At 45.0% G+C, this 144,179-nt stretch overlaps 2 protein-coding genes across 2 annotated transcripts; both read right to left on the bottom strand.

The window, feature by feature from the left end:
• Nucleotides 1-34,186: 34,186 nt before the first annotated feature.
• On the bottom strand, nt 34,187-37,125 carry LOC137370280 (basic proline-rich protein-like). Its single transcript, XM_068032657.1, has 2 exons — nt 36,624-37,125; nt 34,187-35,493 (listed from the first exon to the last, which is right to left on the bottom strand). The coding sequence occupies exons 1-2, from the start codon at nt 37,123-37,125 to the stop codon at nt 34,187-34,189; spliced, it is 1,809 nt and encodes a 602-aa protein (XP_067888758.1).
• Nucleotides 37,126-49,124: 11,999 nt separating this feature from the next.
• Nucleotides 49,125-123,098, bottom strand: LOC137369612 (cysteine-rich secretory protein LCCL domain-containing 1-like). Its single transcript, XM_068030933.1, has 15 exons — nt 122,880-123,098; nt 121,959-122,362; nt 99,000-99,118; nt 98,763-98,895; nt 92,557-92,672; nt 91,634-91,734; nt 80,459-80,629; nt 79,386-79,446; nt 78,953-79,019; nt 76,562-76,692; nt 72,708-72,751; nt 72,540-72,612; nt 69,272-69,347; nt 53,023-53,156; nt 49,125-50,726 (listed from the first exon to the last, which is right to left on the bottom strand). The coding sequence occupies exons 2-15, from the start codon at nt 122,301-122,303 to the stop codon at nt 50,675-50,677; spliced, it is 1,623 nt and encodes a 540-aa protein (XP_067887034.1). The 5' UTR covers nt 122,304-122,362; nt 122,880-123,098; the 3' UTR covers nt 49,125-50,674.
• Nucleotides 123,099-144,179: the final 21,081 nt, after the last annotated feature.

The following is a 144,179-nucleotide window of genomic DNA, read 5'->3' as shown; positions in this document are numbered from 1 at the left end:
CTCGCTTCAATGATACCAAACTGGATCTAATGTTGGACACTGTGAGGGAGAGGATGGAGGTCCTCTTCCCAGATGGTGGCAGGAGGAGGCCACCAACTGAAACGAAAGAGACCTGGGTTCAGATTACTGCCACTGTCAGCAGTAGAAGATAGACTGGAAGAACCTGGATCCAGTGCCATAAAAGGTTCAACAACCTCTTACATTCTAGCAAGGTGAGTGCAACCTCCTACCCTCTGGACAGGTCTCCAACAGACACATCACCTGAGGAGCCTCAGCGTGCATGCTGCTCCTGAACATGGGACAGGTGTGTGCCCAGGCCATTTACTGACCCCTCAGAATGGTTGACAACCAGACTGCTACTGAGGACCTGTCATCACTGAGACATACAGCTCCTAATGGATAGGGGCAAATAACATCGGACACAGAGAATAGCAGTGCCTTATCTGCCTCGCTTTTGTTCTTGCAGGAGAAATGGGCACACAACATCAGGGAGAGGGCCCAGATGGGAGGTGTGCCATTCTTCTATTGCATCATGGTAGAGATGGAGCAGACAGAGATAGAAATATCCAGGATAGTGGAAGAGGAGGTAGTTGGGCCTGACAAAACGGGAGCTCATGGTGGACCTGGTGATTACAGAAGACAAAGTGGTCATTAAGGGGGTGCAATGCACTCCACCCTGTCTGATAGCATGCTGCGCACTAAGTAACATTGGGCAGCCTCAGCACTGCTCTCCTTGGCTCGCTCTCATCATCTCTTCTTGTGTCTCCCACAGGTGCAGATACCCAACCCATGGCACCCTCTCCCCCTCCCTCTGTGGGCCCAAAGCAGCAAGATGGAGATGAAGAAGCACCGCCACATCTTAGAAGCACACTGTCCATCAGCACAGATACTCTCACCTCAGTAGCTTCTCGCATGCGTGCAAATAGGGTGATACAGAGTGATGATCATGGCAGTAATGGAGAAGAGGAGGGGCCAGAGGCAAATGGAGCTGTGGTCATTTCCCCTCAAAGGAGGGAGGACAGACACCGCCCTGCTCTGCTGGGCACAATTGCAGGACCACAGGAGTCACTAGAAAGGAGGCTGTAGCTTGAACAGCAGCAGGAAATGTGTTTCTGCATGTCGGAGTCAGGGGTCAGCAATGTGTCCATACATGAACGCCAGTGTCTGTGGTAAAAGATTTTAAGGTCTGTGTCTGGTAATTTCAAGGATGAGAAATTTCTCATTAGCATCTCCAAACCGGCTTTACAAAAGATCATAAGTATCAGTTTCACAACTGACAGGTGCTCAGATCGGGAACAGCGCTTCCGAACTTTGGACAGATTCAGGGTTTTCTGACAGGTTCCAATTTTTTTAACAGCCAGCCAGAAAACCCGAATCTGTCCAAAGTTTGGAAACTGCTGTTCCCGTTCTCAGTAACGGTCAGAGAGAGAGAGGGGAGAGAGAGAGAGAAGGAGGAGAGAAAGGAAGAGAGAGAGTGGGGGGAGAGATGGATACAGAGGGGAGAGAGAAGGGAAAGAGATGGACACAGAGAGGGAGACAGAGGTGAGAGGGATGGACACAGAGGGAGGAGGGGGAGAGAGAGAGAGGGGAGAGAGATGGACACAGAGGGAGGATAAGGATTGACAAAGAGAGGGAGAGAGGGAGCAAAACGGGGAGAGAAAGAGATCAAAATCACTCCTGACAGATGGACATCTATCTGAGTTCTCCAAATCGCTACATCAAGTGTGTGGGCAGACATTGACTACTTATGCAAGCAAAAACAATGCCAAGTATCTCACTAAATAGGGACTGTTTAGACTGTGTTTTGATGGCATTAGGTTGGCTGTACACTTTATATACGGATTAATTGCACCTATGTCTGTGGCGGAGTCAATAATTGTGTCAAATGTCCGTGGTGCAACATATTGTGCCTTTCCCTGGTTGGAGTTCCCTGAGGCAGTGTGGGGGTTTAGACTGAGGATAGAGGTTTCCATTCAGCTCATGTGCACCACAATGGCTCAGGGCTATGAGCACATGAGTTCCACAATACAAAGAGTGGCCAACCTCTTGGAGAGCCATATGCATCATCACTTGGAGTGCATGCAACAACTGTGCACTAATGTGCACAGGATGCATGAAATGCTATGTAATGTGGACTCGTCAGTTATGCTGATGACACAGAGGTCTTTGGAGAGAATGCCAGCTGCATCCCAGCTGGTGTCATTCGCCAGGCATCTGGAGAGCCTGGCAAGGACTCAGGATGTCATGGAGGAGGATGAGGGTTCCACTCCTCACAGGGAGCCATCATCATGCTTGGGTTCTCTGACTGAGAGATCATCTGTGCAGCAGGGCCCAGTGACAGGTGCTGCTCCTACAATGATGCCAGTGCAGCAGCCTCTGGAAATGCCCTCACGGGCGTCTCCGCAACGAGGACGACCACCACATGCATCTCAGCTGCAAGCTGAGACAAGTGAGCAGGCTGCCTCCACCTCCTTCGAGGCCACAAGGGGAGAACAGAGTAGGGGTGTACGAGTGCAGTGGTTGCCACATTGAGCAGAGCACTGAGTGGGTCAATGGGGTGTCTTCTTACTGTCCCTGACTACTGAATTCCTTTCTTTGCACTGTATAAATGATGACACTTTAAGCAAGACTTCCGGAACTTCTTTTATTACTGCCCTGACAGGAAAAGTGGTATGAGGTGGTGAAAGAGATATCAGGATCCTCTACAGTGAGGACAAAGCCTCTGGGCTGATGTGCTTCCTTCATTGGCTGTAAGTTATTAGAAGTTCCAGGCTGTGTCTTTCTTGCATGTGTTAGTGCAGGTATCTCAAACTCCCTTTTATGCCATGCCCCTCAACCTGGGTCAAAGGGGCTCAGTTTGAAATGTTCCAGAATCAGGTGATCCCTGACATTCATAGCATCCTCACAAGCCCTTTGCACCTCAATCCATGCCCAGCCACCTCTTTGTGCAGCCAGGGTTCCTCTCTGTTCAGCATCATCTCCCTTCGCCTCCACTTCTTCCTTCTCTCTCACCTCCTGCTCCTGCTCTTCCCCTGATGAGCTGTCTCCTTCCAGGACCTCATCATCCTTAAGGTCCACACCTTTTCTGGAGAGCCATGTTATGGACCAGCAGCAGGCCACCACAATGACCGAGACCCTTGCAGGAGGATATTGGTGGGCACCACCCGACCAGTGCAGGCACCGGAAGTGCATCTCGAGAGGCCCGATGGCCAACCTAATAATTGTCCTAGTGAGCAGGTGGCATTGGTTGGATCGCCTCTATGCCTCTGTCTGGGGCTCCCACAAAGGGTGAGTAGCCATGTTTTCAAGAGATATCCCTTGTCCCCTAGGATTCATCCATGGACTTTGGGGGTTGGAACAAAAATCTGAGGCAATTTGGACTGCCGGAGGATGAAGCAGCCATGGCAGCTGCCAGGAAAGCGAGCGCACATGAAGGAAGTTCTTGTGGTCACAGACCAATTGGACGTTGAAGGAGTGGAAGACTTTCTGTTCATGACATGATTGGGCAGTCACTGGGTGTCCTGATAGCCACATGAGTGCAATCGATGATGTCCTGCTCTGTGCCAATGAGGCCTTGTCTATCGTGAAATGAATGTACTGTCCAGCTCTGGCAACTAGGTCATCAGTGACCTGCGAGATGCGCTGGTGTGCTGCTGATTGCGAGATGCAATTAAGGTCCACAGCTGATCCTTGGAAGCAGCCAGAAGAAAAGAAGTTCAAGGCCACAGTGAATTTGACTGGTACTGGCAGGGCATTACAACCAGTGCTGTGAGGTGTGAAGTCTTCAGCGAAAAGGGCACAGATCTCTGTTACCATCAGTCTGGACAGTCACAGTCTCTTGCGGCACAGTTTCTCGGTCATCTCCAAGTAGCTCCATCCTGGGTGGTCGATCCTGTGTTAAGGGTATGGCCTCCATTGCTTTCCTGCCCCCCTTTCCTCTCCCATGCCCTCCTGTTGCTCAGGATTCTGCCCTTCCTGCAAAGGGTGTTATCTTTCATTGCCACTGGGCCCAAAATCTGAGAGTCATGCCCCCATTGCCGGTTGCAGCCTTCCTTTTGGACAGGTGGCTGCAGTATTGTGATTGGCAGCCTTGCCCCCTGCTCTTTTGCCCCCACAATGCCAGATGGGGTGAAGACCCTCTTCAGTGGGCTGACTGCCCACACTCCTCGCCATCTGCGCAGCGCCAAGGCCACCTCCTTTCCAAAGGTTGAGTTGTCCTCTGCCCCGATGACACTTTTATGACCATGACTGGCTCCCCATTCTGTACCCACCTCCTTTCATCTGGTCAGCAATAGACAGCAGGTGTAACTCATGCCCCCCCCCATCAAAATTCGATCCTCCCCCTCTAACAAGCTCTTATTGATCTGCTTAAATATTTTAATTGGGCTCAATTAGGAGGCAGGTGGGATCGCTGTGACACCCTCTCCCAACCCTGGCAAACATTGCTGGGGCCAAGAACAATGTCTCAAAACCAACATGCAACTTGGCACCAGCATTTTCGGGCCCTACCCAACTCTGTTCCTGACCTCAGGGTGCGGGGTGGGGGGAGGGGGCCTGAAAATTCAGTCCCATGTCTCTGTAATGGCGATTAGATCAAATCCATTTATCTCTATTTGTGCCGTTCGATCATCTATCTTATTATGAATGCTTTTAATTTTTTTTTACTATTATTCTTTGCATGGACCTTATTCGCTGATGCGCTATTACAGTTAAACTTTCTGTCCCTTCCTATCCCACTCTTCTTGTCATATCTCTACACTGCTCTATTGCCTTGACCTTTCTCTTTAGATTTCTAAATCGCTCTCCACTTGATCACCCCGCCCCACCTCTTTTCCCTTAAAGCCCTATCTACAATTCTAGTTATACAATTCCCAGGGCATTGATCCAGGCCAGCTTAAGTGGAACCCATCCTAAAAGAACAGCTCCCTCTTTCCCAGTGGCCCATGAATCAAATCTCCTTTTTCCTTCATCACTCTTTGAGCCACGCATTTAATTCGTTAATCTGCTTGACACTATGGGCTGAATTTTCGGGCCCGTCGACGTTGGGAACGGAGGCAGACGGGGCCCAAAATTTACGAGGTCGGCTGGTGTACCGGCTTCCCGACCCTGTTCGCCATGTTGGCCACTTTAGTCGATGCGGGTTTGGGGTCCTGGAAGGCCACCCGCCCCCACGAGGCAGGCAAGCAATTAGACTCGTTAAGAGCCTTGATAAGCAAGGATTAAGGAGACCGACTGGGAATTTCCAGTTGGCGCCCAGTTTCCTGACATGATAGAGGCAGGTTTATTGCCTTGAGGTGGGCACCCAGCAGCAGGCTGAGGTGTCAGTGCTCCAGGCAGGCCTACAGGCCTACGCTGCCTGCCTGGGTGGAGATACAGCCAAATGCCGCCCTGTGGTGGGGTTCCCCCCCTATCCCTTTCACAGTGGTTGCCTGGCTGCTTTGTGTATCTTTCAATTAAAGTTTTTAAAAAGTGGCTGAGAGGGCATTGTCTTGTTGAAGCGTCCTCTCAGTTACTTATCTTTTACTGTAGCCGGATGCTCCTGTGAAGCTGGAAGGCCTATGATTAGCCCTCTAGCTTCGAGAGCCCATCTGCTGCCCTTAATTGGACTGGGAACCTGCCTCCATGCCAATTAAGAGTGTGCCACAGTCAAAATTCCAGCAGCTACTGTTTCCGTCCCACCCCCGGAGGCATCTTCAGGACTCAGAAAAAGTACCGTCTTCTGTTTCCCACCCCCAAGGTGAAAATTCAGCTCCATATCAATTGTTGTGTGGCTCAAGTACCATCCAGAGATTATTATCTTTGAGGTTCAGCATTCTAATTTTGAACCTGGTTCCTCAAACCCCCCTCCACCGAACCTCATTCTTGGTTCTACCTATGCAGAATAAACTCAATAAAGTGAGTCAAACATGACTTACCTTCAACAACTCAGTGCTGGCTTTCATTTCTTAACCTATATTTTTCCAATTGCCGATTAATTTTGTCCTGGATTAATGTCTCTGAAAGATTTCCTCCCACTGACGTTAGATTGACTGCCCTGTAGTTGCCAGGTTTATCCCTCTCCCCTTTTCGGATTAGAGGTGTCGCATTTACAACATCTAGTCCCCTGTCACCACCCCCATATCTAAGAAGGATTGGAAGATTGTCGCCAAAGCCTATGCAATCGCCACCCTTACCTCTGTCAACAACTTCTGCTGCATCCCATCTGCACCACATTTCCTTTGCACTTTGAACATGGTTAACCTTTCTTAGTATAGCCTCTTTATCTATTTTTATCATATCCAATGTCTTTACTACTTCCTCCTTAATGGCAACATTGACAGCATCCTCATTTTTAGTGAAGACAGATGCAAAGTACTCATTTAGTACCTCAACCATGCCCTCTTCCTCAACAAGAACATTTCCTTTTTGGTGCCAAAATGGCCCCAACCTTCCGTTGACTACCAATTTACTACTTCTTTGTTTTTTAAAAGACTTCTGTTACCCACTAATCTATTCTTAGACATTCTCCTTACCAACCTTATTTCATTTTCAGTTCTTTCCAAAATGTTTAATATTCAGCTTGGCTCTCTGCTGAATAATAAACCAAACATTTATCATAAGCCTCCTTTTTCTGTTTTATTTTAATCTCTTTAAAAGGGGGAGAAATTGGACAGTGTAGCACCCATTTTTTAGCCACTACACAGCCACCTAATCCTCGAAAATGACATCCGAGAGGGGAAGTGTGTTTTACGCAGTCTTGGTGAAGGGGTTTCTGCACATTTCATGACCATCGGAAACATGCAGAACAGGGAAATTAAGATGCCAATCCTTGTGCAGTGCTGATTTAAAGCAGTGCTGACATTTTCAAACGCCATTTTCAAATGCCCTGCCTTAACCTCGTGCAGCGGAATACGACATTAAATGGCTTGAGGAAGCTCACACCAGTGCTATTTAAAGGGATCATGAACAACGTACGGGTTAGATGTTGGATTATTTTTTTTCTGGCTGCTGTTGCAATTGTACATATTTGAGAGGCTTTCTTATACTTGCCTAAAGTTTAAATAGTCTATAGGAAGTGGTCTGGCTGGAGCTGAAGTACTTTATTGTTGTTTAAAAGCTTATATTGATGCATGTTATTTCCAGACATGGGTGGCCTGGTAGAGCTTCGGTTTGGAATTGACTAGGAGAGTGAAGAGAGGTCACCCTGAGGAGAATGAGCAACTCAAACAGGGAAGAGGAGGAGGGGAAAAGGGTTCTCAGTAGAGGCCATATCAGTCAAGGATATTTGGGGAGCAATTCTCTAACCTGAACTTCATCTTGAGACATCTTCGCTTCACAAAAGAGGCCGTAACTGAAAACTGCCAACCTTTGCAGCTGCAACTGCGACCTCAAAGTAGGGCAAGGAGAGCATTGCTTGTAGCTGTCAAGGTGACCATTAATCTCAATTTACATGTGTAGGCTCCTTCCTGGCTACTTTTGGAGATATTAGCAATATTTTGCAGCTTGCAGTATCCTGCTGCATAAGGGTGATCACTGAGGCTCTCTATACACAGAGACATAGATTCAACTCATTTCTTCTTGTCACAGACAAGCAGGCAGGGCAAATATAAGGGTTTATATGGATTGCAGGCATGGATGGTGTCATTGACTGCCTGCACATTGCCATGCGTGCACCTCAAGTCAACTCAGTGGTTTTCATGAACCAATAGGGATTCCAGTCCGTCAATGTACAGCTGGTGTGTGACCATTGGCACTGCATCATGCAGGTGAATGCCCGTTATCCTGGCAGTAGTCATGATTGCTTCATTCTGTGTCTGTCCTCTATGCTACCTGTATTTGAGCCACCATGGAAAGTCAAAGCTGCTTTCTGGGTGACAAGGGTTATTTATTCATGCCATGGCTCATGACTCTGTCTGGAACCTGTGTACATGTGCACAGAAGACTTACAATGAGAGGCATGCTGCCACAAGGAACATCATAGAACACCATTGGTCTCCTCAAGCAATGCTTCTGCAACCTGGACTACTCTGAAGGAGCCCTGCAGTACTCAGCTGAGCAGGTATCAAGATTTGTGGCTGCATGCTGCGTAACCACATCATTATGAAGGAACAGTCCTTGCCACCATCTATCAGGCGAGAAACTAAGGAGCAGAATCACAAAGAAATGGAGCAGGAAGAAGTGGAGGAGGAGAAAATGCCACAGGAAGTGGACGAGCACAAAGAGAAAGGGAGGATACAACAAGACAGCCCCTTTCTGGCCAGGTTCTACATCATCAAATTTTTCATGTGCAATATCAATAACCTCAGCCATGCCTCCTCATTTAAAAACAGAGTCACACGCCTTCCCTTCCCTCAGTCACTGACCATCATATCATACTCTTTCCCACAACACAAAAATAAAATCCATTACAAAATGTACATTCCAATCCAAATGTATAAATTCACTCATTGCATAATGCATACAAAAATAAACTAATCATTCTAGTGCATTCCCTTAGTGCCTGTCTTTCGTGTCCTTTTGCCTCTCCTGGTGTTCCTATAAGGTTCTTCGCCAGTGGTTGTAGCATGGGTGATGGAACACTGCTGACTTTCAGTAAAGGAGACTGCAAATGGCCTGAGACAATAACCTTGAGCAGCTCTGGGCCTAGAAGGCCTGTCTTTGAACTGCATCACCTCGGCCTGGGCGGCAGCAGTATGAACTAGCTGACTGACAGGCAAGAGCAAGACCACCTGCGAAGTAGCAATAGTGGGAAGAGGAATCCTGAGATAGACAGCAGGTTTGAGCTCCATGGAACCACTGCCACTCACCCATGGCAGCACCTCAGTAATCTTCCTGATCTGTTGGAGAACAGTTTAATGGACTGTTGTGGTGTCCTAGAAACCCATTTGAACAGCAGTCTGACTTGCATAGCAGCACGCAGACCTTTTATTGGTGCTGTTTGTGCTGCAATGGAAGCTATGACACTGGCCTTCAGGAATCTTGCTGGGTTCCACAGGGTTGCTGACAGATGTAACCTGTTCCATGTTGGAAAGGATGGGCTCCAAGGTCTGTGAAAAATTCTGTGCCAAGTTGGTGCTGGGCTCCTCCATGTTCCTTGATATTGAGCACCAGCTTTCTGGCAGGGTTCCCAATGTACCAAACATTTGGTCATGTACACTCATCAGCCCTCTTCTGTAGTCTGATCCATCAAAATCCTCATCTGACTCCTCTAGAGCAGAACTAGTGTGCAACCTGACCCTCCACCGAGCTGGCACCTGCACCACCCTTTCCTTCCACCTTGGGTCCTGCGGACTTGTGCTGGTGTCTCACTACGTGCAGATCCCTCCTTGATGTTATCTTATAAAATACACACAGTGTCAGTGACTGAACTGGTGGTTCTGAATATAAGATTGCGTAGGAAGTCTGTTCATCTTCACTGTCTTCTTCCTCTTCTTCCATTGGTTGGGAAGTTTCCAGTTCTTGGGTATCTGAAATGAAAAAGGGATAAGGATTGGGGAGTGGAGAAAGTAAGAAGTGCATTCTTACACTACCTGTGGCTTGTCAATCAGAAGAGATTGCAGGATGAGGGGAAGTGGAGTGAGTGCAGGAGGATTAGGTATGCAGATACCTTCATCATGAATTGCTCCAGCCCCATCAGTGGCCATGGCCTCAGTGATGACCTTTTCCATATGGCCAGCACTGACTCCTCCATGGGGATTAAAAAAAGCAGATGTGTTTGTCTTCCTCCAGTTCTTTGCTGCTTGCTGTTATGCACCACATTTTCTTGCAAGAAAGAGGGTAGTGTGCCAATGAGTGTTCTGCAATATGTTTGGGTGATGGTTAGCTGTCACGGTTGAATAGCTGCCAGTGTATGTGAGCTGTGAGATGTTGATATGAAGCTTGAAAGAGTGCTGTGTGTGAGATTGAGGTGAAGGATATGAATGTTCGGGTTGAGACCTGATTGATAGAGATTGGTGAACGATGGGTGATGGGGATGTAGTGAATTGAACAGTGGATGAGACAAGTGGTGCAGTTGGTAGGGAATGCTACTTGAAGATGAACTCAATCACCTTGACAACTCAGGTGAGATCGCTAATCTTCTTCCTGTATTACATCGATGTTCTTGGAGCAACACTCCTAGCATTGATCTCCGCTGCTACTTGTTCCCACTGCCTCCTGAGCACATGCCTGGAGAGCCTCCTCCTCCCTGTAAATACAAGATGTGTCTCCTCCTTTCTACGTGTCATACCAAGACCTCCACTGCTTTATCATAAACCCTTGATGCTCGCTCTTTCACAAGTTTAGCAATTTCTCCAAGTATCCCAGTCCTTCTGAATTATGCAGCCAATGAACAGTGTGGGTATTGTTGGATGCACACAACAATCATATAAACGAGTAGGCAGCACCAAGTTAACATGCTGCCTGCAACACAGTGAACAGGTGCGGGTTAATTGCGTACAACAATCTCCACGCCTGTTTTCGGGAGTTAGCCAACTTGTTCCCCTGTATCTTTAGTTATCCAGGGAGCTCTAGCTTTGGATGCCTTCCCTTTTCCCTTTGTGGGAATGTGTCTAGTCTGTACATGAACTCTCTCTTCTTTGAAGGGCTGCCATTGCTCATTTACTGTTTTACCAATCAAGCTTTGATTCCAAGCCACCTCAATTCATTGAAAGCCCTCCTCTAGTTGTGTATTTTCACATCTGATTTTTCCTTGTCCTTTTCCATAACTACTCTATACCTAATGATACTGTGATCACTATTTCCAGAATACTCCCCAACTGAAACATGCTGCCGTGGCCCTTCTTCATTCCCCAGAACTAGATCTGGCACTGCATCCTTCCTCATTGGGCTGGAAGCATACTAATCAAAAAGGTTTTCTTGTACACATTTCAGAAAATTTTCCCCCTCTTTTCCTTTTGCACTGTTATTTTCTCTGTCTATAATTGAAGTCTCCCATTTATCATTACTGTATAGATCCTGCATCTTTCTGCAATTTGCCCTCTGATTTGCTCCTCTATCTCCTGTAGCATTGTGCTATGTTCTTAAGTCTTCTTTAAATGACAACCGCAGGCTTTATATTCAAATTCTACACAAACGCTATTTATTGTCTTATTTACATTGCATTGATTTTAGGTACAGGTCTTTCCTGGCTGGTGTGTGTCTGTTCTCTGTAAAACCATGTGCTGAGTGAGTGTCTCAAAATGGTGTCTCTTCCTTATGTATCTCTGATGATGTCATCAGTTGCATCAGTGGTATGATCTCTTAAAGGTACAGTTTCTTAAAGGGTGAACTCACCACTGCACTACATTACATTATCCTCTTCTTTTAAATTAATTCAACTCAGTGTGTCTTCTGGGATCGAAATAAGGCATTCTTTGTGTGTTTGTCAATGCTTTATTTAAGTTATGAAATGCCTGCACTTCCGCCTCGTGCCATTTCCAATTGACATCTTGTCAAGTGAGCTGTTGAAGTGGGGCTGTAATGGAGGCATATTCTGGGATAAATCTTGTGATGTATAATGCTGATTCTAGGAGAGATTTGACTTGTTTTGCATTTGTGGGAGGATCTGCATTCAAGATTGCCTTCACCTTCTTAGAATCTGGAGATAGAACTTTTTTGTGAAATACGTGCCCGTAGTACTTCACTTCCGTAGCGAAAAAATGCACTTGTCTTTATTTAATCGCAAATTCTGCACTTGGAGTTGATCCAGGACTGCCTGTAAGTGCTTGTTATGCACTGCTTGTGTTCTCCTGTATACAATAACGTCATCTGAGACATTCTTGACTCCATTCAAGCCAGTAAGTAGTTCTGCTATTGCTGATCGAAAAGTTTCAGATGCTGTGTTTTCTCCAAACATTAAGTGTTTGTACGTTCGTAATCCAGCGTGGGCACTTAAGGTAGTTATGTATCGACTGGATTTGTCTAATTTAAATTGGTGATATCCAGTGGTCATGTCTAGGGTACTGAAGATTGTTGACCCATTCAGGTCTTCAATTATCTCATCTAGCTTTGGCATTGGGTGCCCTTCTCATTTTATTGCTTTGTTGGCCTGTCTCATGTTCACACAAATTCATACTTAGCCTGTGGGTTTGGGAACTACAACAATTGTGCTGATCCACGGTGTTGGCCCTTCTGTCTTTTCAATGATGTCCAACTTCTCCAGTCTGTCCAATTTTTCTGTTCAGTTTTCTGGTATGGAATGGAATCATCCTGTCTTTCTGTTGTTTGGGTTGGACTGACTCAACAATATGGAGCTTGATTTTCTTTTTTTTCACTTTGCCTTCGAATTAAGATATTTCTTCAGGATGCCTTTTTCATCAGGGAGTTCTGTCCTCTTGACGGTGTTGATCGTGATCAGCTTCAATCCACTGGCAGCTTTGAAACTTAGTAGATTTCCTTTGCTTGAGTCAATAGCATGTGGACCCATGGGAGGATTTGAGAGTAACTTGGATGATCCCTAAGACCAGTAGAGGGGTATCTAATCCAGAGGAGAAGATTTTAGATATCGACTTGTTCAATTGCAATTTCTGTTTTCTCTGTAACTTGTAGAATGTCGGGGCTTCCCGACTGTTGACTGTTGCTCCTGAGTCAATTACTGGAGAGATTATTGAATTGCCTATGAACATATCGCACACGGGCAGGTGTCGGTACTCGTGGTTGTGAGTAACAAAATCTTCTCTTGTGCTGTGAAGATGTAATCTTCCTTCTGGCATTCAACTCTATTAATGTCTTCTGCAGGCTTCGATCAGCATACTCTCACAAAATGTCCCATTTTTCCACAGGCTGTATATTTCTTTCCTCTTGCAGGACAAATTTTGTAGTGAGGATATGCATCACCGCAATGATTGCATGTTCAAATGTGAGGTGATTGTAATCTCTGTCTTGATCTTCCTTGACGTGCCTCAGACCTTTCTCTGGGATTCCTCTGTACTCTTGTTTTATCTGGTGAAACCTTCCTCTTGTGGCATTCATGGATTCGGTCAACGATCCTGACCTAGCCTCAGGGGATTCTTGTCTTATGTTATTTGCCTCTTTCCCTTCTAAGACTTTGGCTTGTCTTTCCCTGGCTTCCAGCATTCTGCCAATATCGAGTAGCCTTTACAAGTTTAATGATTTTCCCTTTCTAAGAGCTTTCCTTCCTAGTCTTGGTAATTGGCAGGCCATAATGATCTGGGAGATGATTTCTGTGTCCACGTTGGTGAAGTTACAATTATGGCTCAGACTTCTGAGTCTTATCATGTAGAGTTCAAGGGTCTCGCACTTGTCTTGTTTTGCTTGCCTGAAGACATAAATTTCGTAGGGAGGATTTGCGCTTGGTTGAAAATATCCTGTTTTCCTTCTTGTCAACCATTTATTTTCTTTAAATGGCTAGTTCAGGTTTGTACCCCTTTTAGTAATTAAGTTATGGCTGCATCACATTTATTTGCCTTATTTCTTTGTACTTGCAAAGCTTTTTTTTCCTCCTCCAGCCCAGGTTTTCTCTCTGTTCTGGTTCACATTTTCTATCTGATCCAGTCCTGGTTTTCTCTTGACTCCTTTTTTCAATAAAAGCAAAGTACTGCAGATGCTGGAAATCTGAAATAAAAACAGAAGTGCTGGAAATACTCAACAGGACTGGCAGCATCTGTGGAGAGAGAAACTGAGTTAACGTTTCAGGTCAGTGACCTTTCATCAGAACTGGCAAAGGTTAGAAATGTAATAGGTTTTAAACAAGTAAAGCCGGGGAGGGGGGTGGGGGTGCATGGAGGGGGGTGATGGTGAAGGGGAAAGGGAACAATGGGGAGGTGTGTGATCGGACAGAGGGCCGGAGAGATTAACTAACAAGGAGGTCATGGGGCAAAGGCAAAGGGAGTGCTAATGGTGTGGTGAAAGACAAAGCATTACAAAAGAACAAAGAACAAAGAACAGTACAACACAGGAACAGGCCATTCGGCCCTCCAAGCCTGCGCCGATCTTGATGCCTGCCTAAACTAAAACCTTCTGCACTTCCAGGGACCGTATCCCTCTATTCCCTTCCTATTCATGTATTTGTCAAGATGCCTCTTAAACGTCATTATGGTACCCGCTTCCACCACCTCCCCCGGGCACTCACTACCCTCTGTGTAAAGAACTTGCCTCGCACATCCCCTCTAAACTTTGCCCCTCTCACCTTAAACCTATGCCCCCTAGTAACTGACTCTTCCACCCTGGGAAAAAGCTTCTGACTATCTACTCTGTCCATGCCGCTCATAACTTTGTAAACCTCTATCATGTCACCCCTCCACCTCCATCGTTCCAGTGAAAACAATCCGAGTTTATCCAACCTCTCCTCATAGCTAATGCCCTCCAGACCAGGCAACATCCTGGTAAACCTCTTCTGTACCCTCTCCAAAGCCTCCACGTCCTTCTGGTAGTGTGGCGACCAGAATTGCACGCAATATTCTAAGTGTGGCCTAACTAAAGTTCTGTACAGCTGCAGCATGACTTGCCAATTTTTATACTCTATGCCCCGACCGATGAAGGCAAGCATGCCGTATACCCTCTTGACTACCTTATCCACCTGCGTTGCCACTTTCAGTGACCTGTGGATCTGTACGCCCAGATCTCTCTGCCTGTCAATACTCCGAAGGGAGTATTTACTGTATACCTCCCACCTGCATTAGATCTTCCAAAATGCATTACCTCACATTTGTGCAGAGAGGGTGTTAATGACAGAATAATGAACAGCCCTAGCCAAAAGCACAAACATAAAAAATCCAGCAGGCAGGTCCATGGCAAAAATAAATGATGAAACAAAATAAAATTAAAATAAAAAGGGCCAGTCATGTTCTGAAATTATCAAACTCAATGGTCAGTCCGGTAGGCTGTAGCGTGCCTAATTGGTAAATGAGGTGCTGTTCCTCGAGCTTGCCTTGATGTTCACGGGAACACTGCTGTAAGCCCAGGACAGAATTGTGGGCATGAGACCAGTGGGGTGTGTTGAAATGGCAAGCGACCTGAAGCTCGGGGTCATGCTTTCGGACTGAGTGAAAGTGGTCACCCAGTCTGCGTTTGGCTTCCCCAATGTAGAGGAGACCACATTGTGAGCAGCGAATGCAGTCTACTAAATTGAAGGAAGTACAAATAAATCGCTGCTTCACCTAAAAGGAGTGTTTGGGGCCTTGGATAGTGAGGAGAGGAGGTAAAAGGGCATACTCCTCCTGTGATGCATGGGCTGGCGACGTGGGAAGGGGAGATGGTGTTGTGGGTGATTAAAGAGTGGACCAGGGTGTCATGAATGGAATGATCCCTTTGGAATGCTGACAGGGGAGAGGAGGGGAAGATGTGTTTAGTAGTGGTATCATGCTGGAGGTGACGGAAATGGAGGCAGATGATCCATTACATGTGGAAGCTGGTGGGATGGAAAGTGAGGACAAGGGGTCCTTATCATGCTTCTGGGAGGAAGGGGAAGGAAGGGGTGAGAGCAGAAGGGAGGGAAATGTTTAGGGGACCTGTCAACCATGGCGGGGTGCAGGGGAAGTCCTTAGTTGAGGAGAAAAGAAGACATATTGAAAGCACCGGTATGGAAGGAGGCATCATCAGAACAGCTGCAATGGAGACGGAGGAGAAACTGGGGGAATGAAATAAACTCCTTAAAGTAAGTGGAGGAGAAGGAAATGTAGTCAAGGTAGCTGTGGGAGTCATTGGGCTTATAATGGATATTGATTGATAGCCTATGGCCAGAAATGGAGATGGAGAAGCCAAGGAAGGGAAGAGTCAGAGATGGACCATGTAATGGTAAGGGAAGGGTGAAAATTGGAAGCAAAGCTGATGAAATTTTTTAGTTCAGGGCGAGAACAGGAAATGGCACCAATACAGTGGTCAACGTACCGGAAAAAGAAGTGAGGGGGGAGCCGTGAGTAGGACTGAAACAAAGAATGTTCCACATAGCCCATGAAAAGGCAGGCATGGCTAGGACCCATAAGGGTTCCCACAACTTTTATTTAGAGAAAGTGAGTGGAGTTGAAGGAGAAGTTGTTCAATGTGAGAACAATTTCAGCCAGGCGGAGGAATGTGGTGGTGGATTGGGACTGGTTGGGCCTCCATTCAAGGAAAAAAACGGAGAGCCCTCAGACCATCCTGGTTGGGGATGGAGGTGTGAAAAGATTGGACTTCCATCGCCTCCACTTGATCCATCTCTGATATGTGTACCACGAGCCAATGAGATGTATTACAGGCAGACAATCCTCTACCACCCATTTTATGCTCCAAATGATATTGAATTTTGCACCCATGATTCCAGCCAAAGAATTCACTTTGGAAAATTGCACATCTTCAACTTCATTGCAGTGCCAAGGCATCTTGGGAGTTATTTTGGCTAAGGGGTGAAAATAGGTGCTAAATGGGTGCTGTGCGAATAAGCCATATCTTTTTTGAAGTCTGGATTTAGCACACAATTTTGGTCTCTATTGCTAATTACCATAATTTGAATTTGCCTGTAAGTGCTAAACAGATGCCTACAGGTGCTGATTAGATGCAATTTTTTTGGAACGGTATATGTGGGCTCCTTGCATCCACTTCCATTGAAAGTATGGAGTGCTCTGGCTGGCACACAGCGGCACGTTGCAGGATGGCTCAGGGACTGAGGGAGAGGGTGCACAGGTTCTTGGATGCGACGCTGGAGATCCTGGTGAAGGAAGTGCAGAAAAGGAGGGATGTCCTGTATCTATAGAGGGGGAGGATGCCTCCTCACCCTGCTCGCCCTCCTGTCCCTCATTCGTGCAGCAGCTGGTGCTGCTCTGCCTTGTCTTATGTCCTCCTTCCATTCTGCCTGCAGACTAAATGGAACCTCCAGCAAGATGCCGATGGCTAAGCACTCACTCCCTTTCTCCTGGTGACTCTTATAAAGTGTCCAGTGAGATGGAGTAGGAACATAGGAACAGGAGTAGGCCATTCAGTCCCTCGAGCCTGTCCCACCATTCAATGAGATCATGGCTGATCCGTGGCCTAACTCCATATACCTGCCTTTGGCCCATATTCCTTAATATCTTTGCTTAACAAAAATCTACCAATCTCAGATTTGAAATTAACAACTGTTCTAGCTTCAACTGCTGTTTGTGGGAGAGAGTTCCAAACCTCTACCACCCTTTGCATGAAGAAGTGCTTCCTAACATCTCTCCTGAACGGTCTGGTCGTAATTTTTAGACTATGCCCCCTAGTTTTAGAATCTCCAACCAGTGGAAATAGTTTATCTTTATCTAGCCTGTCTTTTCCTGATAGAAGACTTCAATCAGATTACCCCTTAACCTTCTAAATTCTAGTGAAAACAGGCCTACTATGTGTATTCTCTCCTCATAACTTAACCCCTGTAGTCCAGGTATCATTCTTGTAAACCTATGTTGCACTCCCTCCAAGGCCAATATATCCTTCTAAGGTGTGGTGCCCAGAACTGCTCACAGTACTCCAAGTGGGGTCTAACCAAGGTTTTGTACAGCTGCAGCATAACCTCTGTGTCTTTATACTCCAATCCTCTAGATATAAAGGCTAGCATTCCATTAGCCTTTTTGATTATTTTCTGCACTTGCTCGTGGCATTCTAAAGATCTATGCACCTGAACCCCCAAGTCTCTCTCACATCCACTGTACTTAACCTCTTCCCATTTAGAAAGTACCCTGCTCTATCCTTTTTTGGTCCAAAATGGATAACCTCACACTTGCCCGCATTGAAATCCATCTGCCACAGTTTTGCCCACTCACCTAGTCGGTCAATATCTCTTTGCAATTTTATGCTATCATCTAGACTGTGTACAATGCCGCCTAACTTTGTATCATCAGCAAATTTGGATATATGACTTATTATGCCATCATCCAAGTCATCAATAAATAATGTGAATAATTGAGGCCCCAACACAGATCCCTGCGGACACCGCTAGTCACATCTTGCCAATCGGAGTACTTACCCATTATCCCCACTCTCTGTCGCCTACCACTCAACCAACTTTCAATAATTTGCCCTCAACTCCATGGGCTTCTATCTTAGTTAACAGTCTCTTATGTGGGACTTTATCACAGCACTTACTTTTTTTTAGGCTAAGTCCCCAGTGAATTTTCAGAATAAATGTTGCTTGAACGTTGGTGATGTCTTGACAATGTGTCTCAGGAGGGTCACCTGATGTGTTTCAGATGTCCCCTTCACAGGTGCAGCAGCAATAATTATGAAATGATGAGTATCCATTTAAATCACGCTTGTAATCAACAGCAATGCCCTACTTACTCCCAAACAGTTGGTCACTGTTTGAGAGGACTTTAGTTGAAGCCCCATCCACCAAAGTTCTGTGCAGCTTCTTCAATGAGCACGAGCAGGCATTTTAAATGGTAATCAGTTGATAAACAAGCCTGTGGGCAGCCATTCCTAGCTCTGGCTTCAACTCCCTTACCAAGGTGGCATCTTACATTAAATAGAGGCTAAACTGACATTTCAGTTTGATACCCCACTTGGCCATCCCTTTACCTCTTTAGTGTATAAAGTATTAGGTGGAAATTGCACACTGCCCCTCCCCCACCCCCAGCCATTTAGATTATCAGTTTGGGTTTAAAATCTTTTTGTTGGTGATTTTTACCCAGTACTGATTTGAAAGCTGGTTGATATAACAGAGATCTCCTGTGTTGCCTAAAATGAACATGTGCCATAGAAGTTGAGCGAGTCGATCAGCTTCATAGTCACAGATAGAGCAGTGCAAGCAGATGCCTGTGGCTGTAGGTCCTCATGCAATAGATGGCAGTGTACCTTTATTGCATCTTGGAGCATACTCTTCCAATATGCATCTGCTCCTTAAGGTCTTTATGAGACATGTGTAGTCTGCATAATCTTTGAGGAATACAGAAAAGTTTAAATTGAAGGAAATAAAAGTCTCAGCTCAATGAAAACACTTGCTGCAGAAGGTAATGCAAACACATGAACCTACAGCAGCTGTCAGCTGAATATACTTCACACCATTAATGTATTTATTTGATTAAAAAGCAGTTTTTAAACAGCTAAACTCACTGTAGAGTCTTTGTTGGGAAACCTCTTCTTGTGTTCTGTTGTTTCACTGACATGGAGCAGATTGTAACAGTGCCAAATAAATTACAGTGTTTCCATGTCTTAATCCGAGGACATTTCGGACTGAAATTTGACTCCTTGATTTATTAATGATCTGACTTTTTTTGAATACTTCCTGAATGATTCAGAGCCCTGGTCAGACCCCAAATGGAGTACTGCACTCAGTTTTGGGCATTGAACCCGAGGAAAGATGTATTGGCATTGCAATGGGTGCAGTGCAGATTCACCAGAATGGGATTAGGGCTTTAACAGTTAGATTGTGAGACATGTTGCAGAAACCTTCTTGCATTTTCTTGCGTTTAGAAGGTTGAGAGGTGGCCTAATTGTGGTATTTAATAGGGTAGATGCGGAGAAATGATTTCTTCTAGTGGGGGAATTAAGAACAAAACTCCACAGTTCCAAAATTAGAGCTGGACTATTTAGGAATCAGGAAGCACGTTTTCACACAAAGGGTAATGGAAATCTGGAACTTGCTCCCCTGAAAGACTGTGAATGCTGGGTCAATTGAAAAGTTCAAGACGAAGATCAATAGATTTTTGTTAGATAAGGGATATGCAGCCAAGATGAGTAAATGGAGTTGAGCTACAGATCAGACATGATCTAATTAAATGGTGGAACAAGCTCGAGGAGCTGAATAGCTTACTTCGGTTCCTGTGAAATTGTGAATGTATAGTAGATGTTATTTTCCTCATGATCACTAATGCGAATCATTTCATTTCTTCTATAAAATGAGCACATCGGTCAGATTTGTTGGTTGACTTCCAAGAAGACTTTTTCTCTCAGTTTCCATCATGCCCCATTTCCATTCAGCTCACAAAAATTCTTCCTACTTCTTCATAAGCCAACAGCAATGTTGTGCTACATAAATGAAGTAACAATTTGGCCCAATGCGATTAGATGTTTCCCGAGAGAGTTATTGAAAGAAAAAGTATTTTCAACATCTATTCAAGGATGAGAATCAAGCCAGTGGGAGCTAATTTTCAAGTTTCATTATGTCCTGGGCATTCATCTGTGTCATATTGGGGTATCACTTTGCGGGGCTGGGGGAGGAGGGTTGGATGTGGTGGCAGGGGGCAGTAAAATGAAGCAAATGTTATTTACGGCAGTTTTCCACCCCAAAATCAGCCCCTCTGAGTTTTTGAATGCAAGTTGGTCCTTCCTATGATCTCGCTTAAGAAACAATAGAGGTATCATTACACTGCTGGGTATTTAAGAAACAATAGAGGTATCATTACACTGCTGGGTATTTAAGAAACAACAGAGGTATCATTACATGACTGATGAAAGGTCACTGACCTGAAACATTAACTCTGCTTCTCTTTCCACAGATGCTGCCAGACCTGCTGAGTATTTCCAGCACTTTCTGTTTTTATTTCATATTTCCAGCATCTGCAATATTTTGCTTTTATATTATCATTACACAACTGGGTGTGTTCACAGGCCACCAGAAAAGATTAGCGAAAATGGTTCCAGGGATGAGGGACTTCGGTTATGAGGACAGATTGAAGAAGCTGGAGATCTTCTCCTTGTAGGAGAAAGTTGAGAAGATAATTGATGGAGCAGTTCAAGATCATTGTTTGCACTAAAATAGTGACTTGAGTTGCATTAGAGTGTTAAAGTGGAAGTCTGGTGACTGAGGATAATTAAGGGTTAATTTTATCTTAAGTCTAGTCTGTCTTTTATTTAGCAGATTAACTTAACAGTTGGCTGTTTGGGTTGGAGAAGGTGAGTTTTAGACCAGCTTTAAACAGAGTTCACTCAGGCTCTGCTTGCAGTTGCACCTTATTAATTAGAGAATTTGCTTAAACCAGGGGCGAGAGTCAGTCACTATTAAAGTGGGCCATCTGACAGTGCTGACCTTGTTTGAACTGGAGTGCTGACTTGGGTTGCATTAGAGTGTTAAAGTGGACGTTTGGTGACTGAGGAAGTTCGGTGAGGAGGGAGCGAGGAGTTCCTTTCATTTCCTACCTGTCCTCAGAGTGAGGGGAGCCGAGAGTTTCCAAAGAGCACAGCTGACTGGTGAATAAGTCCTGGTGGGTATTTATCAAACTGGATTGATTTGTAAGTCATTGTTTTAGCAAGACTTAGTTGTTTTTTAAAATTATAATCTTCTAAAGTTTTAAATTTAAAGGGTTTAGTCATGGCAGGAGAGCTTGAAGCCGTGGTTTGCTCCTCTTGCTGCATCTGGAAATCCAGGAACATTTCCAGTCCCCGGGACCAGCATGTGTGCAGGAAGTGTGTCCAGCTGCAGCTCCTGGAAGCTCGGGTTTCAGAGCTGGAACGGCGGCTGGAAACACCGTGGAGCATCCGCGAGTCTGAGAGCATTGTGGATAGCACGATTAGAGAGGTGGTCACACTGCAGCTGAAGGGACTTGAGGAAGGAAGGGAATGGGTGACCACCAGGCAGTCCAAGAGAATCAGGCAGGTAGTTCAGGAGTCCCCTGGGGTCCTGCTTGCAAATTGGTATTCCATTTTGGAGGCTGATTCCTCCAGGGAGTGCAGATAGAGCCAAGCTTCTGGCACAGCAAGCAGCCTGTCTGCACAGGAAGGGGGAAAGAGAGGAAGAGCAATAGTAATAGGGGATTCTACAGTCAGGGGAACAGATAGGCACTACTGTGGCCGTCAACGTGACTCCAGGATGGTGTGTTGCCTCCCTGGTGCCAGGGTCTGGGATGTCACTGAGCGGCTGCAGGGCATCTGAAGGGGGAGGGTGAGAAGGCAGAGGTCATGGTACATGTTGGTACCAATGACATAGGTAGAAAGAGGGATGAGGTCTTGCATCAAGAATTCAGGGAGTTGGGCAGTAAACTAAAAAGCAGGACCTCTCGTGTTATAATCTCTGGATTACTCCCAGTGCCACGTGCTAGCGAGTATAGAAATAGGAGAATAGCACAGATGAATGCATGGCTTAAGAGTTGGTGCAGGAGGGAGGGTTTTAGATTCCTGGACCACTGGGACCATTTCTGGGGAAGGTGGGACCTGTACAAGCGGGACGGTCTACATCTGAACCAAAGGGGGACTAACATCCTTGCTGGCTGGTTTGCTAGTGCTGTTGGGAGGAGTTTAAACTAATTTTGCAGGAGGAGAGGATGCAGACTCCTAGCAGAATAGGGACACAGCTAAACACAGGAAAGCAAACAAGTCAGAGGGAATACAGCGGAAGTAAGTTTCAAGGGTGTAAGACCAGGATGGAAGGCCTCTACTTTAATGTCAGGAGTATTGCAGGTAAAACGGATGAGTTAAGGGCAATGATTGACACTTGGAATTGTGATATAGTAGCCATCACAGAGACATGGTTGAGGGAGGGGCAGGATTGGCAGCTCAATATCCCAGGATATAGAATCTTCAGGTGAGACAGAGGAGGGGGTAAAATAGGAGGGGGCATCGCAATATTAGTTAAGGAGTCAGTTACTGCAGTAAGGAGAGATGATATCTTGGAGAGGGCATCAAATAAAGCTTTATGGGTAGAGTTTAGGAATAAAAAAGGGATAGCCACATTGCTAGGTGTTTATTATAGACCCCCAGATAGTCAGTGGGAAATTGAGGAGCAAATACGTGCGCAATTTGCAGAAGTGTGTAAAAATAATAGGGTGATTAGGTGATTTCAACTTTCCCAACATTAATTGGGATAGTCATCGTGTTAAGGGCTTAGATGGAGTGGAGTTCTTAAAATGTATACAGGAGAACTTTTTAGCTCAATATGTAGAGGATCCAACAAGGGAGGGTGCAGTGCTGGACCTAATTCTGGGGAATGAAGCCGGACAGGTGGTTGATGTGTTGGTGGGGGAGCATTTCGGTGATAGCGACCACAACATGGTACAATTTAAGCTTGTTATGGAGAAAGAAATAGACAAGTTGCAAAAAAAGGTTTTGGATTGGGGGAGAGTGAATTTTAGTAAAATAAGGCAGGATCTGGCCAAGGTAGACTGGAAAGAGTTACTTGTCGGGAAATCTACAGAAGAGCAGTGGGGGGCATTCAAAAAGGAAATGGGGAGGGTACAGGCCCAACATGTTCCCTCTAGGGTAATAGGTAGGAGAAACAAGCCCAGAGAACCATAGATGACCAGAAACATTCAGGGTACGATGAGAAGGAAAAGAGAGGCTTTTAGCAAATACAAGGAGAGCAAATCAATGGAAGCATTAGTAGAGTACAGAAAGTGTAGGATGGAGCTTAAGAAAGCAATTAGGAGAGCAAAAAGGGGATATGAGAAACCTCTGGCTGGTAAAAGTAGGGAAAATCCCAAGATATTCTATAAGTATATCAATGGGAAGAGGATAACCAGGGAAAGAGTAGGACCCATTAGGGACCAAGGGGGAAATCTGTGGGTGGAGCCAGAGGACATTGGTAGGGTGTTGAACGAATACACATCTGTCTTCACCCAAGAGAAAGAGGATGTAGATATGGAACTTAGAGAGAGAGACTGTGAGGTTCTTGAGAAAATTGTCATAGGGAGTGACAAGGTATTGGAGGTTTTGGAAGGCTAACAAGTGGACAAATCTCCAGGTCCAGGCCATTTGTATCCCAGGATGCTGTGGGAGGCGAGGGTGGAGATTGCAGGGGCTCTGATCCTAATTTTTAATTCCTCTCTGGTCACAGGGGTGGTGCCAGAGGACTGGAGAACAGCTAATGTGGTCCCACTATTTAAGAAAGGTTGTCGAGGTAAGCCAGGGAACTACAGACCAGTGAGTCTCACGTCAGTGGTAGGGAAACTATTGGAGAAAATTCTGAAGCAGAGGCAAAATTTGATTAGGAATAGTCAGCATGGCTTTGTCAGAGGGAGGTCATTCCTGACAAATTTGATTGAATTTCTTGAGCATGTGACCAGGTGTGTAGATGAGGGTAGTGCAGTTGATGTAGTTTACATGGATTTCAGCAAAGCCTTTGACAAGGTCCCACATGGGAGACTTATCAAGAAAGCAAATGCGCATGGGATACAAGGTAACTTGATAAGGTGGATTCAAAATTGGCTTAGCTGTAGGAGACAGAGAGTGATGACAGTTTTAGTGACTGGAAGCCAGTGTCCAGTGGCGTACCACAGGGATCTGTGCTGGGTCCCCTATTGTTTGTCATTTATATAAACGACATAGATGACTATGTGGGGGGTAGGATCAGTAAGTTTGCGGATGACACAAAGATTGGCCGAGTGGTTAACAGTGAGGTTGAGTGTCTTAGGTTACAGGAAGATATAGGCGGGATGGTCAAATGGGCAGAAAAGTGGCAGATGGAATTTAACGCTGAAAAGTGTGAGGTGATACACTTTGGAAGGAGTAATGTGACACGGAGGTATTCAATGAATGGCCTGACACTGGGAAGTTCCAAGGAACAAAGGGACCTTGGCGTGTTTGTCCATAGATCTCTGAAGGCAGAAGGGCAGGTTATTGGGTGGTGAAAAAGGCATATGGGACACTTGCCTTTATCAATCGAGGCATAGATTACAAAAGCAGGGAGGTCATGTTGGAGTTGTACAAAACTTTGGTAAGGCCACAGCTGGAGTACTGTGTGCAATTCTGGTCACCACATTATAGGAAGGATGTGATTGCATTGGAGGGGATGCAGAGACGATTCACCAGGATGTTGCCTGGGATGGAACATTTAAGCTATGAAGAGAGATTGGATAGGCTTGGGTTGTTTTCACTGGAGCAGAGAAGACTGAGGGGTGACCTGATCGAGGTGTACAAGATTATGAGGGGCATTGACAGGGTGGATAGGGAGCAGCTGTTCCCCTTAGCTGAAGGGTCAGTTACGAGGGGACACAAGTTTAAGGTGAGGGGCGGGAGGTTTATGGGGGATTTGAGGAAGAACATTTTTACCCAGAGGGTGGTGACGGTCTGGAATGCCCTGCCTGGGAGGGTGGTAGAGGCAGGTTGCCTCACATCCTTTAAAAAGTACCTGTTTGAGCACTTGGCACGTCATAACATTCAAGGCTATGAGCCAAGTGCTGGCAAATGGGATTAGTTAGACAGGTCAGGTGTTTTAATGCATCGGTACAGACTCGATGGGCCGAAGGGCCTCTTCTGCATTCTGTGATTCTGTGATGAGAGATCTAAACAGAGTAACTAGAGAGAAACTGTTCCCATTGGTGGGAGGGTCGAGAACCAGAGGACGCCAATTCAAGGTGACTGGCAAAAGAACTGACAGTGGCATGAGGAAAAACATTTTTATGCAGTGGTTAGGATCTAGAATACACTGGCTGAAATTGTTCTGGTGGCAGATTTAATCATGCCTTTCAAAGGAGAATTGCATAAGCATCTGAAGAGAAAAAAAATTTCAGTGTTACAGTGAAAGGGTGGGGGAGTGGGACTAGCCGAATTGCTCTTTCAGACAGCAGGCATGGACTTAACAGACCGAATGACCTCCTACTGTGCTGTAACTATTCTATGCTGTCAATTTCCCTGCAAGCTCATTGTAATATATGGAAAAGGGGCTAGTGGTGCTGTAGCCCAAAACTTGCTGTTTTTCTGCTTGCAGTGCACTAGAGCTAAGTTGGAGTGAGGGATTTAAGGCACAGCTGCTGCCAGAATCTGCTGAGATTGCCAGAAGTAAGGGGTTTCCGAGACTAAATTGTGTAGAGCGTTTGAGCAATGAATATTGAGCCAGGGATGACTTTTTGGAGTGATTTTTTTGGTGTTCTGCCTAAAGTAGTCCTGGACTTACTTTGACTTCAGCAGTATAAGACTACAAGGAGATCTTGAACCATATCCACCCCAAGCCACACTGAGGGCTTCTCTGGAGTAGGTATGTTATTCCCTATGGGCATACTCTGTATGTCATTATCATTCAGCAGGGGGAGCAGCAGAGGTTGGAGGAAAGGAGAAGAGGCAGCATTTAAGGAGGATATAGCCCACTTATTACCCCCTAAAGAATATGCAGACTAGACAAGTCTCATAAAGACCTTAAGGAGCAGATGCATATTAGAAGAGTATGCTCCAAGAGGCTATAAAGGTACACTGCCATCCATTGCATGAGGACCTACAGCCACAGTCATCTGCTCGCACTGCTCTATCTGTGACTATGAAGCTGATCACATTGCTCAATTTCTATGGCACATGTTCATTTCAGGCAGCACAGGAGATCTTTGTAATATCAACCAACCTGCAGTACAGCCATGCTTTCATTAGGCAACAGATACGCTTTACAGAAGAGATAGATAATTCATCTGCTTTGGCAGAGCGGTCAGCGAAAAGATTGGGGTTTGAGGGGAGCTTTTTACTTATTTATTATTGGGGGTGCGGATCAGTGCACTGTTGGCAAGGGCATATTTATTGTACAAACCGAGTAACCTTGAAATGGCAACACCTTGACAGTTTGGGAGGGGGTCTGCAGTATGCACCAGCTCTTGTATCCCATATAGTTGTAGCCTACCGCACTACTTTGTTATACAGAAAGGCCTGGTGCTGAACATTGTTGGAGAGGTGGCCTGAGCAGCTTTGGAGGTAGAACTAGATGGAAGTGAGCATCAAAATGACCATTCCACATATGTTTCTCAGTGACTACTGCAAGTGGCATCAGAGCACAACTGAAATCTTCTTTTCTCTTTAACACTATCTTTGTCACTGCTGCCTTAACTCCTTCTTACCCACCTTTAAAATAAAGTACCAATTTTTCAACATATCCTAGAATATGACAATCCATTTGATCTTTCCTTTAAATGACAATGGCAATAACAATCACCCAATTGAATAAGTCAACAGGAAATAAGTCTAGTTTTTCCTGTATGACACTAAGCTCCATGAATAGCAACACACATCAGTGTACATTCAATTTTAATACAGCATCTCTAACATGCAAACCTAGTTTTTCCTCATGTTGTACTTCCCTGGGTGATTAAACATCCTTTTCATTCTCCTGTTTTAGTACTTCCCTTAGGTGTAACTTTAGGGCTAGTATTGAAAGAGAATGTTAACTACTTTTGTCCTACTAAAGGGTCATGGGTGAGGTGACTCTTGTTCATTGCAGCTTGCTCCTGGGAGGGACCTGCAGCTGGCTACATCTCTGGAGCTTCTGCTGGGGCAGCCTGGTATCACTTTCTATATGCCTGTCAAGAAAACACGATATGCCAAATGAGAAATATTAATTCATCGGTTGAAAACTTACATTAAACTTTTAATGGAAAAAGTCCTACAGTTAATTTTAAAAAAAACTGACAACCAAGATGGACTTAAAAAAAAACTGACAACCAAGATGACCACTGCAATTTGCATCTGAAATACCAGGCGATCGAATTGTAGCACAAGTCTAACAAGAAGCCTAGGCTGAACAATACTTTGGCTAACTGAGTAGATTATCCAGATCACCCTCGTTAGCGCGACATTCAAAGTCATCTTGAGGCATTCATGAGTGGAGACGTCCCTCCAGAAGATAAACTAAGACAATACCACCTGAGAGAGGTTTTGGGTTTTAGACTTTGGACCGTCTTCCCAGACTGTGTAAAACTGGGAGTTTTGTTGCACACAAAAGAGACAGGCAGTAACTGAGTGTGCAGCAGCAAAGAAGGCTGTGCGCCTCCCTTTCTCTCGCTCCAGAAAACATCAAGTTTGAAAACAGTCTCTGACTGTGGACCCTCCAAGCCTACAGATTGCTACAGAGACCAGGGGAAGAGAGCTACCTGCAAGACTTCCTCCAAGAAAACCCTGAGCCAAGCGGGCCAGCCACAAAGTGCATTTGACCAGCCAAAGACTTCAAGAATACTACTCCAGCGAGAAGACCACCGAATCATCCAACCTCAGACTGTGTATTTAACTTTTATATATTCTGGGCTTTAATCCAACCAAAAAACTGACTTTCCACTTTGTAATCTATTTATGTGTGTGTGATACTTGTGTGAATGTACAGTACATTTTTATTATTTGAGGTCGGGTTTAACTTGTTGAGTATAATAAGTTACCTCTTTCTTGTTTAAACTCAAGAAGACTTGTCCAATTAGTTAGTTCGCGATCATATTAAAGGAAAAAGGTACAAACGCTGTTGTGGTCAAATAAGAGGAAGGGCAAGAGGGGTGACTGCGACCCACCCCTCCTTCTCACCTGGCCGTAACAATGCCACTGGCATGCTGCCCTGAGGGAGCAGACTGGAGGCCTGGCACATGCTGCTGTTCTATCAGGCAGGTGAATGTCAGCCATCATCATTTCACTGGATCTGTACCCTCACTGATCAGCAGGATCATGGATCTAATGGCAGCTACCACATCCTCAAAGCGCTGAGAAACTACAACCTGCAGTACAGGTATGCATTCGATCGGTGACTGACACTCTTTACAGTAGCTGGTACCAGAGTCCAGAAGCTGGTGCACAGGGTGCTATCTATTCTGTCCCCAACTGCTTTCATAGAGGTGGAGGCACTGACTGGTCACTAACTGCTTTTGAAGTGTGGGTCTGCTGCAGATTCTAATGAAACACCCACAGGCTCCAATGGCAGTAGCAAAATAGAGCTTTCTGGTTGTTGCCATAATTGAGATTTGTAGACTCAATAGTCACATCTGTCAGTGGTGGTGCATCTTCAATACTAACCTCAGAGCCTACAGGTAGGTGTGATGTTCCGTGAATATCCTATCTGAGTTCTGGGTTCCACAACTCTAAAGCCATGACAGCCTTTTCCTTGAACTCCACGGGAAAGGTGGCAAACCCTCATCATTCCTCTAGCTTCCTTGTGCTCTGTGAATTACTCAGTGCCACATCCTCACAAACATTATCAAATTTACCTTGGGTGCAAGTATTTGAGCTGGCGTGCAGGAGTGAAAAAGCAAGTGATGCAAGGTTTAATATCGAGTAGATTGTGGCAGAGGAATGTGGGCAGAACAGTGGTGCAGTAGTTAGCACTGCAGCCTCACAGCTCCAGTGACCAGGGTTCAGTTCTGGGTATGGCCTGTGTGGAGTTTGCAAATTCTCCTTGTGACCATGTGGGTTTCCACCAGGTGCACCAGTTTCCTCCCACAGCCAAAGACTTGCAGGTTGATAGGTAAATTGGCCATTGTAAATTGCCTCTAATGTAGGTAGGGGAATGTAGGATTAGTATAAATGGGTGGTTGCTGGTCAGCACAGACTTGGTGGGCCAAAGGGCCTGTTTCACTGCTGTATCTCTCTATGACTCTATTAGTCCAGAGACTTATTGGTGAGTGTGACCTTGACAAGTTTCTTATTTTCATCATCCTCATATCAATGAGTAAGAAACTCTGTCCCTCACCCTCCTCCTCTCTCTGTCTTCCCTCCCCCATCCCCACCCCCCACCACCATTATTATCTTCCTCTGCTCCCTATTGCTTTGGTGAATCTGCAGGAAAGAAGGGCACAAACCAAGAATGGGGAAGGAGAACTCTCTTGGGAATTATCGAAACTGAGAAGGATGTGGAAACTTGTGGTGTGCTGCTGCACAGATAACTGTATAGACATGCAGTCACTAAACTGGCATTAGGACTTTGTCCTTCTTCATATCCCATAGCAAGACCGGAATGTCTTCTTTGCCTCCCTATGAGCTTCATCTATAAAATATTTCTTGATTTCTCCTGTGAAAATAGAAAAAAAAAGATTAAAAGTCATGGGAGGAAAACTGCTCGGCCTTTCCAGTTGATTCTCACCATAGCTTTGGCAGCTTTACCAAGAAGGTTCACTACACTAATACTTGGAATGGGCGGGTTGTCTTATGAGGAATGGTTGGACAGGCTAGGCTTGTATCCAAAGCAGTTTAGAAGATTAAGAAGTGACTTGATTGAAATATAGAAGATCCTGAGGGGTCTTGACAGGGTGGATGTGGAAAGGATATTTCCTCTTGTGGTAGAATCTAGAACTAGGGGTCACTGTTTAAAACAAGGGGTCGCCCATTTAAGACAGAGATAAGGAGAAATATTTTCTTTCAGAGGGTCATGAGTCTTTGGAACTCATTTCCCCAACAGGCAGTGGAAGCAGAGTCTTTGAATATTTTTAAGACAGCGGTAGTTGATTCTTGATAAGTAAGGGGGTGAAAGGCTATCGGGGGTAGGTGGGAATGTGCTGTTGTGGTTACAATCAGATCAGCCATGATCTTGTTGAATGGTGGAGCAGGCTCGAGGAGTCAAATGGCCTGCTCCTGCTCCGAATTCATATGTTTGTACAAGTCGATAGAAGAGCTGCAAGCTTCTCCTTCATTTAGATTTGTTAATAATAATGTCAGAATAAAAAGCTGTTAATGGTAAGTTACTAAAACCTTTTCTAAGGTGATTCTGGTGCTGAAATATTCACCATAAACTTGTGCCTGAAGTGCATGAAATTGTGATGCTGAATGACCCTAACTACAAATGATCATTCAGCATTATGGACAGATAAAGGTATTTGATAAAGTGCCACACAACAGACTTGTGAGCAAAGTTATAGCTCATGGAATAAAAGGGATAGTAGCAACATGGAGACAGGATTGGCTGAGTGACAGGAAACAGGGAGTAGTGGTTAATGGATGTTTTTCAGGCTGGAGGAAGGCTTGTGGTGGAGTTCCCCAGGGGTCAGTGTTGGGACACTTGCTTTTCCTGATATATAATCATGACCTAGACCTTGGTGTACAGGGCACAATTTCAAAATTTTTGGCTGATACGAAACTTGGAAGCATTGTAAACTGTAAGGCAGATAGTGTAGAACTTCAAAAGGACATAGACATGTTGGTGGACTGGGCAGACAGGTGGCAGATGAAGTTCAATGCAGAGAAATGTGGAGTGATTCATTTTGGTAGGAAGAACATGGAGAGACAATATAAAATAAAGGGTAAAATTCTAAAGTGCGTGCAGGAGCAGAGGGACCTGGGTGTATATGTGCATAAGCCTGAAGATGGCAGGACAGGTTGAGAGAGCTGTTAATAAAGCCTACAGTATCCTGGGCTTTATTAATAGGGGCAGAGAGTACAAGAGCAAGTAGGTTATGTTGAACTTGTATAAGACACTAGTTCGGCCTCAGCTGGAGTATTGTGTCCAGTTCAGGGCACCGCACTTGAGGAAAGATGCGAGGGCATTGGAGAGAGTACAGAAAAGATTCATGATAATGTTTCCAGGGATGAGGGACTTCAGTTGTGAAGATACATTGGAGAAGTAAGGACTGTTCTCCCTGGAGAAAAGAAGGCTGAGAGGAGATTTGATCGAGGTATTCAAAATCATGAGGGGTCTGGACAGAGTGGATAGGGAAAAACTGTTCCCACTCATGAAAGGATCAAGAACAAGAGGTCACAGTTTTAAGGTGATTGGTAAAAGAAGCAAAAAAGACATGAGGAAAAACGTTTTCACGTGAGTGGTTAAGGTCTGGAATGCGCTGCTTGAGAGTGTGGTGGAGGCAGGTTCAATTGAAGCATTCAAAAGGGAATTAGACTGGTATCTGAAAAGGAAGAATGTGCAGGGTTACATGGAGAAGGAAGGGCAATTGCACTAACTGAATTGCTCATTCAGAGCCGGTGCAAACACAATGGGCCGAATGGCCTCCTTCTGCACTGTAATGATTCTGTGATCCTGAGATAACTTAATGATGTACAACTGTCTGTCACTGCATGATTATCATAAAAAGAGTAACATTAGATTTTATCCTGATTTATATAAAAATCAAATATAATTTCTCTCTTCCCCAAACCGCTAAAATAATTTGTTCTGCTCTCTCGTAAATATTTAAATAATAATGATCCAGAAGTTAGGGCTTTGCAAACCATGGTTGAAAATGTTCCCTTTAAGCTAGCTATGGCAGATTCCAATACCCATTCCTGAGAAACACATTTATGATTTCACTACAGAAAATGAGCAGAGGAAGTCTTACCCCCGAATCCTTTTTCCTACAACTTTGCATGCTATAAGTTGTTGAATAAAATGATGTTAACATGAATTATTGTCAGTTATGCTGTACAAATAAATACTTGTCTATGGTATAGCTGCTCTTAGTTCAGTCATCTATGGCGACATTATGATTTTGCTCTGCTCTGGGGGAGAAATTGGATCTCGTTTTGCCTATTTTTCAGGCTTAAACTGGGTGTTAAATATACACATGTGGATCTTGATTGCTCGTGTGCATTCAAATTGTGCTGGAAGTGTATCAACTGTCATGTTGGTTCAGGTAACTGTTAGTTAACATGGACAACTGTCTGAAAGAAGCGTTCTACTTAAAATATTAAAATTAGTGGCCCTCAAATGATTTAAATTCCTTTTGTGATATTTGTTTGTGATGGAGCCTGATTTGTTCATTCTTAAGTGCCCATCAATTCTTGGTGGGAACATTTGGGAAGTGGGCTACAGGAACACTATTAAATGCCTTCTAGCCTCCATTCAGGAAAGTTGTTGGTTAGTTGTTTTGCACTGCTTATGGGCAGAGGGAGGGAGGTCCAGGCACCAGCGGATCCACAGAAGGAATGGAGGGCCACTCTTCAGGTGGACATGCGGAGAAGGGCACAGAGGCGCTCCAACAGCCTCCCATGTGAAGAAGGGCCTATCCCCTGGAGAGAGTCTACCGTACATGGCTCAAATATCTGCAGACATCTGAGTGGTAGTGTTAGTGCAGACTGAGGCTCTCCATGGAGGTGGTCACTAACCAATGCGCCATGCTGCAGGATGAGCTGAGACTCATTGGGTTTGGTGGACATCCAATGCCAGTGGCCCTGAAGATCACCGTCATTCTCAACTTCTATGCCTCCAGATCTTGTCAGAGAGCCACTGGGGACAAGTATGGGATCTCCCAGGCTTGTGCCTCCCTGTTGACCTGAGAAGGATAAGGGCCTGATGAAGACTCTAGGTGCTTCGTCCCCCTCTCGCCTTGCCACTGCTGCATTGAGCTCATGGACAAGGCAATAACATGCAGGTCTGTGAGCATCTCCGGCATCCACTGACTGGTCTGCTAGAGCTGGCTGATCATGAGGATCGCCTATCTCTCCATGGAGGAAGCCATGTTCGTACACACCTGAGACACAGCAGAACTCATGGCCTGGGTAACTCCTCCATCGTCCACTCATGGGTGCACATAGCCTCTGGCAGCTCCGCTAGATGTTCCCTTACATCTAGCTGCACCTCCAGCAGGTGCTGTGATACCGACAGCTCCAGAGGCATGTCATCAGCCTGGGCCTGGCCTCCGGCTGTCCTCTGACGGTCAGTGGCCTCGGCTGTCACAGCCTCCGTCAGCTACTCGGGTGCCTCTGTAATGTGCTCATCTGCTTGTGACCCTGCATTTAATCGTGAAGGCATACTCACTGACGTGAGAGTATCTGCACTGGTGGAGGCTGTGGGGAATTATGTGATGGTGCACCCTCTGAGGATCCCTCCTCTTCCTCAAAGGTGGAGGAATGGCCCCCACTCTCTGCAGCTGCACGTCTTGCATTATTACCGAGACCTGCAAGTGAGAACACAAACATTTACGGTTTAGGGGCTTCACATCTCCACATCTCAACCATGCCTGATGTGGAGCTCCATATGTCCATTGGTGGCCACATCAGCACTCTGCCTCGTGTGTCGCCCAGATGCACTCTTGTGCCCCTGCTCCTGCTCACTCACTCTCTTGCATTGACACTCTGTCTCATCATCAGCAATTGCTTGGCCACCCTGCGACCCAGCCAGTTGCAGGGCTTCCTCTTCTGCCCGGGTCAGAGTTCAAAGGTCTGGGAAGCCGCCACAAGTCTTGGCTCTTTCTTTCTTTATTATTGTGTGCTCGTTTCTCCTGGAAGCATAAGAAGGAACGCTGTTAGTCTCCCCACGAAGACTAGCACAACACATATATTGGTTGCTGTTGTGGGACCACCTTAAGAGGGGACCACCCTAAGCGGCTATAAGTGAAGGTCACTGGAGGAAGTGATGTCGCATCACACATGACCAGGGAGTTATGGGTATAGCCCAACAGAGTGAGATGTGTGTAGATGTGGCTCCTGTAGTAGCTGTGTATATATCTGTTCGATTTTTAAGTTATGATAAAAACCCACGCATTCTTTGGATATTACTTGGAGTCATGTGAAACTTATAATAATTCACATGCTAAAAGAACAAGTAATATTAAGTGGTGGCAATATTTGGGATGAATTTTTCTGAATACCACAAAATATTACATCATGGCAATGTTTTGATGTTTTTTTCTGAAGAACACACAAAGACAGAACAAGGAGCAGCTAATTGTCACCTGGAATGGCAGAAGATCTTCCTGCCTTGTTCTTGCAGCCTGGAGGAGAACCTGCAGGGATGCATCGGTAAATGTGGGGCCACCTACTGGCATCTCTCTGCTATGGTTGCACCAGGCTCCTGGTCAGATCCTTGGGACTTCTGTCCTGGTGAAGGGGGGCAGGGGTCTTGTGTCCTGGTGGAGGGGGGCAGGGATTTTGTGTCCTGGTGGACGGGGGCAGGGGTCTTGTGTCCTGGTGGAGGGGGGCAGGGGTTTTGTGTCCTGGTGGAGGGGGGCAGGGGTCTTGTGTTCTGGTGAAGGGGGGCAGGGGTCTTGTGTCCTGGTGGAGGGGGACAGGGGTCTTGTGTCCTGATGAAATGAAGCAGAGCTCTTGTGTCCTGGTGGAGGGGGGCAGGGGTCTTGTGTCCTGGTGGAGGGGGGCAGGGGTCTTGTGTCCTGATGAAATGAAGCAGAGCTCTTGTGTCCTGGTGGAGGGGGGCAGGGGTCTTGTGTCCTGGTGGAGGGGGGCAGGGGTCTTCTGTCCTGGTGGAGGGGGGCAGGGGTCTTGTCCTGGTGGAGGGGGGCAGGGGTCTTGTGTCCTGGTGGAGGGGGTCAGGGGTTTTGTGTCCTGGTGGAGGGGGGCAGGGGTCGTGTCCTGGTGGAGGGGGGCAGGGGTCTTGTCCTGGTGGAGGGGGGCAGGGTTTTTGTGTCCTGGTGGAGGGGGGCAGAGGTCTTGTGTCCTGGTGGAGGGGGGCGGGGGTCTTGTGTCCTAGTGGAGGGGGGCAGGGGTCTTGTGTCCCGGTGGAGGGGGGCAGGGGTCTTGTCCTGGTGGAGGGGGGCAGGGGTCTTGTGTCCTGATGGAGGAGGGCAGGGGTCTTGTGTCCTGGTGGAGGGGGGCAGGGGTCTTGTGTCCTGGTGAAATGAGGCAGAGGTCTTGCGTCCTGGTGGAGGGGGGCAGGGGTCTTGTGTCCTGGTGGAGGGGGGCAGGGGTCTTGTGTCCTAGTGGAGGGGGGCAGGGGCAGGGGCCGTGTCCTGGTGGAGGGGGGCAGGGGCCGTGTCCTGGTGAAATGAGGCAGAGGTCTTGCGTCCTGGTGGAGGGGGGCAGGGGTCTTGTGTCCTGGTGGAGGGGGGCAGGGGTCTTGTGTCCTAGTGGAGGGGGGCAGGGGCAGGGGCCGTGTCCTGATGGAGGGGGGCAGGGGTCCTGTGTCCTGGTGAAATGAGGCAGAGGTCTTGTGTCCTGGTGGAGGGGGGCAGGGGTCTTGTTCCCTGGTGGAGGGGGGCAGGGGTCTTGTGTCCTGGTGGAGGGAGGCAGGGGTTTTGTGTCCTGGTGGAGGGGGGCAGAGGTCTTGTGTCCAGGTGAAATGAGGCAGAGGTCTTGTGGCCTGGTGGAGGGGGGCAGGGGTTTTGTGTCCTGGTGGAAGGGGTCAGGGGTCTTGTGTCCTGGTGGAGGGGGGCAGGGGTCTTGTGTCCTGGTAGAGGGGGGCAGGAGTCTTGGCCTGGTGGAGGGGGGCAGGGGTCTTGTGTCCTGGTGGAGGGGGGCAGGGGTCTTGTGTCCTGGTGGAGGGGGGCAGGGGTTTTGTGTCCTGGTGGAGGGGGCAGGGGTCTTCTGTTCTGGTGGAGGGGGGCAGGGGTTTTGTGTCCTGGTGGAGGGGGGCAGGGGTCTTCTGTTCTGGTGGAGGGGGGAAGGGGTTTTGTGTCCTGGTGGAGGGGGGCAGGGGTCTTGTGTCCTGGTGGAGGGGGCAGGGGTTTTCTGTCCTGGTGGAAGGGGGCAGGGGTCTTCTGTTCTGGTGGAGCGGGGCAGGGGTCTTGTGTCCTGGTGGAGTGGGGCAGGGGTCTTGTGTCCTGGTTGAAGGGGGCAGGGATCTTGTGTCCTGGTGAAGGGGGGCAGGGGTCTTGTGTCCTGGTGGAGGGGGGCAGGGGTTTTGTATCCTGGTGGAGGGGGGCAGGGGTTTTCTGTCCTGGTGGAGGGAGGCAGGCGTCTTCTGTTCTGGTGGAGGGGGGCAGGGGTTTTGTGTCCTGGTGGAGGGGGGCAGGGGTTTTGTGTCCTGGTGGAGGGGGGAAGGGGTTTTCTATCCTGGTGGAAGGGGGCAGGGGTCTTCTGTTCTGGTGGAGGGGGGGCAGGGGTTTTGTGTCCTGGTGGAGGGGGGCAGGGGTTTTCTGTCCTGGTGGAGGGGGGCAGGGGTCTTCTGTTCTGGTGGAGGGGGGCAGGGGTTTTGTGTCCTGGTGGAGGGGGGCAGGGGTTTTCTGTCCTGGTGGAGGGGGGCAGGGGTCTTCTGTTCTGGTGGAGGGGGGCAGGGGTTTTGTGTCCTGGTGGAGGGGGGCAGGGGTTTTGTGTCCTGGTGGACGGGGGCAGGGGTCTTGTGTCCTGGTGGAGGGGGGCAGGGGTTTTGTGTCCTGGTGGAGGGGGGCAGGGGTCTTGTGTTCTGGTGGAGAGGGGCAGGGGTTTTGTGTCCTGGTGGATGGGGGGCAGGGGTTTTGTGTCCTGGTGGACGGGGGCAGGGGTCTTGTGTCCTGGTGGAGGGGGGCAGGGGTTTTGTGCACTGGTGGAGGGGGGCAGGGGTCTTGTGTTCTGGTGGAGAGGGGCAGGGGTTTTGTGTCCTGGTGGAGGGGGGCAGAGGTCTTGTGTCCTGGTGAAGGGGGGCAGGGGTCTTGTGTCCTGGTGAAAGGGTACAGGGGTCTTCTGTCCTGGTGGAGGGGGGCAGGGGTCTTGTGTCCTGGTGAAGGGGGGCAGGGGTCTTGTGTCCTGGTGAAAGGGTACAGGGGTCTTCTGTCCTGGTGGAGGGGGGCAGGGGTCTTGTGTCCTGGTGAAGGGGGGCAGGGGTCTTGTGTCCTGGTGAAAGGGTACAGGGGTCTTCTGTCCTGGTGGTGGGGGGCGGGGGTCTTGTGTCCTGATGAAAGGGTACAGGGGTCTTCTGTCCTGGTGGAGGCGGGCAGGGGTCTTGTGTCCTGGTGAAAGGGTACAGGGGTCTTCTGTCCTGGTGTAGGGGGGCAGGGGTTTTCTCTGCTGGTGGAGGGTCTTCTGCAATGTTACTGAGGCAATCATTTTATACAAGGCAGCAGTGCGTGCAGTGCTGACAGCCCTTTAAATATGATGCCAGCACCTGCTTTGGAGTCAGGTGACATCACCATCGTCGTCTCGTTGGTCACCTCCACTTCTTAATTGGACGGCACCCGAGCCTCCAGTTATTTAATTGGACGTCCGCCACATGACGGCATTCAGCTGGCTACATGACACTGGAGCAGAAGTGGCACCCACTTCCAGTGCTGCTGCCGGGACCTGCGGCGTACAAACAAAACTCAGCCCTTTTTTTTACTTTTAACAATATCCATATGAGTGGCGAGGTTTTCTTTACCATACTTACAATCTTAAAAAGAAAAAGACTTGCATTTATATCGTGCCTTTCGCAACCACTGTCGAAGTGTAATCACTGTCATAATGTAGGAAACAAAGTCAAGATCTATAGCAGTTTCTGCTGGGGGGTTCATCCAATCACTCCAGGCTGGATTTGAAACTCAGGACATGGAGGTAAAAGGCCAGTGTGTCACCCACTGCTTCACTCAGTCTCCCAATTTTAAAATGTATTTTGATTGAAGTCGCCATTTTCTTACTTAACAGGAGACTGGGATCTGACAATGTAGCATTTGGCTTCTTACCCTGAATGGCTCAGCTTTCTTCTTACTATATTCAGTGGGAGATATTGAAGCTGCTGAGAGACAATTTGGCGAGGACTACTTCCAAATGTTGAAATTACTTTATTATTTCAGAATTCCCTTCACTTCTTTGCCGAGCGCATTGATGCATTCTGGAGTATAATTCCACTCAATCCAGTAGCCGCTGGTATCTCTCCCAAGTAATTAATCTCCATTCATGAGCCTATGTGATGAGTGTAGGCAGGCTATTCAACCAAATAGCATCACAGCTGCTGAGCCCAATCCAGTCTTCACCTAATACCCACACATGGTGACTTTCTATCATAGGTCACTGGGGTAAGATCAGGAGCAATAACTCGAGCTGATTACTGCCTCCCCTTTTTCAGATCAATTGCTGTGTCCTCCTGCCAGCTGAGATCAGTAAATTCAGCACAAACTGGAAGTTAATGAAGAAGAAAATTGGGTGAGATGTCAAATTCGCTATCACCCATTATTAAAAATCAAGTTTTGCCTTAATGTTAATAAGTTAATAATAGGTTTATTGTTAGAACTGTACAGATTTAGTGGCATACAGTAAATGTTTTCAGTAATCTCAACACTGCTGTAAAAAAAATTCTGATTTTAATAAAAATTGTTAATAAAAATAGGATACAAGATTCAGACGTAACTGGTTGGCAGATTTCAAACCAGCTATTATATGTCATGGAGAAGGACAAACAGGCACATTAACATACAATTTTAGATGTTTTAACACTATCAGACACACTTGCATAGATATGTGAACATTTGATGTAATCAGTCTTCAACACTATTATAATAAAAGCAAAATACTGCAGATGCTAGAAATCTGAAATAAAAACAAGAGATGCTGGAACCACTCTATTGATGTGGAGAACATAATTACAACTGTTATCCAAAAGCTAGGGCTGGATTATAATTTACCTGACCTGCCGGAGGGGAGTGGGGGTGGGGGTGCGGGGGGTGGGGGAGCATGTTGGTAGAGTATGGAAAACCACACAGCCTGCTTGAGGTCACCGATAGGTTCCATGCCTAGAAGCCAGCCTAATTGACAGACTTGGCTTCCAGTCAGATGGGAAGCAGTCCAGAGAAGGCTGCAGGGCCAGATATGTTTGTTTCTAGGGAGGAGGATTGATCCTGGAGGAGTAGCATTGTTCTGGGGGGGACGGGGGGCAATCCCAGATTTCTGGGGATGGGATCCATCCCGGGATCCACATTGGATGGTAGAGCAGAGGTGGTCAGATCCAGGATCCGGTGGGGTCAGTTCCAGGGGTGAGGTCGAAGGCCTCAAAGAGGAATTTAGATGCCTGGGGGTGGGGTGGGGTGTGCGGAATTAGAGGGCTTGGGGAGAGGTCGGAAAAACGGGTAGGGGAATCTGAGGCCTTGAGGGGACGTGGGACCCTTGAGGGGTTGGAGATTGGGAGTCTCAGAAGGCACAGGGGAATGTTAGAGGCCTCTTGGGGGAAGGTCGGGCGGGGGGAGATCAGAAAGGTAGGGGGTCTTGGGTGTCAGATCGCAAGGGGTTGTGCAGAGAGGCATGCTGAATCCTGCAGGTAGGTTGAAGGCACTTATTCTTGGATCTGACAGTCCTTGCCTGAGTTTAGCTGCCAGGTTTCCTGAAGTTTGAGAAACCCAGCAGTCCACAGTTAAATTCCAGATGGTGAAGCCAAATGAGGCTCGCAGTCTCAATATAATATTTAACGTGCCAACCTGCCTCCTTGAAGCAGGTTGGTTGCCCGCCACCTATCTCACCTCTATTAAAACCAGAAGTGGCCAGGTTGAAGTCAGGATTCAGATTTTTAACATTTTAACCACCCAGCCAACCCAAACCAGCCAGAATTTAGGGATTAAATTTTCCCCCTTACAGACAGAGACGTTGCTATATTCCTGGATCATTTTTTCAGACCTCACCAAAAATAATTTATAATCAGAAATATTTAGAGTGGCAGTGAAAACTTTACAAGTGCAGCTATGCTTTCACAGATTTACTAAAATAGCATGCTTGAAATAATCAAAAAAAAGACTTGAATTTATTATTCCCCTTGTTGTGTGATCGCTTCAAGAGTGATGTCCCTTTAAGAACTCAGTATGCTAATAAACTTAGTACCAGGACATAGTCATGTGACCAGAAGCCATAGTCACTCTGCAACTGTAACACCCTAGACAAAGGTTCTGTACATAGTTTGTGCTGTATTGTATATACTAGTTTAGCTGTAAATAAACTTGTTAGAGATTTTCAAGGCACTCGAATTCATGTAGCTCATTGTGTTGCTTAAGATAACACAAAGAACACATGACATGAAGGCAGCTGTGGTGAAAAGACCAGCTATAACCTTGAAGACCATGGGCAAAACAGCAAACTGGTGAAGAACCTTTAAAACAAGTCCCAGAAAAGAGGGACAGAAATGCAGGCCCAAAGAGTGGAAAGAAGAAAAAATTTATCTCCAGCTGTGGGAGACACAGCACTGAACGACCAGCTACAAATAAATTACTTTTATCCAGTGAATCATTGTGCTGACAGTCGAGGAATCTGTTTTAAAAAAGCTTTGAAATGCTTAAAATTAAATTTTTTTAAAAGCCTCTGTGGGAATGAGAAAAATAATGGGGAAAACCCAATTCCTCTCTCAGGCTGATTGAGGTTGGTGCCATTACAGGAGGCATCCAAAGAAAAAGTGCAGGAAACTCCCGAATGCTGCAGAGTATTCATTCATGCAGCCAAAGAAATAAAAAATCATTAAACCACTCAAGTGTGAAGATCATAAGCAATCTCTAGCAAAAACTGCAAAGGGGAAAAATCTTGAACTGCCTATTGAACAGTTGTGTAAACATACAAGCTGAACTGCTGGAAGCAAAATAAACAGATAACACTGTTAGTCACCTGTTATTCTCCATCAAAGCAGCTAGTCTAAATAAAAGAGAATTTCTTAAAGGGGAAACAGCGCACAGTTAATAGCACAAGTTTTAAAATCAATTTCAAACCACAAATAGAAAAGGCATAATAAATACAGTGCTGCAGGCACACACAGAGCTCAACAAGTCAGAGCAGAAAGCAAAAGAACAGCAGAAAGATGGAAATCAAATGGAAGGCCATTGTTATCCTATCCCAGTTCAAACTTTTTAAACAAAGACTGCAGTTATGCTTCACAGACCAAGTGGTTGTAAAACCAGAGAAACAGGCTGAGAAAATACTGATAGCAGTTGGAAATGAGGGGTTATACAGAATCAATACTTATCTGAAGAGGACCAGAAAGATCCTACAAAGATATGGAAAGTACTAGAAGATCAGCTTTGGGAAAGAGTGAATTTTAGAATTCATCACCTGGAATTGGTGTCCTACAAGTAACAGCCACAAGAATCAATAGATCAAATTGGGAGTAGATGCCATTGTAAGGGCAACATAGAAACATAGAAAATAGGAGCAGGAGTAGGCCATTTGGCCCTTCGAGCCGGCTCTGCCATTCATTATGATCATGGCTGATCATCCAACTCAGTAACCTGTTCCCGCTTTCCCCCCATATCCTTTGCTCCCTTTCGCCCCAAGAGCTACATTTAACTCCTTCTTGAAAACATATAATGTTTTGGCCTCAACTGCTTTCTGTGCTAGTGTATTCCACAGGCTCACCACTCTCTGGGTAAAGAAATTTCTCCTCATCTCAGTCCTGAAAGATTTACCTCGTATCCTTAGACTATGACCCCGGTTCTGGACCCCCCCACCATCGGGAACATCCTTCCTGCATCTACCCTGTCAAGTCCTGTTAGAATCCCTGCTCCTGTACTCGAATCCTCTTGCTATGAAGGCCAACATACCATTTGCATTTTTTACCGCCTGTTGCACCTGCATGCTTACCTTCAGCGACTGGTGTATGAGAACACCCAGGTCTCATTGCACATTCCCCTCTCTCAGTTTATAGCCTTTCAGATAATAATCTGCCTTCCTGTTTTTGCTCCCAAAGTGGATAACATTTATCCACATTATACTGCATCTACCATCCATTTGCCCACTCACTCAACTTGTCCAAATCACCCTGAAGCCTCTCTGCATCTTCCTCACAACTCACCTTCCCACTCAGTTTTGTGTCATCTGCAAATTTGGAGATATTACATTTAGTTCCCTCATCTAAATCATTAATATATATTGTGAATAGCTGGGGTCCTAGCACCGATCCCTGCGGTACCCCACTAGTCACTGCCTGCCATTTGGAAAAAGACCCGTTTATTCCTACTCTTTGTTTCCTGTCTGCCAACCAATTTTCTATCCATCGCAATACACTACCCCCAATCCCATGCGCTTTAATTTTACACGCTAATCTCTTATGTGGGACTTTGTTGAAAGCCTTCTGAAAGTCCAAATAAACCACATCCACTAGCTCCCCCTCATCAACTCTACTAGTTACACCCTTGAAGAATTCTAGTAGATTTGTCAAGCATGATTTCCCTTTCGTAAATCCATGCTGACTCTGCCCAATTCTGCCACTGTTCTCCAAGTGCTCTGCTTGGATAATGGACTCTAGAATTTTCCCCACTACCAATGAATGTGATTTTTCAGAAACTGAGCTGTCAGAGCGAATAATGGAGCTGGTGATTGTCTCAACACCTATTGAAGTGTTTCAATAAGACCTTTTGGGAAAAAAAAGCTCACATCATTGATGTGCTGCTAGAAGATGGCAGGAAATATGAAGCCATTGTAGCTGGACAACAGCATTTGCAAGATGACAGCATCAGTACCATAACCAGATCGCAAAAAGCAAGTGAGCTGTGTGGTAAATGTGGTTTCTCCTACTCACCGCAAAGTTGTCCTGCATTTCAAGATCTGTGCAAGGTGTGCAATACAAAAGGACACTGGGCCCACTTATGCAAGAAACCTGGCTCCAAAGACACAGCCAGAAGCTACAATAGGACACAAACAAACAGAAGACAGGTGCAACAATATGGCAACAGCAGCAAGGAGAGCACCAGAGACCTGCATAAATGCAAGCCCGTACACGAAGTCCATCGCGAAATAGATCCGAGACAAAACTCAAAGTGAAGCAATTCTCAGCCAGAAGACGATCAGGCATTTCACATTGTGAACCTGACACATTGTGTTGATGAAGTCAAACAACTGAAATCTTTTGCCACTATCAATATCACATGCCCAAAGAAAGTTGGCAAGCACACACTCTGGACTAAGATTGACATGGAAGCTAGTGTAAATATCCTATCAATCCGAATCCTGAAGGATATGTACTGGGGTCATTTGGAAATTAATGATACAACCGACACCCATCCCTTCCAGTGACACACTAACAATGCATTGCAGCTATGGCAAATCGGCATGGAAACCACAAATATTTTACCTGGTAGACATGAGCAGACCAGCAACGACAGGACTACCAGCGTGTAAGGACCTCAACATTGTGATGATCCACAAGGTCACCAAGGTACCCATTACAGCAGAAGAGACCAAGGGTACCCACATTGAGTCAGTTCACGACCTAAAATAAATGTGCCCGGACAGGTTTGACATCATAGGAGTCTTCAAAGGCAATGCCATATTGCAGCTCGGAGAGGATGCATTCCCTGTGTCCAGCCCCCTGATGTATGAGATTGAGTCAGTGGTTCTGGTTTGGAGAGTATCAGCCCCTTATCAGAGACACCAAACCAAGAGAATGAAGATCCAAATTCAGATGATGAAAGTTCTTCGCCAATTGGCAGTATCTCTCCCACATTCCAGTAACTCAGAAGAAGAGACTGATGTTGTAACCATTGATAAGCAAAGGTTGGCAGTGGGGAACATTGCCAAGGGGAAATCTCCAAGGACCGGAACCCGCTCACAAACTATGGCCAGCATCAAACGGTGCATCTGGAAACTCAACAACAGCACAACTATGCTGTGCCCTCACCTCTGCTCTCTAGAGAACTGCCAGCACCAATACGAGCCAGAACAGACAGGTACCTCCATGAGGCCAAGTATTCCTCCCCCAACAAGTCCTCGACCTTGAGCCCCAGGACTTCAAATGCAAGCATGAGAAGAGGTGAAGGACACACAATGTCTCAAGGAGGCAGAAGAGGAATGAGTTGAAGCATTGTCTGTTGGCTCTTCGAGATGAGGTGCCAGAACATTCCAAGAATGACAAGGCCTCAAAAGTCGTCATCCTGAGAATAGCAACAGAGTATATTAGCAGGCTGAAGGCAGAGCGACAGAAACAATGTGCAGACAGGGAGAAACTTCAGAAAAAAACAGCAACAGCTGAGACACAAATTCTCCAAACAAGAGTTGTCAAACCACCGAAATGATATATGGACTCTTAAGCTTCTGCATTCGTAAATTTCACAATCCCTATGCTCAAACTTGTAAATGTTATTATCTCTATCCCTGTCGAACTAATTTTGATATTGTCAATTTTATGTGTTTTACTTGTAGCCTAGGAGACTTATCTTTGGAAAGAAAGGGAATGTTGTATGATCGCTTCAAAAGTGATGTCCCTTTAAGAACTCAGTACGCTAATGAGCTACGTACCAGGATGTAGTCATGTGACTAGAAGTCATATTCACTCTGCAACTGTAACACCCGAGACATAGGTTCTGTACATCATTTTCTCTGTACTGTATATATTCGTTTAGCTGTTGATAAATCTGTTAGAGATCTTCAACGAACTGGAATCCACGTACTTCATTGTGTTGCTTAAGACAACACAAAGAACACAGGACTCAGAGAGCAGGACACAGCGAGAGTGGAGCCGGAGCATAAAGAGACCGGGAGAAAGAGAGAGAGTTCACTCAGCGAGCGGGAATTACCATCCAGGCGCGCCGGAGTTTTGGAAAAGAAAGTCAACAGTGACATCACAGGAAATCTGCAAGATGATTGGTTGGTGAGTAACAGCTGTTAGGGAATAACTCTAAATGGCTCGGTAACTAAAGTAAAGAGAAAGGTCTACAGTTCTTTTTTGATATAGTAGGTAGTGTTTTTTTTTAGGGAATTAAGGTTCCTCATGTAAATAATCTCATTTTTGAGTGTTTTAAGGGAGTAAAAACAGAGTGGAAAAAAGGGACATCATAGGAAAACTGTAAGTTCATTGGTTGGTAAGTAACTGCTAATTTGAATCACCTATTCTAAATTGATTTCAGATTAAAGGTGAATATGAGAAATATTTTACAGATTAAAAACTAAAGACCAGTCGGAAATTTAAAAAACAAATTAAAATCTAATTAAATAAAATAGAGCTGCAGGGCCAGGCGACATGTTGTACCCGCATGATGTGAGAGCTGGTGAACCCCATTGTGATTCCTAGTGACCACATCTGTAGCAAGCGTTGGCTGTTCGAGGAACTCCGGCTCAGAGTTGATGAGCTGGAGTCTGAGCTTCGGACACTGCGACACATCAGGGAGAGGAAGAGTTACCTGGACGCTATGTTTCAGGAGACAGTCACACCCCTTAGATTAACTACCCTGAATTCGGCCAGTGGTCAGGTACAGGAGGATGTGACTATGAGTGAGACAGGTAGAGGGATACAGGAGGTAGTGTTGCAGGAGCCTCAGCCCTTGTCCTTGTCCAACAGGTTTGAGATTCTTGCTGTGTGGACGAGAGCAGGGACTGTAGGGAGGATGAGCAAACTGACCATAGCACCGTGGTACAGGGAGCCATTCAAGTGGGGGGAGTAAAGAGAAATGTAATCGTAATCGGGGATAGTATAGTTAGGGGCATAGACGCTGTTCTCTGTGGCCAGGATCGGAAGTCCCGAAGGCTCTGTTGCCTACCTGGTGCCAGGGTTCAGGATATCTCATCTGGGCTGCAGAGGAACATGGAGTGGAAGGGGAAAGATCCAGTTGTCGTGGTCCACGTAGGTACAAATGATAGGTGGAATGAGGATAGAGGTTCTGCTGAGGGAATATGAGCAGTTAGGGGCTAAACTAAAAAGCAGAACCAAAAAGGTAATAATCTCCGGATTACTAACTGAGCCACGAGCTAATTGGCAGAGGGTCAAGAAGACTAATGAGGTAAATGCGTGGCTCAAAGATTGGTGGGAGGAATGGGTTCGAATTCATGGGACATTGGCACCAGTACTGGGGAAGGAGGGAGCTGTTCCGATGGGACGGGCTCCACCTAAATCATGCTGGGACCAGAGTCCTGGCGAATCGCATAACTAGGGCTGTAGACAGGGCTTTAAACTAAATAGTCGGGGGTGGGGGGAGGGTTCAGTTGCATGGAAAATTAGGAAGTCAAAGTTAAAGGAGAAGGTAGGAGAAGGAGGAGGCAGGTTAATGATGAGGCTGATTGTTACCAGAAAATAAAAGAAAGGGACAGAATGCGTGAACGTCATCTTGCACCAAGGAATCGTACAAGAGTAGGGAGATTTGATAATAGAGCAAACTTAAAGGCTTTGTATTTGAATGCACAAAGCATTCAGAATAAAATTAATGAATTAACAGCGCAAATAGAGACGAATTGGTATGATTTAGTGGTGATTACTGAGATGTGGTTGCAGGGAAACCAGGTTTGGGAATTGAATATCTAACGGTACTCAGTATTTCGGAAGGATAGGCAGGAAGGAAAAGAAAGTAAGAGATCAGTGCTGTAGTGAGAAATGATATAGGCACTGGAGATCAAGACATAGAATCAGTCTGGGTAGAATTAAGAAATAGCAAGGGAAAGAAGACCCTGGTGGGAGTAATCTATAGGTCCCCAAACAATAGTTCCGTAGTGGGGCACAGTATAAACCAGGAAATATTGAGAGCTTGTAAGAAAGGTACAGCAATAATCAAGGGTGATTTTAATATGCATATAGACTGGATTAATCATATCGGCAAGGGTAGCCTCAAGTGAGAGTTTATTGAATGTATTAGAGATTGTTTTTTGGAGCAATATGTTGTGGAACCAACCAGGGAGAAGGCTATTCTAGATTTGGTATTGTGTAATAAGGTGGGATTAATTAATGATCTCATAGTTAAGGATCCTCTGGGGAAGAGTGATCATAGCATGCTAGAATTACAAATTCAGTTTGAGGGCAAGAAACTGGAGTCCCACACTAGCATTCTGGCATTAAACAAAGGTAATTACATTGGCATGAGGACAGATTTGATCTTAGTGGACTGGGCAGGAAGACTAAAAGGTAGGACAGTTGATGAGCAGTGGCAGATGTTTAAGGAGATATTCAATTCCTCCCAACTAAAATATATTCCAGAGAGGAAGATTGTAAGAGGGGGAGAAAACATCCATGGCTAAGCAAGGAAGTTAAGGATAACATAAAGGCAAAAACTAAGGCATACCATATTGCTAAGACCAATGGCAGGCTGGAAGATTGGGAAACTTTTAAAGATCAACAAAGGGTTACTAAAAAAGTAATAAAAAGAGCAAAGGTAAATTATGAAAGAAACGAGCGCAAAATATTAAAACGGATAGCAAAAGCTTTTATAAGTATATAAAAGGGAAGAGAGTAGCTAAAGTGAATGTTGGTCCCTTGGAGGATGAGACTGGGGAGTTAATAGTGAGGAACACAGAAATGGTAGAGACATTAAATCAGTATTTTGCCTCAGTTTTCACGGTGGAGGACACTAGTACCATCCAAATAGTAACAGGTAATGCAGAGGTTACAGAAAGGGACAAACTTAGAACAATCATCATCACTAGGAAAAAAGTACTGAGCAAACTATTGGGATTGAAGGCAAACAAGTCCCCATGGCCTGATGGCCTACATCCTAGGGTCTTAAAGGAAGTGGCAGTGGAGATAGTGGATCTATTGGTTATAATATTCCAAAATTACCTGTATGCGGGAAAGGTTCCAGAGGATTGAAAAAATGCTAATATAATGCCCTTATTCAAAAAGGGAGGGAGGCTGAAAGTAGGAAACTACAGACCAGTTAGTTTAACATCTTCACTGGGAAATTGTTAGAATCCATTATTAAGGAAGTAATAACAGGACATTTAGAAAGTCAAAACGCAATCCATCAGAGTCAGCATGGTTTTATGAAGGGTAATTCATGTTTGACTAATTTTCTAGAGTTCTTCGAAGATGTAACAAGTAAAGTGGATAATGGGAATCTTGTAGATGTAGTACATCTGGACTTCCAGAAGGCATTTGATAAGGTGCCGCACTAAAGGTTAATACACAAGGTAAGATCACATGGGGTTAGGGGCAATTTATTAGCTTGGATAGAAGATTAGCTATCCAACAGAAAACAGAGAGTCAGGATAAATGGGACCTTTTCTGGTTGGCAAGATGTAACTAGTGGGGTGGCACAGGGTTCGGTCCTCGGGCCCCAACTATTTACAATCTATATTAATGACTTGGATGCAAGGATAGAAGGTACGATAGCCAAATTTGAAGATGACACTAAAATAGGTGGGATAGTAAGTTGCAATAAAGAAATAAGAAATTTACAAATGGTAGAAAGATTATAGATAAGTTAGGAGAATGGACCAAAATTTGGCAGATGGTGTTTAACGTGGATAAGTGTGAGGTTATCCATTTTGGTCGGAAGAATAGAAAGGCAAATTATTATCTAAATGGAGAGAAACTTCAGTGCTTCGGAGCAGAGGGATCTGGGTGTCCTCGTGCATGAATCGCAGAAAATTAGTATGCAGTTGCAGCAGGTAATAAGGAAGGCAAATGGAATTTTGGCATTTATTGCGAAAGGAATAGAGTATAAAAGTAGGGAAGTGTTGCTGCAACTGTACAGGGCATTAGTGAGACTGCACCTGGAGTATTGCGTACAGTTTTGGTCCCTTTACTTGAGGAGGGATGTAGTTGCATTGGAGGCAGTTCAGAGGAAGTTCACTAGATTGATTCCAGAGATGAGGGGTTGGTCTTATAAAGAGAGTTTGAGCAGTTTAGGCCTTTACTCTCGAGAGTTTAGAAGAATGAGAGGAGATCTAATTGAGGTATATAAGACGATCAAGGGGTTTGACAAAGTAGACGTAGAGAGGATGTTTCCTCTGGTGGGGCAATATAGAACAAGAAGTCATAGTTTTAGGATAAGGGGTAGCAGATTTAAAACAGAGATGAGGAGAAATTACTTCTCTCAAAGGGTAGTGAGTCTGTGGAATTCACTACCCCAGAATGCGGTGGATGCCAGGATATTGAGTAAATTTAAGGAGGAGATAGACAGATTTTTAATCAGTAAAGGGTTGAGGGGTTATGCAGAATGGGCAGGAAAGTGGAGTTGAGGCCGAGATGAGATCAGCCATGATCATATTGAATGGCGGAGCAGGCTCGAGGGGCTGACTTGCCTACACCTGCTCCTAGTTCTTATGTTCTTATGACACCTCTAACTTATTTTATGTTTCTCAAAAATATGGGAATTGGTGAACTAAACTGCCTCTGGAGAGTAAAAAGATCCTTTCCTATGTACAAATAATGGAAGGCAAACAGAACAATAGTGCACCATTTAGTGTCTACAGGGTCTTTAATTCAAAATAGTTGACAGAAAATGCATTTTGAGAACTGAAAAAAAAATCTGTGTAAGCACATTTACTACAACCAAGTACAGTATCTGAGGTAGTAAAGATACATAAAGGCAGACAGCACTGTTTGAAAGTCAGATTCCATAAAATGTTTTGAAAGTTATGAGTACAAAAGGCAATTTAATCATGATAACAAAATAACATCAATAATTTTCAACAGCTTTGTGGTCTGTAAGCAATATAGTTTTTACAGAAACAAATCATATTTTTATATCATATTTCACGTACCAAAACATGGAATGTAATTGTGCTAGCTTATTTTCCAAAGTAGTACTTTATAATCTAGGTTATATTGCCCACCTGTACATAAACTACACTAATTTTGCCTAGAATTTTATTTAATGACTTTAAAATTGCTAGTGTGAAGTTTTTACTAAATTGGCCAAGAAATAGGAGCAATTTTGTTAACTGGTCAAAAAGTGAACATGTGTCTGAAGACAATGCCTGAGCCCATTTGAAATTGGGCCTCAGACCTCATCTGCTGCAGACACCAATCGAGTGTCCCAATTCAGTTCACAGACTTCAGGAAATTTAGCCAGTGCTGACGCCAGGCTGCAGGTATGTCCTGGGATGGAGGGTGAGGCAAACCAGAAGGGGGGGATGGGGGACGCGCCCGGGCTGGCAATGGCCCACAGTACTTTTGTGGAGACATCAGGAGTACTTGTATTTCACCTAGTTCCACAGACACAAAACTATTAAAAAGTTCACTTACCTTTTTGGGGGCCTCCATTTGTCTCTTTAAGGATGAGCTGTTAGGTCGCTGAAGACCCAGATCAACAGAGCAGAGCATGTGAGGATCAAGCTCCACTCAGTTGATGACAAAATTAGTATGGGGTTCTATAACAGGTGCTAGGGCCCCAAATTGCATATTCAAGGTGCCCAACACAACTGGACACTTAGAATTCGGCGGTTTCCAGTTTAGCAGCTGGCGCACTTCTGGGGGAGATTGGGTACAAAAGATAGTATTGCAAAATGTGTCTCCCCGATGCTCTTCTCTGATCCAAACAATGGGCACGATGAGATATAAATTCTCCCCCATTGTTTCTGTAAGCTTTTCATTTCTACCGATAATACATTATTACAATTGATTTACTTCCTGGCCTGCAGGAGTAACTGCCAGGTTTGCAAAGCATTAGGTTAGTCCTATCTAATCTCGGCTTTCAGTTTGAACTTTATTTTTTTTTATTGTGTCATTGAGTTAGCAGCATTCTGTTTGATAACAGTAATTTTAGAAGTGTGAATTTATAAAGTATAACCAAAAATGGGGCAATTTTATTAATTTATTAAGTACCTCTGATCTGTGTTTCTGACATTCAGCAATACGCTTTTTCAATATTTGGTACAGAATCTTTTGGTTTGCAATGGCTTAAATTGTTTCTGCCAATATCACAACTCAGCAAAAAGCACAGTAAATAGTTTGAACACTTTCCTTTGCTTCTTCCAAGTCTTGTACTAACTTTTCTGTATTCTTTTCTCACTGGAATCAAATGACTGCAAATATTCTGAATGCTTTAGCTCCAGGTGGATTTTTAAGGCTAAAAGAGTAGAGAAAAAACATTAGTTAAATATTAAGACACACTCTCCAAAGCAGTAAAGTAAGTCATTTTATACTCCAAAAGTATCTGTCGATTTTTTAGAAAGGCTTAAATGTAAAAAAATAGAAAAATATTCTCTGTTTGCAACTAATCCATGAAAGGAAAATACTTGTAAATAAAAGCAACTGCCTAAAATATTGTACATCTGTGTATTGTAAGGAGGATATTCACATGTCTGATGTCATATTATGTATATAGCACGAATATGAATTTTGAACAAGGTGAAGCTAGATTATTGTCAGTGGTGCACAGTGGTGCAGTGGTTAGCACCGCAGCCTCACAGCTCCAGCGACCCGGGTTCAATTCTGGGGACTGCCTGTGTGGAGTTTGCAAGTTCTCCCTGTGTCTGCGTGGGTTTCCTCCGGGTGCTCTGGTTTCCTCCCACATGCCAAAGACTTGCTGGTTGATAGGTTAATTGGCCTTTATAAATTGCCCCTTGTATAGGTAGGGACAGGTGGGGATGTGGTAGTAATGTGGAATTAGTGTAGGATTAGTATAAAATGGGTGGTTGATGGTCGGCACAGACTCGGTGGGCCGAAGGGCCTGTATCAGTGCTGTATCTCTAAACTAAACTAAACTAAATAGTTTAAACCAGTCCTTAGTGCCAGACAATAATGACAACAGCTTAGCTACTTGTGCTATGAGGGTTTGGGCAGAGTTTGAATACAAACTCCGTGCACTCTGGTTTGTACTTATATCAGGTATTTCTATAGGAGGGAGTAATTTCGGAATGAATTACCTCAGCAAGGTATGCTGAAACAAAAAAAATTACTAAGATTTTTGCCTGGAAGAGGGTAGGCTAAATTTTATTGCCCTTTGGGGGATGGGCTGGGAGGCAGGAAGTCTGGCAAAATGGTGTGGGAAGGTGTTGGAAGAGATGCCTGCCATCTTCTGACCACCATGCCATTTTGTCAGTGGTAGATTAGTGACTTGCTAGGAGACCAATTGGGTCATTTAAGCAGCAAATTAAGGGTCATTTCCTGCCCCCATGGGCATTTTGTCCATCATAAAAGGGCTGCCCCTGCGTGTGGAGATCACCCAGTGAAACCTGGCAGCCTCCCAGTGGACTCCGAGAGGTGGGGAAGGGTCATTCTTTAGGGGCACTCCATGGCCCACAGTGGGCCTTCTGGTAGCAATGGCTGCCCTCAGTGACCCGCCCCCCCCCCCCCACCCTCCCAATCACCGAGGCCTGCCTACCAGGCCCTGGCTACCCCCAATGCCACTTACCCCTCTTCTAGGGCACCCAGCCATTGAGATGCTCTCATCCTGCAGCTGCAGCCTCAGCAATGGCCACCGCTAGCGTTACCTCTGATTGGGCCAGCAGCTCTTGGGGGTGCGCCACTGTCATCCTATTAAGGAGCCCGGGTTCCGCTGCCTGCCAAAGTGGGGTCACCTCCCGCTTTCGGCTCCAGCGGTGAGACTTCTGCTGCCTCAGAAAATTCTGGCCAGTATTTGTATTTTTGTCAGCATTCCTTTGCTCTCCCATGCCCCACTAAAAAAACCTCTGCTGCTAAAATACTGAGTGGATCCCCCTAATCAATATACCAGACTACCTGGATGGTGATCTACAGGCTTTATTGGAACAATAGACCTCATTACTGGTGTCATTTGCATTAATATTAACAATGTAGTCATTTAATATGAGTATATTGTGTAGATACAGTTAACTTTGATTTTTTTTCAAAATGGTTTTCTTTCCTGCTGATAGTATTTCTCCTTAGTGCCTTAATTACATTGGACACACTTTTATAATGTTCATAGAAATATTTTTTGAGATTCTTGCACTATATGTGGCATACATTTATGTGCAATAGGTCTTGGAATCCTTATCAGAATTTAGTGCCTGTGGATTTTTAAAAAATCAAGATGATTCCAAAATTGCTATTAGGAAACTTGATGATTAATGAATCCCAAAATTCAGCTCATAGTATTTGCTATTTGTCTTATTTGAAATCCACTTTGTAAACAAATTATAAAAAAAGCAATATTTGTTGTGATGCTGTATTAGTAAGCAGCTTTTAGGGGGATATGTTTTATCAGCTTACAGGAGCCAGGCTGTTCTGCACACCATACCCTCCACTGAAATCATTAATTACTTTGCATAACATTGGGATGGGACAGACTGTTTCAGCCTGTTTATGGTTTTCTTTCTAGCCAATAAGTTGAATAAGCTCTGCTGTTCAAAAATTAACTTTGGCATCTGAGTAAGTCTGCTGCTTTAGATTATTGTTCCAACCTTTCGGAGAATATTCCATTCTGGTACGAGCCAACATAATGTTTCTTTTTGTCAACTGGCATCATGTCAATGTAACCTCCATCATGATTATGAATGACCCCGGCATGTACAGCTGCTCTGCAAATACTGGATCTCTGGAGGAAAATAAAATTAAAAAATTATTAATGTATGAAATAAATTTGTTTCTGTGTGGCTTCACTCCTCAATCACAACCATCAGGGAATGCAAACCACTTTGGTTTTGAAATTGTTAGACAGCCAAAACAAGCCAATATACTTTAAAGTGGAACTATTGCTTGCTTTTGGTATCTTAACTCCATTGTGCAAAATACATGTCAGTATAAGAGTTTGTGCAGTGAGTCTTCAGACCAAAACAGTGAGGATGTAAAAACAATGAAGAATTTAGAACAGTATATTTTCAGCTCAAAAGGAAAAAGAGAAGAAATTCCAGAGGAACACTGACCACATTAATCAATAATGTAGATACAGGGACAATTATGGTTGCAACATAGAACAGGAATCATTTATTAGGTCACAGTGACGAGCTCATCTTGTATCCTGTACAGGAGTGACAGCATTGAAAAAGACTCCATATACAGTAGAAATACTCAAGCTTTAACATATTTAGGCTTTAGACAGAGAAAATAAATAAAGATTTGCATTTACTTAATGCGTTTCATGACCGTTGGATGTCCCAAAGCGCTCTATAGCCAATGAAGTACTTTTTGATGTGTAGTCACTGTTGTAATGTATGAAAAATGGCAGCCAATTTGCACACAGCAAGCTCCCACAAACAGTAATCTGATAATAACCAGATAATCTGTTTTTGTGATGTTGATTGAGGGATAAATATTGTCCAGGACACCAGGGATAACCCCCCTGCTCTTCAAATCAGGATTTTTATGTCCATCTGAGAGGGCAGACAGGGCCTTGGATGCTCATCCGAAAGACCGCACCTCTGACAGAGTAGCACTCTCTCAGTACTGCTCTGCAGCATCAGTCTAGATTTTGTGCTCAAGTTCTAGAGTGGAATTTGAACCTACACCCTTCTGACAGAGTCAAGATTGCGACCCACTAAGCCACAGAGGATAAGACAACATAAGTCCTGCTATGACAAAGGAAGCAGCTTTAGTAATTAACATAAAACTAAATATATCTACATAAATTACAATGTATCAGTCTTAATTATTTAAACAATCTGTCACGAGTATTGGCAGATGCTAATAACACATAAAGACCCTATGTAGCAACACTAATATAGTTTTCCTTGTCACATTTTATTAATGACCATGACAAAGTATGCAATATCTTCGGTATTATTTTTAAAAGATGATATCAAGGTGCCGGTGAATAAACTATTCCCATTTTAGGCAACCAGTTTAGTATTAATTCTCAGGTTAGGTATAGCACAGTGAATTTAGAGTAAGGCGCGTTCTACTCTGACACAACAATGTGCCTTAGCCCCAGCTTTAAAAGGATACCCCTACTACAACAATGTGACAGGGTTTCATTTCTCACAACAGCCATCCTGTGACGACTCTGAGTGAGATTCCCAACTGCTGTCAAATTAGGGGTAGTTTTGTGTATAGGCCCAGAGACAATGGAAACTGGATTAACACAAATCAAACACTTGTCACAATGGATCCTTACAGCCAGCAGATAGGGAGACTTTCATCCCATCACTTTGAGCTGGATTTACACACAAGTATTGGAGGTGAAAATCCAACCAAGCCTAGATTTTGGACAAAAATATTTAATTGTAATGCTTGATAAATGAAAAGCTCCAACCCTAAGAACTTAGTGCCAAAAAGGGGTAAAAAAAATCAGAGTCAATAATAAGTTTTTTGTAGATTAATTTCCCTTTTCATATAGGCCTGTCATTTAAAGTCTCTTCTCGCAACAAGATTCTGCTCAGTAGCTGTCAGACGTACAACCAACAGTTGAGCGTTCCTTTAAAACCAGTGCAGATCACCACCATGTACTGTACAAGGATCTATCCTTGGCCCCCTTCCTATTTCTCATCTACATACTGTTTCTCAGCGACAGCATCCAAAAATACAGTCTCAGTTTTCACTTGTACACTGTTGACACCCAGCTCTACCTCACCACCACCTCTCTCAACTCTTCCATTATCACTAAATTATCAGACTGCTTATCCAACATCCAGTCCTGGATGGGCAGAAATTCCTCCAATTAAATACTGGAGAGGCCAAAGCCATTATCTTTAGTCCCTACTACGAACTCCGTTCACTAACTACCAACTCCACCTCTCTCCCTGGCAACTGTCTGAGGCTGAACCAGACTGTTCGCAAACTTGGTGTCACGTTGCTGTTTGTGGGAGCTTGCTGTGTGCAAATTAACTACTGTATTTCCTACACTACAACAGTGGCTACACTTCAAAAAGTACTTCATTGGCACTTTGCGATGTCTGGTGATTGTGAAAAGCATGATATACATGCAAGTATTTTTCTTTCATATTTGACCCCGAGATGAGCTTCTGAACACATATCTGCGCCATCACTAAGACCGCCTATTTCCACTTCCTTAGCATTGCCCGACTCAGTCCCTACCTTGTTTATCTCCTGCAGAAACCCTCATCCATGCCTTTGTTACCTCTAGACTTGACTGTTCCAACACACTCCTGGCTGACCTCCCACATTCTACCTCCGTAAATTTGCAATCATTCAAAACTCTGCTGTCTATGTCCTTACTCGTATCAAGTCCTGTTCCCCTATCACCCGTGTGCTTGCTGACTTACAGTGGCTCCCGGTTAAGCAACGTTTTGATTTTAAAACTCTCATCCTTGTTTAAAAAATCTCTATCACTGCAATCTCCTCCAGCCACACAACTCTCCAAGATATCTGCGCTCCTCTACTTCTGGCCTCTTGAGCATCCCTGATTTTAATTGGTAAAAGAAGCAAAAGTGACATGAGGAAAATGTTTCCACGGAGCACGTGATTAAGGTCTGGAATGCACTGCCTGAGAATGTGGTAGAGGCAGGTTCAATTGAAGCATTCAAAAGGGAACTAGACTGTTATATGAAAAGGAAGAATGTGCAGGGTTACAGGGAGAAAGCGGGGGAATGGCACTATGAATTGCACATTTGGAGAGCCAGTGCAGACACGATGGGCCGAATGGCCTCCTTCGACACTGTAATAATTGTGACTCTGTTTTAATCGCTCCACCATTGGCAGCTGTGCCTTCATCTGCAAACACCCTAAGCTTTGATATCCCCTCCCTCAACCTCTCCACCTCACTATCTCCCTTTCCTCCTTTAAGACGCTCATTAAAACCTACTCCTTGACATTCGCCCTAATATCGCCTTATAAGGCTCAGTGTCAGGTTTTGCTTTATAATGCCTCAGTGAAGTGTCTTGGGATGTTTTACTTTGTTAAAAGCACTATATCAATACAATTTGCTATTGTTGTACTGGATCCTGATTGGCAACGCTCTGGAAACATTAATACAGGTCAAATGTACAGCAATATCTGGTTGGTTCTGAATTATCCTGTCCCAAATATTTCCTAATTCACATTCCTGATTTGTGCCATTTCTAATGAAACCTGTGGCAGGCATTAATTAAGTGGCTTTCTCCTGAAAATCAAAACACAGAAACATACGCTGTGAATTTCTTCAAATTTTCTGCTGCTGTGCTGCTATAACTTCATCACAAATTCTGCCACATTTCTAACAAAATTACATAATGGTGTTTGAACAGAAGAAATCTTGTATTCCAGTTACAGTTATTTTCCTATGATGCACTGTCATTCCTAGTATCAACGTTATTTTGATGCATTTTGTAAGCCAGTACAAACAACTCATATCACATTACAAAGCCCTTCTTTAGCACTGTGCTGTAAACCTCGTTTATGCTGTTTAGTGTGTCACGGGTCACATCATCCCGATTATCACCGTGTTCAATTCATCATTCTTCTTTGAATTTTACTCAGCAAAATTCAGAAGACCAAAATGGTGGCCATGCAGGAAAAGGATTCGGAGAATTTTTGTAGGGCCAGGAGGAGCATGAGAGCCTCATTCAAGAACAAACTATAAACCTTACTGAAGTAATAAAATATTTTTATACAATTGTTATGACCAGGCGAGAAAGGTGTCGAGGGTTCCCTCTCAGCCTTCACCTGTTCTTACCGTAACAGGGTTTTATTTTTAAACACACTGTGTTTTAGCTCCCTCTTGGTGAATCCTTGTTCACCGCTTTTCAATTATAAGGCAAAGAAACCAGCACAAACAGGTTTTCTTAGGTTTAAAGAAGAAAAGGTTGAAATTTATTAAACTTGAACTTAAACTCAAATTCAGTTGATGCCTACGGATACACAACGTGCCCACGCTAGCATGCATATGCGATACACACATGCAAATAGAGACAGAAAAGAACAGAAGAAAAATAAAGTGGAAAAGCTTGAGGCAATATCTGAAGAGTTTTTGTTATGGTTCTTCGAGCTCACTGTAGTGCCCTTGATTATAGGTAGATGTTGCTTTTCATTGGAGCCCAGTATTCTTAAACCTTGTTCAGTGTAGGAGACTTTTCTCTCTTGGGGTTCATGTGTCTTCAGCGGATTCAGAGGCTTGTGAGAAAGAGATGGGAGCAGACAGGAGAGATGTTGGCAGTCCAGGAGCAAACAGTCTTTCTGAGGTCAAACTCTCTGTGGCTAGTTCAAAAGACCCTGGATTGGCCAGTTACTCATGTGACCAGCTGGTCTAACCAGTCCTGGATTGTATCACTTTAGCAGTCTCTGGAATGCTCCTCTTACACAAAATACCTGGTGATCAAGGCTCATTGTGGGTTGAATGTGTCAGGGAATGGTCCTTTGTCCTTCCAAGCATTGTCTGTTAATATGCATATGTCTTTTCCAGCCACGCCTGATCTTTTTAGCAAGTCATTTCCTCGCTCCAGCGACAGTTTAAAATCAATGTTCATGACAAAATTAGTGTACCTCATTCTTGGCAGGTAGGGGCCGAGCATGACAACAATCCAGAAAGTTAAATTAATCTGAAATACTGCAAAATGTAATGTCACTTTTAGATTAAGAACTCACATAAGGCCAAACATCCTGTTTACACAAAGGGGCAAATTCAGCAATAGGGAAAACAGTTAAGTTGCATGTTTGCTCACACACAATTACTCAGAAATCACTAACACCATTTTAAAGCAAATGCAAATGAGCAAATCTTGCACATGCTGTTAGTCAAAGGTCAGTCATGATTTTTTTCAATTTAGCTGGGACAATATTGTCATATGGCTGTCAATGTTTCAAGAAGTTTGAGGTTCTGGGCTACAACTACAAAATCGTAGTTTTTATTTGTCCTGGGATGTGGGCATCGTGGCAAGACCAGCATTGCTACCAATCCCTAATTGCCCTTGAGATGGTGAGCCGCCTTCTTGAACCTCTGCAGTCCATCCCACAGTGCTTTTAGGAAGAGAGTTCGAGGATTTTGACCCAGCGACAGTGAAGGAACGGCAATATAGTTCCATGTAAGGATGTTGTGTGGCTTGGAGGGGAACTTGCAGGTGGTGGTGTGCATCTGCTGCCCTTGTCCTAAACGGTAGAGGTCACGGGTTTGGAAGGTGCTGTCGAAGGAGCCTTGGCGAGTTGCTGCAGTGCATCTTGTAGATGGTACACACTACTGTTACTATGCACCAGTGGTGTAGGGAGTGAATGTTGAGGGTTGTGGATGAGGTGCCAAAGCGAGCTGCTTTGTCCTGGATGGTGTCGAGCCTCTTGAGTGTTTTGGAGCTCCACTTATCCAGGCAAGTGGAGAGTATTCCACCACACTCCTGACTTGTACCTTGTAGATGGTGGGCAGGCTTTGGAGAGTCAGGAGATGAGTTATTGGCCACAGAATTCCAAGCCTCTGACATGCTATTGTAGCCAGAGTATTTAAATGGCTAGGTTTCTGTCAATGGTAACCCCCAGGATATTGGGGATTCAGTGATGGTAATGCCATTGAATGTCAAGGGGAGATGGTTAGATTTTCTCTTGTTGGAGATGATCATGCCTGGCACTTTTGTGACACGAATGTTACTTGCCACTTAATCAGCCCAAGCCTGAATGACGTCCGGGTTTTGCTGCGGCACAAACTACTGCAGTATATGAAGAGCTGCAAATGGTGCTAAACGTTGTACAATCATCAGTGAATATCCCCACCTCTGGCCTTATGATGGAGGGAAGGTCATTGATGAAGCAGCTGAAGATGGTTCAGTCTAGGACACTACTCTGAGGAATTCCTGCATTAATGTCCTGGGGCTGAGATGATTGGCCTCCAACAACCACAACCATCTTCCTTTGTGCTAGTTATGACTCCAAACAATGGAGAGGTTTCCCCCTGATTCCCATTGACTTCAATTTTTCTAGGCTCCTTGATGCCATACCCAGTCAAGGGCAGTCACTCTCACCTCACCTCTGGAATTCAGCTCTTTTGTCCATGTTTGGACCAAGGCTGTAATGAGGTCAGGAGCCGAGAGGCCCTGGCAGAACCTAAACTGAGCACTGGTGAGCAGGTTCTGCTGAGCAAGTGCTGCCTGATAGCACTGTCGACGACACCTTCCATCACTTTACTGATGATTGAAAGTAGACTGATGGGGTGGTAATTGGCTGGATTGGACTTGTCTTGCTTTTTGGGCAACATACCTGGGCAATTTGCCACATTGTCAGGAAGATGCCAGTGTTGTAGCTGTACTGGAACAATTTGGATAGGGATGCGGCTATTCTGGAGCACATGTCTTCAGTACTATTGTCAGAATGTTGTCAGGGCCCACAGCCTTTGCAGTATCCAGTGCCTTCAGCTGTTTCTTGATATCTCGTGGAGTGAATCAAATTGGCTGAAGACTCGTATCTGTGATGGTGGCGTCCTCAGGAGGAGGCTAAGATCATCCACTCAGCACTTCTGGCTGAAGATGGTTGAGAATGTTTCAGCCTTCTCTCTTGTACTGATGTGCTGGGCTCCCCCATCACTGAGGATGAACATGTTTTTGGAGCTTCCTCCTCACCGTTTGTTGTTTAACTGTTCACCCTATTCACGATTGGATGTGGCAGGACTGCAGAGCTTTGATTTGATCTGTTGGTTATGGGATCGCTTAGCTCTTTCTATAGTATGCTGCTTTTGCTGTTTGGCATGCATAGATTCCTGGGTTGACACCTCATTTTTAAGTGTGGCTGGTGCTGTTCTTGGCATGCTCTCCTGCACTCCTCATTGAACCAGCGTTGATCCCTTTACTCGATGGTAATGGTAGTGTGGGGGATATGCTGGGTCATGAGGTTATAGATTGTAGTTGATGGTCCACAGTGCCTCATGGATGCCCAGTTTTGAGCTGCTAGATCTGTTCTGAATCTACCCCATTTATCAGGGTGGTGGTGCCACACAAAACGATCGAGGGTATCCTCTGTGTGAAAACGTGACTTTGTCTCCACAAGGACTGTGTGGTGGTCACTCCTCCCAATACTATCATGGATAGATGCATGACAGGTAGATTGGTGAGGATGAGGCTAAGTAGGTTTTTTTCTCTTGTTGGTTCTCTCACCATCTGTTGGAGGCCCAATCCGGCAGACATGTCCTTCAGTACTTGGCCAGCACTAGTGCTACCAAATCACTCTTTGCGATGGATATGAAGTCTCCACCCAGAGTACATTCTATGCCCTTGCTGCCTTCAGTGCCTCATCCAAGTGCTGTTCAACATGGAGGCGTACTGATTTATCAGTTGAGGCAAGGCAGTAGGTGGTAATCAGCAGGAGGTTTCCTTGCCCATGTTTGACCTGATGCTACGAGACTTTCATGGGGTCCGGAGTCAATATTGAGGACTCCCTTGACCACTTCCGACTGTATCCCACTATGCCACCACCTCTGGTGATGGAACAGTCTGGGACATTGGCTGAAAGGTATGATTCAGTGAGTATGACTATGTCAGACTGTTGCTTGACTAGTCTGTGGGACAGCTCTCCCAATTTTGACACAAGTTTTTAGATGATATTGAGGAGGACTTTGCAGGGTATGCCTTTGTCGTTTCCAGTGCCTAGGTCGATGCCAGGTGGTCTGTCCTGTTTTATTCTTCATCAACTTTTCTGTCGTGGTTTGATACAACTGAATGGCTTGCTAGGCCATTTCAGAGGACAGTTAAGAGTTAACCACATTTCTATGGGTCTGAAGTCACATGTAGGCCAGACTGGATAAGGAAGGCAGATTTCGTCCCTAAAGGGCATCAGTGAACCAGATGGGTTTTTATGACAATCCGTTATGGAGACCAGATTTTCATTCCAGATGTATCAATGAATTAAATTATATTCCACCAGCTGCTGTGGTACAATGTAAACTCTTGCTGCTGCAGTATTGGTCTAGGGCACTGGATTACTAATCCAGTAACATTACCGCTACACTACCATCCCATTGGACTGCAGCGGTTCAAGAAGGCGGCTCACCTTCTCAAGTGCAATTAGGGATGGGCAATAAATGCTGGCCTAGCCAGTGACACCCACATCCCAGGAACGAATTTTAAAAAAAATTCTGTCCCTGAACCAGGTGATAAAAGATTTGAAAATCCTTGGCCCTGCTGACCTAGCATAAAAAATTGGAACGCTTACTATAATAAAAAAATCGCTGAATAAAAAAGCAGCATTGAGTTTGAATGCCATAAAAGTCTTACTTGTTTTACACGTTACTATTACATTGTTTTATTGTATATGTGTATGATTGGTACCATTTCAGATTTAAAAGGGAATCTTTACTGTGGGGTAAGTGGTTATTCTTTGCACCTCTGATGCAAAGCTTCATGTGCTGCAAACAAATATCAAGAATCTGAGCTTGCTCAACTTTAATGGACATAAAAACCCGCAAATTGGGCAAAAGTTTGCACCAACAGCACGAAAGGTAAAAAAATAATTAAAGGTGAAAATGTATCTCCATTTTGTTTCTTTTAAGTGGTAAATTTCAATTTCTTACCCAGGCTGATGTAATGTGGAACTCCCACTTGTAACATTACATGTTTTCGCCACCCATGAATATGATTTACTTTCCTTCATTCATTCTGGAAAGGATGGTATCACTGTGGCTCCCTTGTTCTCTATACCTGGACTGCAAAACTTTCCACAGGGTTTTGGCAAACAAGAATAATAATAAATAAATAAATAAATATCCGTTTGGTTTTTGGAGTCCAAGCTCTCTGGAAAGTGTTACAGCCCAGATGCAGAGTACTAGCTGGTACCAGTGGTGCCACCTTTCTGAGAATACATTGTATGAACAATTTATGGCGTCACAAAGTATTTAAAAAAAAGTACAGGCTGTATGTTTCCAAAAACCATGGCAAATGCTTGAGCGGATGAGTGCATTCTGTTTTGGAACAAACTGCTGCTTTCTTTTCAACAGGGTAGAGTTTGAAAACTTTAACCAACAGCCAGATGCAATCAAAGTAAAATCTTGTGTACGGTAGATCATTGACAACAGTGGTTAACTCAAGGATTACACTGTTATTAGTTTATCTGGGTTTCTTCCCTCACCATTTCTCTATTCATGGAATCAGTTATGGGGGCAAAATTCGATAGCGTCCAAAAATGGGCACGGGGATTGCAATGCAGCTGTTGCTTCAGATGCACACAGCAGGCAAACTTTGTGCTGCCTGCTTATTTAAATGATTGCCGTGTGCAGCCAGCGCTAAGTTCACTGTAGAGTGACTACATGCCTGAGCATGGGGCGTAAAATCGTAAGTGGCTGGCACGGGTTCAAGCTGGTCTACACTACTTAAAGCCAGATTGCATCACTTAAATGGGTTTGAGCAAGTGCTGGAAGTAATTCTAGAAGTCAGTTTGACCTAGGAAAGACTCAGGCAGAGAGTGGGTCCCAAGGTTCTTCAATGCAGCACTTGAAGCCTTGATGAAGGAAGTGGCCAGGATGAGAGAGGTCCTTTATCTACAAGGAGCCAGGAGGCCCTCCAGACAAACTTAGAGAAACCAATGGGAGCAGCTCAATATCAGCAGGGTCGCCCTGAGGACTGGATTCAGTGATGAAAGAAGTCCAATGACCTCACACAGGTAGTCAAAGTCACTGAATACATCCTCAATGCCTTATCCCACCACTAGTCTCAGACACTGTTCAATGCATCACACTGCCCTCACTCACCTACCAACAATCTTCATCAATCACCACTCATACCTCACGTTCATAGCTTTACCTCACCCTCACACATTTAGTACTGCTGCAAGCTTCACATCCACATCACAGAGCCTGCATACGCTGCCAACTATTCAGCAATGACAGCCACATCACTCAAACAAATTGCACCACACTGTCTGACACAGTTCTTTCGCTCTTGCAGGACAAAATGGAGCACAACGGCAGGCAGCAGCACCTAACTGGTAGAGGCTGGCATGGCTGCACGTCCTTACCCCCATAGAGGAGATGATGCTTGCCATCATTGGAGGGGTCACAGCTGAAGCCGTGCCAGCGGCGGGGAAGAAAGCATCAAAGGGACGGTGTGCTCCTACCTAATCCTCCTTCTCACATCCTCCTTTTCACATTCCACTTCTCAATCATCCCACAGTCTCTTCTGATTTACAAACTGCAGATGGTGTAAGCATGCACCTTTTGCTTTCCCTCCCCTTCTCTCACTGCAACCCTACGCTTGTGCCTTTCTCCTTTCAGACAACCAAGAACTGCGACCTGGCCAAGTAGTGGAACAGGAAAGTGATATGCAAGAGAAGGATGAGCCTGATGATGATAAATCACTGGGCTGAATTTCCCGGCTTTTTGAAGCCATGTGTGGAGGTGAGGTTGGTGGGGGGGGGAGGGGTGGGTGGGTCAGGAAAGTAGCAGGAAAATCCTTTGGGAGGGCTCCCCAATACTGTTCAGCTTCTGGCCATCTTTCCTTGGGGTGGGCTGCCAGGAGAATCTGTACTTAGCTCCACTGAAGAGGGCAGCCAATAGCTCTAATTAAGGGCCCAATCAAGGGACATTATCCCACGCCGACAGAACATTCCCAGCATCAGACAGGCCCCCTGCTGAGTCCAGAGCCCAGAAACTGCATGGAGGTGGCCTCCCAGCCGCAGATATTGAAGCCTCCTCTCGAACACCTCATGAGATCCGCAAGGCTGAAACAAGCACAGTTGCAGCCACAATTATTCTTGTGGAGGGGTTCCCCCTTCACACTGATGGCTCTAACACCTCCAAACCTTCTTTTTTCAAAAATGTTCAGCAGACATTGGAGAGTGCCTCCATTTTGAGGTGCCCATGCGCTCATCTACCTCTCTCAACAGTGCCCACTTCTCCCCATGAGGCTGCCAGCCGTCCAGTGCTACGGGCCCTTTCACTGGGCCTCCTGTGTTGCGATCCTGCCCACCATTTTTAATTGGAGTGCGAACACAGAGGCAGCGAATTAGGAAGCTGCCTCACGCAAGGTTGCTCCGCAGGCACGCTGAGGCAATGCACGGGCTTGGGACCTGTTTATTGTCCCAAGAGCAGCCCATGGTCACCCGATTTTACACACGCAGCCACCAGCTCAGATACTGCCTCTGCACGTACTTTAGAGGGTAGAATAGAGGCGAGATCTGCACGTGGTGTGACACCAAGCATAGGGAGCCTGCAGGCAGGGCGGGGGAAAGAATAGTGCAGGTACCACGTTGCCAGAGGGTGAGGTCACACAAGGGTTCTGCTACAGAGGACTTAAATAAGAATTTGGATGGGGTAGCTTACAGGAAAAGGCTGATATGTAAGCACGCTGAAATATTTGGTGCATTGGCCGACCTGCCAGAAAGCATGTGGTCAATGTCAAGGAAAATGCAGGAGTCCGGCACCCACCTTGCACAGAGCTTTGCGCAGAGCTTGGAGCCTATCCTTTCTAGTGTGGAAGTGGTGGACAACTCCATTAGCACACTTGCGGACCCACCCACAATGCAATATCTGATAGCTGATGTCTTAGCTCCCATTGCAGCACAGGGAAGAAGCCATCCAATGTCTGAGTGCTATAATGGAAACTCAGACCGAAGTTATGCAAGCTCAGCTTGTTGCTATGCAAGCTTGATGCCATGCAGATTCAGACTGCTGCTGTCATGGCTCCGGATACCAATGTTCAAAGGGGATTTCAGAGGCTCACAGCAGTCCAGCAATCTGTCCTCCAGCAGCTAACTGGAATTACTGAGTCTCCGACCAACGGGAGTGGAAGTGGCTCTGTGAAATGTTATGACCCGGTGAGAAAGAGGTCTAGGGTTCCTTTCAGCCTTTACCTGGTCTTACTGTAGCAAGGTTTAATTTTTAAACACACCGTATTTTTAGCTCCCCCTCGGTGGATCCTTGTTCACCACTTTCCAATTATAAGGCAAAGAGACGAGCAAAACAGGTTTTCTCAGGTTTAAAGAAGAAAAGTGAAATGTTATTAAACTTAAACTCTTATTCGGTTAACGCCTACGGATACACAAAGCGCCCACGCTAGCATGCACACACGATACACATGTAGATAGAAACAGAAAGAAAACTGAAGAAATGAAGTGGAAAAGTTTGAGGCAATATCTGAGGAGATTTTTGTGTTACAGTTCTTCGAGCTCACTGTAGTATCCTTTATTGCAGTAGATCTTGCTTTTTGCTGGGGCCCAGTATTCTTCTTAAACCTTGCTCACTGTAGGAGACTTTTCTCTCTTGGGGTTCATGTGTCTTCAGTGGATTTGGAGTTCCAAGAGAAAGAGATGGGAGCATGGAGACAGGAGAGATCTTCTCAGTTCAGGAGCAAACAGACTTTCTGGTTTGATCATGTCCGTTTGTGTATTCAGCCATCTTAGCAGTCAACCTGGAATTCGAGCTCCCTCACCTTCAACGTCTGGTGATCAGAAGTCGATTGTGGGTTGAATGTGTCAGGGAATGGTCCTCTGTTCTTTCCAAGCACTGTCTGTTAATATGCAAATTTCTTTCCAGCCAGGATCTGGCAATTTTTTAAAGCAAGTCCATACTTCACTTCAACAACAGTTTGAAATTTAATGTCCATGTGGAGAAATTAACATGCCTCATGCTTGGCAGGTGGGGGCCTGCATGACAGAAGCAAGAAACTGCTGCCCTCTCTCAGGATGATCGCATTCACATCCTTCCACCACTGTCACTCTACAGTGCCCTTGCTGTTGCCTGTCAGCCGTCAGACCAGACTGCTGCCACCCATGTGTGAGGTCATCCTGCAAGGCCATCTGCAGTCTACCCAACAGAAAGTCAGCAGCTGCCTGCCAGCCAGGTGTAGGAGCACTAAGACAGGCAAAGGCACATGAAAGACAGGCACTAAGAGAATGCAAAAGGATGATTAGTTGACTCTTGTATGTAATATTGGATGGTTTGCTTGATAAAGTTGGTTTAGAATATTTGTTTTGTGGTGGCTTTTATTTCAACTTTGTAACCAAGAGGATACTGTGATGCTCCGCAATAATGGGATAGTATGATGCTGAATGGGGATTTGGGGTTGTGTTCATTGCTAGTGCAGTCGGATGAGCCAATCATGGACAGCGCAAGTAGAAAGGGGATCTTTTGGTTGCCTTCTCCTCTGAAGAAGGAGGCAAGTGCTGTGCCCTCACGTTGGCGAGGTTGTGCAGGATGCAGCAGACCACAACAAGGTGTGACATGCGCTCTGGAGAGTATTACAGGACTCCTCCAGAGTGGCCCAGCCAGCAGATGTTTTGCTTAGTACTTCAATGGTCTGCTCAATGATATTCCACGTGGCAGCATGGCCCTCATTATATGTATGCTGTGCATGTGTGCATGCGTTGTGCACTGGAGTCATGAACTATGGGGTCAGCCCTTGGTTGCCTAGTAACTTCCTTCTGGTTTCCAGTTGTGGCTCAAATGGTGATGGTACAGCAGATTAGCAGAAAATAAAGGCATTATGACTGCTGCCAGGATACCTAGCATTGACCTGAATGAAGCGCTGAGCATGGTCACACACCAGCTGCACACTGAGGGAATGGAACCCACTGTGGTTGCGATACACCTCTAAATTTAAATGCAGTGCCCTCAAAGCAATGTGTGTGCAGTCAATGGCAGCCTGTACCATGGGCATGCCTGCTATCCTGGTGAAGCCACAAACAATCACTGCCTGATTCTCTCTGGAAAGAATCTCCAGCCTGGAAGGAGCCCAACACAAAGAAGTTCACAGCCACAGTCACCTTCCCAGCCACTGACAGTGTTTTCCTTGCCCTGTTTTATGACTGTAGGTCTGCCTGCAATAGATAGCAAATTTCAGTGAGCACCTCCTTAGTGGAACACAGGCATCTAATGCACTGTTCCTCACTCGGATTGAGGTGGGACAATTGCTCCCTGAAGACCCTGGGTGGATAAGGCATTTTGCTGGGAGCCCTTCTTGCCCGCCTCCTCACTCTTCGAGCAGCGTGTCCTCCTCTGTTGCCTGCACTCATTTTCACTATCATACTGCAGGTCAAGGGTGGCTGGAAGCTACAGCATCCATGACTGGGAATATATGAATAGAACCCTTGAAGTCAGAACCAAGGTCTTCATCACATGCCACACCACTCCCTGTAGACTTCACCAACTTTAAATCACAAAGCACTTCTAACTCAGCAGCAGCCAGTAGAACTCAATCAGCAACTAACACAAGAATGGCTGATGATCCCTTTAAATAGCACTGGTGAGAGGATCCTTCAAGCTGCTGAACGCATGTTCAACAGTGTGAGGTTAAGAGATGGCGTTAGTTGAAGTATTGAGGTCAAAGATGGCACCTCTCGAGTCAAATGAGCGTGACACACAGACTGACATCATGATCTGTCAATTTTGCATAATTCTGGCACATGAGCCTAGGGCCGGTGCTACTAACCTACCTGAAGTGGCTTCCTGCATTCCGGCATGAGCTGCACCAGACGTGTACATGCCCAGTGCAGACGCCATTTTTGGTTGCAAAACGGCACCTGTATTGCCAGAAATACCAGCTCTGCAGAGTTGAATTTTACGGCCAAATATTTTTTAAAATCCCTTTACAGTGTTGTCATCAGGCATATTGAGGCTGAAATTATCAAGCGTGCTCTTCCATCGGGGGCTGTGTTCAAAGGCAGCGTAGATTGGAGAATCAGCACGACAATGTCATTACCCTATTTTTTTTTATTCATTCATGGGATGTGGGCATTGCGGGCTAGGACAGCCTTTATTGCCCATCCCTAATTTCCCTTGAGAAGGTGGTGTTAAGCCGCTTTCTTGAACCGCTGCAGCCCATGTGAGGTAGGTACACCCACAGTGCTGTTAGGAAGGGAGTTCCAGGATTTTGACCCAGCGATGGTTCTAAGTCAGGATGGTGTGTGGTTTGGAGGGGAACTTGCAGCTGATGGTGTTCCCATGCAACTGCTGCTCTTTTCCTTCTAGCTGGTAGGGGTTGCAGGTTTGGAAGGTGCTGTCTAAGGAGCCTTGGTGCATTGCTGCAGTGCATCTTATAGATGGTACACACTGCTGCCACTGTGCATTGGTGGTGGAGGGAGTGAATGTTTGTGGATGGGGTGCCAATCAAACGGGTTGCTTTGTCCTGGATGGTGTCGAGCTTCTTGAGTGTTGTTGGAGCTCCACCCATCCAGGCAAGTGGAGAGTATTCCATCACACTCCTGCCTTGTGCCTTGTAGATGGTGGACCGACTTTGAGGAGTCAGGAGATGAGTTACTCACTGCAGGATTCCTAGCCTCTGACCTGCTCTTGTAGCCATGGTATTTATAAGGCTACTCCAGTTCAGTTTCTGGTCAATGGTAACCCCTGGGATGTTGATTGTGGGGGAATTCAGCGATGGTAATGCCAATGAATGTCAAGGGGAGATGGTTAGATTCTCTCTTGTTTGAGATAGCCATTGCTTGGCATTTGTGTGGTGTGAATGTTACTTGCCAATTATCAGCGCAAGCCTGGATATTGTCCAGGTGTTGTTGCATTTCTACATGGACTGCTTCAGTACCTGAGGAGTCACAAATGGCCTGCATTCCTGTCCGTAGTGCTTCTATTTTGTTTGGTGAAATTCCCAAAATTCGAATAAACTTTAATGTTCCGTAATGCACGTCTTGTGTGAAATTTGTAATTCAACATGTATTTGATAATGACATATTTTTAAAAATGAATCTGAGTCGCAACATTCATCAGAGCAGACTGAGATGATGTCCAGCCTATCGTGTAGTGCTGTAAATTGTAACTGTTAATTGGAGTCCCGTTGTATATAAAGAGCGTTAACTATGATGCAACACTGAGAACTTCATACAACAAGTGAAAGAAAACACCTCACAAAATGTATTCCAGCTACTTACATCAGAGTAGAAACGGGTTCCAATTACCCGAGCCAGATGTGGATTTTCCTGCATACAATTTTGTGGACAATATATCCTGAAATTAGACAGCAAAATACATGGGTTCAATACTTCGGTCTAAGTGGCGCAGTGGTTGGCACCACAGCCTCACAGTTCCAGCGACCCAGGTTCAATTCTGGGTACTGCCTGTGTGGAGTTTGCAAGTTCTCCCTGTGTCTGCGTGGGTTTTCTCCGGGTGTTCTGGTTTCCTCCCACAGCCAAAAGACTTGCAGGTAGGTAGGTAAATTGGCCATTATAAATTGCCCCTAGTATAGGTAGGTGCTAGAGGAATATAGGGACAGGTGAGGATGTGGTAGGAATATGGGATTAGTGTAGGATTAGTATAAATGGGTGGTTAATGGTCGGCACAGATTCGGTGGTCCGAAGGGCCTGTTTCAGTGCTGTATCTCTAAATCTAAATCTAAAATCTAAAACGGTCACAAACAGTGACAGCCATGTAGACATTGTTATATGATTTTCACTGTTAAAAGAATATAATTAGTCAAAATGAAATCTTCACAAAAAATATTTTGAGACATTTTCTACCCTAATGAATAATGCATTAAATGGCATGCTTAAGAATTTACTTTTAAAATCATTCCTACATGCCATCTTCATATTTATGTTAGGACATGGTGTTGCCCTTGTCTTCACTTTTTCAAGTGTTAAAACTTCTATAGATCTAGTCCTTGCTCCTCTTAGTCAGTAATCTACTGCCACGCTCTTTCTGCCCAATACAAATTTATGGGTTGCATTACACACCCCTCAACCTAAATCATTCAGAATGGATTTTAACAATGCTATATATAAGGATCTTCATATCCTAGTCAGTGAAATAAGTTTTCCTACATCACATTGTGCCAATTTCTCCTCCAACTTTCTCCCATCCCCTCCTTTCCCGAAAGTGTTAGAGAGTATGATTCCACAGATGGCGATTATCTTGGGTATTTCCCGCAAGCGGTCCCTACAACTAAGCCTTACATCACTCCTCCTAATCTCTTCTTTTGCGGCTCAGTGCCTGCTTTCCATATATGAGGCATTCAGAATTTTTTTAACTTTAAAAGATGCTATACAAATGGAAATTGCTGTTGTTAAGAGTGAGTACTCTGACCAATTTTCTCTTTCCTAATCCAGAGAGAGATTTTTACCTAAGCCACCCAGCAGGAAACTGATGGGATCAGATCAGTTGCCCATTTTACACCCCTGTCCATTGAAGTCAATAGAAACTGAAATCTGCCAAGGTGCAAACTGTTAGCTTCCTGCCAGGCAGATAAGGCTAAAATTTGCTAAGGCAACTGTAGCAACCCATTACTGCTCCAGCTAAGATCAGTTATTTCAGAGCCAATCGGGATGAAACCTGGGACCTTCCTGGAACACATGGCAAGGAAACAGAGTATTTGAGTGGGAGAGTGGTTTTTGATCTGGGTTTTGGAGGGTGGCGGAGGTGGATCGGACCGGTGGGGGGGAGGGGGTGTGGGGGTCGGGGGAGCGGGGTGGGGGTTGGGTTGCATCTGTGTAGTTTTATGTCTTTTTTCCTCTATAGGTTTTCAGCCTGGAAGCCAGCCCATTTGGCACAATTGGCTTTCTGTTATGCAGGGAGGCCACAGGCCAGGATCAGATAGTGGTCTTGCTACTGGGCTGATGATAGTGTTGGGTCTGCTATTGGGGTTCCGACCTAGGGGTGAGGGATAAGCAATCCTGGAGGGGATAAGTGATCTTGGAGGGTGGAACAAGTTTGCTTGGTGGGCAGGGGGAAGCTCCCCTGCTCCTTCTGGCCCACAAGCAGTGCTGGAAAGGCACTTAACTGTTCTATGCAGCAGTCCTCGCCTCTGCTGAGCTGCATGGTTTGCTGAGGCTCGGGAAACCTGGTCAGCCAGATTTTAACCTAGAAGATGCAGCCTCATTATAATATTTAAATGATCAATCCGTCTCTTGGGAGAGAGTTGGTTTCTCGCCGGCCAACCCCTCCCCACCCCCCACCAGTCTGACTCCATTAAAGCCAGAAGTGGGCAGGTTAGACAGGTTGGGATCGGTTTGAGATTTTAGAAATTTTCACATCCTACCTACACAACGCCAAAAGTGAATACTTTAAAATCACATGATTTAGTAGTGGATATATTACTGTTTTAATACAAAGCATTTTACCTTACCTGACCTTCTGTTTATGGGGGTTAAAATTCCCTTCTTTATCTTTAAGCCATCAGGACAGAGCCAAACTTTAAACTCTCCAGAGGTGATTTAAAAAAATATTCAACACTTATATTCGTTTAGTAGGAATTCACTTGTTTGTCAAATTCAGTTTGTATAGAAACTTTGCAGTGAATTTGATTTGAGTTTGTTTGCTAGATACAGTCTGTCAAACGAGGACAATATGGCCTTTTGTAACATTACTAGGAAAATAAATGAGTTTTCTGCAATATAAACTACTTCAGTCTTGATATTCACCCCGTCATGAGGAACACGAGTAGGTCGGAGGAGTTGGATAAACCTCCCAATTTGTGGGGCCCATCCCCAAGGGTCCCCGGCTACGGCTTCCTGGCTAGCGGTTTTTTCCACCTGGCAGTTGGCCAGCCTGTCAATTTAGCCGGCTGCTGGGTGGGAAATGGAGGAAAATAATTAAAATGAGGTCCTTCTGTTAAATTTGGCTGGGCCTTCATTTTCCCGGCCTTGCCAGGTTTCCCTGGTGCTACCGTGCTCCCCCACATCCTCCACAGAAACAGAAAGCAGTGAAGTGAGACTTTTTGATTAAGTTTTATACATTGAAAATTGAACCCATTAACTTCATTTTTTAGTCACATTCATCATTATCTACTCTCCCCAAACAACGCCAAAAGTGAATAATTTAAAATCACATGATTTAGTGGTGGCTTATTACTGTTTTAATACAAAGCATTTTACCCTGTAACCTCTCTTGTTTAATTCCTGTTTTTTGAGGTTTCAATCTCGACAAAACTGCCAGACTGAGATGTTGAACAGTGAGCTGATTTTCCAGAATGAGCAAAGGAAAACTGGATACTTTGTTCAGCAGCTTCACTGTCATGCACTTCCCAGAAACCAGACACCATGACCCTGGCAGCACAATTCCAGGAACAGCATAGTTGGAGAGACAGCACAGAGGAGACAAAACCTAAGATTAGGGAGCAGAGGGAAGCAATAACTTGGACAAACTGCAGAATACAGTTTAAAATGATATTCAATATGAAACAGTGCATCATTCATTCTCATTTACCTCGGACAATGTGAAGTAGTTTTTTTGAATGTGCATATTTGATGTCCTCTTGTCTGGCAGTTAGCAGATTGGACTATGGAGAAAATAAGTTATAATTAATAATTAAAATACATATAACTGCAATAAAATAAATTAAATAAAATGAAAATATGTCTTAAAAGAACTAACCTGTTACTTTAGAGACAGTAAATGAATTGGCAGCTTTATATTTACTAAAACCAAAAAAAAATGTGTAAGTTTGTTATAGTGAGGATTGCAGATCTTCAAGTTATAATCAAGTAGATTTTAGGGAACAATCGTTGAAGCAATTTAGATATAAAGTAGCTAATTCTATAATCCCAAAAACCACTGAATTGCAAGATGTTTTCATTCGAAATATTAACTGTGTATTAGAGAGTAGTTGCCTTTAATTCTTTTGCAGAGTCAGATGTCAGGTGTCAGCCATGGATCAGTTAGTAGTATTCTCACCTCTGAATCAGAAAGTTGTGAGTTCACATAACACTCCAGGACTTAAGCAAAAATATCAAGGCTGACACTCTGCTGCAGTACTAAAGGGGTGCTGCCTTTTAGATGACAGCCAGGATTTTGTGAGGCCCGTTGAGGCGAGGTCAGAGGCAGGGGATCACTGAGTGTGCTGCTGGGGGTGCCGGGGCGGAGGGCTCATGCGTCTGCTCTCCTTGTTCTTCTCGGTAGGAAAGGTCACGGGTTTGGAGGTGCTGCCAAAGCAGCCTTGATGAGCTGCTGCAGTGCATCTTATAGATGGCACACACAACCATCACTGTGCATCGTGGAGGGAGTGAATGTTTAAGATGGTGGATGTGGTGCCAATCAAGCAAGCTGCTTTGTCTTGGATGGTATCGAGCTTCTTGAGTGTTGTTCAAGTTGCTCTCATCCAGGCAAGTGGAGGGTATTCCATCACACTCCTGACTTGTGCCTTGTAGATGGCGGAAAGGCTTTGGGGTTATTCAATGCCGAATTCCCAGCCTCTGACTTGCTCTTGTAGCCACAGTATTTATGTGGTTTGCCCAGTTAAGTTTCTGATCAATGGTAACCCTCAGGATGTTGATGGTGGGGGATTCAGCAATGATAATGCCATTGAATGAAAAGGGGAGATGGTTAGATTCCCTCTTGTTGGAAATGGTCATTGCCTGGCACTTGTGAGGCACGATTGTTACTTGCCACTTATCAGCTGAAGCCTGAATGGTGTCCAGCTCTGGCTGCAGGCAGGCCTGGATTGCTTAATTATCTGAGGTTTTCTGAATGAAACTGAACACTGCATAATCATCAGCGAACATCCACACTTCTGACCCTATCATGGGGGGGAAAATCATTGATGAAGTAGCTGAAGATGGTTGGGCCTAGCACACTACCCTGAGGAACTCCTGCAGTGATGTCCTAGGGTTGAGATGATGGGCCTCCAACAACCACAACCATCCTCCTTTGTGATAGGTATTATGGGACTTTGTCTCTACTAGGACTGTGAGATAGTCAGTCCTACCAATAATGTCATGCACAAATACATCTATGACAAGTAGATTGGTGAGGACAAGTAGGTTTTTCCCTTGTGGTTATTCTCTCACTACCTGCTGAAGGCCCAATCTAGCAGTTGCATCCTTCAGGACATGGTCAGTTCAGTCAGTAGTGGTGCTACTGAGACACTCTTGGTGATGGGCATTGACATCCTCCACGCAGCGTACATTTTGTGCCCATGCTACCCTTAGTGCCTCTTCAACATGGAGGAGTACTGATTCATCAGTTGAGGGAGGGCAGTCATCAGGATGTTTCCTTTCCCATGTTTGATCTGATGCCATGAGACTTCACAGGGTCTAGAGTGAATGTTGAGGAATCCCAGAGCCGCTCACTCACAACTGTATGCCACTGTGTCACCATGTCTGGTGGGATGCTGATGCAGGAGTCTCTAACATTGGCTGTAAGATATGATTTGGTGAGTATGACTATGTCAGGTTGTTGCTTGTCTAGCCTGTTGCGCACAAGTCCCAGATGTTAGTGGACAGGATTTTACAAGGTCGGCTCAACAGGGTGTGCCTTTGATGTACCCAATGCCTAAGTCAATGCCGGGTGCTCCATCCAGTTATATTCTTATTCAACTTTTCCATAACAGTTTGATACAACTGAGTGGCTTGCTTGGCCGTTTCAGAGGGCAGTTAAGAGTCAACCACATTGCAATGAGTCTGTAGTCACATGTAGACTGGGTAAGGACTATAGATTTCCTTCCCTGAAAGGCATTAGTGAACCAGATGGAATTTTACGACAATTTGGCCACCAGATGCCACCATTACTGATGCTAAATTTTAATTCCAGATTTATTTAATTAAATAATTGGGATTTGCATTCATGTCCGCGCAGCATTAGTCCGGGCTCTGGATTGCGCACTCAGCAATATTACTACTATGCGACCGTTCCCATGTACATTGCTAAGGTAGTATTATCAATGCTAATGGCATTCAATACATTCCATACTTCTTTGTTTTCTTAACAAACAAATTTCACAGTTACAAAAAGAACTATAATCAAGTGCTATAACGGTGAGATAGCATATAAAATTGGGCAGGGAAGCCTACCGCTGCATCCTCATCCCAACCTAGATTTTCATCCCCTTACACCAGTGGGGATGGTTGCTGTCTGCCCCCTTACCATCCTGTCACTTGCCACTGAAATTCATCAGTGAGGCTACATGCACTCTTGTGGAGGCCAGCAAACCTCACCTATCTCAGCATACTAGCACCATGCAAACAGCAGGTCCTGACTGAAACCCAGCAGGAGGAACTCCCGGCTTAGGGAGTCTTCTGTTATTTGCCTTGTAAATGGGGGAGGGGAGTTGCGCAGAAACAACAAAAATCCAACACAGTTGGTTCTCCCTGCATTCGTAGGGATTCTGCCAGTCTCCAACTGAAGCTGCAGCATGTGACCGGTAGAACCCCATGGAAATTTGAGATCAACTTCTATAGGCCTTGGTTCATTCTGAGGCTTAAACTTCAACTATGTTCCCGATCTTCACATGCTTCTTCCCCCTTTAAGATTGGTCTCCTCTCATTTGTTGCTGCAGTGGGTTACCCATATTTATAAGTTACTTTCCACAGACACTGCCAGTCTACCTTTAAAAAGCACTATCCATCACCTCCTCCTCATAAAACTGACCACTGATCCATCAATCCTCTCAAATTATTGTCTTATGTCTCACTTCCCTTCCCCTTCTAAAACAATAAAATGCTTCCCTCGATCCTCATTCACTCACTCTCCCCTTCCCTTCTTCTCCCCTCCTTCTCTCCCCTCCACGTCTTCCCCTTTCTGTCCTCGACATCTCCTGTTCTACACTTTACCTCCCCCTTCTTCTTCCCATCTGACTTCCTTCATCCTTTCTCCTCATTTCTTCATTCCTATGCCCTCTCCTCCCTGCATCTCTCCTCCTTCTCCCCTTCCCTTCCCCACTCTCCTCTTCTCTCTTTGTCTCTGCCCACCTCTCCTCTCTTCCCTTGCACCTTCACTCTTCTCCCCATTCGACCCTCCTTTTCTCCCCTACTGTCCTCCCTGTCCTTTTTCTCCACTCTTGGTGGCAGGGTAAGGGAGATTGGGAGCTTGGGCAATTCCTCCCGTGACAGCAGGCCCCAGAGTTTCAGGTAGCATGGGTCAGACAGGTGCACAAGGTGCAGCCACAGTGGCACAGGTATCTATCAGCTCCTTGTAAATGAGGCATCCTCCTGCAGTCCCCGTGCCCCTCCAAGCTCCAGCAGGATCAGTGATGAAGGGCACTGGCAAGCTCAATCAATGCTTAACTGCCACAATCACTGCCCATGTAATATTAGGGCCGCTATTTTTAAATCCTTCAAATTTGTAAAACAAATATCTGCAAGGATATTACAATAACTGTAATTTACTGGCAAATTCAGTGTTCCTGCACTCCCAGTGTGGAGCTGCACTTGAAGGAGCACAGGTCTATAGTCCTACTTCTCTGCCTTTTTGCAGTTTACAAATCATTTGCAATTGGAGTTGCCAATACTCACCCAACTGACTGAACCCCGTTTCTATTGGCTTTTATAAAGAAAGGTTTCCTTCCTTGTCTGGTAACGTCTACCCAGCCACCTTCATTGTCCAGCACTCCATAATGCATTGCTGCTCTACAAATGCTTGATTGCTGAAAAAGTCCACATAAAATTGAAGAATATCATAAACCCATTTTCATTTTTGCTGTTAGTTGACCTCTGTGTTATTGGCAAAAGAAATAAAGATACAACATTGATTATAAATGACAAACTAAGATGTAAAGCATTGGGGTGGGGGAAGGAAATCGAACTTTCACAGAAAACAGGCATTTTTTTAATGACGTCACTGGCTAGGCCAGCATTAATTGTCCATCCCTAATTGCTCTTGAACAGAGTGGCGTGCTAGGCCATTTCAGAGGGCATTTCAAGAGTCAACCACATTGCTGTTGGTCTGGAGTCACATGTAGGCCAGACCAGGTAAGGACGGCAGATTTCCTTCCCTAAAGGACATTCGTGAACCAGATGGGTTTTTACAACAATTGACAATGGTTTCACAGTCACCATTAGACAGCTTTTAATTCCAGATTTATTAATTGAATTCAAATTTCACAATCTGCCATGGTGGGATTCGAACCCATGTCCCCAGAGCATTAGCCTGGGCTCTGGATTACTAGTCTAGGAACATTACCACAATGCCACCGTCTCCCTATAAAATGGGCATAACTGATACATGCACTGAATGATGTCAGCAAGAGGTACGAGCCAAATTTGTGGTTATGCCTCATTGATTAGCTATTGCAGGCAGCCAGCGTTATTGCATAGTTCGCCAATGGAGGAGATGGGGGTGGGTGAGAAATCAAGTAGCAGTGATGTCATTTAAAGGCCGTCTTAAAGGGGAAATACACTATGACTATTTTTGAAACATTGCTTTCAGTCATTCCTATAGAGTGAATATGGTGACTAGAATTAGTTGTACAAGGACGTCCGTTTTGTCTGAATTTTCAGACACCACTCTAGAGGTCCTCGTGGAGGAGGTTACAAGGATGAGGGAACTGATTTCTCCAGCAAACATGATAAGAAAATTACCAAGGCAATTCAGTTAAATGGCAGGGCAGATTAATGTAAGGGACTTGCATCCAGGACATGGCTGCCACAAGTAATTCAGTGATCAAGCTAAAGGTGCTAAAACAAGACTTCTACACACATCTCTCTTAATTCCTGCACTGTAGCCCTAACACTCAGAAGCCTTCACTCACCCTTCCCTTCATTCACCTGCAATCACAGCAGGACACTTCGCAGCATCCCCTTCTGTTGCTACTAGCACATTCTACAGCTGCTAATGTTCTAATAGTTACTCCCTTCACTTCCCCACACCTATACCATCTTTCATGCATCATTCACAATATTCTACCCTAACGTGCACATCTTGACAACCTATCGGCAGGCCACACACTAACATACAGTCTTTCTTCTTGCAGTAAAAACTTGTAAACAATACCAGGTGGTGGTTGAGGACAATAGGGGATCCACCATCCCTACATGTCTTGTACCCATTGGAAGAAGTTGCATTGGAACTAGTAGGCTGAAGGCACATCAAGATGTTGCATAGAGTGGCTACAGGATGTGTTCCACATAGTGCCTGCCTATCTTACCATCCTTTTCCTTTCTCACTGAACTCTCCCCTCACATGCTCTGCATGACAAAGTGGAGCTGATTGGAACTGCCACTCATCTTTCTCCGCTAACCCTTGCCACTAACAGCTATTCCTTGTCCCTCTCTTCTTCTCTTTTCAAGTCCATCACATTTAACTGCCTAAGTTGTAAGAAGAGGAGTTCACTTTTTGTTCATTTTTGGTGTTGTTGTGTGGGAAGAATAGATACTGATGAACATGATTAAAAGGGTAAGTTAATGGGTTCAGTTTGTCAACATATAAAACTTATCTCCTTGCACTAGTTCCAGAATGGTTAAAAATGGCCCAAGTCAATAAGGCATTCAGCACAGTTTGGGCTCAGCAGGTCATGACACAAAATGTGGATGTTCAATGCCAATATTATAATAAAAAGGTGGCCATGAGTTGAATTTCTCCCTCAATACCTTTTTATATTAAGAAACTAGGAAAATAATTTGTCAACTTAGAGATTTATGAAGTTATTTAGCAAAATAAATGGTAATACGATAAATTTTAAATAAAAACAAAAATTGCTGGAAATACACAAAAGATCAGTAAGCATTTGGCAAAAGCAACGACAGGTTATGACATTTCAGGTTTGCATCCTGCATGAATTTCTCATTTACTACAGTATAAAAACATTTTTTCTGCAGAAAAATTGAGTAACTTTCAAAGTTTGTCGCTACGCAACTGACAAATGCTGGAACAACAATGAGGGGTTTTCCTCATGTTCTTTTACTCACCATTTCATAATGCAGTGTTCCAATTACTTTTCCTTTACTGTATAAGCAACCAGCCGGGCATTCATATCTGGCATAAGAAAGTAGCACAGGGTTAAAGGTGGATCCTGGGCGACTTGTTTCCAATTCTATCAACATTTCCAGAACAGAAGATTTCAGTTTTTAAATTAGAACTTCTATTAAATGAATTTTCTAAATATGAACCTTGTATTTGCTGGTCAGCATAAATTTAAACTGGCACCAGGTCGAAAAGCAAATCGTTCTTTTAAATACTATTTTACTCATTTGTTTTTGTTAGACCATTGAAATCAAGACAACTAACTTAGAAGGTATGTCTAGGATACTAACATGTGAATTCTGATGAAAAGTGGATTATCAATTATCAAGTTTACATTATTTACTGGAATAGAAAATGGGTGTTAACTCAGTTTCTCACCTATTGCAAGTTGTTCCCTTACATCGGTCACGCAGTTTGGTTTCGCAAGACACCAACTGAGCTGGAGAAGAGATTATAACAAGAATGAAATTTTCCTAGATCTGTTTCACGATTTTGTTACATTTTCCAGAATTACTGTGGTATCTCAAGGCCATTACAGAACTCAATTATTCAGCAAAATCAGCCTTGTGCGCTTGAGGAGATTTATTTTTACCATGAGATTTTATTTGGAGCTAATGCACTTCTTTGTAATCAAGAGAAAAGTGAAATATAATTTATATTCAATCAATAAATTTGCCCCTCTACCCAAGTCCTCTACAGATATTGCCGCAAAGCAGCAAGAAGTAATTTTTTGGCAATTTTAGCACAAATGGCAAAAAGATTTATGAATTCTTCAAACGGACAATTTTGATGCAACCCTATTGCAAGGTGTATTAAGCAACTTGATGCCACCACCAAACGCATCTTCCACTCCCCTCTCAGCATTCCAAAGGGACTGCTCCCTCCGCAACACCCTGGTCCACTCGTCCATCGTCCAAACATCCACTCCCCTTCCCACAGCTCCAACCCATGTGAGCGCAGGAGATGCAACACCTGCCATTTCACCTCCTCCCTTCACACTGTCCAGGGCCCCAACCACTTCTTCCAGGTAAAACAGTGATTTACTTGTACTTCTTTCAATTTAATATACTGTATTCACTGCTCATTCTGTCTCCTTGACATTTGGGAGATCAAGTGCAGATTAGGAAGTCATTTTGCTAAACACCTTCATTCAGTCCGCAGCCATGACCCTGAACGTTCGGTTGCTTGCCATTTTAATTCTCCATCCCACTTCCACTCCATCCTTGACCTCCTACACAGTTCCAATGAAGTTCAACAGAAGCTCAAAGAACAGCTTCTCATCTTTTGATTAGGCACTTTATAACAATTTCAGATCATAACCATTGCTGTTACAACTGTAACAGATACTGCCTGACCTGCTGAGTATTTCCAGCATTTTCTGTTGTTGTTTCAGATTTACAGCATCACAATATTTTGCCATTGCATAAGAGTATAAAACAAGTTGTTCTTACACATTTGTTGTGTATTTATAACCTCATTCAAGTCAAGGTGTTCTGTCCTTGAGGAATCTGTTTGTGTTCGAGCTTTTGAGTGCATTTCCTGAGTTCCAGTTCTCTGTCGCTCAACCTCATTGGTTTCCTCCTCTGGTTCTGAAGGAGAATAATGGTGATCTGTGCCATCCACTTCAAATTGAAATAGAAATGGAAAGGAATGAATAGACAAACACTGAAGATTTTCTTAAATTACATTCTAAAGGCTGTCCTTTGGAACTATGCCTGATATAGTAAAGAGTGAGCTCCCTATAGTTTTATGTCAGTCAGAGAAAGCAATAGTCAATTATATATTTTCCGTAAACCAAGGTTTGATCAGACAGCACTTTGGTGTGGGCCTAGTCTATTCAATACTTAATGTTTTAGGTCAAAGAAGCAGAAAATATATAAAAGAAAAAATGGGAGGTATTTAATGGGCCCCTAGGAGACGAACTGGGAGGCAGGGGTCCCACTGAATCGCGATGGAAGGCGGGGATTAAGAGCCCGTCGTCTTCCCATCGCCATTCAATTAAGTCAGGGGTGGAAAAGACCGAACACGGCTTTTCTGCCCAGAGGCCAATTGAGGCCCTTAAGTGGCCAATTAATGACAAATTTAATGATGAGAGGTCCTGAAACGTTAACTTTGTTTTTCTCTCCAAAGATGCTACCTGACCTGCTCAGTATTTCCAATATTTTCTGTTTTTGTTTTAGATTTCCAGCATCCACTTGGAAGCACTTATGAGTTTAAACCCTAGTCCAGGATTGAGCATACAAGCTAAGATGAAACTGCAGTGCTGTTCTGCATTGTTCATGATGCTGTCTTTTTGGATGAAACATTAACCCAAGGAACCCTCTATTGTGCTGAATTTTATAAGCCCATTGCCGAAATAGGAGGCAGGTGAAGAAAATGGAGGCCTTCCCATGAGGGCCGCCACCGGCAAAGGTATCTGCTGCCTGTGCACAGGTGCTGACGCCATTTTTAAAGGGCTGTTAGTCCTACCAGGAAATCAGAGTAAAATAACAATTAAATTAATTATTTGCCCTTTCCCTCCCCCAAACACTTACCTTTACAATCTGACCTTTCCCCTCCAAATTACACAAACCTTCAACTTCAACCCTTCTCACCATCCCCTACACTCATCATGTTGATTTGACCATGTTCCTCCCCCCCCACCCCCCCGTACTGATAAACTTACAGCCCCACTACCACCCTCCCCCCTGACAAGTGTTCTGCCTCGTGTCCCCAAACGGAAATTCAAAGGTGCGGCAGTGCCAGCCGCCGGGCTGAAGATCGCAGAGGGACATCAGGAGAAGATGTCAGATTCGCTAATTCAATTATTTAAATTGCAGTCCCATTGCCGAGTGGCGGGGGGCCACCACGAGGCCTCACCACCGCCGGTAATATCGGACCAGGCCCTGCCGGCGCGAAGGTCCGTGGCAGGCCTCATCCAGGAGACCAAGAAGAAGCAGCATTAGCAAAGGCTTCAGAATTGGTCTCCAGGCCATCCTTGTCTGATGACTGGCATGTATACAATACAGAAAGGAAAAATAAAAGGAAAATAATAAAGGCTGAGCTTTGGATCTGGTGGGAAACTGTGCTAGCGAGTTAATTTCCCCACCCACTCACAACAGGATGACATCCGTTCAAGATTAATGTCTAGGCCTCTTTTAACTTTCTGTCAAATTTTCATCCGTTCCAGGGAGTGGGGGGCATGGGATGGGATCATCATCATAAAAAAGTCACAAAAACTCTTACCGACACCTGGTAGATAACAAAATCAGCTGCCAGAACCACTCACAAGGGCCACACAATCCGGAAGTATGGGGGGACAAAGTCATAGTGGGGTGGGGCGAACCCTAAGCTTTCCTTATGTCTCAGAGAAGCACTCCAGCTCCTCCTAGCCCAACAAGTAAAAAAACTTAACCTGTTTCCCCCTCTTCCAGCCCCGATCTCCTTCCCTGCTGTCTTCACCTGACCAGAAAGCCACTACAACTTTCTACTTAGGCTGTCTGGTTAAAACCTGCATCACTGGGGCCCAACATGCCCCAGTGCACAAAAGGATCTCCCTCCCACCCCTGGCTTTGGGCAAATGTACTTGGATAAAATTGAGGACAGCCAGCTCTCAGCGGCTCCATGGTGATTTTAACTACCAACCCACCAGGTTTCTGCCAGGCAGGTATGGTTAAAATTGTCGCCTGAAGATTATTTTGATATAAAGATTATAGAAAGTCTTGTACATTGAGCATTTTTTGAATCATCTACAAACTGTAGTGAGATGTAATCGTAAATTGCAGAGGGGCTAGGAGCATCAAATGCATCATTTATTTCAGTCAGTGGCTTTTGGATGGTCAGGAGCTGGATGTTACCGTAGGCGGGTGGGACTTCACCGCCGATGTAAAAGTCGGTGGCGAACCCGCTTCCACCTACCACGGGGATCTGACCCACATTTTTTGGGTCCCTGGGCTTTAATTGTCCCGAAGCGGGACTTCCACCCACTTGAGGGAGGAGGTCCTGTCTCAGTGAGCTGCCGGCCAATCAGTGGGCCAGCTCTTAGTCCCAGCAGCGCCACTGGGAGTGGTGGCCACTACTGGGACTGCAGCCCAGTCAACGCCATGGAGCCAGGACTTCAGGTAAGTTGGGCTTGCCTTACTGGCAGGGGTGGGGGGTGATCGGTCATGGCAGCGAGGCAAGGGTAGTTGTTTAGGGGTGGGGGTAGGGCGTCTTGGGTCCTGGGGGTGGGTTGGGAGGCAGGGGCAGCCCTCAAATCGGACACCCTGTGCCCGACTGCCACGGCACCCCACCGGCGCGTGGAAAGGCCAGCAGCTATCATATGCCCAGCACGCCCACTTGCCATGGGTAAAATACCTGTGGAGTGGGCGAGGGCCTTTATGTGGCCGTTAAGTGGCCACTTAAGGGCCTTGATTGGCCTTGGACGGGCGAGCCGTTTTCCACCCACCACCACCCCCCACCACGCCCAACTGCCGTAAATTTGGCCGGAGGCGGGAGCGGGGCGGGAAGGCCTCCCAGAGCCTCCCGCTCAATTTTACGCCGACCCGCTGGGGTGGTGTAAAATTCAGCCCCAGGTTTCTCCAAATCATTTGACAAATTGCTCAATAGTACCAAAGAGAAATGTGTTTCCATGTTACTATTCCCCTGTCACATCCGATTTCTGTGCTTGTAGCAATCTTGTTTTTTGGTGGAAATTGCATGGAATAAAGGTTCCAAGAAATACATACAGATTGAGAGTTTGATGTGGTAGTTAATTATAATTCTGTCTTCTCAAGAGCTATTCAATCATATATTATCAATGCCAACTGTGCCACATGGGAGTGATTCGCTACTACAAAAAGCTGGATCCCCTTGATCTGGAGAATATGTTACAAAGAGGAAGAAGATATAAATCATGTCCCATACACCTAATCATACATTCTGATTACATTATACATTAAAATCAGTTGATGAAGAAAGAGACAAAGTTAATGAAAGAGCCTGGAGATGTACTGTCTTGCTTTATGGTTGGAATCTAATGTAGCTGGAGATGGTACAACTTTTTGTTAGATTTTTTGTTGTGCAGTGTGGGCTTTAACTTTATATTTTAAACAATGACTTAGCTTATTATGGTGTGACCTAGATTTACACAGAATTTTTTTCATTAATCATTCAAGGGATGTGAGTGTCGCTGGCAAGGCCAGCATTTGTTGCCCATTCTTATTTGCTCTTAAAAAGGTGGTGGTGAGCCATCTTCTTGAACCACTGCAAACCATATGGTGTAGGTATCACATGTTAGGAAGTAGTTCCAGGATCTTGACTCAGCGACAGTGAAGGAATGATGATATATTTCTGAATGGTGTGTGACTTGGAGGAGAACATGCAGGTGGTGGCGTTCCCATGCATCTGCTCTCCTTGTTCTGCTAGGTGGCAGAGGTCGTGGGTTTAGAAGGTGCTGCCAAAGCAGCCTTAGTGAGTTGCTGCATTGCATCCTGTAGATGGTACACACTGCTGCCACTGTGCATTGGTGAGGGAGGGAGTGAATGTTGAAGGTAGTAGATGGGGTGCCGATCAAGCGGGCTGCTTTGTCCTGGATGGTGTCGAGCTTCTTGAGTGCTGTTGGAGCTGCACTCATCCAAGCATATGGGGAGTATTCCATCACACAACTGACTTCTGCCTTGTAGATGGTGGACAGGCTATGGGAGTCAGGAGGTGAGTTACTCACTGCCGAATCCCCAGCCTCTGACTTGCTCTTGTAGCCACAGTATTTATATGGCTGGTCCAATTAAGTTTCTGGTCAATGGTAACCCCCAGGATGTTGATGGAGGGTGATTCAGTGATGGTAATGCTGCTGGACATCAAGGCGTGATGGTCAGATTCCCTCTTGCTGGAGATGGTCATTGTCTGGCACTTGTGTGATGCGAATGTTACTTGCCACTTATCAGCCCAAGTCTGAATGTTGTCCAGGTTTTGTTGCATGCGGGCATTGACTGTTTCAGACTCTGATGAGTCACTAATGGTGCTGAACATTGTGGAATCATCAGGGAACATCCCCACTTGTGACCTTATGATTGAAGGAAGGTCATTGATGAAGGAGTTGAGATGGTTGGACCTAGGATACTACCCTGAGAAGCTCCTGCAGTGATGTCCTGGAGCTGAGATGATTGCCCTCCAATAACCACAACCATCTTTCTTTATGCTAAGTATGGCTCCAACCAGTGTAGACTTACTGCCTGATTCCCATTTACGCCAGTTTTGCTAAGGTTCCTTGATGCCACACTCGGTCATAAGCTGCCTTGATGTCAAGGGCAGTCACTCTCACCTCACCTCTGGAATTCAGTTCTTTTGTCCATGTTTGGACCAAAGCTGTAATGGGGTTTGGAGCTGTGTGGCCCTGGCAGAACCCAAACTGAGCATCACTGAGCAGGTTATTGCTGAGTAGCTGCCGCATAATAGCACTGTCAATGATACGTTCCATCACTTTGCTGATGATTGAGATTAGGCTGATGGGGCAGTAATTGGTCGGATTGGATTTATCCTGCTTTTGCGAACAGGACATACCTGAGCAATTTTCCACATTGTTGGGTAGATGCCAGTGTTGTAGCTGTACTGAAACAGCTTGGCTAGGGATACAGCTAATTCTGGAGGATAAGTCTTCCGCACTACAGCCAGGATCTTGTTATTGCCTTTACTGTATCCAGTGCTGTTAGCAAGTTCTTGGTATCACGTGGAATGAATCGGCTGAAGACCGGCATCTGTGATGCTGGGGACCTCAGGAAAAGGCCAAGATGTATCATTCACTTGGCACTCTGGCTGAAGATGGTTGCAAATGTTTCTGTCTTGTCTTTTGCACTGACGTGCTGGGCTCCCCTTAAAGCCTGGCTAACTGACCCAAACCCGACTACGTGTCGGGTTTGGGTCAGGTCGGGTCGAAATTCCGAGTCCAGCATTCGGGCTCGGGTCTGTTTCAGGTTGGCTGTGGTCGGGTCGGGCCCGGGTCGGGTTTTAATTTTATACCCGAGCCATGCTTTAGCTCCTCTATCATTGAGGATAGGGATGTTTGTGAAACCTCCTCAATACAAAGCACAAAAACTAGTTATTTGGCCCAACCAGTCCATGCTGGTATTTACACTCCACTCAAGTCTCCTCCCATCCTTCCTCATCTAACCCTATCAGCATAACCCTCAATTTTCTTCTCCCTCATCTGCTTATCAAACCTCCCCTTAAATGCATCTGCACAATTCTTCACAACCATTCTGTGGGGTAATGAGTTCCACATTTCCACTACCGTCTAGGTAAAGAAGTTTCTTCTGCATTCTTTGTTTGATTTCTTGGTGACTATCTTACATTAATTTCCTCCAGTTTTGCTCTTCTTCACAAGTGAAAACACTCTCCCTATACCTACTCTATGAAAACCTTCCGTAATTTTAGAGAGATCTATTAGGTCACCCCTCAGCCTGTTCATCCATTCATGATAGTTATGGTGTCACATTTCTAGTTTCATCGTATAAATCTTTTTTCACCCTCTCCACTATATCCTTTTTATAGTCTGGCAACCAAATTAGTACACAGTACTCCAAGTTTGGTTTAACCAAGGTTCCATACAAGTTTAGCCTATCTTCTCTACTTTTTAATTATATCGCACTGGAAATAAAACCCAGTGCTTGAATGGCTTTCTTTATTAACCCATGTTATGACTTTTAATGATTTGTGTATTTGTACTCTCAGATCTGCTCCTCTACTCCGTTTAGATTCTTATTTTCTATGTAATATGTGGCCTCCTTATTTTTCTTACCAAAATATAATGCCTCACACTTATCTGAGTTGAAATTAATTTGCCAATTATGTACCCATTCTGCAGGCTTATTTATGTCTTTTTAATAATGATCGTGAACACTCTCTTCAATCTAATTTGCAAAGGTAAACAGTTCTATTAATTAGAATGTGTGATGACATCATCACCTTGAAAAACACTGAAATTACATCATATTTAATTTTTTTTAAGAGTAGCAATAATCTATAGAATTAACATGCCAAATGTCAACGTGAACAAAAATTGCTTGGTGAAAGCACCTTCATAAGAATTGGAAAACTGTTAGCATCAGATTATGTTAAGGTTTCTGCAAAATTCTGTTACAAGTTCACTTAGTTTGCTATAATATTGTGATACCTAACTACATTCACTTCATGTATACTGCCACTTACAAATTGGCATGCAAAATTACAAAGATTGTACAAAATGTTAAGATAGCAACACAAACCTAATTATTGCTCTGTAGGAAAGCTGTTGCCAACCTGCCACTATAGGGTTAACGCCTCTACAAATACTATGTTGACAAGGTTTTAAAAACTTCTTCAACTACTGACCCTGGAAAAACCCTGATGAACAAAAATTCATCAGATAACAGCCATTCATTGTGCACCCTTGGCACTAGAATTAAGGTAAATTTGGCAAGGCCCCATTATTTATTTCAGTGGATGGAAAACTGTAGGCAGCACAACTGTGATTTTCTGATACATACTGGCGGGTATCCAAGACACCACAGGTGGCAGAAGGCCTCAAAAAATGTACCCTATTAATGTTAACAATACCAGAGTTGAAGTTGAGAGGAGCATGAATAGCGTGAATGAAAGTTTTATTGGATTAGATTACCCTAATCATGTTTCTAAACTTCATAAATGAAAATTACAAAGATTGTACAAAATGTTAAAATTTCCCCAACTTAGCTCAGAGACAATGCCAATGCCTGACAAGGACCATGATAGTTGAAAGAAATACAGTATAACCGTATACGTATGTGAAAGGTATTAGCTGAAATTGGGAGAGGAAGATAAGCCAGAAGAAATAGGTCTCCAGATGACTCAGAGACTGGAACCCACCCACTGCAGAGGAAATCTGAGTTTTTTTTTATGCAGTGGTTGATCCAAAGCTAGGCAGTCTGAGCAGGGCCTCATGTGTAGCCAGCACATACTGGAAGGCAGTCATTTTCTGATACGTCTTGGCTGCTTGCGAGGCCTCACCGGTAGTGTGGGACCTCACAAACTTTGCCCAATGCACTTAAAACAGGAAGAGCACAATTGCTACTTGTTACCTCACTGTACAAACCAAAAGACCTGTATTTTTCAATCTCTCGGTAATTCAGTGGAATTGGTAGTGGGACAGGCATGACATCCATTTATCTCATTCCACCCTAACTATAATAGATCATTATAATATTTATGGCAAGCTCCCAGCAGGATTATCAGTCCCACCAGGTCACCTACCTTGGGCTGAGGGAGGGAAGATGCTGGTATATTTCCTGCAGCATAGTGAGGTGTTGGTGCTAGTTGAAGTTTTTAAAAAAATATTTTAAAATTTACTGGTTTCTAAAGTGCTATGAGGTCTTGAAATTCTAAATCTACTCTGCGCTTCTTCAGCAATCCTGAAGCGCTAGGAATTCCTCACACTCTGATAAACACATTACACCCGAAAATGGGTGCAACACGTACCAATTCTATCCCGAAGCATCACATAAAAAAGATCTACATACAAACCTAAACACCAATCCATGAAAGTTTAAAATTTTACATAAAAGGCCACTTAGTCCATTGTATCTGTGCTGGATCTTTACTCAGGCAATGCATAGCTAATTCCACTGCTCAATGCTCTCCCTGTAGCCCTTTGTAGGAACATAGGAACAGGAGTAGGCCATTCAGCCCCTCGAGCCTGTCCTGCCATTCAATGAGATCATGGCTGATCCACGGCCTAACTCCAAATACCTGCCTTTGGCCCATATCCCTTAATATCTTTGCTTAACAAAAATAGTCAAAATAGACAAAAATTTGTCTAGTTTTGTTTCAAATATTTATCCAATTTTCCCTTAAAAGATGCAAAAGTCTCTACCTCAACAAACTATCTATGGCAAAACATTCCAAACTTTGACAATTAATTATTTCTACAGATTCAAGCCATTTGTGGTGCACTTGTTGAAAGCCAGAAGACTCAAAATTTTTGCCATACATCTGTGATATTTTAATTCACATTCCACTAGCATGTCAAACAAAGACAAATGTAAATAGAACAGTTGAATATGCACTCACTAAGGTTATAGGGCAACTTCAGGACCAGAGTTTACAATAAGATAAGTTGAGAATTGCTGAAAATAGAGACATGTTGTCGAAGCTTTTCGTCTTGCACTCATCAGGACAATATGCAAGAATAATCAATGTAAGGGAAAACAACAACTTATACTGCATCTGAAGAGAGTGCTGATTGGTTGGCAAGTGAACTCTGATTGGTAGAGGCATTGCCATGGAGAATGCACCAGCTTACAGTGACTGACAGTTAACTGTCAAGTTTTGTTTGAAATTTAAACCAGACAGCTTGACTCTGATTGGTCAAGGCATTGTCCTGAGGAATGAACCAGCGAATTGGTGTCACTTATTTTGTTCAGCTGAAACAGGCGCAATGTGTACGAGCCCTACTGACAATCTTAAATTGGTTGTCAGCGTAATTCTTAGTACACTGCAGATTATTTAGCAAATGTTGTCCAATTGCGGAATCAGATCTAATGTTGGACACTGTGTTTTGAGTTTTGCAAGCATGGGCTGGTTGGGTACGGCCTGTACCTTACCTGTTGCGAACAGGAAAATGACAGCCTTAGGCCCCTTCATAATTTTACACGATATACAGCGAGAAATGATCTGATCAGGGTAGCCATTGTCATGCAGGATGTCTTTGATTTGCCCTATTTCACCATCAAACTTGCATGGTGAGCAAATGGCTCAGGTCCTGTTGCGAGGTTGCAGATAAGGCCAATCTTACAGCGTGTGGAACTGTAAGAATCCAAATGCGTGTACTAATCAGTGAAGGTAAGTTTGCGGTAGACTGGGTAGAGAGCCCCTTAACAGATTTCACAACTAGTGCGTCAAGGAAAGGGAGCTCATTTGACTGCTCCATTTCAAAGGTGAATTTGAGCGCAGGATGGAGCCCATTAAGATGCACAAGGAAATTACTGCATGCAGCTGCGGTTTCAAATATAGCAAACGTATCATCTACATATCGGAAATATGAACGGGCCTAAGGCTGTCATTTTTGGTCCTGAAAACTGCCCAGTCTACATCGAATTACCCAGGAAGGGTAGTGTATCCCAAAAATTTGAGCAACAGGTAAAGAGAGCAACATGTATGGTGTTCGCCACTAACAAGATGCAGCTGTCAAGCCAAAAAGACGTCCTGCCTATCACACAACTAAGCAATGTGATATAGGAATTTCAATGCCTGTGTGATGCTAGGTATATAGGCGGTATGTCTCAAAGACTGCCGGAACATATCAAACATGTCCCTTCCACTGTTCGCAACAGGCAAGGTGCAGGCCATACCCAACCAGCCCGTGCTTGCAAAACTCAAAACACAGTGTCCAACATTAGATGTGATTCTGCGATTGGACAACATTTGCTAAATAATCCGCAGTGTGTTAAGAACTACGCTGACAACCAATTTGAGATTGTCAGTAGGGCTCGCAGTGTGGTGCATTTGCGTGTACTGCAAGCTACATATATTAAACACAGGGCCCTGTTCTTTGCAGACAGAAAGAACATGTACACACATTGCACCTGTTTCAGCTGAACAAAATATGTGACAGCTATTCACTGGTTCATTCCTCAGGGCAATACCTTGACCAATCAGAGTCAAGCAGCCTGGTTTAAATTTCAAACAAAGCTTGGCAATTGTCAGTTATCGTAAACTGGTGCATTCTCCATGGCAACACCTCTACCAATCAGAGTTCACTTACCAACCAATCAGCATTCTGTTCTCATGCAGTATATGTTGTTGTTTTCCCTGACGCATTGGTTATTCTTGCTTATTGTCCTGATGAGTGCAAGACAAAAAGCTTCAACAACATGTCTCTATTTTCAGCAATTCTCGAGTTCTGTACTACCAAATGACGATTAATAAGGTAAGTATTTAGGATATCCACACACTCTGCTGTAGCATAGTGTAAAGGGTCATTTATGACATAGTTTATAAACAATGGCTGGAATTTAATGTTAAGGCAGTGGCCTCGCCCAGCGGCTGAAAAGTTGGTGGAGAGCCCGCCTCCACCAGGCCTGGAAGCAACATTGCTATTTTGTGTGGCCCAGGCCCTTAATTGGCCTCGGTGAGGACATCCTTCCCTCTGAGGCAGGAAGTCCTGTCCCTAAGAGTTGCTGGACAATCAGAGGGCTGGCAGCTCTTCAGTCCCAACAGCGCCACTGGGAGAGGTGGCCACTGCTGGGACAGCACCCACTGACAGGAGGCATGATGGATGCCGGCCTCGGAGCAGCTAAGTGGGGATCGGACCTCGCTGGGGACAACTGGCTATGCCCCAGTGAGGGGAGTTGAGTCGGGGAGCATGACAAGGGGGGTCGTTTTAGTGAGGGCAGTCTGTGCTGCTGGGGGGGGGGGGGTTCTTCTGTGGGGCACAGGTATTACTGGGCAGCCTCTTCAGGTGCTGAAGTGCCCATCTGCCGCTGGTAAAATAGCAGCAGGGGCAGGTAGGCAACAGGAATGGCATCCCCCCCCCCCACATGATTTAACGCCTGCCGCCTGCCCCTCGCCTCCCAGTCCACTCCCGGGGAGTGGGGGAGTGTAAAAGTCTGGCCAATATTCATAAATTTATATAGCAAAGAAAGCTAAAAGACACATACCTTTGTAACAAAGATTATCTCTACAGCTTCCCCCATAGCTAGGAGGACAGGCAGAACAGGGAGACCCATGTTTATAAGGAGCATGGCCCCACCAGTTCCCCCTGAAAATAAGACACGAAAAATTTTACATTTTCTGAAGGAATATTAAGTATATTACACAATGCATTCTTATAGATCATTAAATGTACAATAATAAATTAATTTTTCTCAGTCGTTTTTCACTCAAAGTTTTTTTTCAGTCCAATCATTGACTGGAGATATAAAATGTGCGAGTTGTTGCAGTGATGAGAATCAATTTTTACAAGTAAAAAAATCAAATAGGAGAACAGTCACTGATAGAGGTTACAGATTCAAATTCCAGAGATGTTACTCATATATATCACCCTGAATTGTATTGTTGTAAGCAATTGTCATGAAAATAATAGATATCAAGGAGTAAATACTAGACGGTAATGCAATTGAAGAGTTCAAATGATAACCAGAACCCAGGGAATGAAATTTGGGTAGCGATAACTTCCCTCTGAAACCTGAGATTGCATTGCAGCCTGGATTGATACCAATTGTTTATAACATACACTGTTCTAATTCTTTGGGATAGTTTTATCTAGTTTTGGAGTAGATTTCTTTGCTGGCTGTGATTTTCAGCGCAGACTCTTATCTATCTATGTCTCAGATATTTGAGGTGTAATTATGTTGACAGTGCAGGATTAATAATTGTGACATCAGTTCTGCAAAAGCTTAGAAAAAGAATTTAAATTTGATTACCAGGAAATCCTAAAGACGGTATATAAATGTATAATTAGTATTTTGTTGATCAAAGACACAATAGAGTATCTTAAAAAGATGTACAACTTTATACTAATTCTCGGAAACATATTAACAGTATACATATTATTTTTACCAACTCTTTTAGTTTTACTCACTTAGGAGAATAGTTGCAAACCAAGTAAATGGCCTTTTGCCACACCTGGCCCCAGATGTTCATGTTTGTGCATAAATTAATGGCGCAGCCAATTTTGTTACTCGTGGCCCATACTACCTAGAAGAAAGACAATAGGAAAAATGTCGGATTGCATCCAACAAAAACCTCACATTAGCAGAGGTACTGACAGGAAGTAATCATAATCATCCCAAGTCAACCAAAATATGATACCACAATTATCGACAATTATTCAGTAAATACAATAGCCAAAAGGCCTCCAGGCCTTAAAGTGGTGTCCAGTACCTGTAAAGAAAAGATACATCCTTATCATTTTCTAGGTTCCATCTTATTGTATGTAACCTTTAAGATTAATTCTGAGAGTGGGTTAGTGTAAGACCCCCAAGGCCTACTTTTGGGTGGCCTGCAAAATAGGCTGTATGTGAGGAAAATGAGGCAGGAGGACCGGCTACACTCCCTCCTGCTTCTTTTACATCGCAGTGCCTTCTTGGAGTATAATCGTTCTGCCCACCACACTTCCCAACCCCCCACACCCCCACCTTGGGAGATTCCCAGGAAACCTCTGAGCTGCTCTGCGCCTGGAAGATGAGTTTTCCTCAGCCATAAAGGAGAGGAAACTGACTTCTTTAAATTTTAGGAAAATGTAAAAATTCTATTGCAATATATTATTAGTGTCTTGCATGAAACCAAGCAAAGGTCAAACAAAAAATGAAGATTAATTAATTAATGAAAGAATATGAAAAATAATTGTGTTTGATGGCACAGAAAACAACAGAACTTTTTTTTTCTTTTTCATTGCATTCATCAAGATAATGGCCCCAGAATTGGGCTCTATAGTGCCGCTGATGCCAGCACTATGAAAACCCCGAACTCAAAATGCGGCAGCGGGAACGCTTTACACTTTCGGCCACTTCCAGTCCAGCTTGCCCTGACAGGACTCTAGCGTGAGTGTGCCATGCATGTACCAGAAGCATGCAGAATGGGTAGATTGTGACATCAAACAGTACCTAATGTTGATTATACACACTATTTGTCATTTTGGACCATGCAGATTCAGTTAACGCACTCTCTTAATTACTCCCAGCTAAACATATGTTCGAGGGACTTCCACTAGAGTTATTTAAAGAACTAACCATCCAACTTCCAGGTGAGGTACTTTTGACTTACTTTTGCTGGTGCAGAGTTAGTGGAAGGACAATGTTCTGTGTTAGTGAGGGGTTTTGCAAATGTTTGGGATTTTCAAGAGACAGTGCTGGATCTTGACAAGGAGGCCAGAGGAGTTGGTTGGCCTATCAGGAGAAAGTCTGCTTCAGTAATGGGGCTACAGTTGCAGTCCCTCTTGGGTTGCTGCATGACTTGGAAATGGAGCACGTGCAGCAGAGAGGGAAAGCAATATGCAGAGGAAGGAGGAAGGGGACTCTTCAATAGAAGGCCCTACCCACCAAGTATCTTTTGGCAACATTTCTCCTATCTCCACCTCAGCCAGGGACAGTGTGTGAGGCACCTATGTTTAATCAAGGAGATGGTAGCTGATCCATGCCACCTGCTACAGTTCGACCTGCAGCCTCACAGCAAGGCGAGAATGGGACTGCCGGTGACTATCAAGATTATCATGGCCCTCAATTTCTATGCCACTGGACCTTCCAGGTGAAAGCAGGCAACACCAGCAACATCTCGTAGTTCGCTGTCTATCACTGCTTCAGGGAGGTGACAGAGGCATCTCAACTTTTCATCTTCTCCCTGACCAGAGAGAAGCAGGAGGAGAGAGTGCATGGATTTGCCAGGATTCCCAATAGTTCAGTGTGCAATCAACTGCATACACGTGACTCTGCGGTCCCCAAATGTTTACAAGGAGATGCTCCGTAACAGCAAGAGCTATCACTCTCTTAACACCCAGTAGATGTGCAGCGATGCCAAGAAGATCCACTCGGTGAATGCTCGCTATCCTGGCAGCAGCTATGATGCATTCATCCTGTGCCAATCACGTGTACCCGCCATCTTTGGTCCAGCACAAAGAACCAGAGACTGGCTGCTGGGTGACAAGGGATAGCCACTCCCTACTTGGCCCATGACTTCCTTTTACTATCCGGCCACGCACCTACAATGATAGCATACAGCCACCAGGGACCTCGTGGAGCAAGTCATCAGTGTCCTGAAACAACAGTTCTGCTGCCTGGACCACTTGGGTGGTAGCCTTCCAGTACTCACTGGAGCATGTCTCCAAGTTTGTGGTAGTCTGCTGCATCCTCCATAATCTTGCCATCATGAAGGTGCAGCCCTCGCCATCAGGCATTCAGAGGCCACCTCGAGTGGAGGAAGAACAGGAGGAAGAGCAAGGGAGAGAGGAGGATGAGAAGGAGGTGGAAATGGACATAGGGAGGAACCATCTGGGATCCCTTTGCTCCAGATGAGCTGTGCATGAAGAGATACTCAGGCTCCAGTTCATGAGAGATGTCATTCCCACATCAGTTGCTCCACAATACCTCACCTTTCAATCCATCTGTTACACAGCATCACACAGTGTCCTCTTGGCCAACCATGATGGCAGCACTCTTAGCCTGCATAGCACCATGCTAGACTGACATGGGAACTAGAATGACTCTCATGATCTCAGTCTGAGCTTCCACTGCAGCACTGGGATGCAATGGAAGCTGAGACATCAGCCACAAGGTGTTACACCATGGGCGGATCCGCAAGGCCACCACTTCCAGGCTGGAAAGGATGGGCTCCAAGCTCAGCATGAAGCCGTGTGCCAATGGGAGCCAAACTGCTCCATGCTTCTTGACAGTGAGAGCAGGCTGTCTGCCAATGCACCCAAATCTCAGTATGCACACCCATCAGCGTTCTTCTGTATACTGCCCTATCAAAGTCCTCATCTGAGTTCTCTGCAGCTGAACTGATCTGCAACCTTATCCTCTGATGAGCTGGCACATGAATTATCCGTTCCTCCTGACCTGGCTGCAGTCCACTCGTGCCCGGTGACTCACCACATCCTGATCCTGACTCTATACTACCCTATAAAATTCACACAATGCCAGTGTCTGAGCTAATGGCTGAGACTGTCAGATAAAATGATGGCACTTCTTCATCAGAGGTCAAGTGTTGCTCTCACCCTTCCTTATGAGGCTGCAGTGGCTGGCCAGGCAGCAAATCCTGGGAATATGAAAGCATAAATGTCAAAGGGGAGGGTTGCGGTGAGGTGAAGAACAAGAAGTCAATTGTCACACCATCTGGAGCTTGCACTTCTTGACAGATAGCAGGATGAGGGTGAGGTGGTATTTCAGCAAGTGCATAAGGCAGGAACATACCATCTCCTGAATGTTTTTGGCAATGCCAGATGCAACAGCCTCAGTAATAGCCAGCCACATGACAGGCAGCATCATTTCCTCCAGAGGGCTCAGGCAATGCAGGCGTGTTTTTCCCACTCTAGTTCTGGTTTGCTCCCTGTGGTTATGGGAATAGATAGAGGTATGTGGAAGCTGAGAGAAGTGGGTGCGAGGCTGGCAGCATCAGTATGTGTGTGAGGGTGAGGTGGTGTATCTGAACATTAGGCATGGATCTTGATTGCTGATGAGAGAGCGCTGAGGGTTTAGTGCATTGAGCAGCATGACATGTTGATGCTGCAGTGGGTAGGCGATGTCATGTGAAAATGCCTTCACTGACTTTGTCCACACACATGAGGTTACTGATCATTTTCTGGCACTGCAGCCAGGACCCTCGGGCCAGACTCTAGTAATTGACCTCCATGGAGAGTTGCTTCCATTTCCTTCTCAGGGTGTGCCATGAGGGCCTCCTGGCCCCCTGTGGGAACATGGCATCTTTCCTCCTTTCCACCTCCATCACTGGTGCCTCCAGCACTGCATCAGAAAACCTGGGAGACTTCTCTCTTGCCTGTAGCTCCATTTTCTGTGCTTTTCCTTTCAGCCAAGCATTGCAGAGACAATTACAGCAGCTTGTGTTGCATGACAGCAGCTCCCCTTTAAGAGGGGAAGGCTGCCTTTAACAATCACAGAATCACAGAATTGTTACAGTACAGAAGGAGGCCATTCGGCCTGTCGTGTCTGTGCTGGTGCTCCAAAACAGCAATTTACCTAGTGCCATCCCCACTCCCCTGCCTCCTCCCTATAGCCTTGCACATTCTTCATTTTCAGATAACAATCTAATTCCCTCTTAAATGCCTTGATTGAACCTGCCTCCACCACACCCTTTAGGCAGTGCATTCCAGATCCTAACCACTCGCTGGTTGAAAAACTTTTTCCTCATGTCGTCATTGCTTCTTTTGCCAATGACTTTAAATCTGTGCCCTCTTGTTCTCAATGTTTCCCTATCTCTATCTCTATCAAATCTTCTCTCAACTTTCTCTTCTCCAAGGAAACAGTCTATCCACGTAACTGAAGAAGTCCAGGCTAGCTGTGCATCACATTAACCACACATGCTGCTGGGCCCTGTTAAGCATGCAACCAGTCAGCAGCACGTTCCATGCTGGGCTGCATGCTGAAATCATTTAGATTAGCAGGTAGCACGAAGTTTGAGTACTGCCTGCCTCAATGGGACCAGGCGCAGAGCAACAACACATCACAATCCCTGTACCTGAAAGCAGGCCTTTCTTCCCCCAATGCATTTAAGCACTAGGAGTGGAATATTTTCCTTATTTCAGGCACTTTACACCAATCATTACCAGATCAGATATAGCAGTCAGATGCAAGATAAAGTTTCCTCTTCTCTCTGTTAATATTGCTTCAATTGGTTGCATTCTCTCTTCTGAGTCAGAGGTTGTGAGTTCAAGTCCCACTCCAGAGAATTGAGTGCATAATCCAGGCTGACACTGCAGTGCAGTACTGAGGGAGTGTTGCACAGTCAGAGGTACTATCTCTCGATAAATCATAAAACCGAGCTCTGATCTGCCCTCTCAGGTCAACATGAAAGATTCCATGGCACTGCTCAAAGAAGAGCAGAGGAGTTCTCCCCATAATCCTGGCCAATATTTATCCTCAGCCAACAAAAGGAGATGATCAGGTCATTATCATGGGCTGAATTTTAAACAGGGCTGCGGTACCCCTACATCGGGACCAAAGGGGGGTTCACAAACCCGCACTTTCTGGGAGCAAGAACGACTCGGCGATATTCCTGGAGGCAGCCACCACGATCACCATCCAGTGGGATCACTATGCTACCAATCCAAATGGAAGGTTGGCAACTCTCGAGCCTCGGCAGCCCCAACATGGAGGGGCCATCGGTGGGGCAAAATTAAATTAATAACTCGGGGGGGGGGGGGGGGGGAAGGCGGTAGGCGGATCAGAGGGGAAACCCCTTCAGATGCATCATTGGCCCACGGGGGCTGCCTTTCATGCCCACGGCCCCCTCTTCAGGGCAGGGAACTGAGCCTCCGGCTCCGATGGCTGCCCCGGACTGCCGCAAGGAGGTCGCCTCCATTGAGCTGCAGCCTCCGCACATGAAAGGGGGAACCGCTCCACCGTCGGCATAGCCCTTTAAATCGCCTTAAGTATATAAATTGGCTTCCTGCCTCCATGGTGCAGGCAACTGATCTGGGTCTCCTCATGCCCGTAGGAAAGTTCCCCGGTGGCAGGAATGCATTGGGGAGCTGCCACTATTTTCCTAGCCCTCCACCTCCAAGCCCATCACCATGAGGCCGGAAAAATTCAGTTCCATATTTCTGTTTGTTGGCCCTTTCTCTACATAATTTGTCTGCTGCATTTCCTGCATTACAACAGCGAGTACATTTTAAGAATACTTGAGTCACTGTAAAGCACTTTGGGATTTCCTGAGGTAGTGAAAATCACTACAAGAATGAAAGTCTTTCTCTCTTTCTTCTTCTCTATCTTTCTTTCTTCAGCTCCACCCTCAGGAGAGCATTTCCCTCCTGTACCAATAAGGTATTCCCATTTCCCATACAGAGAAAGATTGCCCATTTGGTGTCAGTTTTGTACTGTGAGGCCAAATTGAGTCTAGCCACACTAATTTCACATAAGTCTATTTTACATAGCAGAAAGAGACTTTCATTCAATGGGCTAGATTTTGAACTAAATCCTATAGGTGAATGAGACATCAGGTTACAAAACTGTGCCACCCGGTCCCAAGCTTTCCTTTTTACAATAAAACTACTTGCCATTTAAAGCATTTACCATCAATAATGACCACATTAAAGATTTTATTTAAACACAAGCATACCTGAGTATAATGGGTGCATACTGGACCAACACATCTAAAGGGACACCAAGGGTTACATTCTTGAGGATAAGGATACATGTAATCTCTAACTTCATCATACCACGCTTGAACATGAAAGGTAGGAGGCCGGTATCTGTGGATTTAAAATTAAAACAAAAAGTAATTTTTGAAGACAAACACTGGCATACAATCTCTCAAAACATCTAATTTATCCCAGTCAAGGATTGCATACAATACCTGCCCCAGTGTGCACCCAGATTCTGCCCTATAGAAGGTAGCAGGTAAGCAGGTCCATGTTCCCATCGGCAATCTGCAGCCCAAGCTTCCGAAGACCTCTCTAGTTCAATATCCCATGTCTGCAAAGAAAGTAGTTAAAAATGATAGTTTGGAGGCACTGCTGGGTGACGCTAATTTTTCTAGCAGAATTGCTTCAACTAAGAATGTAACATTAATAACGAATCACAAATGTTGATATGATCCAAATCCACAGCATCACAGGTGGCTCAGCTGAGCAGGATGGGGGTAGGAGAAAGATTGGGAAAGCAATTGTGATCGGGGATTCTATAGTTAGGGGAATAGACAGGTATTTCTGTCACCCCAGACATGGCTCCAGGATGGTATGTTGCCTCCTTGGTGCTAGGGTCCAGGATGTCACTGAGTGGCTGCAGAACATTCTGAAAGTGGAAGGTGAACAGCCAGAGTTTATGGTTCATATTGATACCAACAACATAGAGAGAAAGAGGGATGAGGTCCTGCAGGCAGAGTTTAGGGAGCTAGGAAAAAGATTAATAAGCAGGATTCAAAGATACTCCCGGTGCCATGGGCAGCTGAGTTTAGAAACTGGAGGTTTGTATAGATGAATGTGTGGCTGGAGAGATGGTGCAGGAGGGAGGAATTTAGATTCCTGGGACAGTGGGACCAATTCTGGGGGAGGTGGGACCTGTACAGACTGGACATATTGCCATTGGGGCAGAGACATGAACAAGACACTGGGGGGAGGCAGAAAGAAGGATATTGAGGAAAAGCAACACACAAAGTACCATTGAGAACAGGCATGTAAGTGCAAAAAAATTGGGGATGGGAAATATAGTCATAGTCATAGAGTTATACAGCACAGAAACAGGCCCTTCGGGCCAATGTGTCCATACAGGCCATCAAGCACCTATCTATTTCAATCCCATTTCCCTGCACTTGGCCCGTGGCCTTGTATGCTATGGCATTTCAAGTGATCATCAAAATACTTCTTAAATGTTGTGAGGGTTCCTGCCCCTACCACCTCTTCAGGCAGTGTGTTCCAGATTCCAAACACCCTCTGGTTGACATTTTTTTTCCTCAAATCCCCTCTAAACCTCCTGCCCCTTATCTTAAATCTATGCCCCCTGGTTATTGACACCTCCACTAAGGGAAAAAGTTTCTTCCCATCTACCCTATCTATGCCCCTCATAATTTTGTATACCTCTATTGGGTCTCCCCTCAGCCTTCTCTGTTCTAAGGAAAACAACCCTAGTCTATCCAGTCTCTCTTCATAGCTGAAATGATCCAGCCCAGGCAACATCCTGATGAATCTCTTCTGCACCCTCTCCAGTTCAATCACATCCTTCCTGTAGTGTGGTGCCCAGAACTGTACACAGTACTCCAGCTGTGGCCTAACTAGTGTTTTGTACAGCTCCATCATAACTTCCCTGCTCTTATATTCTACGCCTCGGCTAATAAAGGCCAGTATCCCATATGCCTTCCTAACCACCTTATCTACCTGTGCTGCTGCCTTCAGTGATCTATGGACAAGTACAGCAAGGTCCCTCTGACCCTTTGTACTTCCTAGGGTCCTACCACCCATTGCATATTCCATTGCCTTGTTAGTCCTCCTAAAATGCATCAACTCACACTTCTCAGGATTAAATTCCATTTGCCACTGCTTTGCCCATCTTACCAGCCCATCTATACCATCCTGTAATCTAAGACTTTCCTCCTCACTATTTACGACACCACCAATTTTCATGTTATCTGCGAATATTAAGGAGCAGCAGCAAAGGCTAAACGGAAATAGTAATTATAAAGTGCAGAAGTGAGTTCAGGGAGATATAACCAAGGAAATATTAGAGGTAACTCAGGGAATCAGTAACTGGGAGACAGAAAGTGACTGCAGAAGATGAGGAACCAGAAACACATGAAGGCCTAGAGCAGAATGCAAAGCATGAGCTGCAGTATTAGACTCACTGATAGTCACAGCAACAGGTACAGGTAGACAAAGGCCTGGGACTAACACAAAGCAGTCTAGAGTCTTGGTCTTTAAGGGGAAGTGAGCTGAGGCTAGAAATGGAAGAGAGGGATACTGAGTACAGTAAAGCAGCAAAGGTTGAGAAGTTAAACTGGACAGAGACACAAGATAGAGGGGTTAAAATAGGCCTTGGGCAATAGCACAAAATGGATATTTGCGAATCGGCAGCCCAAGAAGTGAATGGAAAAGAATATTGGGTAGAGTGTAAGATGGGTTGCCGATTCTGATTGCCAACTTTCAGCTACCATCCAAGATGAATTTCACTCATCAAGTACCTGAAAAAAGCACTGGGAGAAACAATGGAAGAGTGACTATGGGTGAGGAACAGGACAGGTGGCAGTGATCACCAGTAATCAGAAATCCTGATCCGGGTGATTCAAAGGTGCAAAGAAGTGCTCTGATCCGAGCAATCTAGTCTAGCAGAGAAAATAAAGTACCTGCAGAGAGACAGCCCGAAGAACAGACCGTAGGGCGATAGAGATCTGAGAGAAGCTCAAAGAAAGAGACAGGCAGAGAGATACTGAATCCATGTTAGAGTTGTCCAAGTTCAAGGAAAATATTGACAACCAAACACCACTTATTCAAACAATAGGGGCAGCTGGCAGTCTGTAATTGAGAACTGTAAAAACAAAAGTAAGATTAGTCCTACAATTAAGGTACATGTCAGTGTTCATCAATGTCTAACTTTATAAAGTGTAATATTGTTTAATTTCCTATGAAGTAAACTATGCTTTCTTTAGAATTCTCACCAGATAATCCTTATTCAGCAATGTGGTTAAATTTGTCTGCCATGACTTTTGCAGAAGAGCCACGTAAACCCTGGGAAAATGGTGTAAAAAGCATTTACACCATTTTTTCAGGGTTTATGCAGCTCTTACCACATTTTCCTTCTCCATGACCTGCCTTTTGTTGTCCAGCTCCACGAGACATCCCTTCATGGTTCAACTGTAGTCTATCAGGATTGAGCCAACACATCTACAGCAATGGCTTCTCTTTTAGATTCTGTCACTCCCAGAGTATCATTAGAGTTTCCACATGTATATTGAAGACATCCAGCTGTTTCCTTTCCACCTTTTCTCTCTAACGCAGATCACCACCATGCTGTCAGACTGCCCGTCAAAATTCAATTCATGCAACAGCTCCAATGTCATATTAGGAAGATAAAGCCAACGTTTTGGGGCTCTGCAATAAACTCCATTCCTTTGCTACTGATTTCATCCTCTTCACAGCCACAACTCGGACCAAGCCAGAATGTGCAAAATCTTGGGGCAGGAAATTCATATTCACATGTTTTTGTGCCTGGGTGTTGTGATTGGCAGCCTTTCCACGCAGGTTCTGATCGAGGTGGGCAGGATGTAAATTTGGTGCACCCACCTTATCTACATGATTGCAGTGTGTGGCCGAGAAAGTCACTCGTTGCTTCCTTCTTCATGTTGCGGCTGCCACTGCACTGAGCAGGGGACCAAGCATTGTTGTGCAGATACCACGTGGTGCAGCCAGCCTGCTCTTCTTAAAGGCAGGCTATCCCACTTAAAGGGAAACTCAACTGGTGGAATTTATATGATGGCTAATGTAACAATAGGTTAGAGAGAGTTCCAGGGTGACAAATGCGTACTGGAAGCATTAGTGGTAGAGCTGGGTAGGAGGAGAGACGTGTGGTACCACAGGGTCCAAGAGACCCTTAAAGACCTCCCTCAAAAGGGAGTAGGAACAGGTGGCCAGGGAGGTAAATTCCCAGCATCTGGACCCAAGGACCTGGCAGCAGTGCCACAAGTCTAATAACCTAACTTGTATGGGCAAAGTCAATGAATGCAACTTCACATGACATTTCCTACCCACCACACCACCAAACTCTCACACTGCTCATTGCACCACATCCCAATCACTCCCCCATCAGCAGTCCCTGGCATTCAGGGCTCATGCTTAATATCCATATACTCCACCCTCACACCTAAAAATGTTGCCAGCCTCACACCCACCTCTTGCTGCCTCCACATACTTCCAGCTATTCAGCTATCATAGGAACATTGCCTAAACAGTGCAATACAATTACTGACATTCTGCCCACTCTCTTACAGGACAGATTAGCACACACTAGAAGGGAGAAGAGCAGAACTGGTAGGGGCCAAGGACGTCTGCATTTCCTGAACCCTATGGAGGAGATGGCTCGCAGCATCATGGGGTTGGCAGCAACAAAGCCCACAGCATCCGAAGTTGCTGAGAACATTGAAGATGATGGCATGTTCCTGCCTTATGCCCCTTCTCTCAACTCCAAGCTCACCTTCATCCTGCTATCAGGCATGATGAGCAAGCTGCAGATGGTGAGATCATGGACCTCTTGCTTCCCCCACTACCCACATTCCATCACCCCAACCTTCTCCTTCTGATTTCCTGCTTTCAAACAACCAAGAGCTGCCACCTGCCCAGCCACAGCTTTCCAAGGAACACAATAAAGAGCAACAGCACAGCATTAATAAAAAGAAGCCCATTACTTGATCTGACACTCACAGCTATCAGCTAGATATTGGTTCTGCGCTTACCTTCGAGGCTAGTATAGAGTTGGAAATAGCATGCAGTGAGTCATGCGGGCACAAGTGAGCTGCAGCCAGGCCAGGGGTAAAGAATGGTTTATTTGCCAGCTATCTGGAAGGCAAGGTCACAGACAAGTTCTGCTGGAGAGGACTCAGATGAGGATCTTGATAGGGCAGCATAAAGGACAGTGTTGATGGGTATGCAGACCGAAATGCTGAGTACATTGGCTGGCCTTCCTGGCAGCCTCCTGTCACTGTCAAGGAGCATGGAGAAGTCCAGCTCCAAGTTGGCAGAGATCATTACGCATAACTTCCCCTCTCTGCAGCCTCTGCTCCATCTTCAAGTCGTGCTGCAGACCCAAAGGCATTGGCAACTGCTGCGCCCATACCTGTTGCAGCCTTTGAGTGGACAGTTCACCTACTCCTCTGTCATCCCTGTGAGGATGTATCAACACTCTGGCAAATCCAGGAACTCACCTCAACACCTCAAAAAACACTCCAAAGTACTTCCAGACAGTTTGTGATAGCAAAAGTTCTTAGAAATTACCTTACCTGCCAAGTTAGGTGCCTGACCCTTTAAGGAACACTGGCGCAGGGCCCACCTTGCAGCTTCACCGTTGCTGTTTGCATAGTGATTAATGAATTTGCCTGGACCTGCATGGTCCAAATTTGGTATCCTGGCATTGCATCAGCCACTTGGACTACGTGATGTCAGAATAGCATGCATTCACAGCCTTCCGGTGCATGCAGGGGACAACCCTGCGTGTACCATTTTCCTGACAAAATACCACGTGGGCTGTGCAGAAATATGTCAGCAGCACATTGCACCCCAGTAAAGCAGCACTAGGCCTCCATAGCACCGTTTCCATTGGCGTTGAGGCATTGTATTCCATGCCCAGTGTCTCTTACTGGATGAGAGCCGACTTTTAATTCCCAAATCTTATCCAACACCAAGAGGGCCTATTTCCACCTGTGCAGCATTGCCTACCCCAACCCCCATTTTGGTTCTCCAGCATTGGTTTATTGTACATCACCATTCCCTTCACCTCACCATTTGTACATAGCAGTCAGCCAATTTAGCCCCACTGTCTAGAATTCCCTCCTCAAGCTGTTCCACTTCTCTCTTTCTTCAGAAGCCAACTTTTCAGGAAATTGGGATCATTTGCTCCCCTTTTTAGGGCGATACAAATGACCTTGGAACTCCAAAATGATGTCAGTGGCGAATGCATGCACTTTTGGGGTGAGTCGTGCTGAATGCCATATTGGTGAAGGCGTAAGCATGCAGGCAGCTAAAGTTCGCTGAAGGCATACAGAGCAGGCAGATCGTGATGGCAATCAGAACACACATTAACTACTTACAGGGTCATTGCTGGTTGATTTTGTTTCGCCTGTTGCTTTGATTCTATAATTGCTTGGTGCTTTCTTCAGTTGTTTCAAGTTGCAAAAATCTACAGGGAGTGATGTGGCAGGTGCTGATAGAGTTTTTGCTAACCTCAAGGCTTTTGCACAAACCAATTGCTCAAAGACATAGGTGCACTAGTAGGCCTTTGCCTTGGAATACAGCATGAATTGGACAATGAACAGAGGGAACACAGAGCAGGACAAGCTACTGGGAGAGGGAGAAGGAGGAGGAAAGAAGGGCTGTCAGTAGGAATCCATATCAACCCAGGGTGTTCAAAGAGTAATTCTCCTACATGAACCTCAGCAAGGAACAATGTGTGAGACATCTGTGCTTCATTAAGGATGTCCTCACTGAAATCTACCACCTGCTGCAGCCACAACTGCGACCTCAGAGCAGGTCAAGGTCCAAATTGCCAGTGGTTGTGAAGGTGACCATGGTAATGAGCTTTGTGCATCTGGCTCCTTTCAGGCGGGAGCTGGAAATATTTGCAACATCTTGTAGTTTGCTGTCCACCGTTGCATACAGGTCATTGAGGCTCTCTACTCAGTCAGAGCTAACTACATTTCATTAGCTGTTGGTACAGAGAAGCAGGTGGATCTAGCACACGGCTTCGCTAGGTTTGTAGGCTTCCTCGTGCTGCAGGGTGCCACTGACTGCAAACACCGCTTTGCAGGTCCCACATGTCAACACTGCCCGATAGTAAATGACTCTATGACTCTACAACGTTACACTAGAACCAAAAGGGATTCTACACCCTCCACGTCCAGCTGGTTTGAGACCAGAGGCATTGAATCATGCAGGTCAATGCCGAGTCATCAGAGTGTGATACCAGTAACTGCAACCTCAATTCGCCATTCACCAACAATCCAACACCTTAGCTTCCCACTGTCATTGACCATCACAGTGTCTGCTTGGTCACAATACAAAAAAGCCACCATAAAGTAAATATTCCAAATGAAATTTATAAATGAAATTATGGCATATTGCAGACAAAAGTCAACTAATCACCGTTATGTATTCCCTTATTGCCTGCCTTCCATGTGCCTTGCCTGTCCTAGTGCTCCTGTGCAGTTCTACCACAGTAGCTGCAGCATGACTCATGGAAGGCTGCTGCATTTCAGTGGAAAAGACTACAGCTAGCCTTGACGGATAACCTTTAGCAGCACTGGGCCGAGAAGGCCAGGCCATGGACTGCACCATCCAGGTGCGGGCGGCAGCAGTTTGGGCTGGCTGACTGACAAGCAACATCAAGGGCACTAGCAAAGTGGCAGAGGTGGGCAAATGAATGATGTCTTCCTGAGAGAGGAGAGCAGGCTCAAGAGCCATGAAGCCAGGCCACACCCCTGGAGCAGCGCCTCAGTCAATTTAGTAATCTGTGACTATTGTGACACCCTGCAAGTCCCTTTGCACAACACTTTAATCCACAGCCTTAGTGGCAGCAGTCTGAGCTTGCATAACAGCAAGCTGAGCTTGCATGACTTCAGTCTGAGCTTCCATTGCAGCACTCAGACGCTGCATTATGGTTGGGTTCACAAATGTAGAAACAGAGTTGGCTACCACGTCCATGCTGGAAAGGATGGGTTACAAGCTCTACGCAAATCCCTGTGCCAAGTTGGTGCTGGACTCCTCCAAACGCCTTGATATTGATGACAGGTTTTTTTGCAAGCCTGTCAATGCACCAAGCATTTCGTTGTGCATATCCATCAGTAGGCTGCCCCAGTGAAGTGCTCATCTGAGTCCTTTACAACAGAACTTGTGGACAACCTCACCTTCCTCCGAGCTGGCACCCGTGCTACCCTTTCCCCCTGCCCTGGCTGAAGACCACTCATGTCCTATGTCTCACCAAGTCAAGATTCCGCCTTTATGCTATCCTTGAAATTCAGTATCTGAGCTGGTAGTCGCAAGTGTGAAAACAAGTGACAATATGTCTTCATCATCTCTGTCTAGTTGCTCTTCCTTTATTCCCTAGCCAAGTTGCACTTCTTGAGTATCTGAAAGGAGAAAGGCACAACGGTGGTATGGGAAGCAGGGGAAAGTAAGAGGTGCATGGTTGCACCACCTGCAGCTTGTAAATCAGAACAGAGTGTGGACTGAGTATGAGGTGGGATGCGAGAAGGAGGAATAGGTATGAGGATATCGTCATCTTCGGAGGTTTCAAACGCCCTGCTGGCACAGCCTCAGCAATGGCCATTCCAATAATGGTCAGCACCATCTCCTCCGTGGGAATTAGATCATGCAGGCGCATCTGTTCTCCTCCAGTTAGCTCCTGCTGCCTCTGATAGCGCACTGCCTTGTACTGCAAGAGAGGGATGTCATTTAGTAAGTGTCGTGCAATCTGTTTGGGTGATGTGGCTTCCATGGTTGAATAGCTGGCAGTAAAGGCCTGCTCAGGTTGGGAAAAAGAGCCTGACCCGAACCCGATCGAACCACAGCGGACCCGAGCCCGACCCGGCCCGAGTCCCTCCGATTTTGCCCCAAGCCCAACCCTACCCAACCCGACCCCGACTCGACCCGACCCGAGCCCGACCATCCCTTTACTTACCTTCCGACTCGGAACCTCCAGGAAGCTGCAGAGCATGCGTGATATGACATCATAGTGACGCCACTCGCTCACTGCGCAGACTCAGTTTCGTCCCAGACTCCCAGCTCAGGTAAGCTTTTTAATTTCAATACTTACCAGCAGAGCACTTACTGTGTGTGTCCGGCCCGACCCGGACCCAGCCTGATCCGGACTCGGCCTGACCTGACCTGAGCCCGAAGGCCGGACCTGGAAGAGGGGTCCGATCCGAATCTGACACATGTCGCCAAGTCCCGTCGGGTTCAGGTTGGGTAGCAGGCCTTGAGCTGGCAGTGTTTGCAAGCTGTGAGATGTGGGTGTGAGACTTGCAGCAGTGTTAAGTGTGTGAGCATGAGGTGAAGCATATGAATGTCAGGTATGAATCCTGATTGATAGAGATTATTGTTAGGTGAGTGATGGAGAGTGTGGTGAACTGAGCACTGTCTGTGGCTAATGGTGCAGTTGGTAGGATTTGAAGATGCATTCGCTGATTTTGGTTAGTCATGTAAGATATTCTAAACTTCTTGTGACACTGCATGGAGGGCCTCGGGGCTTGACTCCTGGCACTGACTTCAATGGCTATCTGCTCCCATTGCCTTCTGAGCATATGTCTGGAGGGCCTCCTGCCCCTACTACCTGCCCACCACCCCCAACATGGATGCAGGACATCTCTCTTACTTCCCATCACCTCTACTAAGGTCTCCAGATCAGTGTCCAAAAACCTTGGAGCCTGCTCTCTCCCATGTTATGCCATTCTTCCATATTTCCCAGGTCAGAGTCACTTCCTGCATGACTGCGAGTACCTGCTCCAGGCGTAATGCACCTCCCCTTTAAGAGAAGCAGGCTATATTTGAGTAGTACAGGCTAACTTTGAATGGTGTTAGCTACTCACAATCTTGGCCCTCGGCTGATTCATCCAGCCAATCAACAACAAGGCTAGAGCTTGTTGGACATAAAATCATTGAAATGAGCATCGCAATCAACGAGTGTGGGTTAATCATGTTTTAAGGTGCTTTCGAATTTAGCACCCACCCCCCACCCCCAATCTTTTAGACTAACCTTTCTGCTACTTCCCACCCCCAGTTTTTCCCCAGTAGTCTCAGCGTTCATTTCCTACCTATTTGTGAAGTGTCTTCGAAAGATTTTTTTTTCATAAAAGACACAATATATATTTACAAGAAATGCTGGAACCACTCAGCAGGTCTGGCAGCAACTGTGGAAAGAGAAGCAGAGTTAACGTTTCAGGTCAGTGACCCTTCTTCGGAACCTTCCGAGGAAGGGTCACTGACCCGAAATGTTAACTCTGCTTCTCTTTCCGCAGATGCTGCCAGACCTGCTGAGTGGTTCCAGCATTTCTTGTTTTTACTTCAGATTTCCAGCATCTGCAGTATTTTGCTTTTATTACAATATATATTTAAGTTGGTCTTTTTGATATATTAACAAAAAATAATTTTCATGCTTGGAGAACCCTTCATTTTAACTTTTTTTGCAGTACATTTAAATTTCTCACACGCATCTTCATTTACAATTTATAATTATATCTACATTTTATTACAGAAGCAAGTTTTTTTTCATAAGTTTATCTTTAAAGCAGCAGATATTCGCTGTGATGTTGAACACTGAATGTTTTTGATTTCCAGCAGCACATTATCTGTGTAGTCACTTAAAAAAGAAACTTGTGTTATTAAGCTTCATACATTCTCAGTGTCTATTTTCTCACCCTTAATTTTCAGTCCTAGACTTTGGGGTTCTGATTTTTCTCTTTGTTTCTCTCTTCCCTATATTCCTTCTGTAGTGAGCACATTCTATCCAAAGAGAACAGATTTTTACTTGGGTTGAAAACTACCAAAAAGGACAGATTTATTGTACCTAATAGTTGCTTTCTGCTCCTGAAAATTCTAATGCTCCCATGAGGGAATAAACAAAAACGAACATGACTTTTCCTTCCTTTCTCTATGCTTCTTTAAAGTCAATACTATAATAATACTCTGTACCCATGTATCTAATGCTGGCCATCTATTTTAACAGCTGTGACAACATCACAGTCCCAACTTTAATATTTCATTACCTATACTGGTGAGTTCAGTGGAATAATTATTAGATCAATTTTACTGTTAATTTAATATGCATGGTTTTTACATATTGCAACCAATACTTGTATCATAAGGAAATGTGGAACAGTTAAAAACAAGGGCCATGTAACCACACTATAATTACAGTAGTGCCCTTATCAAGTTGGAAAGAAACTGATACCTGTTTCTAGACTCAAAGAAATTGTAGTGGTCCAAATTACAGAATGAAGAAACCTTCTTTTGTGATCTGAGCCTGTTTCCTATCCAAGACTGTTCATTCATGATCACACATCATTTGCATTTCAATCATTCAACAGTTTTCTGGCTCGAGGGATTTAACTGTTTATTTTCCATCCATGGAGGCACTCGGTTCTACTTGCTTTTCCCAGACCAAGCTACCAGTGAGGTCAATATACTGTTTGTTCCACACTTTCAGATCCTGGAAACATTATCTGTGTTTCTTCTGGTAACTAAGCTTTCATGGACTGCGACTAGCATATGAACACATGAACAAATGTTTTTCTAAACAAAAGTTTCAAACAGCTTGGATGTGAAATTGGGTTCAGTACCACTCATTGCTTGGGTTCTATGGGTTCCTTTTGGGGTACTAATTAGCATCCGATGCAAGTGTGCACATTCATGCTGCGAATAGCACTGGATGTCACACTATTGAATGCCTTAAGCAGCATGCAACTAAACTCTGCTGGAAGTATGCAGAACAGACAGACCATGATGTCAATCAGCATACAATGCCATTTTAGAGCGCATGTTCCAGCCGATGCCCTCTTTTAAGCTAGTATGAGTGACCATGCAGTCAGCAGCAGGAAGGACCCCCTCACCAGAACTATTTAAAGGGATCATCAGTTACTCACATGTTAGTTGCTGGTTGATTTCTTCTAGCTATTGTTATGATTCTACAAGTGTTTGGTGCTTTCTATAGTTGTTTCAAGTTGCAAAAATCTACAGGGAGTGGTGTTGCAAGTGCTGAAGGACTTATTCCCAACTTCAAGGCTTCTGCACAAACCAGTTGTTCCCAGACATGGGTGTACTAGCAGGCCATCCCCTTGGAATAGAGCATGACTGGGAGAATGAGCAGAGGCCACAATGAGCAGAACAAGCTGCTCAAAGAGGAAGGTGGATGAGGAAGAGAAAAAGGGAGAAGAGGAGGAAGAAGAAGGGAGGTAGCAACCTAGACACCTCCTTTCTCCCTGGCCAGTCGGTGAAGAACTAATGTGAGTGAAGTATCAGTAACTGGAACCCCAATTCCCTATTCACCAACAGTTCCATATTCCTTACCTTCCCTCTGTCACTGAACCATCACATCATCATTTTGGCCACAATGCAAAAATACAATTCACCACAAAATAAACATTCCAAACCAAATTTATTCATGAAATCATGCCATATGGCATACAAATGTCAACTAATCATCCTTGTGCATTCCACTGTACCTGTCTTCCTGTGCCTTTCCCTGTCCTACTGCTCCTAAGCATTGCTACCCCAGTGTTTGCAGCATAGCTGGTAGAAGGCTGCTGAATTGCAATGGGGGAGACTGCAATGGCTTTGGAGGATGACCCCAAGCAGCTCTGGGCCTAGAAGGCCTGACTTCAGACTGCACCATCTTGGGGGTGGAAGCACAAATGCTGTCATCCTGAGATAGGACAGCAGGCTTGTGCTCCATGGAGCTACTGACACTTCTCATGTGCAGCACCTCAGTAATCCTAGTAATCTGTTGGAAGATAGATAGCTGGATTGCTGTGGCACTCTACCCTGCAAGCCTCTTTGAACATTGGTATCTGCAACCATGATGGCAGCAGCCTGAGCTTGCCTGACAGAAGGCTGTGCTTCTACTTCAGCATTCAGACATTGGGTGGCTGCTGCTTGTGTTGCAATGGAAGTTGAGACATGGGTCATCAATGCTGCATCATGGTTAGGTCTACAAGTGTGTGAACAAAATTGACCACCATTTCCATGCTGGAAAAGATGGGTTCCAAGCTCTGTACAAAGCCCTGTGCCAACTTTTCCATGCACCTTGACATTGACTCCAGGCTTTCTGACAGACTTCCCAATGCACGAAGCACTTCATTGTGCAGACCCATCAGAATTCTTCTGTAGGCTACCCCATCAAAGTATTCTGCAGCAGAACCCCTGTGTGACCTCTCCCTCTGGCGAGTTGGCACCTGCGCTATCCTTTTCAACAAATGTGCATTTTTGTGAAGAAGCTTTGAATGAGAAGAATAATTTATTGACTTTCTTGTCACTATATTAAATACTGATTTAGTGACATTGTTTTTGCTTCCATGGTAATCAACCACTCCCCAAATACTTGATGTAATAATGCGGAGTATTCTGGATAGATGTTCATCTGTCAGGAGAGATCTTGATCTCTCTTCCTCTCTCCCCACACTCTCTCTGTGTCTCTCTTTCCCCTCCCCTCCCCCCTCTCTCTGTCTCTCTCCTCTTGAATTTTACATTGAGATTCAGGGAGAGAAGAGTGGCTCCAAGACTAGTATTTTAAACTTAAATAAAGGCAATTATGAGGGCATAAAGTGAACTGGCAAATCAGGTTAAGGGATAGGTCAATAGAGATGCAGTGGCAGACATTTCAGGGGATATTTCAGAATACACAAAATAGATACATTTCAATGAGAAAGAAAAATTCCGAGGATGGGATCTGCCATCTGTGGTTAATGAAAACAGTTAAAGATAGTATCAAACTTAACGAAAAAGCCTATATTGCGCAAAGATGGGAGGCAGGTCAGAAGATTGGCCAGAATATTAAAAAAAACAGAAAAGAATGACTAAAGGATTGATAAGGAAGGTAAAATTAGAGTTCGAAAGAAAGCTAGAAATATAAAGACAGATAGTAAGAGTCTCTATAGATATTTAAAAAAGAAAAGTGAGCGTTGGTCCAATGAAAACTGAGTCTGGGGAATTAATAATGGATAATAAGGAGATTGCAGATGAATTGAACAGATATTTTGCATCGGTCTTCACTATTGAGGATACAAGTAACATCTCAGTATTCGCTGTAAGTCAGGAAATGGAAGGGAGGGAGGAACTCAAGAAAATTACAATCACCAGGGAAACTGTACTGAACAATTGTTGGAGCTGCAGGCTGACAAGTCCCCGGGTCTTGATGGACTTCATCCTAGTATGTTAAAAGAAGTGGCTAGTGAGATAGTTGATGCGTTAGTTTTAATTTTCCAAAATTCCCTAGATTCAGGGAAGGTTCCGTTAGATTGGAAAATAGCAGATGTAACTCCTTTATTCAAAAAGGGAGGGAGACAGAAAGCAAGAAACTACAGGCCAGTTAGCTTAACATCTATCATAGGGAAAATGTTAGAAGCGATTAGTAAAGACGGTATAGCAGGGCACTTAGAAAAATTCAAGGTGATCAGGCAGAATGAACATGGTTTTGTGAAAGGGAAATCATGTTTAACCAATTTATTGGAGTTCTTTGAGGGAGTTACATGTGCTGTGGATAAAAGGGGAACTGGTGGATTTCCAGATGGCATTTGATAAGGTGCCACATCAAAGGTTATTGCAGAAAATAAAAGCTCATGGTGTGATGGGTAACATATTGGCATGGATAGAGTATAGGTTAACTAACAGGAAACAGAGAGTAGGCATAAATGGGCCATTTTCTGGTTGGCAAGATGTAACGTGTGGTATGCCACAGGGATCTGTGCTGGGGCCTCAACTTTTTACAATTTCTATCAATGACTTAGATGAAGGGACCGAAGGTATGGTTGCTAAATTTGCTGATGACACAAAGATAAGTAGGAAAGTAACTTGTGAAGAGGACATAAGGAGGCTACAAAGGTATATAGATAGGTTAAGTAAGTGAGCAAAGACCTGGCAAATGGAGTATAATGTGAGAAAGTGTGAAATTGTCTACTTTGGCAGGAAGAATAAAAAAGAAGCATATTATCTGAATGGAGAGAGACTGCAGAGCTCTCAGATGCAGAGGGATCTAGGTGTCCTGGTGCATGAATCACAAAAGGTTAGAATGCAGGTACAGCACGTAATTAGGAAAGCTAATAGAATGTCATTGTTTATCACGAGGGGAATTGAATAGAAAAGTAGGGAGGTTATGCTTTAGCTATACAGGGCATTGGTGAGACCACATCTGGAGTACTGTGTACAGTACTGGTCTCCTTATTTAAAGTAGACTGTAAATGTATTGGAGGCAGTACAGAGAAGGTTTACTAGACTAATACCTGGAATGGGCGGGCTGTCTTATGAGGAAAGATTGGACAAGCTAGGCTTGTATCCACTGGAATTTAGAAGAGTAAGAGGTGACTTGATTGAAACACATAAGGTCCTGAGGGGTCTTTACAGGGTGGATGTGGAAAGGATATTTCCTCTAGTGGGAGAATCTAGAACTAGGGGTCACTGTTTAAAAATAAGGGGTTGCCCATTTAAGACAGAGATGAGGAGAAATGTTTTCTCTCAGAGGATCATGAGTCTTTGGAATTCTCTTCCTCAAAAGGCAGTGGAAGCAGAGTCTTTGAATAATTTTAAGGAAGAGGTAGACAGATTCTGGATAAGCAAGGGGGTGGAAGATTATCGGGAGTAGGTGGAAATGTGGAGTAATCAGTTCAGCCATGAATCTATTGAATGGCGGAGCAGGCTCAGGGTGCCGAGTGGCCTACTCCAACTCCTAATGCGTATATTCGCATGTCCCCCCATCTCTGTCTTTCTCCCCGCTCTCTCTGTCTCTCTTTCTTGACCCCACTTTCCCCCTCTGTCCCTGTGTTTCCCTCTCTCGGTGCTCCCTGCTCCATGTTCCCTGCTCCCCACAGCAGCCATTCCCACAACTGGATACTTATCATGCCTATTTCATTTAAGTTGGGTGAATGGAGGTGGAAACCAGTGGATACAGGACACTTACTAAACTGTGTGAAAGCAGCAGGGGCGGCCAATCCCAGGCCGCCTGCGCCGCAATTCACCAATCAGCATTAACCTCGCCCGGGAAGCTCCTGTCAGTCACAGGGAGTGACCAATCACAGACAGGGATCCCCCACCCGTCAGACGCAGGTCCTGCCTCCCTCCTCCGCTTGACATCCATGGCAGCCGTCAATCAGAGCGGAGCCACAGGTGGATTGGCAGGCCGGATGGAAACCTTCGGTGGGCAGGGTTCTGGCTCATGGGCCGTATGTTGGACAACCCTGCTCTAAATTATGCGCAGTGTCAGTATATGAGCTGGTGGATGTGAATGTGAAATTGAGTGATTTATATTTAATTATGATTTATATTTATAAGAGGTCCGGAGTAACATAAAGGCCAGACCAGTTAAGGACAGCAAATTTTCTTCCCTAAGGGACATTAGTGAACCATATGTGTTTTTACAATAATCCAGTAGTTAAATGGTCACCATTACTGATAGTTTTTTTTTTCCAGATTTATTTAATTAACTGAATGTAAGTTCCCCAGCTGCCATATGGGATTTGAACTCATGTTTCCAGAAACATTCATTAGCATAACCACTATGCTCCCATTCCCACATCACTGTCTCCATGATGTTCCTCCACTGCTTGGCCAGTTGCACTTCTTCAGTGTCTGAAAACAGCAAGGCACAAGGGTAAGCTTGCGGTATGGGGAAGAGGCATAAAGTAAGAGGTTAGCTCTTCCTGCTTTTGGCTGTGTGCCTCCTGTCCTGCCAGAGAGAGCAAAGTATATCAGTGTGTGTTGTGTAATCAGTTTGGGTGATGTGGCTGTCACACATGAATAGCTGGTCGTGTGTACAAGCTGTGAGATGTGGGTGTGAGGATGGCAGCTATGCTATGTGTGTAAGGATGTGGTGAGCATATGACTGTTAGATATGAAATCTCTTGATAGAGATTGTTCGTAGGTCAGTGATGTGGGTGTGGTTAATTGAGCAGGTTCTGAGGCTAGTGGTGCAGTTGGTAGGATATGGTATCTGAAGATACATTCACTGACCTTGACTACTCATGTGAAGTCACTGAACTTCTTGCGGAACTGCATCCAAGTCCTCAGGGATAGAATTCTGGCATTGACCTCCACGGCCATCTGCTCCCACTGTCTTTTGAGCATGTGTCTAGAGGATCAACTGACCCTCTGCAGACACAGGACATCTCTCCTACATACGAACATACATATAAACATACGAATTAGGAGTAGGAGTAGGCCACTCGGCCCCTCGAGCCTGCTCCGTCATTCAATAAGATCATGACTGATCTGATTGTAACCTCGACACCACATTCCTGCCTAGCCCCAAAAACCTTCCACCCCCTTGCTTATCAAGAATCTATCCAGCTCTGCCTTAAAAATATTCAAAGACTCTGCTTCCACTGCCTTTTGAGGAAGACAGTTCCAAAGACTCACGACCCTCTGAGAGAAAAACTTTCTCCTCATCTTGGTCTTAAATGGGTGACCCCTTATTGTTAAATAGTGACCCCTGGTTCTGGATTCTCCCAAAGGGGGAAACATCCTTTCCACATTCACCCTTTCAAGACCCCTCAGGACCTTATATGTTACAATCAAGTCACCACTTACTCTTCTAAACTCCAGCGGATACAAGCCTAGCCTGTCCAACCTTTCCTCATAAGACAACCCACCCATTTCAGGTATTAGTCTAGTAAACCTTCTCTAAACTGCTTCCAACACATTTACATCCTTGCTTAAATAAGGAGATCAACACTGAACACAGTACTCTAGATGCGTTCTCATCAATGCCCTGTATAACTGAAGCATAACCTCCCTACTTTTGTATTCCATTCCCCTCGCAATAAACAATAACCTTCTGTTAGCTTTCCTAATTACTTGATGAACCTGCATACTAACCTTATGCAGTTCATGCACTGGGACACCCAGATCCCTCTGCATCTCAGAGATCTGCAATCTCTCACCATTTAGATAATATGCTTCTTTTTTATTCTTCCTGCCAAAATGGACAATTTCACATTTTTCCACATTATACTCCATTTACCAGATCTTTGCCCATTCACGTAACCTATCTATATACCTTTGTAGCCTCCTTATATCCTCTTCACAACTTACTTTACTATCTATCTTTGTGTCATCAGCAAAGTTAACAACCATACCTTTGGTCCCTTCAGTCATTTGCATAAATTGTAAAATATTGAGGCCCCAGTACTGATCCCTGCGGCACACCACGCATTACATCTTGCCAACCAGAAAAAGATCCATTTATGCCTATTCTCTGTTTCCTGTTAGCTAGCCAATCCTCAATCCATGTCACTTTGTTACCTCCTACAACTTGAGTTTTTATTTTCCACAATAACCTTTGATGTGGCACCTTATCAAATGCCTTCTGGAAAACTAAGTACAGTACATCCACTGGTTCCCCTTTATCCACAGCATGTAACTTCTTCCAAGAACTCCAATAAATTGGTTAAACATGATTTCCCTTTCACAAAACTTTCCATCTCCTCCACCAAGGCTGTGTCTGAAAACTTTAGAGCCTGCTGTTTCCCATGTTGTGCCATTCTTCAATGTTTCCCAAGTCAGATTCACTTCTTGCGTACTGCCAGAACCTGCATCAGCAACAATGCTCCTTCCCTTTAAGAGTGCAGGCTAGCTTTAAGTAGGGCAGGCTAGCTTTAAGAAATGCTAGGAAGTTATGATTCTGGGCCCCCGGCTGACGCGTGCAGCCAATGCACAGCATGGTCAGCGCTGTCTGCAAACAGCAATCATTCTAATGAGCAGGTAGTCTGAAGTTGGTGTGCTGCCTGCATTTCAATCAACAGGCACAGTTTTAATCATGCATCACATTCGTTTTCAGGGACTATCAATTTTAGCACCCACCCATGTGTATTGATGGGAGTATTTGCACACATCCCGCATTATTCTATATAATTTGAATAACTACTTTATGCAGAATGACCTCCTACATACTTACAGCATTTTCTGTCTTTATTTCACATTTTTACTTTTCCTGTTTTTTATTTTTATCTTCGGAATAACCAACCTGAATAACTAGTTAGCTCTGTTGGCATGCTTTGATCAAAAACGAGTATTTGTCCATCTGCACTGGGCCGCATGTTGTAACTTCCAATCATGAAGTATAACTTTCCTCTTACAAACCATTGACAGTTTAGGAAAAGCATGTCCTTTAATTCTTATTCTTGCAAGTGAGTTAACTGACAATGAATGCTTTTTCTGGAAAATATTACATCCATTACTGTGTGTCATAAGGCGCACTGAAGAGTACAGGGAGCTTTACTCTTCAGCTGGCTTTACTGCTTCTGAGCTCGCACCTCAAAACAGTGCGACTTAAAATAATTTTTCCCCGAAATGTTTTGATGGATTTTAGCCAAAAATTAAAAATATCAAGATAAAGCAAATTTTTTATTTTAGTTTAATCAATTATTTTGAACTCATGAATTTAAATACATTCACCTACACCATTATTTGTCAGTCAAAGTGGCTGTGGCAAGAAAATTGGCATAATTCCAGGAAATTTGCAATCATCGTTGACTTAACTTGGGAGCGAAGCTATGATAATCAGTCCTTCACAGTTTCTGTGAGGGTATTTGTGAAGTGATGCCAAAATCCCACTAAATTATGACAGTATAAATAATGGCATAACTCACACCATAATTTCCTAGGACTTTTACATTGTAGAACAAATGCAATGCTATAAATGTGCTATTTTAATGGGGCAAAATCTCCAGGAAATTCTGGGTCACTTATAATTCTAAGCACTAAGTTTATAAGAGGTAATTTGTTTGACTTAATGCTCCTGGCATCAACACTCCTGCTTGGACAGCATATCAGAAATTTGGGTGGACATTATACACGATTTTCCAACTAACAATTTAAATGGTTGGAAAATTATGCACAGCTTAGGTCTGAATTTCCAATATAAACTACAGCCAAGTGAACCTCATCCACTACAAAGTCAGAAAATTACCCCAATAAAGCCCAGCCGATCCCAAGGACAGCCCTAATAGATTTTAAATCATAAAGCCCAAATAATTAAAACAGCCATCTGAAGGGGCACTCACAACTTGAATGTGTTCTGGAGTCAATTGGATCCCAAGTCTTGAATTACACGGTTACTGGTGCATTAATGTACACCGGAAGCTGCTTTGTATTGATACAAAAGTACAGTATAGCAAATACCCCTCAGGAATTATGCCTGATCCCAGGTCACACTCTCTCTATATTCCACAGAACATCCATTAGTATTTTATTTCCTTTGACATTTAGCTTTAATTGTACCCTTAACCATTTAATACCCATTTTGAAATAGAAACGAAAGGAGTTTCAGACAAACACATTGGGCTGGACTTTAAGAGCGGCGGCGGGCAAAAAAAATGACGGAACACACAAGCTGCACGCCACCATGCCACCGTGATCTCCTGCGCGGCGGCTCATTTAAATACTTCGGTCAGCCCACCACCCCACACCCAATCACATGGAAGGGGTAGGCTCTCCAACACCAGCAATGGCATCAGCTGCCTGTGCGCAGGCACTGGCGCTGGCGCATTTTTAAAGCGCAGCCAGCCCTGCCGTCTAATTTAAATTTTTAAAGGGAACCATTCCCCCCACCCTCCGCACTGTTCAAATCAAAATTCTGTCGCCCCTTTCCCACCTCACAATAACAATAAAATTAAGTATCTGCCTTTTCTCCCCAAAGACATCTACCTTAAAAATATGACCTTCCACCCTAAACCGCACAAAGTTCACAGTTCACCCCTTCCCTCCATCCCCGACACTAATGACGAGAGTTTGACCCCATTCCACCCCCCCCCCCCCACCCCGCACTAAAAGTCTCACGTTCCCTCCTTCCCCACCACACTTCGGCGCCTGATTTTCCCAGACAGGAAAGTGAAGATGTGGGAGGGCCGGCCGCCACTCTGAAAATCGCAGCCCGACTCCAGGATCATTGTTAAGTTTAATTAAATGTATTCATTGTGCTCATTTCAATATGGAAAGCCAGATTCCGTCACCCAGTGGCAAGGGGTTGCCACAGAGCCTCGCCACCGCCAGGAGGATCGGGCCCGGCCCTCCCGGCGTCAGGCTCCATGGCGGGCTGCTGCCGGAGCAATCTTCCAACCTCACCCCACCATGAAGGCAAACGTTGGAAACCCTGTATCTGTTTGTATGTTAATTCTCATGATGCATTTTTGTTGCACATATTTTTATTTGCAATACTTAAAATGAATTCATTGTTTTTGTATTATATCTGTAATTTATCGAATTTTATTAGCGTGACAAATGGGTATTGTAGCTTGGTAGTGATTGCTTTCACTAACATCTAACTTTCAACTTAATTAAATAATCTTTCAATGCAATATTTGTATAAACCAAAACATGACTGAACAGACAACAAGCAGCTTATGTTATGTCAAGTCTACAAAAAGAAATGCTGCCCTGCACTTTGTTAGATTCCTGAAATCACAGCATGTTTGTCAAAGTCTCAACATTTGTTTTCTGCTTAGAAATATACTCCATATTTGAGTACATTTGGTGGAAAGCCCAGCTGCCAGAAAGACTGGTTACCTCTTACATGATGTGCTTTACTTCATTTGTTTATCAGGAAATCTGCTCTCCTCTAGTGGGTTCAAGTTACCTTCACATAGGCAAAATGGGAATTCATATAAATTACCGAACTTTGGTCATTTGCATATTGATTGTGGACTAATACTAAGATGATTCAGTATTAAATGCTTATTGTTCAATGTTTAATTGGAAATGTAAGAAAAAACATATATAATTACAAATCCATAGTTAGAAAAACATTCAAGCTGATTGCATATTGATATAAGTAAACACAATCTGACCTAATGTCAATGTTATAAATCCAAAAGTGTGTATTTTTATTTATTAGAAGTACATGTATAATAGCCACTATTAGTATTGGGACTTAAACGTCAGTGATAAACTTAAATAAATTCTATTTGACAGCAATAGCATGAAATTACAAATAAACAGTGATTCAAATGCATGCATGTCAATTTACTTTCTTGCAGTCAGCTTTGCCACCACCAAAATGTCAATAGAACAGCATTGGAGAGAAACACTGTAAATTAAGCCCTTCTCTCTGTTGCTTGCTCTCCTGTTCTTCTGCACAGTAGAATTTTACTAGGTTTGCTGTATCACTGAGGAAATGACACAGGTGTGGTTATAAATTATGGTTTTCCTTCATGCAATTGAAAGTGAAAGTATAGTGCCTTTATTATACTGCCAAATAGGTGTCCTCAGGGTTTCCACCAATACAGAGGAAATTCTACACTAAAATTTGCCGACTTTCGTAAAGAAAAATTTTCACTTTTTTTTAAATGCTTGTCATCAAATGAAGTCCTACAGTTGTTTTAATTCTCTGGAAGAAGCCTTAACTGATGAAATTGTGGTGTATGGTATTTACAACAAATGTGTTAGCATGTTCCATTGAATTCCTCTGGCCGATATTTTATTAAGTGTGTTAAACCATTTATTTTAAATTGATTAAAAAGCAGACAGGCATTTCACATGGACCTATTTGCATGCTTGGTACACGTGCAATTTCACTGTCTCTACCAATCAACTCTGTAGTTCAATCTAAAATAGTGAAAATAAGTGAATGTATAATAAAAATAATAATTATCCTGTAAACACCCTGCCTCCAGCAGCAAGTTTTGATATTTTGATTTGACAATATTGATGGGGGAAATTGAGATTTTTCTTTATCAGAGGTCATAAGTTATTGTGAGAGCACATAGTGTATTTAACACCACAGCAAAAGAAACAGAAATGCAACAATTGGCTTTTATGACATTTGTTTCTGAAATGAAATACTTCAGTTCTTAATTTTTGATAAGATATAACAAGATACTGAGAGCAAGATTTTATTCGTATAAAGCATTTTCATACTGAGACAACAGGAGAAATTTTATTTTGCTCAGTGGAATATGGTAAATATTACTTAACTCTAAATTTAAGTAGATTTCCTATAATGACTAATATTTTGCAGAAATTCAGAACAGCTCTGGCCATATACAGCATGAGATGTTATATTGACATTGACTGTTCCTCCTGAAATCACAGCTCCAAAAAATGGCAACTAAATGCCACTAAGGTCATATGGTCTTTCTGAAGGAAAGTATTAACTAGTTCAATTTTACTTCTTAACTTCTAAAAAGAAAGCAAAAACACACATGGTGGCATAATACTTCTACTGTTCGTTTTCACCTTGATATTACCAGCCTTACCAGAAGGTGGTGCTTTGTTTGCACACATCCACTACACTGGTACCCTATGGTGGAAGTTGAATAATCAGAAACTCTTGTTCCTAACTTCTAACAAGCAACATTATTTTACATCATGTTTTTTTCCAGAATTAAGCATTTATGATGCTTTAAAGCAGAAATGTATGCACTTACCATATATTCCATATTAGAGGCACTTGGTGATACCTGACCTCTCAGTTTATTATGAAGATCCAAGATTACTTGTCTGTCAATATCAGTGATAGATCTTTTCGCTCTTCTGGATGCCCACTGTTCATTTTGATTCATATATTTTGTCATGATTGAATCCAAACCATGAGTAAAATTGCTGCTTATTTTAGTGACTGTTTCAGTTGTCAAAAGTTCTTCATGGTCTTCCATAAATGTTGCCAACATTACATCCAATTCGGAAGTAACATTGGGACTCATCATCGTAACTGTTTGTGTAATGAATAACAAAGCAGTCAGCCTTATCCATCCCAACTCTGAACACTTCATGATGAATGGCCTCAAAATACTCCAAGACACTTCACTCAGAGTCCCGTCCACATCTGAAGCTGCAATGATGAAGAGTGCAGTATTTGCAGGTTAAAGGACTCAATGTATTCATTTACTAAATAACAAAAGTAAATGCTCCTGTGTCGGGAATAAAAGTGTGCCGCTTGCGTTGTCATGGAGACAACCCAGGACGCCGGTAAATGTAGACGTCCATTGATGCAAAGACGATGAATAGATAATGTATCGTCTGCCTGACCTACAGGCACTTGAATACCTTTCTTTTTAAACAAGAAAGCGGGTAAATTAAATTCGGGTCCATCTATTTGTGATCTGTTGAGCAGACAGAACCCAGGGGAGTCTATTCCAAGTGAGCTGCTGGTGTGCAGCCTGAGGGACAGTCAGTATGAGCACAGTCAGTGAGAACAGTCAGCGGCCCGCCCTGCATCTCAGGCACCCGGTCCAGTGCTTGGACCTCTGGCCGGGGGAAGCAGAAATCCCAGGCAGAGAATTATCCAGAAACTTTTCAACCATTGCTACACATTTCAGTCCCTGGCGAATGGTTAGGGCGACACTTACCTTCACTCCTCTCACAAAAAACAACTCCCGCTTTCGATCTGATGCAGAATGTTTTTTTTTAAATGATGTTAAAAGATCTGCAACTTTGAGGGGTTTTACTGTTGGGGGAGGAGGAAGGGGGGAACTTGGCAGTGCGGTGCGGTGCAGGCTCCGCTCTGCTGTTCTCCGCCCGCTGCTGCTGCCGCCGGGAACAGGGAGCGGACTCTCCGCCGCCTTTATCCAGGACAGCGGCAGCGTGACGTGTCCGCCCGCACCACACCTCACCCCACACGGCGGCGCAGAGCGCTCACTCCCGCCAGACGCCATCCAGAAAGACGGGAGCAAACTGGAACAAGGGGATAGTCCAGACAGGACAATCCAAACAGGGGCGCCCGGCATTCAGGAGGAAAAACAATGCACAAAATGGACAATCCTGAAAAGGGGGGAAAATCAAGAAAAAGGGGCAATCCATAAAAAAAAACGCAATTCAGAATTAACGACGCACCATGAGAAATCGGCAACCCCCGCCCCCCAAACGGGTAATCACGACAAAGGGACAATCTGGGAAAAGTGCAATTTAGGAAAGGGGACAAAACGGGCAAACTGGAGAGGGGGCAATAAGAAAAAAGGGGTTATCCAGGAAATAGGCCAATAGAGGGGGAAAACATAGTAATAAGAAGTAATCCAGAGAGAGGGAGCAATGCAGAAAAAGTGAGGGGCAATCAAGAGAGAGGAATATGGGAGATAACAATAAACAGGGTAACCCAGAAGCCAAAATAACACAAAATAAAGGAGTAAGTTAGAAAGAGGAACTAACTAGACTAACAATGAAAAAGGGGCAATCCAAAGATTGGGAGGGGGGGGGGGTGGTTCTAGGAGAGAGGTGCTGTCTAGAAAATAGGCTAACTCAGATGGAGAAGAAGTATCAATAAAAAAGGCAATATAAGCAACAGGATAAAAAAGGGTAAACCAGAGAGTATGACAGGAAAGCGGACTAATGTAGATAACAAGCAATCCAAATAAACATTGGACAAAATTTTCTTGGGGCTTCGACGTCGGGATCTGTGGCGGGCAGGCATGAAGATTGCCCCGGATGAGGCCCACCACTGACCCCGACGCCAGCAGGGCAGTCCTGATCTTGACAGTGGCGCCGAGACCTTGTGGCTGCCCCACCCCCACCCCCGCCGCTCAGCAACAGGGCCATCATTTAAATATTCAGATTAATTTACTTACCTGCATTAATGAAGTTCCCGACGCCTCCTGATGTGCTGCCACAATCTTCATCCCGGTGGCCGGCACTGCCGCACCTTCGAATTCCCGTCCAGGAAAAGGAGGCACAACACCTGTGGGGAGGGGGGAGGAGGAAGGTTTATCAGTGCGGTGGGGGTGGGGGGGAGTGGGATCAAACTTACTTGATTGGTCTAGAGGGTGATGGGAAGGGGTAAAGATGAAAGGTTCTGAACTTTGTCGGGGGGAAGATCATATATTCAATGGGAGAAGGGCAGGAATGACATGTAATGCTATGGGGGGTGGGAAGAGGGACTGGAAAGATTTTTAAAATTATCGTTAATTTTAAATTTACTGTTCCTGCGCAGTGGCGCTGGACGCCATTGCTGGGGTTGGCTCGCCCACCCCCTCCACATCATCGGGGGGTGGTTCGCCCCAACCATAATAATGAGGCTTCGTGGAGTGAAAGCCGCGCGTGCAGGCAGCCACATTTTACAGCCACCACCGTGCTGGGCGGTGGCAACATAAAATCCAGCCCATTACTCCAGCAATCGGGGGAGAAGAAAGGGTAATAAGGAAAAAAGGTGCAATCCAAAGAGGACAAGAGAGGAGGCAGGTAGAATTGGGGTATTGCAAAAGAGGGGAACAGCCAAACAAAGAGGTAATCCAGAGATAAGTGTAATTCAAAATAAATGGGCAATCCAGCAAGATCAACTGAAAACAAGGACGATCCAAAGAAAAGATAATATAAAAAAACCACCCAAAAAAGAGCAATCCAGAGAAAGCAGCAAGGCATAGAGTATCCAGAATAAGGCGCATTCCATTAAGAGGTTCTGAAAAGGGAATAACCTAGAGGAAGCATGGATGTAATGCAGAGAAAAGAGCAGGGGTGTAAGTAATTGAGAGAGTGATGCAGCAGAAAGGCAATCAGAGAGAGGGGTAAGTGAGAGACTAAATTGGAGAAACAAGCAACAGGCGGACAATACAGAAATTGGACCATTTTCAATCCAATTTTGAATCTGCACTGTATATTTGGAGAACAGCATCACCAGTTTCTCGCTGAAGCAGATCCCACTTCCGTTTCAATCAGTTTATCTTTACTGTCCAATATCTGATCAGCATGCAGCAGTCCAACCTAAAATGTAAATCGATCTTAGTCTTTTAAATACTAAATTGGTGTTCTATGAGTTTCAAATGTTATCTGCTTTTGTTGCAGATTTCCAGCGTTAATTGTCTTTTTATTTCTGTAATATCTAGCTTTGTAAAAGATCCTCTGTATTTTTATTAATGTGATTGAAATGCTTCCCAGTGATGTTCTGATCCATTTGTAGAGATGCTCGTCTAATTATATTGGATAACTCCCAGCATTTTTGCTTGTGTTTGTTTTTTTTATGTAAGAAATAGCCTTGGTAATCTGAAGAGTGGATATTTGTAGGACAATGTTAATTCAGTTTGACTTGTATAAGTTATTTTAAAATAAGTGTGCCTTTGGCTTGAAGAAACATCAGTTACAATCCAAGTATGTGTAATGGACGGAGGTACTGAGTCATTTGCTGTGCATCTACATTGATTAATGAAGTGATGATACCTATTATTTTTGGCATGCAAGACTGTAATATTCAAATACATTAGGAACATAGAAAATACAGTTTTGAAATATTTAAATAATCAGAATATCTCAGTGTTAAATATCTATTTAATCATTTTTTTTTATTTGAAACATCAAGGTAAAGATGCCAGTTTAGTGTATGCTGAAAACAAAACATTTTTTCATGTTAGTAACTGGCAAAATTTTATAGGTTTATAATTTGACAATGGTTCATTCAAGTTTGAGTGAAATATAATTCAAAAAATTCTCATCTTGAAAGCAGAGCTCTGTAATAAAATGTATAGGAGCATGAGCTCACCATATTTAGTGCATTTCTGAGCAAATGTTTAAATCAACGAGTTGCGATAAAAAGGTGTGGCAAAATTGCCCGTTATGGAGCTATTTATGCAAAAGATAAAGCTTCATCATCAAAGTGTAATGTTAATGGGTAAAAGGATATAGTAGTGTTGTGGTTATATTACTTGACTAGTAATCCAGACGTGGTCTCTTCAGACTACTAGAAAAGATCGGATGTCCACCAAAGCTACTAAGTATCATCACTTCATTCCATGACAATATGAAAGGCACAATTCAGCATAGCGGCGCCTCATCAGACCCCTTTCCTATCCTGAGTGGCGTGAAACAGGGCTGTGTTCTCGCACCTACACTGTTTGGGATCTTCTTCTCCCTGCTGCTCTCACATGCGTTCAAGTCTTCAGAAGAAGCAATTTTCCTCCACGCAAGATCAGGTGGTAAGTTGTTCAACCTTGCCCGTCTAAGAGCGAAGACCAAAGTACGGAAAGTCCTCATCAGGGAACTTCTCTTTGCTGATAATGCTGCTTTAACATCTCACACTAAAGAGTGCCTGCAGAATCTCATCAACAGGTTTGCGGCTGCCTGCAACGAATTTGGCCTAACCAACAGCCTCAAGAAAACGAACATCATGGGACAGGACGTCAGAAATGCTCCATCCATCAATATCGGCGACCACATTCTGGAAGTGGTTCAAGAGTTCATCTACCTAGGCTCAACTATCACCAGTAACCTGTCTCTCGATGCAGAAATCAACAAGCGCATGGGAAAGGCTTCCACTGCTATGTCCAGACTGGCCAAGAGAGTGTGGGAAAATGGCGCACTGACACGGAACACAAAAGTCCGCATGTATCAAGCCTGTGTGCTCAGTACCTTGCTCTATGGCAGCGAGGCCTGGACAATGTATGTCATCCAAGAGCGACGTCTCAATTCATTCCATCTTTGCTGCCTCCGGAGAATCCTTGGCATCAGGTGGCAGGACCGTATCTCCAACACAGAAGTCCTCGAGGCGGCCAACATCCCCAGCTTATACACGCTACTGAGTCAGCGGCGCTTGAGATGGCTTGGCCATGTGAGCCGCATGGAAGATGGCAGGATCCCCAAAGACACATTGTACAGCGAGCTCGCCACTGGTATCAGACCCACTGGCCGTCCATGTCTCCGCTTTAAAGATGTCTGCAAACGCGACATGAAGTCCTGTGACATTGATCACAAGTTGTGGGAGTCAGTTGCCAGCAATCGCCAGAGCTGGCGGGCAGCCATAAAGGCGGGGCTAAAGTGTGGCGAGTCGAAGAGACTTAGCAGTTGGCAGGAAAAAAGACAGAAGCGCAAGGGGAGAGCCAACTGCGAAACTGCCCCGGCAACCAATTTTATCTGCAGCACATATGGAAGAGTCTGTCACTCTAGTATTGGCCTTTATAGCCACTCCAGGCGCTTACCCATTGTCTCCCGAGACAAGAAGGCCAAAGAAGAAGAAGAAGAAGAAGTAAATGAGTTCACAATCCTATGGCAACTTGAGAAATTGAGTTCTGTGTTTAAAAAAAAAATCTGGAGATAATAAGCTTTTGAAATATTGTAAAAGCCCAACTGATTCACTCATGTCCTCCAGTCAGGTTTATAGGGACCTCCAGTTGGCTCTTAACTGCCTTCTAAAATGATGTAGCAAACCACTATATCAAAAAAAAACCAGTGGTTCAAGAAGGTGGCCTCCTCCTACCTTCTCTGGGCAACTAAGGATGGACAATAAATATCAGGTTTTTCAGTGACGCCCACACCCTGAGAATTAATTTCTAAAACACCCAGGGAGCATAATGTATTAATCTTTCAACCTTTTGTACTGCCACTAAATCATGTTAAAGTCACAATTACAGAACCAATCGTACTTAACAATACTAAAATAACAACATACTTTAATTCTGCCCTCCCCCAACTCCATTTTTAAGGGAGTGGAGACAGGGCATTAATTACTAATATGACACAAAAGATGCTATCATGAAGAAATCAACACAGAGAAATATGATGTCAAATCTTGGGAATGGTTCCAGGAATGGGGAACTTTTGTTATGTGGATAGGTTGCAGAAGCTAGGGGTTTCTTCTTCTTGGAGAAGAGATGATTAAGAGATTTGATAGAGGTGCTCAAAATCATGAGAGGTCTGGACAGAGTAGATAGGGAGAAACTGTTCCCATTGGCAGAAGGATCCAGAACCAGAGGCAGGATTTAAGATGATTGGCAAAAGACGCTACGACAACATGAGGAAAAGCTTTTTTTGTGCAGTGAGTGTTTAGGATTTGGAATGCACTGCCTGACAGTGTGATGGAGGCAGATTCAATCGAGGACTTCAAGAGAGAATTGGATAATTATCTGAAGCGAAAAAATTTGCAGGGCTACGGGGAAAAGACAGAAGAGTGGGAGTAGGTGAGTTGCTCTTGCAGAGAGCTGGCATGGACACGATGGGCTGAATGGCCTCCTGTGCTGTAACCATTCTATGATTCTATGAGTTATGATCAAGAACAACTTGCACTTTTTTTTAGAACTTTTAACATAACCAAATGTCCAAAAATGTTCAAATGTCCAGAGTTTAAGTAAAACAGTCAGACACTATGTAGTGGAGGGAGGAGGGTTAGTGGAAGTGATTGAAGGCAAGATAGAAGAGATAAAAATTCAGATGGCTTTAAAAGAATGGGACAGAGGCAGCAAGATGATAACATTTCAGGACAGCGTTCCTGAGTGATGAATTAAGGTGAAAGCACTGCTTCCAAAGCTGGAACAGGGGGATGGGGATCACAGAGGAGGCAAATCAAAAGAAAGGGTCATGTGTGATGGAGCACAGGGATGCAAAGGTACAGGCTGGATTTAATGGGCCCTCCAGAGATGGACGAGGAGCTGACGGAGGCTCATAGAATTGTGACAGGGGGCAGAGGGCCCGTCGGCTTTCCGTTCCAATCCAATTAAGCCAAGGCGGAAAAGGCTGAAGATGGCCTTCCCACCCAGAGGCCAATTGAGGCCGTTAAGTGGCCTATTATTAGCCACTTAAGGGCCTCTTCCTACCACTGCTGGAACTAAGATAGCGGCAGGGGCATGGGGGTGGTGGCCTCCCCCACGCAGGGAGATCACCCAATGAAATGAAGTGACCTCCCTGAGGGCTTGGGGGGGCCCTCCTCCATGGACAATCTGTGGCCAATGGAGGGCCCGTGCCAGCAAACAACCCACCTCCCATAACACCACCCCCCCCCCCAACCCTCCTCTCCACCCCTCATGGTGGCCTGCCAGACTGGCCCTGGTGACCCTGCCTCACTTATCTTCTCTCCGGTTTCCAGTGCTGGGCCTGCTCCCAAGCCTCCTGTAATACTGGCAGTGGCCACCACACCTGGTGGTGCTGCCGATACTACTGAGCTGCAAGTCCTCTGATTGGCTGGCAGCTCTTGGAGGCAGAATCCCCATCTTTAAAGTGATGGGGACCCATTACCAGGCACTTAAGTACCTGAGTGCCTTTGAATCGTGCAGGGAGAGGGTGGGGGGAGGCTCCAAAAGGCCGAGGCGGGTGTCCCCCCTCCTTTTCAATCCTGCGCCAGGACACCACAGGGGTAATTTTCAACTTGGTGCATAAAACTGTGCGATTCGGATGCGCCACCTCTTATACACCAAATTTTCCTATCCAGTGAAATCAACATTGTTGAATTTATTTACATAATGATATATTAATGTACCAATGTACTGAGTAATTGCCTACCAATTATGGGATGGTATGTCACTTGAAGAGTGAAATTCTGTACGAGTAGAAAATCAGCCATAGAAATGTTGGTCTCACAAGACTGTACGCTGCCTTTGTAGAATTCTAGGGTGTTCTGAAAGGCAACATTGGAACGCCGTGAGGAGAATGCATGCTGGTTTCACTTGAGTTTTGTGAGCAGCTTTACAAGGGATCCATCCTGCTCCCCCAGTCTTGCCAGTAAAATTGCATATTGGATTGTTATATTGTCATGTCCCTCTACAAACTGGGTTTATCCAGACTACATATATGCCTGAATACTGTGCCCTCCATCATGAAGTTGGTGAATGGTCTGTGCAAGCATGCTGTTGGTGTGTGGTGAGTCTGTTGAACTGTTAACACCAATCAACACAGGCTGATGTTTCTTCTGGTGGCCTCTCCAAGTTCCAATGTGCAATCCAGAATGAGACTGTAGAGAATTCAGCCAAAGTTGACCACAACAGTCACCTATGCAAAGCTCCAGATATTGTGTAATAAAAACGATAAGTGCTGGAAATACTCAGCAGATCTGGCAGCATCTGTGGAGAGAGAAACCGAGTTAACATTTCAAGCCAGATATCCAACTCGAAACATTAACTCTGTTTCTTTCTGCGCAGATGCTGCCAGATCTGCTGAGTATTTCCAGCACTTTCTGTTTTTATTTCAGATTTTCAGCATCTGCAGTATTTTGCTTTTATTTTAGTGTTTAATTCACTGCCAATTCTCTTCCAGGAATGCCTACCTTGAAGAAGTTCTGCTCTTCTCTCCAACGGGATTTCTGTTTGTCTCTTTTACCTTGTTCACCTTCATTGCTTTCCATTTCCCTCCTGGTGTTGATAAGGTGTCTGCCAAAACTCGTTTTCACAGCCATTTCTTCAACGACTGTCTCCAGCTCCAGCTTATTCCACCTGGGTTCCAATTGGAGTTCCATCCTTCATGTTTCAACTCTACTCAGGGTTACAGATATCTCTGAGAAATACAACATTCCTCAGACTGCTGCTCTCATCACATCCTGAAATCCACACTCAGTGCCATGTGTTGCTACGTGTACACACTCGACTTCTCTCTCCAGCAGCACTGACTCATCTTATCTCTAAGCTGTCCTGCTCCGCCTTTTCATTTCATCCTTCATCTTATCCAGCGCATTAACAAAAAACTTTTTCTCTTCCTTTCAGGCGTTAAGGAACGCAAGGTCCAAAAACTCATGGGTACCAATGCCCCCCCAGATCGTTCTTCCCCTTCACTTCCCTCTGACCCCATCCCTTCTCATAATCTCACCCCTTGCCATGTTTTCACAATTCCCTCTGACCTTCCCCTTTCTGATGCTGAACGATCTGTACCTGGTAAAGGCCTCAGCTTTATCTCCTTATACCCCATCTCAATGAATTTCGAGCTCAGCATGACATTGAGCTCTTCTTCCGTCACCTTCGCCTCCAGGCTCACCTCTTTGGCCAGGAGTCCTCCTCCCGACCAGCAGACCCATTCACCCGCCTCCAGTATTCTCCCTCCACCTGGATCCCTCCCTCTGGCCTCTTACACACTCTCGATCTTTTCATTGAGAACTGTCGGCGTGACACCGGCTGTCTTAATTTCTCTGCTCCTGTCGCTCACTCTAACCTGTCTCCCTCCGAACTTGCTGCACTCCGTTCTCTCAGGTCTAACCCCGACATGGTCATCAAATCTACTGACAAGGGTGGTGCTGAGTGCCAATGCTCAGACACTTCTTCCAACCTCCCCCTGGACCATGATCCGAGCACCAAGCATCAAGACACTGTCTCCAGGACTGTCACTAACCTCATCTCCTCTGGAGATCTTCCCTCTATAGCTTCCCAACTCATAGTCCCGCAACCCTGAACAGCCCGCTTCTACCTCCTTCCCAAAATCCACAAACAGGAAGGTCCTGGTAGACCCATCATTTCAGCCTGTTCCTGCCCCACCAAACTTATTTCTTCACATCTTGACTCTAATTTTTCTCCCCTTGTCCAAACAAAAAGAGTTCTGAAGAAGAGTCATATCCAACTCAAACTAACTCTGTTTCTCTCTCCATAGATGCTGCCAGACCTGATGAGTATTTCCAGCACTTTCTGTTTTTATTTCAGATTTCCAGCATCCGCAATATTTTGATTCTATTCCAGGTATTATGTCTTTGGTGCTGGCTTTTGAAGCAAGAGGAAGCAAGAGGCATTACACAGGAGGGTTAAAAAGCAAAATTAGACACTGAGCCACATACAGCAATATTAGGATAGATGGTCAAAAAGGTTTTTAGGGGCATCTTAAAGGAAGAAATAGCAGTAGAGAGGCCAAGAGTGTTAGGAGGGAATTCCAGAGCTTCACGCCCAGGCATGAATCCCTAAAGAAGGGAATGCTCAAGAGGCCAGAATTAGATGAGCGCAGATATCTCAGAGGATTGTAGGGCTAGAGAAGATTAAGGAGATAGGGAGGGATGAGGGTGTTAAGAGATTTGAAAACAAGAATGAGAATTTTAAAATCAAGATGTTGCTTGACATGGAGCCAATGTAGGTCAGTGAGCACAGGGGTGATAGGTGAACAAGATTTGGCATGTGTAGGAGGTAGGCAGCAGTTTTGGATGACCTCAAGTTTATGGAAGGTCGAATGTGGGAGACCAGCCAGGAGTGCATTAGAATAGTCACGTCTAGAGATAACAAAGGCATGATTAAGGGTTTAAGCAGCAGATGAGTTGAGACAGGGGTGAAGTCGGGCCATGCTACGGAGGTGGAAATAGGCAATCTTAGTGATGGCCTGCATATGTGGTCGGAAGCTCATCTCAGGGCCAAACATGACACCAAGGTTGTGAACAGTATGGTGTACACTTGGGCAGTTTCCAGGGAAAGGGATGGAGTCAGTAGCTGAGGAACAGAGTGTAGAGTGGGGACCAAAGACAATGCTTCAGTTTTTCCAATATTGAATTGGAGGAACTTTCTGCTCATCAGGTACTGGACATCGAATAAGCAGTCTGATAATTTAGCAACAGTGGAGGAATTGAGAGAGGTAATGGTGAGGCAGAGCTGGGTGTTGTCAGTGTACACGTGAAAACTAATGCTGTTCTTTCAAATGATTTCACTTGAGGTGCAGCATGTAGATGAGAAATAGGAAGGGGGTTTGAAGGAGCGCTTTAAAGAAGGAAAGAGAGGTAGAGAGGCGAAAGGATGTAGGGAGGAGATTCCAGAGCTTAGGGCCGAGGCAACTGAAGGAACAGCCACCAATGGTGGAGCAATTAAAATTGGGGATGCACAAGAGACCAGAATTAGATAAGCACAGATATCCTGGAGGATTGTGGGCTGGAGAAGATCACAGAGATAAGGAGGACTGAGGTATTGAGGGATTTGAAAACAATATTTAGACAGTGGAGGTCAGCAAGCACAGGGGTAATGGCTGAACGAGACTTGATGCGAGTAAGGAAACGGGCCGCAGAGCTTTGACAACTCAAGTTTACAGAAGGTAGAATGTGGGTCACCAACCTTGCATTGGAATAGTCAAGTCTGGAGATGCATAGGAACATAGGAGCAGGAATTGGCATTCAGCCCCTCTGCTATTCAATACAATCATGGCTGACCTTGGGCTTCAATTCCACTTTCTTGCCCACTCCACATATCCCTTGATTCCATGTGAGACCAAAAATCTGTCTATTCCAGCCTTAAATATATTCAATGATGGAGCATCCACAACCCTCTGGGGTAGAGAATTACAAAGATTCACAACCCTTTGAGTGTAGTAATTTCTCCTCAACTCAGTCCTGAACAACCAGCCCCTTATCCTGAGATTGTGCCCCCACGTTCTAGATTCCCCGACCAGCGGAAACAATCTCAGCTTCTACCCTATCTTCAATGAGATCACCTCTCCAGAGAATAGAGGCCCAGTCTCCTCAATCTCTTCTCAGAGGACAATCCTGCCATCCTAGGGATCAGTCTGGTGAACCTTCATTGCACTCCCTCTATAGCAAGTATATCCTTCCTGAGGTAAGGAGACCAAAACTGTACACAATACTCCAGCTGCGGTCTCATCGAGGCTCTATACAAAGGCATGGATGAGGGTTTCAGGAGCAGATGAGCTGAGGTAGGGATAGAGTCGGGCAATATTATGGAGGTGGAAATAGGCAATCTTAGTGATGGCATGGATACATGGTCAGAAGGTCATTTAGGTTGTGAACTTTATCCTTTTAATAAAAGCTATATATCCAAATAATTTAAGTTAGTATACAATTAACTGGCCTAAGTTAGGCCTTACCATTTATGGAGAGGCAGGGGAGTGCGGTTGCGGGGGGAAATCCAGAAATCCTAGGGAAGAAGAGATCCAGCCAATTTAACGGCAGGGCTTCATTAGCATTATTTGATTCTGTTTCCTGTCTGATCACCAACAAGATTGACAGACTGGCACTGCTGAGTTTGAAATCCACCAGTGAGGAGGCCACAGCCTCGGACCACTGGCAATGGTGCCTGTCAATCTGGAGAGAAGGAAAGTTCAGATGGGGGCAGGGCAGGGGTAGGCTGGTCACGAGGCAGGTGACCTGAGCTTGGGTGTCGGGGGTGTGTGGTTCAGCCAATCGCAGCATTGAGGAAAGGCTGTGATGGGCAGAAGGTTTGCTTCAAGGGTTGCGGGGAGCACATTTGCTCTTCCTGGCCCAAAAACGTGCTCAAAAAAGCACATCCCTTCTACAGCTGGCTGCTCGCAGCTCCACTTCACTGCCAGGTTTCCTGAACCTTGGGAAACCCAGCTGCCATCCTTTAAACTGAAATCAAGTTCCCAATTGCACTGTGGGGGCTGAATTTAATGCTCCAGCTGCCAGGAACAGCGGCGGGCGTGCAAAATGGCAGCGGTCCCGCTTGTCATGCAAGCAGCTGCACCGCCATGATTGAGCAGCGTACGGCCATTTAACATAATGGAGGCAGCCGTCTCCCCCAATCACATGGCGGGGGTGGCAAGTGAGATGCTGTTCACGACATCAGTGGATCTCGGAGCAGATGCTGGCGCCATCTTTAAAAGCCTGCCAGCCCTGCATTCACTCTGTCTTTGAATCCTTTAGCAGCTCAGTCATTGAAAATGTCTGTACATTAACATTAATTGAAACCTCAGCAAGCAGAACTCCTGAGAAGACTGCTGAGAATGTCAGAGATCAGAGCAAGGGTGGCCCAAGACTTCAGTGACGTCTCCCTATTGATTTTCCTCCAGGCTCCAGTGGAAAAGCAGGAGGTCCTCTTCCCCAGCGATGGCAAGAAGAGGTCCTCCCACCTGACCAAGCAAGCCTGGACAGAGATCGCAGAGGAGGTCAACAGCCATGGGGTCACCCGCGCAACTGGGTGCAGTGTCGGAAGTGGGTCAATGGCCTGTGTTCAGCCACGGTAAGTGCCATGTTCTAAAATTGCCTTGTGAGATTTGAGTGTCACTACACGGTGTGCCACATGGTGATGGTGCCACTGGCATTCCAAAGACAGGGTGGTAATGACAGATTCATGACATATGCATGGCTGCATCTGTGCAAAAGGTCTCCCTTGTTTATATCTCAGCCCAAGGAAATCCCATGACAGGGTGAGATACATTACATCCCCCATGTATGGCAATTTATAATTGTTACATCCTTGCTCTTGCAGGAGAAAAGGGCCCATAACAGGAGAGGCAGCCAGGACTGGTGGCGGACATGCTTCCTCTCAGCCAGTGCGAAGAAGAGGCCCTAGAACTAGCATGGTACCAAGGTGGACACGCTATTTCAGACGGGGGGATTGGGGTCTCTGCACAAGAGAGTCATTATTGCCGATCAGCTAAAGATGCAACAACAATGGAGAACTAGCTCTGGCATGCTGTCCTTAATGGGATATGTGTAGCCTAACCCACACATGCTGTTTTTATTGTATCTTCAGGTCGGCGTTCGCAGGTGACCGCAGCCCCAGAGGGATTCCTGTCAACCTCTGAGGAGGAGCAACATTCAGACGATGCACTGTCCCATGACTTTCCTGCACCTTCCACTAGTGCAGATACTTTCACCTCGATGGGTCACCACTTGGCTATAGAATCAGCGTCACAAGCTGGTGAGAGCACGGCACACGCACCCGAGCAGCTGGCTGAGGCTGTGACAGCCGCGGCCTTTGACAGTCAGAGGACTGTGGGTGGTCAAACCCATGCTGAACCCCAGGATGATGATGAGCTTCTGGTGTTGACAGCACAGAGCATGCTGGAGTTGCAGGGATAAGTAAGGAAACATCTGGTGGAGATGCCAGAGGCTATGCGTAACCATGAGAGGATGATGGAGGAGCCCATTCATGCCGTGACTGCTGCCATGTCTCAGGTATTTGAGTGCATGGCTTCATCCATTGAGAGGTTGGTAACCCTCTTGGAGAACCATATTCCACAGATGCATCATAGCCTGCAAACCATTGCCTTGGCCATGAGCTCAGATCAGTGGCAAGGCAAGAGAAGGACCAGGAGCCTGGAGAGGTTTCCCGCTCCTAGTCCTTCTCTGGTCAGTAAGGAGGTTCAGGCGAGCCTTGAGAGGGAGAAGGAGAGGCTGACCTCCACAGCTGGCGTCTCCCCTCAGGACATTTCAGGTGTGGACAGCGGCTCCTCAGCCCCTCCGACAGTGAGTCCAGCTCCAGGAGCCGCGATGCCCGAAGAGAGTCCTGCACCAGTGGAGGAAACCCTCAGGCAGCCGGTGCCTTCAGGCCTCAGGCATCCAGAGGACACCTGCTGAAGTCACCTCAAGCCAAGGGGCATCCTGAGCAGCAGCCTGCCTCCAGCACAGCTGCTAATGCAGAGGTTGCACCACGTAGGAGCAGCTGCAAGTGTATAATAAAAATCACCAAGCCACACAAGGGTATTCATGGGTGACCCAACTATGTCATGTACAATTTAATTAAATGCTCTTTTGTGCCAAACATTAGCCTAAATTGTGTGGAAACTCTACTATTTTGTCAGTGTGCTATGAGTATTGATTGAGGAAAGAAATCTCTGGGTCAAAGTAACAGGAGTTTATTTGCAGGGGTCTTTCTATTGGGGTATCTACATGAACACTGAGCAGCACAAAGTACAGGCTCATGACATCACATTCTGCTTTTTTTTATTCATTCACGGGATGTGGGCTTCGCTGACTAGGCCAGCATTTATTGCCCATCCCTAATTGCCCTTGAGAAGGTGGTGGTAGGCTGCCTTCTTGAACCGCTGAAGTCCATGTGGGGTAGGTACACCCACAGTGCTGTTAGGAAGGGTGTTCTAGGATTTTGACCCAGGGACAGTGAAGGAACGACAATACAGTTTCAAGTTAGGATGGTGTGTGGCTTGGAGGGGAATTTGCAGGTGGTGGTGTTCCCATGCATCTGCTGCCCTTGTCCTTCTAGGTGGTAGAGGTAATGGGTTTGGAAGGTGCTTCCTAAGGAGCTTTGGTGCATTGCTGCAGTGCATCTTGTAGACGGTACACACTGACGTCACTGTGCGTTGGTGGCCGAGAGAGCAAATGTTTGTGGATGGGGTGCCAATCAAGCAGGCTGCCTTGTCCTAGATAGTGTCGAGCTTCTTGAGTGTTGTTGGAGCTGCACCCAGCCAGGCAAGTGAAGAGTATTCCATCACACTCCTGACTTGTGCCTTGTAGATGGTGAACAGGCTTTGGGGAGTAAGGAAGCGAGTTACTCGCCGCAGGATTCCTAGCCTCTGACCTGCTCTTGTAGCCATGGTATTTTTATGGCTACTCCAGTTCAGTTCCTGGTCAATGGTAACCCCCAGGATGTTGATAGTGGGGGATTCAGCAATCGTAATGCCATTGAATGTCAAGGGGAAATTGTTATATTCTCTCTTGTTTGAGATAGGCATTGCTCGGCACTTGTGTGGCGCAAATGTTACTTGCCACTTTTCAGCCCAAGCCTGGGAATTGTCCAGGTCTTGTGGCATTTCTACACGGATTGCTTCAGTATCTGAGGAGTCACGAATGGTGCTGAATATTGTGCAATCAGCAGCGAACATCCCCACTTCTGACCTTATGATTGAAGGAATGTCATTGATGAAGCAGCTGAAGAAGGTTAGGCCTAGGACACTACCCTGAGGAACTCCTGCAGTGATGTCCTGGAGCTGAGATGATTGACTTCCAACAACCACAGCCATCTTCATTTGCGTTAGGTATGACTCCAACCAACGGAGAGTTTTCCCCTGATTCCCATTGACTCCAGTTTTGCTAGGGATCCTTGATGCCATACTCGGTTAAATGCTGCCTTGACGTCAAGGGCAGTCACTCTCACCTCACCTCTTGAGTTCAGCTCTTTTGTCCATATTTGAACAAAGGCGGGAATGAGGTCAGGAGCTGAGTGGCCCTGGCGGAACCCAACTGAGCATCACTGAGCAGGTTATTGCTAAGCAAGTGCTGCTTGATAGCACTGTTGACAACACCTTCCGTCACTTTACTGATAATTGAGAGTAAACTGATGGGGCAGTAATTGGCCAGGTTTGACTTAACCTGCTTTTTGTGTACAGGACATACCTGAGCAATTTTCCACATTGTCAGGTAGATGCCAGTGTTGTAGCTGTACTGGAACAGCATAGCTAGTGGCGCGGCAAGTTCTGGAGCGCAGGTCTTCAGCACTATTGCCAGAATATTGTCAGGGCCCATAGCTTTTGCAGTATCCAGTGCCTTCAGTCATTTCTTGATATCACGCGGAGTGAATCGAATTGGCTGAAGACTGGCATCTGTGATGCTAGGGACTTCAGGAAGAGGCCGAGAGGGATCATCCACTCGGCAGTTCTGGCTGAGGATTGTTGCAAATGCTTCAGCCTTATCTTTTAGGACTCGGCCAGCTCGGTCAGTCGTGGTGCTACCGGGCCACTCTTGGTGATGGACATTGAAGTCCCCCACCCAGAGTATATGCTGTGCCCTTGCCACCCTCATTGCTTCCTCCAAGTGCTGTTCAACATGGAGGAGTCCTGATTCATAAGCTGAGGGGGGGGGGGTGGTAGGTGGTAATCAGCAAGAGGTTTCCTTGCCCATGTTTGACCTGATGCCATGAGACGTCATGGGGGCTGGAGTTGATGTTGAGGACTCCCAGGGCAACTCCCTCCTGACTGTATACCACTGTGCCACCACCTCTGCTGGGTCTGTCCTGCCGGTGAGACAGGACTTACCCGGGGATGGTGATGGCGGTGTCTGGGACATTGTAAGGTATGATTCGGTGAGTATGACTATGTCAGGCTGTTGCTTAAATAGTCTGTGGAACAGCTCTCCCAACCTTGATACAAGCTCCCAAATGTTAGTAAGGAGGACTTGGCAAGCTCGACAGGGCTGGTTTACTGTTGTCGTTTCTGGTGCCTAGGTCGATGCCGGGTGGTCCGTCCGGTTTCATTCCTTATTGACTTCGTCACAGTTATATACAACTGAGTGGCTTGCCAGGCCAGTTCAGAGGGCATTTAAAAGTCAACCATATTGCTGTGGGTCTGGAATCACATGTCGGCCAGACCAGATAAGGACAGCAGTTTCCATCCCTGCAGGACATTAGTGAATACTGCAGAAACCAGCTTCCACCATGCCTTAATAGCACCCTCTGAATCCCAATATACCCACTACAGCAGTGCTAATATGACCATGGGCCTCATTATGATGGTACCATGTGTGAAGAAGTAATCAACATATGCTGCCCCATGGACCCCAGCACACAAGTTAGGTGGCCTTCACTCAGGTAACACAGATGGAAAGGAAGCAGAAAACTACATGCATGAAAGTCAGTATTTATTGTATTGTTATTGAGTAGACATCAGGGTGGCTGAAATCCATCATTATGAGGTTGCGTCTTGTCTCCTTAGCATGTCACTTACTATGTCTGACGTTCATTGTCATGTTGTCGTCTTCCATAGCTGCTTGGCCCTGTCGCTCCTCTGCGTCCTCTTCATCTGAGGATCTTTGTTGTTCAGGCATGTCTTCTTCATGTAAGGCCTCCCTCCTCTGAAGTGCTAGATTATGCAGAGCATAGCAGACCATCACGATACGCAAGATCCTCACCAGGGCGTACTGCAGGCCTCCACCAAGGCAGTGGAATCTCATCTTCAGCAGGTCAATGGCCTGCTTGATGGTCGCTCAGGTGGTGCCATGGCAATTGTTGTTCCTCTCCTCTGCTGCATTGCAAGGGTTCCTCACAAGCATCAGAAGCCATGTCTTCAATGGGTAGCCCTTTTCCCTTAAAATCCACCTCTGAAGGCAAATGGAGGCCTGAAAAGCTGAGGCACCTGGGACTGCCGCAGTATGTAGGTGTTGTGGCTTCTTCCCGGGAAGCAGGCACAAACCTGCGGGAAAAGCTTAACGTTTTCAGTGGTCGCTGACCAGTTGAATGTTGATTGAATGGAAGCTTTCCTGTTGATGAAGGCAGCTGACTGGTCCATGGGAGCCTTGATGGCCACGTGTGCAATCAATTACACCTTGCACCCGTGGGAATCCAGCTATCGCCTCAAATCCGATGGCCCTCTCGGCCTGACTGTCATGGTCAGTCCAGTAGTGCACATAGTCGCCGACCCTCTTGAAAAGGGCATTGATCACCTCCTTGATGCAGTGGTGAGCTGCAGCCTGGGAGACCCCTACACATGTCCCCAGTAGACACTGGAAAGATACTGATGTGTAGAATTTGAGCGCCACAGTTATCTTTAGGGCCACAGGCATAGAGTGACCACCAATTCCCATTGGTCACAAATCATCCTGCAGAAGGCCGTATAGGTCTGTGATGGCCTCCAAGGGCAGCCATAGCTTCTGAGGACAAGGGCTCAAATCCCACCACAGCAGAAGGTGGAATTTGAATTCTAATGATGGCCATGAAACCATTGTTGTAAAAACCCATCTGGGGTTCACTAATGTCCTTCATGTGAATCCAGACCCACAGCAATGTTGTTGACTCTGAATTGGCCTAGCAAGCCATTTGGTTGCATTAAACGACTACACAATCGATAAGGAATGAAACTGAATGGACCACCTGGCATCGACCTAGGTACTGGAAACAACAATGGCAAACCCAGCCCTGTTGACCCTGCAAAGTCCTCCTTAATAACATCTGGGGGCTTGTGCCAAAGTTGGGAGAGCTGCTCCACAGACTAGTCAAGCAACAGCCTGACTTCATCATATTCACAGTATAATGCCTTGCAGACAATGTCCCAGATATCAGCATCCTTGGGTATGTCCTGTCCCACTGGCAGGACAGACCCACCAGAGATTATGGCACACTGGTATACAGTCAAGAGGGAGTTGTCCTGGGAGGCCTCAACATTGACTCGGGACCCCATGAAGTCTCATGGCATCGGGTCAAACATGGGCAAGGAAATCTCCTGCTGATTACCACCTACTGTTGCCCCTCAGCTGATGAATCAGTACTCCTCCATGTTGAACACTCCTTGGAGGAAGTACTGAAGGTGGCAAGGTGCAGAATGTACTGTGGCTGGGGGAGCTTCAATGTTCAGCACCAAGAGTGGCTCGGGAGCACCACTACTGATTAAGCTGGCTGAGTTGATTTTTTTTTTGATTCAGAGATACAGCACTGAAACAGGCCCTTCGGCCCACCGAGTCTGTGCCGACCATTAACCACCCATTTTATACTAATCCTACACTAATCCCATATTCCTACCACATCCTCACCTGTCCCTATATTCCCCTGCCACCTACCTATACTAGGGGCAATTTATAATGGCCAATTTACCTATCAACCAGCAAAGTTCTAAAGGACATAGCTGCTGTTCGTTCACGGAGTCCAATCATGATGCTTCAAGAATCTCGACTGTGTGAGGCAAGCTTACTGACGTGGAAGGTCTTTTCCTGCCCATCATTCTAGTATGTTTGTATATGTCCTGTGTATTTATTACAACAACAACTTGTATTTATGTAGTGCCTTTAATGTAGTAAAATGTCCCAAGGCACTTCACAGGCATGTTATCAAACAAAATTTGATACTGTGTCACATAAGCAGATATTAGGGCAGATAACCAACAGTTTCGTCAAAGAGGTAGGTTTTAATGAGTGTCTTAAAGAAGGAAAGTGAGCTAGAAGCGTGGAGAAATTTAGGCAGGAAATTCCAGATCTTAGGGTTTAGGTATCTGAGGGCACGGCTGACAATGGTAGAGTGATAAAAATTGGGGATGCTCAAGAGGTCAGAATTGGAGGAGTGTAGATATCTCGGAAGGTTGTGAGGCTGGAGGAGAGACAAAGCCATGGAGGGATTTGAAAACGGGGATGGGAATTTCAAAATTGAGGTGTTGCTTAACCTGGACCAATGTCAGACAGGGAGCGCAGGGATGACGGGTGAACGAGCCTTAGACACAGGCAAAAGAGCCACATGAACCAGCAAAATGTTCCATAGCTCTATTAACTTCTTGGAAAAGAAGAAGCACCTAACACCTAACCTAGCTCTACGCTTGCGCATGACTCCTGGTCTTGCCTAATCCTTCAAAATGAATCAGTCGCATCAAGTGCGCAATTATCACAATGTTGACAATAATAACCTGTCACTTTTGTGGTTCTTTTGCAGCATTTCTGCTGCACAGTCAACTGTCTGTGGCCAGATTTCACACTGCATTGTAATGAAAAAGAAAAAAAGACTTGCATTTCTAAAGCGCTTTTCATGATCACCAGACATCTCAAAGCATCTTACAGCCAATGAAGTACTTTTTTGAATTGTAGTCACTGTTGTCCAGGCGCTGCACCACTGACCACCTCCAGGCGCTTACCCATTGTCTCCCGAGACAAGGAGGCCAAAGAAGAAGAAGAAAGTCACTGTTGTAATGTAGGAAATGTGGCAGCCAATTTGCACACAGCAAGCTCCCACAAACAGGGATATGATAATGATCAGAGAATCTGTTTTAGTGATGTAGATTGAGCTATAAACATTTGCCAGGACACCTGGGATAACGCCCCTGCTCTTCTTTGAAATAGTTCCATGAGAACTTTTACCTGCCGTGTGAGAAGACAGACAGAGCCTCAGTTTAACGTCGCATCCAAAAGACAGCACCTCCAACAGTGCAGCACTCCCTCAGTACTGCAGTGGAATGTCAGCCTTGATTTTTGTGCTTCAGTCTTAGAGTGGGGCATGAACCTGAATCGTTATGAACAGAGACAAGAGTGCTACCAACTGACACATTAAGTATGTAATACATAGTAGAGAGACTAGTTCATCTTATTTCTCTGTAAGTGAGGGAATTGCATATTACATGTGCATCATAATTTGCAGCATTATTATCTTGGAGGGGCCATTATATTGCATCTTCTTGAAACACAATCTGTATTGTTGTTGGCCGAGAGGCTTTATAATTTCAGGGGCAGCAACCCTGTTGGATCACAATCTGTGAACATTAATTATTCTTAAACATTCTTTGGTATAATTTTAACTCTGACAACAGTCCAAGTGCCCAAATATTGTCAGGATGCACAAACTCATTCGGATGTCCATATTATACAAAAGCACTTGAAATTTTTGCACTTAAAACAAGCTGCACAGATAAAATGGATTTTACAAGAGAACCATTAGACAGTAATGCAGCAGTAGTGAGCTTTCAGTTAGGCACAATTCCACTTGAAATTAAAATATACTTTGATGATACTCGGGTGTATTGTCAATCAGCTTTGGTGAATTGGTAGCAGTCTCCATTCTGGGTCAGAGGTTAAGCACATAGCCTAGGCTGGCAGGTCACTGCACTACCAAGACAGTGTTGCATTGTTGAAATGCTTTAGATTTTTTTATTTTATTATTTAGAGATACAGCACTGAAACAGGCCCTTCAGCCCACCGAGTCTGTGCTGACCAGCAACCACCTATTTATACCAACCCTACACTAATCCCATATTCCCTACCACCTACCTACACTAGGGGCAATTTACAATGGCCAATTTACCTATCACCTGCAAGTCTTTGGCAGTGGGAGGAAACCGGAGCACCCGGCAAAAAACCCACGCAGTCACAGGGAGAACTTGAAAACTCCGCACAGGCAGTACCCAGAATTGAACCTGAGTCCCTGGAGCTGTGAGGCTGTGGTGCTAACCACTGCGCCACTGTGCAGATAAGACAGTAAATTAAGGTTCTGTCGCTCTGTTCTGATGCACGCTAAAGATTCCATGGTACTATTTCAGAAGAGGAGCAAGTTCTCCCAATATTCTGGCCAAAAGTCTTCACTCAACCAAGTACCACTAAAAACAGAATAGCTAGGGGTCATTCGTCTCATTACTACTCGAGGGATATTGCTATTGCAGAATGGCTGTTTATAAACAACATTCAGTGTACTCAAGTAAGTCAGTCAATGCATGGTAAAAGTGATTAACTGTGTGAAAGAGAAATGTTGAGATGCTTCAGTATAATAAAGCAGTATATAAATATAAGTAATGCAATATAATCATTAACCAAAGAAGTTATTCAGTGGCATGTAATATTTATAGTTGGAATTCTACATCAACGCTATATTCTCTCAGAACATTTTTTATAGCTTTAAATCTCTTGTTTA

Source organism: Heterodontus francisci, chromosome 5, assembly GCF_036365525.1.
Source record: "Heterodontus francisci isolate sHetFra1 chromosome 5, sHetFra1.hap1, whole genome shotgun sequence".
NCBI classification, from domain to species: Eukaryota; Metazoa; Chordata; class Chondrichthyes; order Heterodontiformes; family Heterodontidae; genus Heterodontus; species Heterodontus francisci.
The sequence above is the reverse complement of the archived record's forward strand: the minus strand, read 5'-3'. Positions and strand labels throughout refer to the sequence as shown.

What these genes read in the sequence shown, in the direction of transcription:
- LOC137370280 (XM_068032657.1), bottom strand. Translation starts at nt 37,125, where the DNA reads ATGATTGCCTCAGTAACATTGCAGAAGACCCTCCACCAGCAGAGAAAA. An exon ending in ACCCCTGCCCCCCTCCACCA is followed by an intron (nt 35,494 to 36,623) that starts GTGCACAAAACC and finishes CCCTTCCACCAG; the next exon opens with GACACAAAACCCCTGCCCCC.
- LOC137369612 (XM_068030933.1), bottom strand. Translation starts at nt 122,303, where the DNA reads ATGAAGTGTTCAGAGTTGGGATGGATAAGGCTGACTGCTTTGTTATTC. An exon ending in AAGGGAACAACTTGCAATAG is followed by an intron (nt 79,020 to 79,385) that starts GTGAGAAACTGA and finishes TTCTTATGCCAG; the next exon opens with ATATGAATGCCCGGCTGGTT. An exon ending in GAACCCGTTTCTACTCTGAT is followed by an intron (nt 53,157 to 69,271) that starts GTAAGTAGCTGG and finishes ATTTTCCTCCAG; the next exon opens with AGATCCAGTATTTGCAGAGC.